This window comes from Pongo pygmaeus, chromosome X (genome assembly GCF_028885625.2).
Source record: "Pongo pygmaeus isolate AG05252 chromosome X, NHGRI_mPonPyg2-v2.0_pri, whole genome shotgun sequence".
Lineage (NCBI taxonomy): Eukaryota > Metazoa > Chordata > Mammalia > Primates > Hominidae > Pongo > Pongo pygmaeus.
In genome coordinates, this window is record NC_072396.2 from 51,706,779 (window position 1) to 51,850,957 (window position 144,179).

Consider the following 144,179-nt stretch of genomic DNA (forward strand, 5'->3'; position numbering starts at 1 on the left):
GAAACAAATGAAACTCCAGTAAACTACCAAAGAATCTGAAGTCTATAAATTGCCTAAAAAATAACTCAAAATAATCATCATAAACGATTGTGATTCATGACTTAAGCAGAATAAAAAACAAAAAAACATATGATCATCTAAATAGATGCAAAAAAGCATTTGATAAAATTCAACATCCTTCATTATATATAATACATCATGCCGTTCTCTTTTCCAATTTGAATACCTTTTATTTCTTTCTCTTGCCCGATTGTGCTGGCTAGGACTTCCAGTGCCATGTCGAATAGGAGAGGTGAAAGTAGGCATCCTTGGCTTGTTCCAGTACTTAGGAACTGCTTTGAACTTTCCCCTGTTTGGTGTGATGTTGGCTGTGGGTTTTCATAAATGGCTTTCATTATTTTGGAAGTATGTCCCTCCTCCGTCTAGTTTGTTGAGGCTGTACATCATTAGTTTCTTTCTATTACTAGATATTGGCAATGTTTTATTATAAATGCAGTTTGAGTTTTTTCATACACTTTGCTATGCTGTATAGTTTGCTATACTTGAGTTTTATCAAACACTTTGCTATGCTGTATGATTAAATTTATTGAGATAATCATATGATTTCCATGCTTTATTCTAATAATATAGTAGATTATACAAATTTATTTCTTAATAGAGCTATCTTGGTCTTGATATATTCTTTTGTGTATAGACTGCTGAATTAATTTACCAACGTTTTCTTGAGGATTTTGCATTTATTTTCATCAGTGTGACTGATTTCTTATTGCTCTTTATTTATGTGTCCATTGTCATATTTACTATCAAAATTATCATTATCACATGATATAAATTGGGAAATGTTCTTTCTTTCATATGTTCCTTCGGAGACTTTGTATAAAATTGAGATTATTTTCTTCTGTAATATTTGGTGAGCCTAGCGTATTTTATTATTGCTTTTACTGTTTGGGGGAAGTATTTTAAATTACCCACTCATTTATTTTAATGGCTATAGGTCTATTCACAATTTCTGTGTCTTCATAAATTTGTTGAGTTATATTTTTCTAATATTTGTTAATTCACTATATTAAAATGTTCAAATGTATTGTTATAAAATGTTATGTTTTCTCATAATCCTCATTTATCCCTATGATATATCACTCATACACAAAATGTGAATGAAATATAAATATGTGTGTAAAAATGAACACCTATAGATCATTACCAAGGTAAATAACTAGAACATTGTTGGCATTCTCAAAGTCCCCATGTGCCTCTTCCTGGCATCTTCCACCCTCACTCCTTGAGGTGACCACTACTCTTTTTTAGTAATTACTTCTTTGCTATGCTGTATAATTTTCCAACTACATATGCATCTCTGGAAAAACAGAGTTTCATTTTCCACATTTCTTAGATATATATGAAAGTTATCAGAAGGTATGCAAAATTCTGTGTCTAGCTTCACCTACTCATCATTATAGTTGTAAAAACCATTTTCATTATTGCTCCCTAGCATTCCATTATATTAATAGGCCAAAAATGCATCTATTTATCCCTCTGTTGGTGAACATTTAATATTCAAATTGGACAGTGAATTTCCCACGGTCTGCAATGCCGAATTATCATTAATGAAGTATTTCATATGCAAATGAGTCCGTGTCAGCACCATGCCAACTTCACACCTGGTTCTTTCTAAAATGAATCTTCTTTTTCATGAACATTTGAATATTATACAAATTTTAGAATCGGTTTACTAATTTCCACACACTAAAATACAGAGTTTTCTGGATTGCATTGAATACACAGATCAATTTTGGGAGACTATGCATTTCAAAACTATAGAATTTTCCATGCCATTTACATGGACTATCTCTCCATTTATTTGTTCTCTCTCACTAGAGCAAAATTCCATGGCAGCTGTGGTGGCCACCCTACGATGGCCTGCACTCTGGCAATCCTTCTGTATCAACAGGATCTGTGGACCTCCAAACACAATGTCCTGAATACCCAGCAATACAAAAAGGATCGGCATGAAGCTCACTCTGACAGGATGAGGGAACCACCCATGGGAGCCAGAAAAACCTAGGAACCTGATTGGTACTGGATCTAAAGTTATGCTTATCTCCCAGGAACTTGATCTGCATAGTCACTGAGGTCATCAGTCACGGGGTTTTGCCCCTCTATTTACCCACCTCATGCAGTTTTGCACTTTCTCCCTTGCTCCTTGCTGCTCATGGCCTTCCTTAGCTGCCTGTCACTTCTCACCCCTCCACCCACCACATATCCAGCAATAAATAGCTCCCTGTACTGGTATGCTGGACCACCAGGGGATACAAAAGATGTTGTTTCCCAGAATCCTAGAGAGTGGCAGTCACTGGGTGATCTTAGCGTTTATGGACTGGATGTTTTTGTTCCTCACAAACCCATATGTCGATACCTAGCCTCGTAGTGTGAGGATATTAGCAGGTGGGGCCTTTGAGAGCTAGTTAGGATTAGATAAGGTCATAATTGTGGAGCCCTCATGGATGGGATTCGTGTCTTTATGGGAGTCAAGACAGAGCTTGCTTCCTCTCTCTGCTCTCTGCCATGTGGAGGTACAAGGAGAAGTCAGCTGTCTGCAGCCCAGAAGAAGGCCCTCACTAGAATCTGGCCACACTGGTATCCTGATCTCAGACTTCCAGCTTCCAGAACTGTGAGAAATACATTTGTTGTTGATAAGCCACTCAGTCGATGGTGTTTTGTTATAGCAGCGCAAGCTGATAAAAACAAGGGTGTTCTAAGAAAGGGCGAGGTGTCCGGCCTTCCTCTGGTCCTTTCAGCCAGCAGACCTCCCACTCACCTTGCAGCAACCAGCAGGTACTGATGAGTCTGAGATGCCGTGAGTCTGCTCAAGTAACTTTTCTAGACACTCATTGCAGAGTCCTCAACTTCTCTCTCTGTGGTTTCTTGTTCACCTGATAGGGCCCACTAGATCCAAAATCCTGAATTTAATGAAATAGTTGCTAACAAAGTAACGTAAGTACAAAATTCTGTGAAGGTTGAAAGTAATTAGTTTTAAATGCCTCATTATTTTATTATTTCAAACACATGGACATTATACAAAAATTGAAAATACAGTTTAACACAAAACAATAAAAATCAAAGATTATGCATTATTTTAATTTAATGTTTGTTTTCTGTTCACTTTGTACAGTATGCATAGATTCTGTTTCTAGTCATAAAAACATTAAAAATGCTGAGTCTATTTGTGTTTTTGTTCATGTTGAGCACTGCAGTGGGTCTTTGCTTTTCTAGTTTTTGTAATCATGAATTCAAATTGCTGAAGTCATAGAGCCCACTGCTCCGGCATTAATTTGCTTTGTAGTTTTCTTGAGTTTTCCCAGGCTATGACATTTGGAACTTGACAAGTCAATGTGCCAGGCAACGAAGATGACTTATTTGATGAGACTGGTGTTCTTTTCCAAGTAGCTGATATTATGCTAGAGTCAGCTTCATTTAAAAAGCAGGTGCAACAGGAACCATCCCTTGAAAATGTAGATCCCATCCCAGTATTAGAGGCAGCAATCTCTATGATAAAGGGATAGGTGGAGCAGAAGATGAGGCCACAGGGAAGGGTCTCTAAGGGACCCTAAAAGCTGCCTCATGAATCCAGAGTCCATTCAAAGCTCTCCCTCCTATTTCTTGAAAAGATTGGCCACCAGGGTGTTGAGTTTAGAGAAATAGGTATGAGCCTCATAATCTCAACCCCCAGCCACTCCCAACAGATCTGACATTTACTGTCTGTGCTTGCCATGTGGGGATTGTGCTTGCCATGCCTGGCACCCTCTCCACTCACCAGGTGGTGAAGTGCAGCTGAGGCTTGGGGTGGGTCATATGTATAAGGGGTGGGGGCAGGTACATTCTGAATAAGGGAACTGTGAGACAACATGTCTCCTGTCAAGCACCTCGATAGACATTTACATAACCTAAGGACACGTGAAGATGTTTTCTTTTGGAAGTTTTACTGGTGATCCACATTTTTAAAAGGAATATAATTGTCATCAGAAAATACTGTTGACCTTTTGTTCTCCAACAATGACCAAACAACAAGACCAAAATTAAACAAACAAGCACCTTTCACTATTATTGCACTCAACAGCAACTTCTCAAACTAGGTCCTCTCAGCCAAAACTGTACACTTGAATCTTACTTGGAACAATAGCTGTATTTTTGAAAAGTTATATACATCACATTTTTTCTTTGGTTATGCATTCATTAAACAGATATGTATTTATCTCCTACTATGTACCAGGTCAAATTCTAAACAAATGTAATTGTGCTAAAATGTTCTATTAGAAAGAATTCTTGTTTTAGAAAACAAAGTGAATAAAGTCCCTTTTACATGTAATATTTTAGGATTCTAGTTAAAGTCACCCAAATGGATCCCTTTTATAAAATACAGCCCTTCAAATTTGCTTAGTTGAAAAATTTACATTTTATATATTTTGCTTAATTATGGGATACCTATATCACCTTCTTTTAATAAAATTATAATGTCTGTCTCGGTGTTTGTGTACAGTTAGAATAAAATCGTAAGAGGCAGACGGGACTTTAGAGGTCCTCTATGTGATCCCACCCAGTGAGTGATTCCTTCCTACAACTTCCCTGGGAACGGGCATTTAACTTCTGCTGGAACATCACTGGTGATGAGAAGCTCATTACCTCACAAAACATTTTGTTCTAGGATCATTCTCCTCCTTTAAAAAGGTCCTTGGTGAACTTCACCTACAATGAGGGTGAAATTACTAGTGTGCTGTCAGTCATCTGGGTTTATCTGGAAAAATAGTAAAAACAGTAGTAGCTCATATGGCCTGAGACAAACATGGCATAGGAGAGCTTCAAGAAAGGAAAGCGGGTATTGGGGAAGAAGACTCTGAAGGTCATAGGAAGATCTAGTCTGAGTCCATGGTGGAGCCTGCTAGAAACCACAGGAGGTTCTCTTGGTTTTAGAAATCCAGCTGGCAAGCAGGGAAGACTGTGTGACTGCAGCAGAATGAGAGAGGAAGCAGGAAGAGGCAGCTGAGGGCAGAGAGGGAGGCAGGGTCTGGATTTGGATTTTCTTCCCTAAGTTTGGAGGAAAACATTTGTGTATTTTTCAGCATTGTGTATTTGTGTGATGTTTTTTGGCTTTTTGCTTTTAAAATACCATGATTCTATTTGATCAAATCTCTCAGCATTCCCCCTGCCCTGTCACTTTATACCTCACTCCAGAAAACCTGGACTACTCATAGTCTCCTGAATGTACCAGGTGGAAGAGCCTATCATGGTTCCTTACACTTACCTGCCCATCCGCTTCCCTGTTCCTGTCATTCCTTCCTTCCCCTCCTTGTCTACCTGGGAAAAATCTCACTTTGCTGCCAAGTTGGGCTCTATAATCACCTGCTCTGGTAGACTTCCTTTACTCTCTCAAGCCAGTCTGGGTGCTTTGTATCTCCATTACCTCAGGTAGTTACAATTGGTGATTTATGTGAAGTCCTCGAGGGCCAGGGCAGTATTTGCTTCACCTCTGAGTCCCCAGCATCTAACACTGTGTCTGGATTAACTAATTAATCCATTTACAAATCGTCGAACTCTTCTAAAACAATGAAATAAAAATTTGGGAGCAGATGTATTCTAAAATATAACTAGCTCATGTTTGGTGATACCATATAGTACATTTTCATTTCTTTTCTGGGTATCTTTTGTGACTATTTTTTCCTGGTAAGATCGTATGAAAATAGCATAGCTCATATTAGCTGTTTCCTGAGTGCATTATAGAGTCTTTTCAGGATCTGTGATAGATGACCACTGACAACTTCTTTAAAAAGTTCCAGGTCAAAACCATCTATGCCATGCTGTAAGGAGTAGAATCTGGGGTCCTGGACAATTGTTTGCTCCAATAGCAATAGCTACAAAATGTAGGACTTACAAGAATAACTAAGGAAAGTTACCAGGGCAAGGAGCTGGAGGCCAATAGCAAAGTTTATCAATTCATCAGTCAATAGATATTTAGATTGTTTAGATTGTTTCCACATTTGGGCTATTATGAACAATGACTTTTTTATGGTGCCCAAGAATTTCAATTTGAGAAGCAGAAGATAAAGGTGGGGTATGTGGGAAAGGCCTGCACCGGTTAACTAGATCCTTTTCCAAAATCAATGTATCTATAGTAGGGAGTGTAAGCATTGAAAGACAAGCAATGTCATCATCAGTTGCTCCTAGAAGTATTCTAGTTCTCCAAGCTTGAACAGTGAAGAGAAGCCTCTGTTAGAGCAGCCTCTGGCACACAAATGCACCCAGCATGTCCCAGTCTCATAGAAGGCCCCCAACAGGTGTTAGATGGATGCAAAAGAACCTACAGAAACAGCCAAAGGCCGGAAGTTGTTTGTTGTTGTTGTTGTTGTTGTTTTTCGTCTCCAATGCAAATCCAGAAATCCATAGCACAAGCCATTCTCAAGCCAGGAGGAAACAACAAAGAGGAAGTTTTCACAACCCCCTTGCTTCACAGTTTCAAAATCAGGCTACATTTCAAGTAACTAGTGGTCTGAAGCCTAACTATATAAATTTAGGACTGCTCGAGGGGAAAGGATAACAGCAGCAGAGCCACTGATCACTGGATTGTTTCAATGAGCTCAGGCTCCTGCATGTCTCAGTTCTTCCCCAGCCACCATCATGTTGCTTCCCCAATACAGAGGAGAAACTCCCAAGAGAAAGGGTATTCCAGAGACCTCATCTGTGCCTTCCAGGATGTTTGAGGAAATATTCTCTGCTCAAAAGATATGTATGAAGCCTTATTTGAGACTTTTTCAGGAATCATCTTTGTGCCTGGGAGTCTCCAGCTGACTGCCAAGGAAATTTGCTATCAATTACACGTGTCTAAAGCCCAATGCTTTGTGGCCAGTGAGGCTATGTTCCCAGTCATGGTCTCTGCCATGTTTGACTGCCCTACCTTGAAGACCAAGCTCCTGGTGTCAGATAAGTGCTATGATGGGTGGTTGGATTTCAAGGAGCTGATTCAGTAAGTGGACACTGAAAATGAGAAACTTAAATCAAGAAAATGTCTGATTTTGGAAGATAGAATGTTGTATGAGAAGGTGGTGTGAGTGGTCGTAATGAAAAGCTTAATGGTAATTTCTAGTCCTGAAAAAAAAAAACAGAGTAACTCCCCAACACCCCCAACAGAAGAATCCCTGATCTGGCCTACAAGTTCTCAGTCTGAGTGAAAGTCTCATCTTCTGATTCATACTTGACCATTCATTCTGAGATGGTAAAAAAATAGGTGATAAAAATATAAACACATTACAAAACATAATAAAAAGCTTATATATATATAATTATATAATGGAATACCATTCAGTCATTAAAAGGAATGAAATTATGTCTTTTGCAGCAAGCTGGATGGAACTGGAGGCCATTATCTTAAGTGAAATAACAGAAATACAAAGTCAAATACTGCATGTTCTCACTTATAAGTGGGAGCTAAATAATGTGTACACACAGATATAGAGCGTAGAATAATAGACACTGGAGACTCGCAAAGATGGGAGGTTTTGAGAGGGTGAAGAATGATAAATTATTAATGGGTACAATGTACACTATTTTGGTGATGGTTACACTAAAAGCCCAGATTTCACCATTATGTAACAAAACTGCACTTGTATCCCTTAAATTTATACAAATAAAAAAAGCTCACTGGCACTGGGATATGAGAAAATACATATTAAAACAACAACATGATGCCATGTTTATCCTCAGGTTAGCCAAATACAGTAGTCTCCCCTCATCTGTGGTTTCGTTTTCTGTGGTTTCAGTTACCTGTGGTCAACCATGGTCCAAAATAGTTGAGTACAGTACAATAAGATATTTTGAGAAAGAGAGAGAGAGATCACATTCACACAATTTTTATTACAGTATATTGTAATTTTTCTATTTTATTAATTATTGTTTTTAATTTCTTACTGTGCCTAATTTATAAATAAAACTTTATCATAAGCATGCATGTTTAGGAAAAAAGATAGTGTATATAGGGTTCAGTACCATTTGTGGTTTCAGGCACTCACTGGGAGTCTTGGAACATATCCCCCAGGGATAAGGTGGGACTACTGTATTATGTTTGATAATTATAAATGCAGTCTTTAGAGAGTAATATTTTAGTGTCCAGAGATGTAAAAAAAAAAAAAAAAACGTGAACAAGACAGACAAAGCCTCTCTCCTCATGGATTTTATATTCTAGACAACAAAATGGACAACAAGAAAACACATAAATGATCAAGGTAATACAGTTTCCAAAAGAAACTCCCAACCAAAACAGGCAAATTAAATACAGTGATCTTATGTGGAGATGGGGGAATTATCTTAGATTTGGTGGCTTCTTAGGAGAGGATGAGCTGAGACTTGAATACTATAGAGCCAACCTTTTGAATATCTGTAGGAATAATATCAGAGAGAATACTAAGGTAAAGGACCTGAGGTGGGAAAGAGCTTGACTTGTTCGAGGAACAGAAAGAATACCAGGGTGCCTGAAGTGTTGTGAGTGGAAAAGAGAGTGGGAGGAGAGGAGGTTGAATAGCAAGGGAGAGAGAGATTACAGCGGGTCTTGTAGGTCATGTAGGAATTGTCTGTGGAATGTGGAGGAGAAGGACTTGATCTGAGTGACATTTTAAAAACTCCTTCAACTGCTGTCTGAACAATGAGAGACAAGACAGGTAGTAAAGGGACCTGGCAGAAGGCTAGTGCAGTTGTCCAAGTGAGAAGCCATGTTGGTATGGACTATGATGGTGGCAGTGGACACAGGACTGGGAATTTGCAAGGCGAATAAGGAACTCGCCTCAGGCACAAAATGTAAAGGGGCACTGAAACATCCAGTGATCAAGAGAAATAATACTTTAATTTTCAAATACATTTAAAAAATCAAATTATAAAATAATTTTCATAATTGAAGTTTAAAAATTTGTATATAATTTTACATATTTATTTTATATATTTATATCATCTGTTTATAATTTATAATTTCATAAATTTTATGTTTTTAATACAATAATTTTTTTAATTAATAAAATCATATTGGCAAACTTCCACTGACAGATCACCTGCTTCTATTTTTATAAATACAATTTTATCGGAACCAGAGACAACATTAGGGTGACCAAGTAAGGTGAGTCATGCAACTGTCTGGTTGGATTACAGGCTGTGTGAGAACTATACTTTGAAGCTGGCTTGGCTGAATCCCATTCCTAAATCGTATTGGGAATACTTGACCACTTTGGGAGCATTCATTGTCATGTACTTATTTTAAATTTTGTGGCTGGGCACGGTGGCTCACACCTGTAACCCCAGCACTTTGGGAGGTCGAGGCGGGCAGATCACTTGAGGTCAGGAGTTCAAGACTAGCCTGGCCAACATGGTGAAACCCCATCTCTACTAAAAATATAAAAATTAGCTGGGTGTGTTGGCAGGCACCTGTAGTCCCAGCTACTTGGGAGGTTGAGGCAGAAGAATCGCTTGAACTCGGGAGGCGGAGGTTGCAGTGAGCCGAGATCACACCATTGCACTCCAGCCTGGATGACAGAGCAAGACTCCATCACAAAAATAAATAAATTAATTAATTAAATTAAATTTGGATATTTTATTATTAATTTTTGACAGTAGTTTTGATTATTTTAAAAATATTTCACTAAAATATTATTTATCTTGACTACTGAATTTGCTGGTATCCCCTTAAATATCATGTCTGTCACAAATGTTTCACTTGCTCCACCTTAGTCCCAGCCCTGAGTACAGATAATGAAGAGAGACAGACTTGTGACACGTTGTAGGGGTAAAGTTGTCAGGGCTTGCCAATGGTTAGGATGTGGCATAGATAGCTAGGTAGATAAGTAGATATATAGGGAAAGACTGATAATAAGGATTACTACAGATTTTTGCCCTGAGCAATTGAGTAAATAGAGGGTATTTTACTGAGAAAAATAAGGCTGGAACATAAAGGCATCATATATTACTTATCCAACAGAAATTAATGCAAAAAAATTAAGGGAAAAAATGGCAGCTGCACCTCTAACAAATCATCCCCCAATATACCAAGATACTAGCTGTTATTTTAAAAAATCAAAGATTACCAAACCAGGAGCCTAGGCTCTAAGTCAGAGAACCTAAATTTAGAACTTTGCTGTTGCATCTTTTGCAATTTATAGAGTTGTACCTCCAAAGCAGACCTTCATGGGGACCAAAAGTCAACATCCAATGGCTATATTCTTCACCAATGGGACAATGGGTGTTTCCAAACTGGCCGAGTATTCCCAGTATGATTTGGGAATGGATTTCAGTCAGGCTTCCAGATATAGTCCTCACACATCCTGTTCAGGCTTGAAAGCTCTTCTCTGGGGTGGTAAAGGGAGAGTTTCATGAGACTAAAGCTAAAAAAAAGAGTTCATTACTCAAGATTGCAGAAAACATCAATATTGAGAGAAGGAACAGGGCTGAAAACAGGGTGGGAGGGTGTACACCAAAGGATCAAAAGTAGATTACTATAGATAAAAAATCTAAGAGTACATGGTAAAAAGAGGAAGAGCAGTGAATCCATGCAGTTGAGGAGGGATCCAAGATGATTACTCCAAAGATGCACCATTGGATGTTACTTGTTCTTCAGTGCTACCAGCACCGGGGTGAATAATTGTGTTGACCACTATATGTAGCGATAAACACAGAGATAGAGTCGCAATTTATGAGGGTTTGGGGTTCGAGAGTCAGATTCTAAGATGCGAATCACATGTCATCACACTATCCCTTAAAAAAATTATTTAAGTAGCTTACGAATACTTTTGGGCATGAGTCACTGGGCCAATGCTAATGCCTCTTTCTAGCATCAGTGAAATTGCCACAATTTTACTGGCAATATCCAGGCTTATTACTCAAAGCAACAATGATCAAAACAAGGCTTCTGGGGTTCAGAAGTAAATGCCTCTCTTGGCAAATTCAAGGGATGCTGAAACTGATTTCAATTTCTTTGGTTGAACACTCAATTAAGTAATTAATTGGGTTGCATTTGTTTTAGTTTGGTTTGTCTGTGGTTAAGTTTCCCAACCTTACATTCAATTCTGCCTAAGATAAATGGTTGTGTATTGTGACTCCACACTCAAGTTCTCTTAACAAACTCTACCCAAAGGTTCCTTAGGGGAAACAGGTGTATGTGATGTTCATACTCACCTCAAAGGCTTTGACTCTCATAAGCTATAATGGCCAGTGGATATCAGGTAGAGAATTAGAATAGGAGAAACTATTCTAACTCATTTATTAAAATGGTTTAGGAGATCATTCATTTATTCAATTCATTAATTAATAAAAGTGCTTACTAGAACACTTCAGAGACCCCTGAAAGCCATGAATCCTGGAAGGCAATATCATACCAATTAAGTGATACTCACAGAATTTAAGAAGACTCCGTTAGCCTCCTGGCCTCATAGCCTTTGTTTGTTTTCATTTGGGTGGTCCTTGCTTCTCTCCACAGATTAATGCTTGTTAATAGCAAGTATTATTGTTGTTGCTAGTACCAACATGAGAAAATCCAAATGGCTTTCCTATTCCTTTTTAGATGGTGGATGGACCTCCAGCCAACAAATATTTTGTGGTCTAAGTGATGCCTTTGATGGATCTTTATCTCTAAGTACTGCCTTGGGAGCTCAGCTCCAAAGAGTCTGTGTGTTTCTGTGTCACATGCCAATTTTCTGTCCTGAGACTGTTCTAAATGTAAGACCAGGTCCTTGTCGTGGGACATGCGGGGCAAAGGCCAGAAAGAGGCATTAGCAACGGCCCAGTGGCTCATGCCCCAAATGGGGCAAATCAAGAATTAAATTTGGAGTGTGATCTTGACTTAAAGATGCTCTCCCTACTTCTGAGAGCAATGCTCCCTCACTTCTCTAGGGCCTTTGGAATTAGGAGGACTTGGCTACTTCAGTTGTAGCACTCAAAAGGCAGCTTTTTTTTTTTTGAGACAGAGTCTTGCTCTGTCACCCAGGCTGGAGTGCAATGGCGTGATCTCGGCTCACTGCAACCTCCCGCTTCCCGGGTTCAAGCGATTCTCCTGCCTCAGCCTCCTGAGTAGCTGGGATTGCAGGTGCCTGCCACCATGCCCAGCTAGTTTTTGTATTTTTACTAGAGACAGAGTTTCACCATGTTGGCCAGGCTGGTCTCGAACTCCTGACCTCCAGTGATCCACCCACCTTGGCCTCCCAAAGTGCTAGGGTTACAGGTGAGCCACCGTGCCTGGCCTGAAAAGAAAACTTTTAAAGGACAATAATGACATTGAAGAAGACAATATTAATATCAGTTACTATTCATTGACTATTCACTGGTACTTCATATGTATTATTTCATTTCATCTCTCCAACAACCCTGTAAGGGAAAAACTGGGGAAACTGAGTCTCATAGAAGATAAGTACCTAGTCCAAGGAATCACAGAGGTGTAATTAGACATTAAGCAATCATGGTCTATTGGACTCCACAGCACAATCTCTAAACTGTTGTGCTAACCTCTTAAGTGCCTCCACAATCCACAATTTTACTGGCAATATCCAGGCTTATTATTCAAAGCAACAAAGATCAAAACAAGGCTTCTGGGATCCAGAAGTAAATGCCTCATTGTGTATCTATTCAGGTATCAGTGAATAACATGATAGCTGCTAGGTTCACACAGCTAAAGCTAAATTCTCTCCCAAGGTCTGGAGGGTGAGGAATCACTAAATCTCCAAGACAAATGGCATGCCCCAGCCGAGTCTCAAATTTAGTGGCCCTCTTCCCTGGACCTTCCCCACCACAGTCTCACTGTCTTTCCCACTTAACATATAGATTTGGTTTTTTCTTCCTTGGGGTCCCAGGCTCTGTCCAGGCCTTCCGTCACCACTCTATCTGCAAATCCACTGATGTACCAGGAACTGATTCAGCACAAGTGTTTCGCCAGGTAAGAGAGGATCTTTCAGGAGAGAGTCAATTTCCACTCATGGTATCATAAATAAGATTAGGAATCCTCAATCTGTTGAAGTAGATCCAATCCTATCTTTCATTAACACACCTATCTTGTTGCCATTTATGACAATAACTTCGTTAGAGTGTGGGATTTTTTTATTCTCTTGTGACTTTTCAAAGCCATAGCTTCTGGCTCCACAGGAGTCCAGAATATAGAACTAAATTATAATCATAAGGTCGAGTTTGTTTAATCAATTTGTAATTACACCTCCCTTTAAAAAGATAAACATTAAAGACAAATACATTATCTGTAAATAAGGTAAATATTAAAAACAAAGACCACCTTCCTTATTGGATATAAATCCTTTTAGGCCTTTTAAAAATAAATTTATATCTATATTTATCTACCTATCTTCACTGCAATATACTGAAATATTGGGATGGGATTATATAGATGGTATCATACTATGTATATCATAGTAAAACCTGCATTTTCACTCCACACTGTTCCTTAGAGCTCTATTTATGATAATATGTGTAATATATTTTAATCATTGCATAGTATTCCTTAGTATGAATGAATTATATGTTAATGAGCCCCAAGTACCTATCAAGGATACTTGAATCTTTTCCAAGCTGCTGAAATAAGAATCTTTGCACATATCCTAGAATTCTCTAGAGTACCCACTGAGAAGTGGAACTGCCAGTGTTTTGTGGAGTCTGGGTGATGCCCAGATTAATCATCACTAAAGATTAATGAGAAAGCACAGGTTCCAAAGCATTGTATCATGCCTTAGAGTTTGCTAAATAATTATTTAACTCTAAATTTTACTTTAGCTGTGTGAGCAAGGACATATACTCTATGAAGGGAGCATTTGTGGGAACAAAGAATAGCAACGTATTAAATTATGATGACATAAACAAATGCCTAGTTCATTGGCATTTTATGAAGCAATTAAAAATAATTCAGCTAAAATACAGTATATCTTTATTCATCAACATGCCATCCCATATAAAATGTTCAGATTCTTTCTTTCTTTTTTTTTTTTTTTTTTTTTTTGAGACAGGGACTTGCTCTGTTGCTTGGGCTGCTAAGGTGCTCGAGGGATCCTCCCATCTCAGCCTCCCAAGTAACTAGGACTACAGGCACATGCCACCACACCTGGATATTTTTTGTTTTCATTTTTTCTAGAGACCTGGTCTCACTATGTTGCCTGGTCTTGAACTCCTGGGCTCAAGCAAGTCTCCCACCTCTGCTTCCCAAAATGCTGGGATTACAGGAATGAACCACTGTGCCCAGACAGATTATTTCTTATACTCTTGATAGAAAAGGACTTAAAATTTTACAAGTAGTCAACTCTCACTTGTACCCTTAAATTAATAATAAAAAGGCAATGATAAAATGGTGCCTTTGGAATTAACTCAGAAACAGTTCTCCAATTCTGATCTTTCTTAGTCTCAAGACCTAACTCGGTGGGCAGGTCAGGTATTATCTAATACAGATGAGCTACCACATAACAATTAATTGACACTCTTGTGTTCAAAATACATAGTAATTCTATCTCTATCTGAGACCATGAAGAGGTTTGCTCTAATCATTTTCCCACACTGGAACCTTCTACCATCACCAAAATAAAATACACATAAAATGAATTGTGGGTTTATAAAAAGTGTTCGCTACTATTCTATCTATGTCTGGGGCCCTATAGAAACTTCTCATAATATCCAGAGACTTTCAGCCCAGTTTGTAAAATTGGTGGCTGTCTCTCCATCCCCAGACTTCAGAAAATTAGTTCCTTCTTTACCTTACCATTGCTGACACATTCCTCTTACACAGGTAAGGCTTTTGGGGTGATAATAGAACTCAGAAGGGTTTCTACAGAAGGCTGGCTTCCTACCATCAGTTAATAATTATTTACTTTTAGCATTAATACCTCTTGTCTAGAAGAGTAAATGAATCTTCATAGAGATTGATGTAACTGAGATGTCTGAATAGATTATCTAAAAGACTAGTAATAAGAACATAAACTATCACTTAATGAGTACCTCCTATATGTTTGGCAATATCTGTATCATTTTTGCAAGTTTCTTTCTCACAACACACCTATTATTGGTAGAAATGTTCACTAAGGCTAAGAACAACTTTTGATGCCTCTCCAGCTACAGATTCAAGAGTCTGAAGCTTTGTGTGGCTGTAGGAGGATCCATCAGCCCTGGGGTGATTGAGGACTGGAAACACATCACTAAATTGAACATCTATGAAGGCTATGGGAAGACAGCAACTGTAGGTTGTTGCTGATTCACCATTCAGCCAGAAACCAAACTTGTCCATTCACTGTGTAAGCACATTGTCAAAGCACTAGCACACACTAGAAATGCAGAACTGGATATGAAGCACGGGAAAAGGAATTGCTTTAATCTAAAGGGACCGCCCTTCCATTGCAAGACAAAGAATTACAAGTACAGATAACTTATAAACGTACAGATTTCACAGCAGGAAGTTGAGCTAGTTTCCACCTGACAATTCCTGTTTACTCTGTGAAGTATGAGGCAATGTCACCTGACGAGAATGTGAAAATGAGGTGATAGAATTCTGAGTGGAGGATGTTTAAAATGATCATTGCTGAATATGGAAGAAAGAGCAGATTGTGAAAATAAAGGAGAAATGGGTAATTATAAGATCACATTTGAGGTTGCTGAGCATTCATCTTCAACGTCACTAATCTATGTAGTTGTGTGATTTTTCTCCAATATCACTCTAAAATACAGATATAAGCATAGTGAAAGTGAACAGTTGGATTGAAGCAGGATTAAAGTTGTGCCAAGAAGATCCAATAAAAGGTCAGTGGGCAAGGGATCTAGTGATATTGGAAAGAAAATAGTTAAGATGAAAGACTAACAAACTAAGCTGATTGGGGAAGGAAGAGAATTCAAGAAAAGGCAGATAAGTTGTGTGAAGGCAAAGCACTGGGGATGTCAATGGAGCTGGAATGACTGAAGGTAGTTGTTTTAGGCTGCTGTAACAAAATATCATAGATTGGGTGGTTTAAACAACCAAAATTTATTTTACTCACAGTTGTAGATGCTGGATGTCCAAGATCAGAGTGCCAGCATGGTCAGGTTCTGGGGAGGGCCCTCTTCTGAGTTGCAGACTATCAACCTCTGGTGGTATTCTCACATGACAGAGAGAGAGACAGAGAGAGAGCGCAAAAAGTCTCTTTCTCTGTTTTGTTGCTGTTACTTTTTTTTTTCTTAAGAGTTAGGGTCTTGCTCTATTGCCTAAACTGGAGTGCAGTGATGCAGTCATAGCTCCCTACAGCCTCAAACTCCTGGGCTCAAGTGATTCTCCAACCTCAGCCTCCCAAGTAGCTGGGACTACAGGTACACACCACCACAATTGGCTAATTATTTATATTTTTTTAGTAGAGACAGGGTCTTACTATGTTGCCCAGGCTGGTCTCAAACTCCTGGCCTCAAGTGATCCTCCTGCCTCAGCCTCCCAGAGTATTTAGGACAGGCACGAGCCACCGTGCCCAGTGTCTCTGCTTATGAGGGCAGGAATCCCATCATGAGGGCATCACTCACATGACCTCATCTAAACCCAATTACCTCCCAAAAGCCCCATCTCAAAACACCATCACAGTGAGGAGAAGGGCTTTAGCACATGGATTTGGGAGAGATACAATTTAGTCCATAGCAGCAGTGGTCAAACAGTGAGATACATAGACTTAAGATTTCAGAGGTAGAACATTTGCAGGTGATGCCAACACAAGGGTATAGCCACAGGTGGATTAAGTGTCATGACACTCCCTAGAGATCAGGGTCAATAAATGAAGAGACGAGAGGGTAGGACTGGTCATTCATATAGATGTAGGAGGCACTCAGGATGATGGTGGGACGTGGAGTAAAGGAAAGATCATGAACCTCATGATGAAGGCTTTAATGGATAAGGAATGACTAGGAGATTGGTAAATTATAGCAACCAGGAGTAGTAGAGGGTGGTAAAGGTAAGTGGTGTGAGTCTTAGAAAGACACGGGCATTGTACATAGGGTCAGAAAAGTAATGATTAGGAGTAATCATCTCTTATGTTTTAAAGTATTAGACAAAACGTGAGTCTGGTGATATTTTGACTAGAAGTCGCATGACCTAGATTCTAACACAACTCTGCTACAGAACAACTGAAGGAGTCGTAAGAGGGCCCTCTGTCTTTCTCTGTGCCTGGTTTCTGATTCATTCATTCACTCACCCATTCCATGAACACTTATGGAAATCCCACACTCTCCTAAGCATGGGGACATCGTGATAAGCCAAGCCACAACAACCTTCATGGGGCTGTAGAGTAGCAGAGCAGATTTAATCAAAGAATTGTGTAGTAGAAGTATAGCCAATACCAGAAATAAGTGCTCTGAAGTGAAGGACCAGAACTCATTGAAGGTATATTACAAAGAATCTAACTTCTTTTACGGAATTAAGAAAATCTTCCCTAAGAAATTCCTGTTCTGAGAGCTGAAGGATAAATAAGGGTTCACCAGGTAGGGGAGGGGGCATCTTGGGTGGAAGGGATCAGGTTGCACTAGAGAAACCCTCTGAGGGTTCATGCATAGACTACAGAGGGTCAGGGGACTGGGATGCAGGAGTCACTGGAGAGGTGGGGACCATCCAGACCTTCCAAGGCCTTTAGAGCCAATACAGCTCATGGTCACCCAATGTTCATCCTGCCTTCTCTCTCATGATAAGACAATAAGCTGAATGTGCAATGAATCAGTCAAGGTAGAAAAGCTAAACAAGTTGCCAAGGTCACACAGCTACTTGCTTTAAAATGTTTTAAGTGAGATATGATTCATATATTATAAAATTCACCATTTTAAGTATATACCTGAGTGGCTTTTAGTATATTTATAAGGTTCCAAAACCATCAATAGAAGCCCTTGTTTTTAGGCCCTACTTACTTTGGCCTCTTTTAACCTCCAGAAGAGATCATTTACGTGTATATATATATAAAATTTTATATTTTAAATATATAATATATTGTTTAATATTTTATATCTATTAAGTATATTATATATTGTTTAATATTTTATATTTATTAAATATATATAATACATATAATATTTATGTGTTTAAATGTGGCAAAACATTCACACAATAAAGCGCATGACTTTTTTTTTTCTTCAACTTTTATTTTAATTTCAGAGGTACATGTGCAGGATGTGCAGGTTCGTTACATAGGTAAACTTGTGCCATGGTGATTTGCTGCACGGATCATCCCATCGCCTAGGTATTAAGCCTGGCATCCATTAGCTATTCTTCCTGATGCTCTCTCGCCTGCCACACCTTCCTCTGACAGCCTCGACTGTGTGTTGTTCCCTCCCATGTGTCCATGTGTTCTCGTCACTCAGCTCCCACTTATAACTGAGAATATGTGGTGTTTGGTTTTCTGTTCCTTCATTAGTTTGTTGAGGATAATGTCTTCCAACTCCATCCATGTCTCTGCAAAGGACATGATCTCATTCCTTGTAATGGCTACATGGTGTATATGTACCACATTTTCTTTATCCAGTCTGTCACTGATGGGTGCTTAGGTTGATTCCATGTCTTTGCTATTGTGACTAGTGCTGCAGTGAACATACACATGCATGTATCTTTATAACAGAATGATTTAAATTCCTTTGGGTATATACCCAGTAGCGAGATTGCTGGATCAAATGTTATTTCTGTCTCTAGGTCTTTGAGGAATTGTCACACTGTCTTCAACAATGGTTGAACTAACTTACACTCCCACCAACAGTGTAAAAGTGGACCTAAACTATACCCTACAATAAATGGACTTAACAGATATTTACAGAACATTCTACCCAACAGCTGCAGAATATACATTCTATTCATCAGAACATGGAACATTCTCCAAAATAGACTATATGATAGGCCACAAAACAAGTGTCAGTAAATTTAAGAAAATCGAAATTATATAAAATACTCTCTCAGACCACAGTGGAATAAAATTAGAAATCAACTATAAAAGGAACCCTCAAAACCACAGAAATACATGGAAATTAAATAACCTGCTCCTGAATGATCGTTGGGTCAACAATGAAATCAAGATGGAAATTAAAAAATTCTTTGAACGATAATAGTGATACAACCTATCTCCTCACCTGGGTCTTTGTTCCCTGCTCTCTCTTTCTCTGCTTCTCTCTGCTCCCTCCTTTTCCCCCCCTTTCTCTCTCTCTGTCCTTCCCCCTACCCCCTTTCTCTTCCCCACCCCCATTCTCTCTCTGCCTGTCCCTTTCTCTTACAAACCTCACCCCCCACACTCTGTGTTTCTCTCCAGCCCTGTTCAGAGGGAGCCTCTCACGACTGACCTCTGCACATCCCACAATTTGAAAATTATAGAAAGATGGTGGGGGGACACAAAACTTATTGAGAAATGTCTGCTCCCAGCTCAACTTTTGTCAGACTCACCTGCATTTGGTGCTACCAGGGGCAGCTGGTTCAGTGGGGATAGGGCTCTGACAAACCCTGAGCTTCTGCAGGGTCTCATCACTGGCTCCACAGCCACTGCTGGTCCCTCTTCTATTCCCTATTGAGATAAATCAGCCACCTCATGGGGATACATTCCTGTCTATCTTATCAGAAGGAACCCCTGTGACTGGCAGGCATCAGGTGCCTAATGACTATTTCTGAAATGAATGAGCACAATCTCCACTCATGGCTTGATACGGGATGTTTCCCCACCCCAGAAAGCCCTCTTGGGGCCCTCCCAGTCAACACTACCCAAAGGGCAACCCTGCTTCTGCAGCCATCATTGCAATATCTGCCTGGGTTTGAACAGTGTATGAGGAATCACACCTGGTACACCGGGGGGTCATCTGATCCTCCAGGAGACAGACACCCAAACAGATAGGACTGCAAACCTTTATTAGGGGAAACACTATGGAAGATTAGAGACAGATGAGGCAGCAGTGGGCAGGCAGCATAAAACATATTGGATACTTTTCCAAGTTATGTAGGAGCCACAGCATGGCTGTCACAGCTCAGGGGCCTCTTCAAATTTCAGCTTGTCCTTTAAAGCAAAAAAAAAAAAAAAAAAAAAAAAAAAAAAAATTATTTCCATGTGATCTTCTCTTTTCTTATATACACTTTGTCTTTTATAAAATATCTGTGCCCCTGATAAATACTTCTGTGTGTGGCTGCATCTGTGTCTATATGCCATGGAAAGCAATTATCTATGGGTCTCAGTTATAGGTCTTACAGTTTAACTGTGTACACATTCTTATAATTATCTTTTCTTTTATCCAGTAGAATCTGAATTTTAATCGTGGAGACAGGGACTTTGCCTTATCTTTTGAAACAGGGATTGGAAATCTCTGGGCCTGAGCTGTTACAGCCTATGGTTTATCTAATGAACTTCAATGAACAACTTTTGATGATCTTCTGAGTGGGAATATTTTCATTTAAACAGTGAGGGGGTGAGTGTCTAACATCTGTCAGCTACTTTGGAAGATGCTTTCTTTATGGGCTTGGTCTCTTCATCCTCACAATGACCTCATAAACCACATCATCCCCGGCTCATTTATAAGAAAGCTGAGGCTCTGAGCTCCACTGAAAGTTAGTATCTGGGCTCAGACAGCAGGGACAGAGGGAAGGGTGACAATTTTGCATGACAATGTTGGAGATGCAAAGCTGGGAGTCAGAGGTGAGAGGCAGAGGGTGCCAGGAATGAGCTGAGACCCAACCTGCCAGGGCAGCTCAGGATTGGCCTTCAGTTCCCCACCAGAGTCAGTCTCATTCTGAAGGCCAAGGCCGCAGCTCCACTGAACCACTGTTAGTCTCCTTGAGCCATAATAAACTCAGGCAGACAGGGTCCCCTTATAGAACCAAGTTAAATTTCCCAGACCTCTAGGCATTCGTTCACCCTGATCCAGAGCCTTCACACATCCAGGGAAAGAATCATCCTTCCCGCAGATAATGGACTAAAGGCTTTAGGGCAACAAGCAACTTCTGGGAAGGATAATTCTCTTGTCTACACTGTGCCATCTGAGCTCTCCCATAGTGGCTCTGTTGTGGCCATCACGCAGCCGCCACGCTCCTGCTCACCCTGCTTGCACCTGCCAGAAGTGGCCTCCCAGCTCCACCTAAGTGAGTTCAACAAACCCCTATGTGACATCTCCCCACTTTATCTCTCTTCCATGCCCTCCTCTTTATTCCCAGGAGAATCTGTCTTCCTCTTTTGCACTCTGGGGCCCTTCACTCGTGCTTCCATTATGGATGGTCACAAGATCCGTGCCCTTTTTTGTGTGTCTGTCTGCTGCAGGACATAGGAAGCGCTGCAAGTCAAGGGTGTGTCTCATCCCTCACAGAGCTGGCCACATGGTCAAGGTTCCATACATGCCTGCAAAATTGGTATTTATGGCTTCTATAAGCAATCTCTTTCCTCATCTACAAGAGATACCTGCTGCCTTGCTCGTGATGGGGAGATGATGCAACCCACTGTGTGCCCTCAGAAACTTGAGAAAAGTTACCACTTCACTGGGCGTGGTGGCTCACGCCTGTAATCCCAGCACTTTGGGAGGCTGAGGCTGGCGGATCATCTGAGGTCAGGAGTTCGAGACCAGCCAGACCAACATGGAGAAACCCCGTCTCTACTAAAAATACAAAAAAATTAGCCCAGCGTGGTGGCACATGCCTGTAATCCCAGGTACTTGGGAGGCTGAGGCAGGAGAATCTCTTGAACCTGGGAGGTGGAGGTTGTGGTGAGCCGAGATCGCGCCATTGCACTCCAGCCTGGGCAGCAAGAGTGAAACTCCGTCTCAAAAATAAATAAATAAATAAATAAAATAACCATGTCCCCAGCCAGTGTTACCCTTGTATTGCAAAGTCCTGCAGTACCATCTGTGACATTTCTTTCTATTCATTCAATAAGGAAAAAAAAAGATGAATCTGCTTTAAAAGTCAGTCCATACTGTTCAGATCAACATACCAAGTGGTGTGCATGGAGGCAGTGGTCGTGTTCCCAGAGGCCACCCAGGCAGAGGAGGTGTCTGGTAGCCCATGAATGGTCCTGAAGAGCCAGCCATGCAGTAGAGCAAGTAGGGCAATCCTGAAAAAGGGGTCTTCCTGAAGCCATATTGACCTGCAGAGCAGAAGGAAGAAAAGTTTCAAAATGCATTAATATGATGTACAAAAACACCAACACCAACCCCAATCCTATGCAGCAGGTGACAGTCCCTGGCACCTTTCTTTCCTCCAAGTTTCAAAATAGCAGTGTCAGTGCCAAAAAATCTCCCTTTTACTGAGTCCTGAGGACAGCTGGAGTGTGAAGGGAAGCCATGAGGATAACCTGCTGTCACCACATGCCACTGTGTCTGTCTGCAAATGCAGGCACTCTGGGTGCTGTTCCAGTGAAGACAGAGCCATTACACAGTAATAAAAAAGCATATTCCAGACACATGAGTGTCTAGCCCAGGTATACGCCCATCCCTCCCTCACCACCATCACTGAAGTTGGTTCCTTGCATATGATGAACAGAAAGAAAAGGAGGAATGAAAAGTCCATTATTCATACAAGAATCACAGCTACTCTTGGGAGAACTTTTTATAGGCCTTTTATGTCTTATCTCTGATTCTCAGAATGCTGCAAGGTCAGTGTGGCCACTATGCACTAAATCGAAGGAAAGAGGATCCCAGAGGAAGGAGAAAATTTATCCAGGGTCACACAGCTTGCAAGAGGCAGAGTGGAAGTTGATCCCATCTCTGCCTGCAAGACCCTCTGGTCCCCCTTTGCCTCCCTTCCTGACAAAGGGTCTTCTCTACTCTGGAAGTACAACCTGTGGGCACAAAAAGCTCTGGGGAGATATGAATTACTGATGTCCTGCAGGGGAACTGGGAAAGGGTTTTCTGATAGAACAATCTAATCTATAGAAGTTAGTTAGGCACAGCTATAATATTTATTTTAACTCACAGGTATTACCAAATTTTAAATGCACCATGACATAAAGAACAATTTTGTCCATGGAAAAATGAGATGGGAGTTCTAAATAACAGAATTAAAACAACTGTGACTTAATTTCAAGTGCAGAAATCCTGTCATGTGTGATCGGAGGACTCACCAGCTGTGAAAGCTACAGGGACCACATGAGAAACAGCTTAGCTGACCATAATTTAAGGCCTTTGTTGGGAATTGTCCTTGTAGGTAATTAGTGACTTTCACTCTTCACTATCTCACATCCAGTGTACATTTTCTATTACAAATATAAAACCTCTGACAACTAGAATGTTCGATCAAGGGCACCATTGGATGGGGAGGGGGCATTTTTGCATAGCAAAGTTGCCAGGAGAGATGGGACAGTGATGAATTATGGAATTTGCTTTGTCAAAGAGCATTCAGAGTTGCACAAAGCACATATTAATACTGGATGAATGAGTTTTCATATTTTTCACTTATGGGGGTTACAGCAGATATTCTAAAAGTTAGTCACCTACCCCATAATAATTAAATAACAGCAACAAAAAATCCCCACATATTTGGGGAGGGGACCCAGCAACATCTTGAGTAAAAAGGATCAGTCAGGGTCTACTGGGCCATGAGACCTATAGCAGTGGAGTTAAGTGGCATCTTCTCATGTTATTTCTGGAAATAGAACAGTTAAAGCTCTTCAGCCCTTGGCCCTTAAGCATTTATGGTCTCTGGAAGTGCCACCAAAGATGACCAGCTGGGAATGGAGAAGACTGAAGCCTCGTGGAGAATATTTTGCTTTTTAAAAAGTAAAGAGACAGAAAAGATACCACAGAACACACAAACCAGAGACAAGGCCAGGAGAGGGTGCTGTATGAAAAGACAAAAGTGTCCTGAAATAGGCACAGTGAAAATGACGACAGCATTTACCTTTATCTTCTCTGTGCTCTCAGTTGGGATGCAGCTGCTGTTCCTCATGGGAATTAAATAAGGGCCTGAATCTGCTAAGGGCCAAAGAAGGGATAGAGGCTTATTCTGGCTTGCATGTTATTTGCAGAATAAGAATCCCTCCATGTCCACCTCTGCCATGTCACTCTCTTTGCCACAGTCAGGTCCCTTACCAGAGTTACAGACTTTATTAACCAGATGCCACAGAGGACCCTGGAACTCTCTGGACCCTTGTCTTTGAGAAGGACACCACAGAGCCCTGGTCTTAACAAATCAACTAACTGCGAACAGGCAGGTCTCGAACTAGCTGGAAATCAACTCTAAATCAGAAGTTCCCAGTGCATATCAGAGGGAACTATTTATAAATTAAGCACAGACTAAAAATTAAAATAGGAGCATTCAAGGATAAAAAGAATATCAATAAACCCTGGACAGGAATAACACTGCTCCTTTTTTTCAAGCCATAGAGACATTCACAATTCTTTGGATTCATATTTAATCTAACTTCCATATCAGACCAGGTATAATAAATATTAATGAACAGAAATGACTTAAAGAGACTAATAGTAATGAGAAAAGGTAAGAGCTATGGGAATTAACTGTAAAGTTTTAGGGTTACACTTAAAATGTTAGAGGAGTAAAACTGCATAGAAATTTATTACTAATGGAATTGTATAGTTCACAATAAACAATTTAAACAAACAAAAATAATAAAGGAAGCTCCGAAAATAGTAAATAAATGCCTCTTTTCCTAAAACATATCTCATTGTACAATACTGATTCACGAAGACATAGCAATAAAATTTCCTCTCTCATTAGGACATACAGTTCCAATTCTAAAATGTTACTGGTGTTGCTTTTCTCAAATGAAAGAAAAATAAAGCCTTCACTCTGACGCAAGGTGGGAAGTGGAGCTGGCTCATTTCCCTTCTAGGCTCATCACCTGTGTTAAAAGTAACCAAAAGCTCAGGGTCGGGTGGTGTCCACAGTCAGTGGAGCGGACTGAGCTCCACCATTCATAGGGGACTGGACGAGAACCATTTGGCTGGGGCATTTGAGGAAAATTGTGTCCTGACACCCAGTGAGACAACTGTTCTCTTTAGTAAGTGCTTGAAACTCTTTCCAGGAAACATAACAATTACCCTCTACCCTGACCCCTCAACCTCAAAAGGAGAAGCAGAGCATGTGGATTGTACAGCAGAAGTTACATGGCTGCTTTCACAGTGAGCTCCTGCCTCTTTGGGGATGATTCTCTATGCCTGGTTGTCCACTAGCTGGCTCCTGACTAATGTGTCTCTCCAGCACTCTCTCTTTTTCAATCATTTCCTATCTTGGAGATAGAGAAAGAATGAACTTAAATAAGAATTAAAACACCAAGTTCTTTACTAGATACTCAAAGCTTTGTCTTAAAACAAAAACATCCTTAGAAATGTCCATCACAATTACCTACCTGTGCTGCTTGTAGGCAGCCTTCTTCTCTTGCATCTCCCTCTGCAAGGCTTAAACACAGAGCTGTGGGGGAGAAAAATACATCCACGTCCTGACCTGGCAGATTATGTCGAAAAGCAAGGAAAGAAAAAAAAAAAACTTACCCAGTTGTCGTGAGCCTTTCTTTCAGAAGTGGCGATCTGAAAAAGCCAACACATGAGAAACCATATGTTTAAGGAGTCTAAGGGCCATGAGATCATTTGCATCAGTGCTGAAGGATTCTGCAACTGCTGGGAAGAAGGCTCCTTACCTGGCATCTGTAGTAGTCTTCTACCCACTTCTGCTGCTCTTCTGTGTTTTCCATCATTTTCCTATGGTTTAGAATCACTTTTATCAGGTAAAGTGCCATTTTAAGTATGATTTTAAATAACCTGCCATGTTCCTGTTATCCTCACAACTGTACCCTTACACAATCTATCCATAGATAGAAAACGAATTCCACATGGTTATAAAAATACAGTACTACAAAAAACTGTTGCTATATTGATTCCTCATCTATTATTTAATGCCTGCTGGATTCTGAGTTGGCAATTTCCTTACCTACTCTCAGTATGTCCTTAATTTATCCTTCATTGAGCATCACTTATCATAAATCTCTATTCTCCTTGTACTAATATCCTTACCATATTTCACAGGGAAGAACAACTGGGCTTATAAACAGGCACAGTCCTTTTTAAGGATATGATTGATCCTACAACAATGCACTTTCCTAAGGATGATGACAATCATCCCTAGAAAAGTTTGTGTAAACTGAGTTTCAACACAGTCTGCCCAGCAGTGGAATCAGGAAACGTTTTGTTACTTCACAGTTTTTGGTCACTGGTAAATCTTTTTTTTTTTTTTTTTTTTTGAGATGGAGTCTTGCTCTGTTGCGTAGGCTAGAGTGCAGTGGTGCGATCTCGGCTCACTACAAGCTCTGCTTCCCGGGTTCATGCCATTCTCCTGCCTCAGCCTCCTGAGTAGCTGGGACCACAGGCGCCCGCCACCATGCCCGGCTAATTTTTTGTATTTTTAGTAGAGATGGGGTTTCACCATGTTAGCCAGGATGGTCTCGATCTCCTGACCTCATGATCCGCCCACCTCGGCCTCCCAAAGTGCTGGGAATACAGGCGTGAGCCACTGCGCCCAGCCAGTCATTGGTAAATCTTAAAGTACTTTGTTTTCTCTTGTGTGAATTTTCTCTCTCTCTAAATATGTCTTCTGACCATTTGTTTATGTTTCTGTGTTAATTGGGTATAAACATTGTACAAAGATTAAAAACAAAATACTCCAACAGAGGTTTCCCGAGAGGTTGGTACTGAGTCTCTGAAGTCACTTGTAGGTGTGTATTTCCTCAATTACTAATTTCAAGCTTCCCTCTGCCTCTGACAACTGCCTCTCCTTTGCTGCTCGCTCATGTTCTTTCATCTCAGCTTCCTGAGATGAGAAGGGAAAGAAATGTATGCACATGATCCAGTAGCCAGTGTGGGATTCTTTCTTCCCTTCCAGCATCTGAAGGCTGTGATTAAAAGGTCCTCTACCAACCTTCCCATATATATACCAACAGATCTTCATAATGAGAGGGAGAATGGAAGCCTCCCATTGAGGGACAAAAAAAAAAAAAAAAAAAAAAAAAAAAAAAAAATTCACACTCTGGCCTGCTGGCAAGTCCTCTGTAATTTCCAGCTCCTCTTCATAGCTCTATACTCCTACTCACTAGTAAGTAAATCAAGGACTATAAAAAGCTTCTATGAGATGCACTGTGTGCCCTTCTGTGGTCAGTCTTGTGCTTGACACAGTGAAAGCTCATTTTAGTTCAATGTGGAAAACCAGACCTGACCAACTCATCACAACTAAATCAATCAGTATGGAGCAGAGGATCATTCCTTGTCTGACTTTTCCCATGGGGAGACCTGATTCTGTCAGAGGCTGGTGCCAGAACCCAGACAATCAGCCTTAGAGAGATCCTTCCAGGACATGGTGTCATTAACCCTGTAGTTCACTACTGCACGTTTCCATGATTCAGGATTGGAACTCTTGTCATCAACTTCAAAGATTCTGGTTGACAGAAAAGGTAAATCTGAGTGCTGTGCACATCTACTGAATCAAAAATAATCTGAGTGGCTCCTTAGTCAGGGTGTTATGTCCTGGAAATAGGTGATAACTGCAAACCATCAACCCTGGTGTTGATCAAGTTTAACAAGGTTCCGTTAATCGATAGTTGAGGCAGAAAATGGCAATAGCCTAAAAAGATTTCACCTAAAGGACTATGAAAATAGATCTAAAGGTGACCCAGGTATTCAATGTAAAGACGCCAGTACCAGTTCCTCCTCTTCTACCTAATCAATTACAAAAAAGAATGCATGAAGGGAAAGGAAATATGCAGATTACAGACATCATGGCAGGAAGGACAAGCACAATTTTCTAAAGACTTAATTTGCCACAAATATTGCATAAAATATTTTAAAGGAAATTACAATTGTCTCCTTTGGTTGACACATGGTTCATACGACAGCATTTGTGTCAATGAACACATTGACATCTTACTCTTCCTCAGTAGTCATTCTTTGTCCATAGATTTTGTAAACACTGTCTACTTTCATCTTCATCTTTTTTATTTCAGCTTGCACTTCTGCTTCCACAGAACTTCGTGAAGCAAAGAGGCCTTTCAGGTCGTTTTTCATTCCTGGAAAGGATAAAACCATTTTCTTTGTGTGCATGCATATGTACCTGAGACCTTGGTTAGGGTGGGGAGAGGAGAAGGTGAGAAATCTGAAGGCAGGAAGTTGTTCTTCACCATCCTAGGGCAAACTCATTTCCATGCTATTGGGACTCCATCAAATAGGAAACCTTCCATCTTATGATTATTGGACCTCCAGGGTCTCAGCTGTAAATCTTTGAATCTGTCATTTACATTTTGTGACTTTAAAACAGATTTGAGAAAAGACATTTAGGAAATAATAATTGTACAACAACATGAATATACTTAACACAACTGAACTGTACATTAAAACATGCTTAAGATGGTAATTATTATGTTATGAGTATTTTACCACAGGTAAAAATGTTTAACAATTTGAAAAGCAAGTAATTATACTTAGCTCTCTGAGTTCTATAATTTGTAACATTTCACCACCTGCTCCTTCTTGATCTTCAGCGGAGTACCTCCCTTCTGTCCCTGCTCTACTTCAGATTCCACTTTCCCTTCCCTGACACCACCTTCATTAAGGCCAGTTTGAACCTAATGCAAAATATTCTGACTAACGACTTAATTTCCACAAACAAAGTATTCCATGTGGATATCATATGATTTTAATCTTCTAAGACATGAAATATTTGTTCTCCTCATAGCTAAGATGCAATGAAAGTCTTGTCGCAGATGTGGGACATTTACCTCTGAAATTCCTGAGGTATTCATTGAAATAACATCTTTCAAGTTCTTTGTAGAATTTTGTTTCCAACTTTTGCATATAGGATAGAAACAAAACATGTACCAGGATTTCAACAGATGCACCGAATGGTCTGCTAAAAAGATGAAACAGCAACCATGCCTATCCCACAGCTACTGCTATATTTCATGGGGAAGTAGCTGGCCCAGTATGAGGATAGGAGAAATGTTGAGCACATGTATAAATGAAGAGCAAAGAAACACCATGAGGCATGAACATTTTGTGGCACCCATGATATTCCTGCTTACAAGATAATGGGATAAGTGAGTAGATGACAAGGAGAAAGTAGAGACAATGCGAAATTGTTCAAGTCAAACAGCTCAACTGAACTTTTCTTCATGGAATATTTAAAAAGTGGTACGTAAAGAAAAACTTCCCCCAATTCACACTGAAATATTCTCTGTTCAGCACTAAGTGGGGTAGGGACTGTTCAATGTGCCTAGATATCTTCATCACTCATATAATTTCTGTTTTCTGTATATCTTGAAGGGCAGTGCCAAATAATGTGACAATTACCTATATTGTAAAAATAAAACACACTTCCTATTCCTTTTAATATAAAAAGTCATTGTGGTATTAGTACTTTTATTCCAGATCATTGTTCAGAAGAAGGTTCAGCCCCCAGACACCCACACTTTTACTGTGGTGGGCAGCAAGATAAAATGTAGAGCTCAATTCACCCAATGGACAAAAAGGCTCAAAAGCCAAATTGAATCATGGTACAATTTAGCAGTCAAATTCTTATCAAGTTCAGAATTTTGACATACTGATCCCTCTCAATTGCAACCGGGAACATGTAGTTTGAATGACATCATTCAAAATGTTATTATTTCCTTCAAAGTTTTTGACGTTATCCTTCAATAAAACATATGAAATCATTAACAAGTATTCATTACTCTTCTTTCTGTTTTTAGACCGTAATCCAGGCAAAAACAAGGGATTTTACCTTATACTTAAGCATTTCATCAGAGAGAATCTTGTGTTGCCTCTTAGTTTCTTGAAGATGTTTCTTTGATCCACTGATCTATATAAATATGTAATAAAAACCAGAATTTAAAAATATTATAGTGCTAGAAAAACCTATCTTGAAGTGTGTAACTCCTAACACAAATGAAAACAACAATACTTTACATATATGAAACTTACTTTGAATGTGGACAGTTTATAGACCATATGAACTAGGACACTAAGTGAAAGAGGAAGGACCAAAATAACAGAATTGTGGGAGGTGGGAGCTATTTAAAGTGAAACCATGAAAAATTAAAAAATTGAAAAGGCAATGATACTTTCTGTTCCCAAATGTATATTTCTTCTACAAGTTCTGACTTTTCCTTCTTGACATTAATCTTCTCAGAAACTGGTTGTAAATTAACTAAAAGGAGATAAAAACAATCTCTAAGATTAGGAAAACCTCATAAAATTGAATTACCCTAATGTATTAGCTGCAATCACACACTATCTGGTAATATGATCGTAAAATAACTTTTAGCTTTATTATTGCACTTGAAGATAGCAAGTTAGTTAATTGCTTTTTGAGTCTAAGAAAAGAAATATGAAAATAACAACCCTATTTCAATGAGAATCGTATTTGAAAATTTTCCAAATATTGGGAAATATTTAGTCTTTGCCTAATTGCTTTCCATCAATAGCCACTATTCTTCTTGGAAAATTCCATCAGTTCAAACAGTTTTACCATCATCAGAGATGAAACACAGTGAAAATCAAATATCCTATCTATAACTCTTCTGTCCTCTAATTATCAAGGCAAATAAATAGGTCCCTTCAAAAAAGCCCCTCATTTTGGCAGGCTTGATCCACTTCAAGTCACTCTTTGCAATTCCACAGAAGGAACACTCGAAGTATCAACTGATTGGCTACTCAAAAGCCTCCAGTGTTCTCCTGCTGCCCAGCAGGCTGTCCTTCTTGAGAACCAGTGCAGGGGCTTCTGTGACGTGGTGTATGAAATCCAACAAGCTTAGGTACAATCTCACGTTTACAACTTAGTCTCTCCAGGATCTGGATGACTCACAAGCCCTCTAAGAAAAGCCTTTCATGCCCAAGATGAGAATGTCACCACCCACCATAGACATGAACAGCATGCAGGAAGCTCCCATCCTATAGGTGGAACATAAAACACTTGGAACATAGCCTACAATTCCAGACCCCACTGCCAGGCATTTAATCCTCTCATCTGACCCCAAAGTGCAATCTTCTTTTCTATTTGCCCATTGTAAGAGCTTTGCTGCCCTGAGGTCCCTCTTCTCAATACTACCAACGTTGTAATCACTGTAACCAACCCTAGCCTCTGAGGGCCTACTATATGCCAGACAGCACAGCTCTCAACAGACAGCAACAGGTAATCTTCACAGTCTATGAAGAATGTGCAGAATTCATTCCCCACATTGTACATCAAATTCATTTCCACATATTCTACATTGGCATTAATGGCCCTCTTCACCTAACACTCAAAACACAGTTATAAACCTCTAATATGATACACATTTTGCTCAGCAATATCTGGATTGTTCTCTAGGCTCAGGTAGTGTCTTAATCATCTTTCCATTTCTCCAAGAGCCAGGTCACGCAAAAATATTCCTGCCACACTTCAAATTCATATCAGTACTTGCTTCCTAAATATTTCTGTGATAAGCTAAACTCATCCTATTCTCTCTACTCTTATGATCTCTTCCTCCTCCTACTCTCTTATCTCAATAAATGGTAACTCCATCTATGTTGTCATTTAGACTTTAACCCAGGAAGAGTAAAATTTTCAAGAAGTAAGAAGTCAACCAGATATAAGGACTCATTGTATTTACTCCCAGTTGAATTTGAGCCCACATGAAATACTAGTGTGAGAAAATATTGAAAAGAAATAGACACGGCCGGGTGCAGTGGCTCACACCTGTAATCCCAGCACTTTGGGAGGCCGAGGTGGGCGGATCACGAGGTCAGGAGATTGAGACCATCCTGGCTAACACGGTGAAACCCCATCTCTACTAAAAATACAAAAAAAAAAAATTAGCTGGGCATGGCGGCGGGTGCCTATAGTCCCAGCTACTTGGGAGGCTGAGGCAGAAGAATGGTGTGAACCCCGGGAGGCAGAGCTTGCAGTGAGCCAAGATCGTGCCACTGCACTCCAGCCTAGGCGACAGAGAGACTCCATCCAAAAAAAAAAAAAAAGAAAAGAAAAGAAATAGACACCTAAAAATCTTACCTTGATATACTGAAGGCCTTATCTGGAACAAGAAGAAAGAAAATCAAATTTTATATCAAATCATATTAAGAAATATTTATAGCTCTTGATGAAATAGCAAAACTTGTAATCCAATGAAATTATAATAATCATTTAGTTCAACATAATAACTTCATAGTGTTGACTCTCAGAAGACAATACTCCAGAATATGATGCTTTGGCATACTCACGGCTTCAAATTAGTGGAGATTGTAAGGACTCAGAAATAAGCCTCAGAACCCAAGGTCTCCTTCTGACCTTCTCCCACCCACTATATTGCTGATCCGTCCTGGGATCTCTAAGAGGGGCTTTTTCTGAAGTTTCTTTATCTAATTAATGGAAGTTCCTCCAGAAGAAATATAATTGTCTTAAAATTCCCTCCTAGGAATTTCATGAAGTAACCATGAAAGATTAATCACTGGAGAAGAGAAAAAATTAAGTCATTACCTTGCCTAGACATACTTCTCATTTATTCTTCAGAGAGCAGTTCCAAGAGATTACCTGGGACTTTATCTGCATCATAAGACAACCTTTGTTCAAAGTGCAGTTCTGCCCCTCACCTTCCTGCAACTTGTCACCACCTCCCTCACATCTCAGAGGAACTTTGTCCCAGGCCAATTGTTTGTTGCTTGGGCTGTTTCATATCCCCTAAAAATCATTTACCGCCCCTCTAAATTGCCTACGTCTCCATCTCCCTTCACTCCCCAGTGAAGAGAGTGCTGTTTAAGTTTTAACCTTCTGGCCCTTCTTGCAGTCTCACATTTTGGATGGCTCTCATGTTTATGCCTGTTAATAAGTTTGTATGGTTTTCTTATCCTCTTAAGCTGTGTATTGTCAGTTCATGCCTGCAGTGAACCTTTAGAGAGGAGAGCGGAAGCTTTCCTTCCACCCATACAATAGAAACATAAATCAGAAAGGTTTAGAAAGGATTTCCTATTTAAGTGGTGACACTTCATAATCTATTTCTGATAAAGAGCACAAAGGTAAAAAACTTATTTTTGACCAAAAGATCTGTTTGCATTCTCTTAAACAAACACCAATCTATTTAATTTTTAGAATGTAAATGGTTGTCATAATTATCATGCTAATAAATCATTTACCTGATTTTTGTGAAACTCAATATTCATAATGAAGTCCAAAACCATGAATTATTTTAAATAATTTCTTTTTATTTATGATTAAGAGTATATCTCTACAGTAAGTTCATATACTCACACCAAGGATAGTTCTCCAAAAGAAAACGGCAAATGTAGAAATTCTCAGGAAGGCAGCAATAATGATCGGTTTCCCAGCTTAGATCCAGCTGGGAACAAGCTACTTAAGCAAAAAACTCCATGGCCCAAACAGTTACACAATTTGCAGCCACCAAAGAAAAAGTGATTATACTCTCCTCAGTCAGTCGCTACGAGTAACATGTCTGCACAGCATATCAGAAGGATAGAAGAGAGCAAGAGCCCCCACACACAGTCTCACACATGCATCCTCTGCAGATGTTAAAAAATCTCCATGGATTAGATGCTCATATTAGTAAGAATTTGAGAAACAGCAGAAATGAAGGACCATGGCAAAAAAAGGAAGATTAAAACAAGCAAGGAGATTTCTTCCTTCTAACCTTCTATCAACTTAACACATAAAATTTAACATACTATCTTACTTTGCACAATGAAAATGAGAACATAATCCCCAATTTCACAATTATCAGTTATAAAGAACTAGACATTAAATATTTCTGAAAGTAGCTGAATAAAATGTCAACTATTAGGTCACATTTGCAAAGTAATCCACTAAAATTTAAAATATGTACACCCTTCATGCAGCAATTCCACTCCTAGGAATCTGTACCATAGAGATTAAAGTATAGGCCGGGTGCGGTGGCTCATGCCTGTAATCCCAGCACTTTGGGAGGCCGAGGCGGGTGGATCATGAGGTCAGGAGATCGAGACCATCCTGACTAACATGGTGAAACCCCGTCTCTATTAAAAATACAAAAAATTAGCCAGGCGTGGTGGCGGGCGCCTGCGGTCCCAGCTACTCGGGAGGCTGAGGCAGGAGAATGGCGTGAACCCGGGAGGCGGAGCTTGCAGTGAGCCAAGACCGCGCCACTGCACTCTAGCCTGGGCGACAGAGCGAGACTCTGTCTCAAAAAAAAAAAAAAAAAAAAAAAATGTATAGACATATAAGAACGTATGGACAAGGATGTCGGGTGAATAATTGTTCATGGTTGCCAAAATCTGAAACAAAGTGAATGCCCATTAACAGGGAATGGGCTTGGACTCATACCTATTCATTCATTCGCGTTAGAGCTATGTCTGATGGCTTGCAGGAGTTCACAAACTATCACCGAGTTAGAAAAGATACAGAAGTCCACATAATATGATCCTTTTACTAAAGCTTTTATATGTATATATGAGTACAGTAAAACATGAAAATGTTTGCACTAAGTCCATGGCTCTCAAACTTTAGCACACAGCTGAATCACTTGAAAGTTTTATTAAAACACAAGTTGCTGGGTCCCGCCCACAGATTGTCAGATTCAGTAGGTCCAGGGTGAGGTCTGAGAATTTGCGTCTCGTTTCCAGGGATGCTGATGCTGCTGAGAATCCCGGCAGGAGGTGACTTTAAGAGTTAGCTCAGAGTACAGAAAGGAAAAGTATAAAGTGGAGGTGAGGGGGAATGGGGTCCTGTCCGTTATAATAAAAACAGCACTTCCATATAATTGCTTTTAAAAAATGTTAGGCTTCCAAGGAATTCCAAAAAAGGCAGGCCCAAAATAAAAATAGTCGTGCAGAAAATTGACTACCTGGAACAATATGATATTTGAAATAATGAGAAGGCTCAATGAGAATTACAATATTTCAGTCACAAAGAATCATCCTTAGAAACCCTAAACCTCCCCTAAGAGGCAACCACATCCCCTCAGATATCACCAGGGTATTTCACTGCTTCAAGAAAGATTGGAAGTTATGAGTTTCGTGTTTCTTTCATGGCTGGTAGTTTTGTTAGGCATCATGAATGTGGGATGTCTTTGTAATTATTTATCTTTTCTTCAACATTACTTATTTTTAAATTGACATATAATATTGTATGTTACCATGTACCACGTGATGTTCTGAAATATACATATATGGTAAATTGTTTAAATCTAGCTAAAGCAAAGCATTACCTAACAACCTAATTATGTGTCTTGAAGTAGGATGCAGTTTCTAGCTCACTATGAGCCCTATCCTCTCCTGTGCCTGATGCTGTGCAAAAATCCCTCTGAATCACAGTTTTCTCTGGGATTAAGTGGATCTTTACCATTTAAAAATAATCATAAGTCAAAAAATACAATAAAGAGATAACTTCATTCAGAAATAAGTATCAAATTTTAGTGCTTAAAAATAACTAAGGTGGAGATCATAAAAATGGCACAAATAGTGTGGGATTTCTCTAAGATTCTTGGTGTTAATTCCATTAGAGTCTTATATGAATGAAAACAAAGATTTCCCCTGAGTAAGTTCAGACTGTTTCTGATAACTGTCCTACACAGATTCTTCAGAACTTAACTGTAAGTTCTTGAAAACTCAACATTTTAATTTTAAATGTTTCTTTCAAAATGGTGAATTAACTAGAGAGAGACATTCAACAGGTTGGACTCAACATATTCTGAGTCAGAAATGAAAAGGAATGAATTATTGATCCGTGAAACAACGTGAATAATTTCAGAAACACTGTGCTGAACAGAATAAGGCAGACACAAAAGAGTCATATGACATGCATGCATCTATATATATATATATATATATATATATATATATATGAAATTCCAGAATAGGTAAAATTAACCTATGGTGAGAAAGGAATTGACTGGGAAGAGAGAGAATTTACTTTCTAGAGTGACATAATATTGTAGATCTTGAAAGGGGTTTGGGTTATGATGGTATATGTACTTTTCAAAGTTAGTAAACTTACAATTAACATTTTTATGTTTTGGTCTGTGTAACTTTTATTAAAATAAAAATTTATAAGAAAATATTGAATTATAGTCAGCTAAACTATTCAGCAGGAAGTATATTGATGCTTGCAATTCAATTGACAATATATCTGAAATAATATGGACTGATGGATGGATAGAGGTATGGAAGGGTGGAAACAGACAACATAGATATATGTTAAATCATGTTTATTAAAATGTTAACAAGTCAATACAGTATATGTGAACATTTTCATAATAAAATGTTGGTGCTAATTGGCAAAATCACTTGTCTCATGTCTGTAATTTTTCTTTTAAACAAGAGTTCTAAAATAATTATTATTCATGTTCTATACGTTTGGACAATTTTAGACACAATGTCAATTGGAATTTTTCCCAATTCATCACGGAGCTGCAAAATGCAAGGATACACAGGGAGATCTTGCAGAGGTGCTACTTTCTGGGTTTATGTTTAGAAAGCAAAGACCAAATGGGAAAAACAAGCTTCATATCTCTTTCCAAGGTGGAGGATAAACACTCTGTTGTATATCCATACAAAGGAATTTTACTCATCAATGAAAAAAAAAACAAGCTATTGATATTTAAAACAATATGAATCAATGTTAAAATGATTCTTCTGGCTTGCAGAATCCAGAACAACACATACCTTGCATAATTCTATCACATGAAATACTATAAAATACAGATCAGTAGTTCGGAGGGAGGATGGTAGGATGGAGGGATAAAAAGGACAGATGATACATGCCAGTCAGAACAAATATTCTCATCTCTCTAAGGTGCTTTTAGCTTCTTTTCTCTTCTCTTCTCTTCTTTATCTCTCTCTCTCTCTGTCTCTCTCTCCCCCCACTCGGGGGGTGGGGGGCAGGGGTAATGGTGATGAGGTTTTATAATTTGAGTGTAAAACCTTTCAAAGTATATACCTGTCATTTCTTTATATTTGGCTAATCCTAAGGACTTTAAAGACTTTCTGCTTTGGGCAAATCAATGATCTAAACAAGACACATTTTACAAAACAAAGGACAATATAGTACTCATTCATATCCTGGTCATATTACCCCTAGTGACTTCTCCATTATAAACATTCCAGAAGGGTGCAGCCATTTATTTTCACATGATGGGCTTCTCGGGGCTCCCATCACAGTGATTGGACACAGACTCTCTAGGGACAGTTTCTAAGAGCAGAAGGAAGAGATGACTCAAAAGTTCCTAAAAAGACATCAAACCAGATGACAAAAAACTCAAATGGCATTTCACTTTTTAATTTTTTTTTTTTTTTTTTTTTAAGCAAGATCTTGCTCTGTTACCCAGGCTGAAGTGCAGTGGGGCGATCTCGGCTCACTGCAAACTCTGCTTCCGGGGCTCCAGTGATCCTCCCACCTCAACTTCCCGACTGGGACTACAGACGCGAGCCACCACGCCCAGCTAATATTTTGGTATGTTTTTGTAGAGAAGGGGTTTTGCTATGTTGCCCAGGCTGGTCTCCAACTCTTGGGTTGAAGTGATCCGCCCACCTCAGCCTCCCCAGTGCTGAGGTTACAGGCATGAGCCACTGTGCCTGGCCGACATTTCACTTTTAACAGACTAGCTTTCAGGGCTGTGTTTAATAGGAGTCTAATGCCTATGACTCCTTGTAAATAAGAGTTCTTTATGTTTCCAAAAACACATTTATTGATATACAATCACATACCATAAAATTCCCACCACAAAATTATACAAGTCAATGGTTTTAGTATGTTAATAAATCCTCCTTTTTTGATTCTATTAAGTTATTTTCAAGTTTCCATTCCGTCAACCTTTCCTGTGTTTGGATCAAGCTGACCTTGATGGCACAGGTGTGGGCAAAGCCCGGCCAGACATCTGCTCAGGACACCTGCCCTGAGGTCCTCTGTCTACAGAGAGGACTGAGTCCCATCAAAGACCCCATGAAACACTGTGATGGAAACCACAGCGTGACACAGCCAATGACAAGGAAGAAACCATGGCAGGTCTACTCACATGGGCAGATCAGTAGCTAGGACACCTAGTAGGAGGAGCCAAAAGAGCCGCCACAGCACCCCCATGTCCTGAACTTCTCAGCTTGCCCCGAGGCAGCCAGGAAGGAGGTGGGGGTGAGTTAGGGCCATGGGCAGGGAAGGGGATGGGGATGGGGAATGAATGGCAGTTGGGAAGGGAAGGAGAGGGAAAGGGAGAGGAGGGAAGGGGGCTGTTGGGCACCTGGGAGGAGGAGGAGGAGGAGGTAAAGGAGGAGAAGGGAGTCTGGGAAAGTATCAGGATCAAACCAAGTTATCAAGCATTGACAGGAGGCTCAGTCACAGGTCAGTGGATGAGTAGGTCAGCAAAGCAGCAGGATGCATGGGGTAGGTGAGTGGGATGCTAGGAGCAGTTGGAGGGACACCAGGGATCTGGTTTTCCCCAAACCTTCTCCTGTCTAGGCACTGCCTTAGCAACTGCCATGCTCTGTACTCGCTTTCCACCAATCCCTGGCACCCGCATCTGGTGCTTCACAGCAGTCACCCCATGTGAGGCCGCCATTCTTCCAACGCCCCCTCCCTGACCTGAGCCCCTCACGCACCATCCCAACCACAGGTCATCTGATTTCTGATCCTCCCCAATCCAGCTCCCTGTCCCTGCTTCTGGGCCTCTTTCCTTCCTGAGCTCCCAAGGTTCCCCATGGTCAGTCTTGGCTGCAAAACCTAAAAAACAAATGATGACAAGATGTAATACACAAGCAGAGTCAGAGGCTTCACACCCTTCTTTCCAATTCATATAATAAGCCACAAAACATTAGTTGGATGTAGAATATCCTAATAGCAAACCATCTCCATCATATCCGTATATCCATCCATCTATCATCTTTGTATCTTGGGAACAAATGCTGGAGATACATTAATTTTAAGCACACAGGGTACATTTACAAAAATTAACCCTACTTATTTTGTTCATAAAGCAAATCTCAATATATTTCAGAGGAATAAAATCACATAGCATGTTTCTGATCATGTGATTGTGTTAGAAGTCAATGATAAAAAGCTAACTAAAAATTCTTATATGCTTGGAAATTCAAAATGCCCTTATGAGTAAGATATAAATGTAAGAAAAAGTCCAAAATAAAATGAGACTGCATTAGTACTCAATTATATGATCATAATATAGCGACAAAATGTCTCCCTCTGGCCTGGGACTTCTATTTTGTGTCAAAAGATTGTGTGGTCTCAAATCATCCCTAACTTACCTAGACATTTTAACATCTGAAACGGGGTGACTATGTCATTTATCTCTGTCATCTTACTGCCTGTGAGCATGGACTTTAAATTTTGAACCCTAATGAGGGGAAAATCCCAAGTTAACTCTCATGATTGACCTCCCAGGGATCTCCAAGAAATCTGTGCATTTCAAGAGTCAAATTTCATCAGCTTCTCTCTTGCGGGATGTGGCGACAATATTCAGAGGGCCTGGCAGCACCAGGAGTTATGAGTAGGGAGTGACAAGCAGGTAAATAGGGCATGATGACCAGGACAGAAGCCCACTGGCAATCACCTTGCCTGGACCTGTCCTCAGCAGAACTTTCTAAAGGCCTTCTTCTGCCTGATTGTACAGAATGTTCCCAAACTCATTCAGGCCTCTGGTAGCTTAAAACCACTGTGTTAAATCCTATTACTATTCATTATTACAGAAAGTTATTGTAAACAGGAAACATCCTATCACTGCTACAGATGGAAACCCAATGCCTTTTGCCACAAATATAAAGCAGGGTCTATAGTTGGTAGGCCAGCTACAAGGGACTCAAGAGGGCATGAATCCTGTGTGGTCTTTAGGTGAACTTGACTGCTTTCAGGATCTTGGTCAGTAGGGCTGGTGCTGGGATTAGGGTCCACTTCAGGGCCCATACACTGAAAGTCTAGTTTGGTTACACACGGGGGTGGCTTCTTTCAGGTCCTTGGGAAGGCTCCCACTGAGTCACTGAGTGGGTCCCTGGGCAGGCAGTACTAGCCTCAGTCTGCAGATAAGAGAGGCTGGATCTGAGTCATAGAGCTGCTTCAGACTACTGCCTACATTGAAAATGGCCTTCCTTGGTTGTCTCTGTATTTTAAAAATCTACTAAATGTTATGTGATTATTGACCAGGAGACAATACCCAAGGAAATATTTGTAGAAGTCTCTTAGTAATTTACTGGCACCACCCTTCCATGGGAAAAACAATCCATGCAACACCCTTGCCCAGATGTCAGTTGTGTGAGTCTCTACAACAGAGCTTTTGCCTCCCATATGCCAGGTAATAGTTGGTTCTGATTGGCAGCATTTTTTCAGGAATGGATGCCAATGAAAGAGAGACAGGAAGGGAGCAGGCCAAGTGTCAAAGCCCTTCACAATGGGTAAGGCATCCATCTAGCCTCAAACAGGCTTCTGATGTTGCTGTCATTTTCCAAGTTGTCTACCGTGGATTTTTTTGTTAATAGTCATTTTGAAAACAAAATGTGAAAACTAGATGGATTCTGAATTTTGGCTAATAATTGTTCATATGAAACTAAAAATGAAATTTAATTATGTTAGACCAGTTTTTTCTTATCACTCTCCCCATTAGATAGTAGTACGCATTTCAAAAATCATTTTATGCACAATATAGTCAATGCAATTAGAGCTTCATTTCCTGAAGTAAACAGTGTTGCAATAACTTGTGTAGGTATTTATAGGTCCAAGTTATCATTGCTTTCCTTGACAAAGACATTACCTACTCTTTGCTGAATAGCATCATAAAGTGTATTTTATCAAACACTTTGCAATCTTGCCTCCTTTCTTATATTCATATATTATTTATCTTGAAATAATTTAAGACTCGCAGGAAATTGCAAAAATAATACAGAGAGTTCACCTGTACCCTTCACCCAGCTTCCTCAAAATATAACCATGGCACATAATCTTGGTGTGTTACAAAATCAGAAAATCCACAACAGCACCATACCATCAATTCACTTACAGATCTTATTCTGATTTCACATTCCTATATGTACTTTCTTATGGCATACATGTCTATGAGATGTTACCATGTATATATATTTGTGTAACCATCATCACAATCATGATAAAGAAGTGTTTCATTTCATCAACATCACAAAGATAGTTCCGGTTGCTCCTCTTTTATAGTCAAACTCTCCCTCCAACTCTAACCTTTGGAACCTAACAATATCTTTTTAATCAGTATGATTTTGTCACTTCATGAATAGTTACATAAATGGAATAACACAGTATGTGACCATTTGAGATGGACTTCTCTCGCTTAGCATAATGCTTTTCGAGATCGTTCTAAGTGTTGTGTGTATCAAATAGTTTACTATTACTGTTGAGTAGTATTCCATTGTATAGATGTACCAGTTTGCCTATCCAATAACCTTTTGAAAGGCATTTGGGCTATAATTTTTAAGTGTACCATTCTGTGGTATTAGTAATATTCACAATACTGTACAACCAGCACCACTATCTATTTTCAAAACTTTTCCATCACTCCAAGCAGAAACTCCATACCCATTTAATTAGTAACACCCCATTGCCTTCTCCCCCTAGTCTTTGGCAACCACAAATTTACTTTCTATCTCTATCAATTTGCCCATTCTAGAGATTTCATAGCAGTAGAATCATAAAATATTTGTCCTTTTGTGTCTGGCTTACTTCACTTGGCAAATTGTTTTTAAGCTTCATCATGCTGTAGCATGTATCAATCAGAAATGCATTCTTTCTATGGTTGAATTATATTCCATTGTATGTGTATACTACATTTTGTTTAACCATTCATTTGCTGATGAACATCGGTTTCTACATTTTGGCTTTTTTGAATAATGCTACAATGAACACTGGCATACAAGTATCTGTCATTGTTTACATTTTTTTTTTTTTTTGCTGATTACTTGGGAGTGAAATTGCTGGATCATAAAATAATTGTATGTTTACCTATTTGAGGAACCACCCACCTTTTTTTCCACAGCAGCTGCACCATTTTACACTCCCACCAGTAATGAATGAGCATCCCTATTTCTCCAAATCCTCACCAACACTGGTCATTTTCCTTTTTTTTAAAAAAATGGACATCCTAGAATGTGTAGAGATACACCATTATGCTTTCAACTTGCATTTCACTAATGATTAATGATACTAAGGTTTTATCATGTGCTTATGGGTCGTTTCTGTATCTTCCTTGAAAAATGTCTATGGAAATCCTATGTCATTTTTAAAATTTAGGTTGCTTGTTTGTTGTTGAGTTGCAGGAGTTCTTTACATCTTCTGGATAATAAATGCTTATAGGAATGTGTAATTTGCAAATACTTTCTCCCATTTTACAGATTTTCTTTTCACTTTGATAATGCCCTTTGATGCACAAAAGGTTTTAATTTTAATGAAATACAATATATCTATTTTTCTTTTGTTGCTCCTGCTTTTTTATACCATATTTGAGAATCCCTTACCAAATTCAAGGTCATGAATATTTACCCATATGTTTTCTTCTAAAATTTTTATAGTTTTAGCTCTTTTATGTAGGTTATTGGTCCCTTTCCCATTAACCTTTATATGTGGTGTGATGTAGGAGTCTAATTTCATTATTTTACATGCAACTATCCAGTTGTTCCAGTATCATTTGTTAAAGAGAATATTCTTTTTCGATTGAATGGACTTGACACCCTTCTCAAAAATCAGTTGTCCACAGATATGTGTGTTTATTTCTGGAATCTCAACTCTAGTCTATTGATTTATATGTCTATGCATATGCCAGTACCACACTATTTTGATTACTGTTGCTTTGTCACGAGTTTTGAAATCAGGGAATGCAAGTTCTCTAATTTTTTTTTCTTCTTGTTCAAGATTGTTTTGGGGACCAGGGGCCACTTACAATTCCATGGGAATTTTAGGATTAGCTTTTCCATTTCGGCAAAAATTCCTGTTGATATTTTGATAGCTATTACCTTTAATCTGTAGATTGCTTTGGTTATTATTGTCACCTGAACAATATTTAAGTCTTCCAAACCATGCACATGAGATATCTTTCCATTTATTTAGGTTTTCTTGTGTTACTTTCAACAATGTTTTGTTGTTTCCAGTGTACAAGTCTTTCACCTCCTTGATTAAATTTATTTGTAAATATTGCATTTTTTGGATGCTATTTTAAATGGAATTGGTTTACTAATTTCCTTTTCAGATTTTTATACTAGTGTACAGACATAAAACTAACTTTTTGTGTGTTTTTTTCTTGTACCCTGCAACTTTTCTGAATTTGTTTTACATTTTTTGTAGACTCTTCAGGAAAATCTCTATATAAGATCTTATCATCTGTGAATACACATAATTTTACTTCCTGTTGCAATTTGGATGACTTACTTTTATATCTTACCTGATTGATCTTCCTGGAACTTCCAGTACTATGTTGAATAGAAGTGGCAAAAGTGCGTATTCTTGTCTTGTTCCCAATCTTAAGGGGAAAGCAGTCAGTCTTTCACCCTTGAGTATGATCCTAGCTGTGAGTCTGTCATAAATGTCCTTTATACTATTGAGGAAGCTTCCTTTATTTCCTAGTTTGCTGTATGTTTTTATCATAAAAGCATGATAGATTTTTAATGCATTCTCTGAATCCATTGACATGACCATGTGGTTTTTCTTCTTCATTATATAAATGTTGTGCATTACATTGATTGATTTTTGTATATTGAAATGCCCTTGAATTTCTGGAACACATTCAGTTTAGCCATGGTATATACTCCCTTTAATATTCTGCTGGATTCAATTTGCTACTCATTTGTTGACTTTTTTTCACCCATATTATTAAGGGATATTGGTCTATAGTTTTCTTTTTTGAGATGTATCTGCTTTTGGTGTCAGGATAATTCAGGCTGGCCTCTAGAGTGAGTTAAGAAGTGTTCTGTCATCTTCTAATTATTGAAAGAGTTTTAAAAGGATTGGTTTTAATCCTGTTTTAAATATTTGGTAGAACTCATGAGTGAAGCTATCTTTGCCTGGACTTTTCCTTATTGGGAGGTTTTTAATTACTGATTCTATGTCTGTACTTGTTACAGGTCTTTTGAGATTTTCTAGTTCTCTGCGAGTCAGTTTAAGTAATCCATGTGCTTCTAGGCTCGCTTTCATTTCAGCTTATGGTTATTTGTGTGTTTTCTTTTTCTTAAGTTGTAAGTTGAGCTACAACTCTGTTGTTTTTTTAACTTTCTATTTCGTTTCTCTCCACTCTAATCTTTGTTATTTCCATCCTTCTACTAGCTTTAGATTTAGTTTTCTCTTCATTTTATAGTTTCTCAATGTATAAAGCTAGATTGTTCATTTGATATCTTTCTTTTATAATGTAGGCATTTACATTACATATCACATAAACTTCCCTCTCAGCATTGACTTCATTGCATCCTATACTATTTATCATGTTGTTTTTTCTCATTTTCATTTCTTCTTAAGTGTTTTCTAATATGCTTTGTGATTTCTTAATTCATTGTTTCAGAGTATGTTGTTTACTTTCCAAATATTTGTGATTTGTACAGCTTTCCTTCAGTTATTGATTTCTACCTTCACTCAATTGTGGTCAGAGAAGATATTGTGTATGAAATCAGTCTTTTTAAATTAATTGAGACCTACCATACACCCCATACGCCTATGCCATAGGTGTTGTGGCTTAACATATGTCCTATACTTGAGAATATTCCACATGTACTTGAGAATAATGTGCATTGTGCTGCAACCGGGTGGATTGTTTTGTATATATCTGTTATATGTAGTTGGTTTATGCTGTTATTCATGTTCCATTTCATAATTGAACATAAGGTTTGAACCCTTCAACTATGATTTTAGAACTGTCTATTTTTTCCTTTTAAGTTAGTCAATTTTTGCTTCATTCATCATGGGACTCTGTTGTTAAATGCACCTATGTTTATCACTGACATATTTCCCAGGTAAATTTACCCTTTGATCACTATGTAATGTCCTTCCCTGTCTCTTGTAACAATTTTTTACTCAGTTCCAAAATGCCTAATATTAGTATAGCTACCCCCAGCTCTCTTTACTGTTTGCATGAAATAACTTTTTGCTTCCTTTCACTTTCAACTTATTTGTGTTTTGGGATCTATAGTGAGTCTTCTGTTGGAAGCATATAGTTCATCATGGCTTTTAAAAATCCCTTATGGCAATCTTTGTCTTTTGGTTGGAGGGTTTAATCCATTTATACATTTTTTAGTATTTTTAATTTCAAAATAAAAATTGTATACATTCATGGGGTACAAAGTGACATTTCTATGCAGAAATATATTGTTGAATGATCAAGTCAGGCTAATTAAATATCCATAACTTCACATATTTATTATTTCTTTGTAATGAGAACATTAAAATCCAGTCCTTAAATAATTTTTAAGTATACAATACATTATTATTAACTACAGTTACCATTCAATGCAATAGATCACCAGAACTTAATCCTCATGTCTAACTGAAATTTTGCACCCTTTGACCAACATTTCCCCTTTCCCCATACAGCCACCCCAAGTCCACCATTCTTCTCTCCACTTCTACGAGTTTGACTTTTTAAGATTCCACATAAGTGAGATTATGTCATATTTTTCTTTTGTGCTTGGCTTATTTCACTTAACATACTGTCTTCTAGGTTCATCCATGTTGTCACAATGGAAAAAACTTCCTTCTTTTTTTATGGCTGAGTACTGTTTCATTTGAGATATATATATATAGTTAAAAATGTATTCACGTGTTGATAGGTGATGAACTTTTCTTTTCTCAGCTATTATGAGTAATAATGTGATGAATATGGCAATGTAGTCATGTCTTTGACATACTGACTTCATTTCTTTGGATATATATCCAGAAGGGGACTGCTGGATCATATGCTAATTGTATTTTTATTTTTGGGTGGATCCTCCATACTGTTTTCCAAAATGGCTATACTAATTCACATTCCCATCAACAGCATACAATTGTTCCCTTTTCTTCACATCTGCATCAGCACTTAACTTTCATCTTTTTGATAATAGGTATTCTAACACGTATGAGGTGACATCTCACTGCACTTTTGATCTGCATTTCTCTGATGATTAGTGATGTTGAGTATTATTTGATATATCTGTTGGCCATTTGTATGTCTTCTTTTGAGAAATGTCTACTCTGGTCCATTTCTTTGCCCATTTTTTTTCAATTCAGATATTTGTTTTCTTATTAATGAGTAGTTTGAGTTTCATATATATTTTTAATATAAGCTCCTTTTCTGATGTAGTAATCCATCTTGGCCAATGCCCTAACTTTTCAAACAAGCTCCCCCTGACTTTTCCTGTGAGGCATTAGGCAGTCTATTGTATGTCTCAATCATAGCATTTTGCCCAAGGAAGCTTCAGGTTTTGGTTATCCACACAATGTTTTTCAGCAATGACTGCTGCTTTCTCACACCTAATGTGAGTGGACTCCACATTAGGTGAAACAGAGATGACTGCCTGTGTCACTCCTTCAGTTCCCAGATGGTTAGGAAAGACACACGGAAAAATTTGTGAGTATGGTCTGTTCTGCTTCCTCCAGAGTCTAGAATCAGGGTTTCACACTAGGAACACAGGCTGCCATCTTTAAGATGGCTACAGTGCCATGGAGGGGGTGGGGCAATGTGAAGTAAAACACCACAAAGCTTTCCCACCATTTCATATTTGCTTTCTTTTTGATTCGCCACATTTTGTTTGTGTTGCTATAAAACTTCGACTGTTTGCCAGAGTTCTGACAACTTTGTTCTAACTTCTGCTTATTTCTTAGTGTTACTGTGAAGGAACAGCATCTGGAGCTGTCCTTCACCATTTTGTTGATGTTTTATCCTCAACAACTTGAGAAAATCTTCTCTAGAATTCCACCCTTCTATTTTTCACTCACTCTCTTGCTAATACACAAAACTTCCTTATTCCTCATGTCATACCCGCTTCCTTATTCCCCACTGTCATACCCACTCAGCAACACAGAACCTTAAATGAACCCAAACATCTACCTCTTTCTTACCTTCATTGGGACTTTCTCATTCACATGGATAAAAATCACACAGCCAGGCATACTGGTTCCATTCCACATTTGTGATCACCAACTGCAGGTGGATTTTCCACTATGCTGAACAATCATACAATATGGATCATACGTCAGCAAATCTTTTCAATGTATGCAAGAACTCTTCTGAGCCTGTTCCTTTCTCCTCAAACATTTGACCATGGGTTCCTGTTTGCCCCTTCACTCTTAAAATATTACTTCATTTCCTACCTCAAGGATCAATAAAAGCCATTCTATGGGAAATCTCTCAACATCTTCTTGGATGTAGGAATTCAATTTCACTCGAAACATCTCCTTATCACTCCCTCCTGCTGCATAGAATAGGTTTTCCCACTCTGACCAAAGCCCAGTCCCTACAACTCTGCAGCAGATCCCATTTTTCTCTACCTTATCAGGAAATGTCTTCTATCATTCATCTCTTTGCTCTCCTCTATTTTCTATTTCTCCTCTATGCTTGTTCACTCTAATTAGCACTTAAACAAACTCAGTCCTCTCTTGTCATTAAAATAAATGACAAAGATCAATAAGTGAGATCATGCCATTAAAGGAACATCAGGTGCAGGGGCCAAGTGGTAGGGCATTATTCTCGTATAATCACATCTTTCTCCTTCACTGTTTAAAAAATGTTGACTAGGTTTGTTTTGTGTACTTTAACAATATTTATAGATTCTCGGGCAAGATGGCTGAATAGGAACAGCTCCGGTCTGCAACTCCCAGCAAGACCAATGCGGAAGGCGGGTGATTTCTGCATTTCCAACTGAGGTACGTGGTTCATTTCATTTGGACTGGTTAGACAGTGGGTGCAGCCCACGGAGGGCAAGCAGAAGCAGGGTGGGGTGTCGCCTCACCCAGGAAGTGCAAGGGGTTGGGGAACTCCCTCTCCTAGCCAAGGGAAGCCCCGAGGGATCCTGCCGTGAAGGATGATGCTATCTGGCCTAGATACTACACTTTTCCCACAGTCTTCGCAACCCACAGACCAGGAGATTCCCTCAGGTGCTTACACCACAAGGGCCCTGGGTTTCAAGCACAAAACTGGACAGCTGTTTGAGCAGACACCAAGCTAGCTACGGGAGATTTTTTTCGTACCCCAGTGGCGCCTGGAATGCCAGTGAGACAGAACTGTTCACTCCCCTGGAAAGGGGGCTGAAGTCAGGGAGCCAAGTGGTTCTGCTCAGTGGATCCCACCCCCACAGAGCCCAGCAAACTAAGATCCGCTGGCTTGAAATTCTCGCTGCCAGCACAGCAGTCTGAAATCAACCTGGGATGCTCGAGCTTGGTGGGGGGAGGGGCATCTGCCATTACTGAGGCTTGTAGGCGGTTTTCCCCTCACAGTGTAAACAAAGCCACCGGGTGCTGGAGAGGATGTGGAGAAATAGGAACACTTTTACACTGTTGGTGGGACTGGAAACTAGTTCAACCATTGTGGAAGTCAGTGTGGCGATTCCTCAGGGATCTAGTACTAGAAATACCATTTGACCCAGCCATCCCATTACTGGGTATATACCCAAAGGACTATAAATTATGCTGCTATAAAGACACATGCACGCATATGTTTATTGCGGCACTATTCACAATAGCAAAGACTTGGAACCAACCCAAATGTCCAACAATGATAGACTGGATTAAGAAAATGTGGCACATATACACCATGGAATACTATGCAGCCATAAAAAATGATGAGTTCATGTCCTTTGTAGGGACATGGATGAAATTGGAAATCATCATTCTCAGTAAACTACCGCAAGGACAAAAAACCAAACACCGCATATTCTCACTCATAGATGGGAATTGAACAATGAGAACACATGGACACAGGAAGGGGAACATCACACTCTGGGGACTGTTGTGGGGTGGGGGGAGGGGGGAGGGGTAGCATTAGGAGATATACCTAATGCTAAATGGCGAGTTAATGGGTGCAGCACACCAGCATGGCACATGTATACATATGTAACTAACCTGCACATTGTGCACATGTACCCTAAATCTTAAAGTATAATAATAATAAAAAAAGAAAAAAAAAAAAAGGAAATGAAGCACCTCCAAAAAAAAAAAAAAAAAAAAAAACAAAGCCACTGGGAAGTTTGGAATGGATGGAGCCCACCACAGTGCCGCAAAGCCACAGTAGCTAGACTGCCTCTCTAGATTCCTCCTCTCTGGGCAGGGCATCTCTGAAAGAAAGGCAGCAGCCCCAGTCAGGGGCTTATAGATAAAACTTCCATCTCCCTGGGACAGAGCACCTGGGGGAAAGGGTGGCTGTGGGCGCAGTTTCAGCAGACTTAAACGTTCCTGCCTGCCAGCTCTGAAGAGAGCAGTGGATCTGCCAGCACAGTGCTCAAACTTTGCTAAGGAACAGACTGCCCCTCAAGTGGGTCCCTGACCGCCATGCCTCCTGACGGGGAGACACCTCCCAGCAGGGGGTGACAAACACCTCATACAGGAGAGCTCCGGCTGGCATCTGGTGGGTGCCCCTCTGGGATGAAGTTTCCAGAGGAAGGAGCAGGCAGAAATCTTTGCTGTTCTGCAGCCTCTGCTGGTGATATCCAGGCAAACAGAGTCTGGAATGGACACCCAGCAAACTCTAGCAGACCTGCAGACAAGGGGCCTGACTGTTAGAATGAAAACAGAAAGCAATAGCATCAACATGGAAAAAAAAGGACAACCATGCAAAAACTCCATCCGAAGGTCACCAATGGCAAAGACCAAAGGTAGATAAATTCATGAAGATAAGGAAAATCCAGCACAAAAAGGCTGAAAATGCCAAAAATCAAAATGCCTCTTTCCCTCCAAAGGATCACAACTCCTCACCAGCAAGAGAACAAAACTGGACGGAGAATGAGTTTGACGAATTGACAGAAGTAGGCTTCAGAAGGTGGATAATAACAAAGTCTTCCAAGCTAAAGAAGCATGTTCTAACCCAATGCAAGGAAGCTGAGAACCTTAATAAAAGGTTAGAGGAATTGCTAACTAGAATAACCAGTTTAGAGAAAAACATCAATGACCTGATGGAGCTGAAAAACACAGCACGAGAACTTTGTGAAGCATACACAAGTATCCATAGCCAAATCGATCAAGCGGAAGAAAGGATATCAGAGATTGAAGATCAACTTAATAAAATAAAGTATGAAGACAAGATTAGAGAAAAAAGAATGAAAAGGAACGAACAAAGCCTCCAAGAAATATGGGACTATGTGAAAAGACCAAACCTACATTTGATTGGTGTACCTGAAAGTGACGGGGAGAATGGAACCAAGTTGGAAAACACTCTTCAGGATATTATCCAGGAGAACTTCCTCAACCTAGCAAGATAGGCCAACATTCAAATTCAGAAAATACAGAGAACACCACAGAGATACTCCTCGAGAAGAACAACCCCACGACATATAATTGTCAGATTCACCAAAGTTGAAATGAAGGAAAAATTGTTAAGGGCAGCCAAAGAGAAAGGTCAGGTTACCCACAAAGGGAAGCCCATCAGACTAACGGTGGCTCTCTCTGCAGAAACCCTACAAGGCAGAAGAGAGTGGGGGCCAATATTCAACATTCTTAAAGAAAAGAATTTTCAACCCAAAATTTCATATCCAGCCAAACTAAGCTTCATAAGTGAAAGAGAAATAAAATCTTTTACAGACAGGCAAATGCTGAGGGATTTTGTCACCACCAGGCCTGCCTTACAAGAGCTCCTGAAGGAAGCACTAAATATGGAAAGGAAAAACCGGTACCATTCACTGCAAAAACAAACCAAAATGTAAAGACCATCAGCACTATGAAGAAACTACATTAACTAATAGGAAAAATAACCAGCTAGCATCATAATGACAGGATCAAATTCACACATAATAATATTAACCTTAAATGTAAACTGGCTTAATGCTCCAATTAAAAGGCACAGACTGGCAAATTGGAAAGAGTCAAGACCCATCAGTGTGCCATGTTCAGAAGACCCATCTCACGTGCAAAAACACACACAGGCTCAAAATAAAGGGATGGAGGAAGATTTACCAAGCAAATGGTAAAAAAAAAAAAAAAAAAAAAAAAGCAGTGGTTGCAATCCTAGTCTCTGATAAAACAGAGTTTAAACTAACAAAGATCAAAAAGTCAAAGAAGTGCATTACATAATGATAAAGGGATCAATGCAACAAGAAGAGCTAACTATCCTAAATATATGCGCACCTCATACAGGAGCACCCAGATTCATAAAGCAAGTTCTTAGAGACCTACAAAGAGACTTAGACTCCCACACAATAATAGTGGGAGACTTTAACATCCCACTGTGAATATTAGACAGATTAACGAGACAGAAAAGTAACAAGGATATTCAGGACCTGAACTCAGCTTCTTGATTTTTCCTTAATGTCATTACTTACCCAAAAGTCATTCAGGACCAGGTTATTTAATTTCCATGTAAATTTATGGTTTTAAGTGAACTCCTTAGTCTTGATGTCTAATTTGATTGCCTGTAGTCCAAGAGATTGTTTGTTACAATTTCAGTTGTTTTTAATATGCTGAGGAGTTTTTTCCTTCCGATTATGTGATTGATTTTAGAGTGCCATGTGGTGATAAGAAGAACATACTTTCTGTTGTTTCTGGTTGGAGAGTTTTGTAGATGTCTATTAGGTCCGTTTGATCTAGTGCTGAGTTCAGGTCCTAAATATCCTTGTTAATTTTCAGTCTTGATGATCTGTCTGATATCGTCAGTGGGGTGTTAAAGTCTCCTACTATTATTGTGTGGGAGTTTAAGTCTCTTTGAATATCTCTAAGAAAAGTGAATCTCCTCCTGTGTTGAGAGCATACATATTTAGTGTGATTAGGTCTCGTTGTGTTGAACCCTTTACCATTAGATAATGCCATACTTTGCCTTTTTTGATCGTTGGCTTAAAGTCTGTTTTGTCTGAAATTAGGATTGAAACCATTGTTGTTTTTTTCCTGTTTTCCATTTGCTTGATAGATTTTTCTCCATCCTTTTATTTTGAGCCTGTGTCATTGCATGTGAGATGGGTGTCTTGAAGACAGTATACCAATGTGTTCTTTATCCAGTTTGCCACTCTATGCCTTTTCATTGAGGCATTTAGCCCATTTACATTAAAGGTTAGTATTGATATGTGTGGATTTAATCCTGTCATCATGATGTTAGCTGGTTATTTTGCAGACTTCTTTATGTGGTTGCTTTATAGTGTCACTGGTCTGTGTACTTCAGTTTGTTTTTGTAGTGGCTGATAATGGTCTTTCCTTTCCATATTTAGTGCTTCCTTCAGGAGTTCTTGTAAGGCAGATCTGGTGGTAAGAAATTCCCTCAGCATTTTCTTGTCTGAATATGATCTTATTTCTCCTTCACGTATGAAGCTTAGTTAGGCTGTATATGAAATTCTGGGTTGGAATTTCTTTTCTTTAAGAATGTTGAATATACGTCCCAATCTCTTCTGGCTTGTAGGGTTTCTGCTGAGAGGCCCGCTGTTAGTCTGAGGTGCTTCCCTTTGTAGGTGACCTGTAGCTTTCTCTCTAGCTGCCTGTAACATTTTTACTTTCATCTGGACCTTGGAAAATCTGATGATTACGTGTCTTGGGGATGGTCTTCTTTTGAAGTATTTTATTGTGGTTCTCGGCATTTTCTGAATTTGAGTGATGGCCTCTCTAGCTATGTTGGGGAAATTCTCATGGATGATATCATGAAATATGTTTTCCAGGTTGGTTCCATTCTCCCCATCTTTTTCAGGGACACCAGTGAGTTGTACTTTGGTTCTCTTTACATAATTCCACATTTCTTGGATGTTTTGTTCATTGTTTCTATTCTTTTTTCTCTATTCTGTCTGACTGTCTTATTTCAGAAAGCCAGTCTTAAAGCTCTGAGACTTTTTCTTCTGCTTGGTCTATTGTGCTACTAATACTTGTGATTGCATTGTGAAATTCTTGTAGTGTATTTTTCAGCTCCATCAGGTCAGTTACATTCTTTTCTATACTGTTTATTTTGTCTGTCAGCTCCTGTATTGTTTTATCGTGATTTTTAGCTTCCCTGCATTGGGTTTCAAGGTACTCCTGTAGCTCAGTTATCTTCATACCAATTAATATTCTGCATTCTCTTTCTGCCATTTCAGCCAACTCACCCTGGTTTAGAACCCTTGCTGGAGAGGTGATGAGATCATTTGGAGGAAAAATGGCTTTTTGAGTTATCAGGTTCTTGCGCTGATTCTTTCTCATCTTTGAGGGCTTAATCCTTCAATCTTTCAGGTTGCTGACCTTTGGATGGGTGTTTTTTTTCTTTTATCCTATTTGATGACGTTGCGGGTTTGATTGTGACATAAGGTGGATTCAGCCAACTGGCTTTATTTCTGGAAGATTTTATGGGGCCAATGCTCAGCTCCCAACTTCTGGACTGTTGCCCTAACTCTGGGGGACTTGTATTGGGCCCTAACTTTCTTCTCTAGATCCTTGAGGTTAGGAATCCACTGTGCTGGGGAGGCTGAGGTGCTCCCAGGCTGCTGGTCACTCCACTCTGATGGGTGGTTTCAGCCAAAGCATTTCATAATGTGGTGAGAGCAGGATCTGTCCTCGTTTGCACATGCCAGTAGCAGTGGTAATGGCAGCTGAAGCAGAATGTTAGTGGGTGCCAGGGTGCCTGCCTCCCTGCGGCATTCACCACAGTGGTGGAGGCAATGCAGGTGTGTGGGGATGGGATCCCTTGCTGGCAGCCATGTACGCGGTCACGCTGGAGGTGGTGTTTTTTCCGGGATGGGGTGCTGGCAGGCACAGGTCTAGATGCCTTCTTTGTGCCCCACAAGCAGGAGTGCATACTAAGGGGTAGGATCTGCTCTACAATTTCTTTCATCAGTGTTTTGCAGTTTTCCTTGTAGAAATTTTTCACCCTTTTGGTTAAATGTATTCTTAGGTATTTTATTTTTTGTAGCTATTGCAAATGGGATTAGCTTATTGACTTGGTTTTCAGCTTGATTGTTATTGATGTATAGAAATGCTACTGATTTTGTATGTTGATTTTGTATCCTGAAGCTTGAACAAATTTATTTATCAAATCCAGGAGTTTTTTGGAGGAATCCTTAGGGTTTTCTGGTCAGAAGATCGTATGATCAGCAAACAGAAATATTTTGCAATTCTCTTTTCCAATTTGAATACTTTTTATTTCTTTCTCTTGCCTGATTGTGCTGGCTAGGACTTCCAGTGCCATGTTCAATAGGAGGGGTGAAAGTGGGAACTCTTTTATTGTTCCATTTCTTAGGCAGAATGCTTTCAACTTTTCCTTATTCAATGTGACAAGTTGAATTTGGCTGTGATTCAGGCTGGTCCTGGACTATTTTTTGCTTGGGAGATTCTTTATGACTGATCAATCTCACTGGATGTTATTCATTTTTTAAGGATTTCTACTTCTTCCTAGATCTATCTTGGGAGATTGCATGTTTCCAGGAATTTACCTATTTCCTGTGGGTTCTAGTTTTTAAGCATGCCGATGGCGCTTCATGATCTTTTGTATTTCTGCAATAGGAGTTGTTATGATTCATTTTACATTTCTGGTTGTGCTTATTTGAATCTTCTCTCTTCTATTCTTGGTTAGTCTATCAATCTTGTTTACCTTTACAAAGAAACAATTTTTCATTTTGTTGACCCTTGGTATTTTTTTTCATTCTCATTTTCATTTATATCTGCTCTGATCTTTCTTATTTATTTTCTTCTGCTAGCTATGGGTTTGGTTTTCTTGATAAGCATTGTTCTTGATAAGTGACATCAGATTGTTGAGTTGCAACTTTTTAATTTTTTTAGTGTAGGCATTCAACACTATAAACTTCCCTCTCAGTACTACTTTTGATTTATCACAAGAGGTATTCATATACTGTCTCTCTAATTTCATTCATTTCCAAAAAATTTCAAATGTTTGTCTTTATTTTGTCTATGACCCAAAGATCATTCAGGAGTTTGTTTAATTTTGATGTATTTTATAGTTTCAAGAGTTCATCATGGTATTGAGCGCTAGTTTTATTCCACTGTCATCCAAGAAGATATTTGATATGATTTTTAATTTTTTAAATTTATTGAAACTTGTTTTGTTATGTAACATATGGACTATATTGGCAAATGTTCCATGTACTGCTGAAAAGAACGTACGTTCTGTGGATATGGGTAGAGTGTTCTGTAAATGTCTATTAGGTCCATTTGGTCTAAAGTCCCATATAAGTCCAGTGTTTCTTGATTTTCTGTTTCAATGATCTGTCTGCTGTCAGTAGGGTATTGAAGTACCCCCAATTATTGTATTGCTGTCTATCTCTTTTTGTAGGTCAGGAGCATTTGTTTTATGAATCTGAGTGCTCCAATGTTGAGTACATATATATTTAGGACTGTTACATCTTCTTCTTGAATTGATTGCTTTACCATTACATAATGAACTTTATTTCCTAAAGTCTGTCGATCTCTAGGCTGCAAGGTAGCCAAGATCCATGAACAACGCCTGCCCCACAGCTCTCCACTAAAATGGTTGTGGTGAAGAACTTACTCCATCAAACCAAAACACACATCCCAACAGCTCTCCTGCTCTCCCGCTCTCCCCTGCAGGAATGCTGCCACTCCGTGTAAGGCATGGAGGGCACCTTTCATGCAACACAGTGCCCACACTGCCAGTGGGGACACATTTGCCCCTAGCAGCCCCAGAAAGGCTGTCAGCATTCTTGGGCCAGTTTCCCATGGAAGCAGCCATGGTTGTCTCAGTGGGGGGTAGGGGAGGAGAAGTGTCCCTCTCCATGCCTTGGCTTGAGCACTGAGGCCACTTGGCCACTGGGATGGAACTATATTACTGCCTTGCAGAGTGGAGAACAGCCCTTGGATCTCTGCTGGAAATGGTGCCATCACTCAGAGCTCACAAGCAGGGAGCTCCTGGGCACTATAAAGTGCATGATCTGGTTTCCTTTGTCCTAGGAAGAGTTTCCTCACTGTGCTGCTGCATTCTCCCTTCCCTTAGGACAAACAGTCCCCTAGGGCTAGACTACTGAAAATCCTGCATGTATCCACCCTGTGCAACTGCTGCAATCCAAATGAGCACTGAGGAATGTCTGAGAGGGTTCCTGTAATGTGGACACAAAAGGGCTGAGGTTCCCTGGGCAGGAAACACTCCCCCGAGGACTGTGCCTGAAGTATAGCACCTGTAGTCACAGCTCGGGTCCTGGGGAGGGCAAGTGACCAGGAACAAGTTAGCATTTTGATATAATGCCCTCAAGAAGTCCGCAAATTATCACCCATGCCAGTGTTTGGATCTCTGTGAGCAGAGGAGCTCTCTGACAGTGTGGATGTTTAAGCCCAGTCTTACTGTCTATTTCTTGAAAGATCCAACCAGTACAAGGACCGGATTGGAAAATACGTGCAAAGATAGGATCTGGAACTGGTTCATCTACTTCTCTGCAGGCAAAGAGAATGGCATCTTGAATCTTGGGTGGGGCACATAACATAAGATGGTGTGGATCAAAGCACAATTGGTTCTAAAGATTTCAACAGTGATGACTCAGGCACACATTCCTGTTGAGGGGAATACTGTGGTAGGTACAATGATGCTGATATCTGGAATAAATATGCCTACCAAGATGGTGGAATTGGCTGATAATTGCTCTGTTGTATTGATGCTTGCATAAGAAAAATGAAAGACTGAGAGTCAGTAACCGTCAGTTAACAGTAAATGTGAGAACCAGAGAGCCTCACTGTAGGATATAAAGAGGTCTTTATCACCTGTACTGGAAGAGAAGACACTGTTAATAGGCAGTCTGAAGATGTAATTTTGAGATTATAGAACTCCAGAAATGTTCGAATGCTAATCCAAGGCAGATTTGGGATCCTGAAAACTGTGAAGAGGTCATTTAGATGGACACCCTGGAGGTTGTTGGCTCTGTAAATGCCCTGGACCCTCTGAGCATGCAGAAGTGGCTCATCCTTTCCTAGTAAGGACTAGAAATTCCACTTTGTGGAATATGCTATAGAATTTTCAACCCCACAGGGCAGCAGGTGACCACTCATGAGCTTCTCTTACCTCTTCTCCTGAATGCCAGGATGAAAAATAATGTGAATGGGGACATTCTGGGCCTAATAAGGAAAGAGACTATAGACCTTACAAATTACAAGGATTAGCTGACATGTACTGGCAGAAAGCAGACAAGTGCCCCTGGAAGTGTGTTTGGAGAGGGATTGATTAAGCAAATTAGAATATAAGGCTGAATATGCAAGAATTCTTTGACTTGGGTGTGCCTCCTCAGGGTACAGGATTAAACACTCCAATAAGAACCACAGAGAATGATGAAAATCCACAGATGGATGGTTCTAGGAAGCCTGGAAAAATGTCCAAATCTCAGTGAAATATAAATGCCCAAGTTTCCATGGAAAGAAGATATAAGAAAGAATAAAGAAGCTGAAGGGAGTGAGAATGCTGGAATGGATAGATTACTTAAAGCTAGAAGACACATGAGAGAATTTTGTTTCTTTGGGGTGCCCAGAGGACACCCAATTCTCCAAAGCCATCAGGAATGCACTAATGGGAGGAGTATTTAAATCACTAGGAAGTTTGGGGGCAGCTCTTTCCTGTAGGCCAGGGATGATGGTAGGAGAAATGGTCACATATCGGTAAGCACAGCTCATTATTAATGGTGTTGTTGGATACCTGGAGTAACAGAGCTATGTAGTGGTACTTTGCTACTAGAGGCCCAGAGACCACAATTACTATAATGATGAACAAAGTCAGAAGGGAAGTCAGTAGGGCTCCATTGCTCCATCTGCAGGGACTTGTAGAGATGGTTAATAGATAATCGTATTCCTAGGAGCAAAATAAACAGGTATCCAACAAGGGTGATGTTTAGCATGCATAACAGAAAAAAAGCAAAAATGGAAAAGCAGAGCGCTGAGTACAGTCATTCTAAGCAACAGTCATGATTCCTTGCTCAGTTGCCAGTTCTGAGCCAACTTTCAGATCTGAAACCCACTGACTGATGAGGTGATTAGCTTTGTATTACAGAAGGAAGGGCCCTGCAAACCATGGCAAGTATATGCTATAATTATTCTTCTATTCCTTCTACAAGGGATCTATGGCCATATAGGCCTTTGGGGTGGAATGACCAAATATTTTAAGGAATTTTATACACAGGATCAAAATTGACACTGATACCCAAAGACCCAAAATGTGAATATAACCTACTTCTTAAAGTAGGAGTTCATGGGACATAGGGAGTAAATGGAATCCTGCCTAAAGTCCAGCTAAAAATATATCCTGTGTGAATCCAGATTTACCCAATATTCATTTCCTGACCGTCCCTGAGTTCATAACTTGAATCCAAATAATTGGCACCTGGAATCAACCCCACAGTGGGTTCGTGATTTGTGGAATAACAGCTGTCATAATGCAGAAGGTTAAATGGAAACCTCTGAAACAACCCCAACCCCTGATGATGCCCAAGATAGTAAATCAAAATAAATTACGATGTCCTGCAGTGGAGACTAATGACGGAGATACTGCTGCCATTAAAGGCTTAAAATATGCATGGTGGTGATATGGTTTGGCTCTATGTGCCCACCGAAATATCATGTCAAATTTTAATTCCCAGTGTTGTAGGAGGAACTGGTGGGAGGTGATTGAATCATGGGGGTCAAGTTCCCCCTTGATGTTCTCATGATAGAGTTCTCATGAGATCTGGTTGTTGGAAAGTGTGTAGCACTTCCCTCTTCGTGCTCTCTTCTTCCTGCTCCAGCCATGTAGGACGTGCTTCCTTCCTCTTCACCTTCACCATAATTGTAAGTTCTTTGAGACCTCCCTAGCCATGCTTCCTGTACATCCTGCAGAACTGTGAATCAATTAAACTCCTTTTCATCATAAATTACCCAGTCTTAGGTAGTTCTTTATAGCAGTGCAAGAATGGACTGATACAAAACATTTTTAATTAACTCATGGTTCCATAGGCTGTACAGGAAACTTGGCTGGAGAGGCCTCAGGAAACTTACAATCATGGCCAAAGGTTAACAGGAAGGAGGCATGTCCTACATGGCAGGAGCAGGAGGAAGAGAGAGCTACGGGGGAAGCGCTACACACTTTCAAACAACCAGATCTCATGAGAACTCTATCACAAGAACAGCAAGGGGGAAGTCTGCCCCATGATTCAATCACCTCCCATCAGGCCCTTCCTCCAACACTGGGAATTACAATTAGACACGAGATTTGGGTGGTGACACAGAGCCAAACCATATCAGGTGGTCCTCTTTATCGTGTCCCCATTTAATTTTCCAGTCTGCACCCTGTATAAAGTGGGTGGGTCCTAGGGAATGCTATAGACAACAACAGACTGACCCAAGTGATAGCTCTGGTTACAGCTGCTGTGCCAATCATGGTGTAATTACTGAGGTACATGGCATGGTACATGGTGTAAAGTCCCAGGTATATGGCATGCAGCCACTGATTTGGCAAATATATTCTTCTCCATTTCGTTGAACAAAGAATACCAAAGCTAGTTCACATTCACACTAGATGGAAAACAATATTCTGCTATAGTTTTACAGCCTGGCAATGTTATTCTCCAGCCATCTATGCTAATATACTCTGGGAATATCTGAAATACTTGGCAAGCCCACAGAACATCACAACAATATGCTACGTTAACATCATCATGCTGATTCAACAAGATGAGCAAGACTTGACTGTTGGATGCCTTGGTAAAACACATGTGATCCAGAGAATGGGAGGTAAATCATGTAAAGATTCCAAGACCAACCACTTCAGTAAAGTTTGTAATGGGTCCAGTGGTCAGGGGCCATATTAGTCAAAGTTTTACCAAGAGACAGGATGCATAGGATGCAAGTATATAAATATATAAGGAAATTTATTAGGACGGTTATCTCATGTTATTATGGAGGCTGAGAAGTCCATAGACAGGCCACCTGCAGGCTGGAGACCCTGAAATGGATAATATGCCTCATTCCAGATGCCAAGGTCTCAGAACCAGGGAAACCGATGATGTAATTCTTAGTCTCAGCCCGAGACCAAAGGTCTGAGAACCTGGGGGTCCATGGGTGTCAATCCTAGTGTTTAAAGGCCCCAGAACCTGGAGTTGTCCAAGGACAGGAGAGGAAGAATGTATCCCAGTTCCAGCAGATAGAATCACACATTTGTCTTTTCTCTGTTTTTGTTCTCTGGGCCCCAGCAGATTGGATGGTGCCTGCTCACATTGAGGGCAGATCTCTGCATAGTCCACTCAGACACAAATGCTAATCTTCTCTGGAAATGCCCTCTCAGACACACCCCAAAATAATCCTTCATGAAGTTTCTAAGTATTTCTTAATCCAGTCAAATTGACACCTAAAATTAACAATCACTGGGGCATGTCAGGATGTCACTTCCAAAGTATGAGAAAAATTGTTATGTCTTGGTTCCCCCACCACCAAAGGAGGAAGCACAGCAACTTGTAGGCCACAGGAGGTTCTGAAGGCAACATATTGGACAACTAGAAATATACCAGCCCTCACATCTACAGACGAGGAATAATCCCTAGTTTTGGTAGAACCTGGAGTAGGAAAAAGTACTGTAGCAGGTCCACACAATGGTGCAATTAGCCCTGCCTCTTCAGCCATAAGCGCCAATATAACAAAGAGTTTGTAGTTGTCAGTGGTGTGAAAATTGGCAGTATAATGCTTATGGCAAGCTCTAATGTAAGCCCCTGGGGTTCTGGGGTAGGGCCATGCCATCCACAGCAGAGAGTTCAGCAGATAGTTACTTACCCTTTAATAAACAGCTCTTGATATGTTTCTGGACCCAGATAGAGACAGAACATATACAAGATACCAAGTGACCATGCATTTGCATTATGAGCTGAGGTTTCTCAGATAAACAAAATCATAAAGTTAGATGAGTCAGGCAGCAGTTCATCAGAAGTTGGAAACTGAATATCAAGGATAGAGCCCAAGCAGAGATATATGCCATGAGTAAGTTACATAGCCAGTAGCCCAGACCTCTGTGACACCCACCAAAGTTGCATAATTTCCACTGTTTCCGTTGACACCTATAGCTGTGTGGAGAAACCTGAATGATCAGCTCAAAATGGATAGAAAATGCCAAGCTTGGTTTACAGATGTCCTAACCCAACATACAGGTGGTTACCAGAAATGGAAATTGGCTCCATTAGAGTCACATTCAGGAGTGGCCAAAAAAGGGAAAATCTTACCAATGTGCAGAGATTTGAGTAACGCATTTGGCCAGCCACCCAATGTAGAAGGAGAAATAACCTGAAGTAAAAATCTATACAGATTTCTGGGGAGTGGCCAATATCTTAGCTGTCTAGTTTGGGGTCTAGAAAGAAAATGATTGGAAAATCAGAGACAAGGAGGTCTGAGGTAGAGGCATGTGGTTAGACATGTTGGAATGGACACAAAGTGTGATGATTTTTGTAATACACATTAACATTCATCACAAAGTCTATGCCATGGAAGAGGAACTGAAAAGCAAGTAAATAAAACCATTCAGGGGAGGAGCCAAGATGGCCGAATAGGAACAGCTCCGGTCAACAGCTCCCAGCGCGAGCGACGCAGAAGACGGGTGATTTCTGCATTTCCATCTGAGGTACCATGTTCATCTCACTAGGGAGTGCCAGACAGTGGGCGGAGGTCAGTGGGTGAGCGCACCGTGCGCCAGCCGAAGCAGGGGCGAGGCATTGCCTCACTCGGGAAGCGCAAGGGGTCAGGGAGTTCCCCTTCCGGGGTGACTGACGGCACCTGGAAAATCGGGCCACTCTCACCCAAATACTGTGCTTTTCCGACGGGCTTAGGAAACGGTGCCCCAGGAGAGTATAGCCCGCACCTGGCTCAGAGGGTCCTACGCCCACGCAGTCTCGCTGATTGCTAGCACAGCAGTCTGAGATCAAACAGCAAGTCAGCAGCGAGGCTGGGGGAGGGGCGCCCGCCATTGCCCAGGCTCGCTTAGGTAAACAAAGCAGCCTGGAAGCTTGAACTGGGTGGAGCCCACCACAGCTCAAGGAGGCCTGCCTGCCTCTGTAGGCTCCACCTCTGGGGGCAGGGCACAGACAAACAAAAAGACAGCAGTAACCTCTGCAGACTTAAATGTCCCTGTCTGACAGCTGTGAGGAGAGCAGTGGTTCTCCCAGCACGGAGCTGGAGATCTGAGAACGGGCTGACTGCCTCCTCAAGTGGGTCCCTGACCCCTGACCCCCGAGCAGCCTAACTGGGAGGCACCCCCCAGCAGGGGCAGACTGACACCTCACACGGCCGGCCAGGTACTCCAACAGACCTGCAGCTGAGGGTTCTGTCTGTTAGAAGGAAAACTAACAGAAAGGACATCCACACCAAAAACCCATCTGTACATCACCATCAGCAAAGACCAAAAGTAGATAAAACCACAAAGATGGGGAAAAAACAGAGCAGAAAAACTGGAAACTCTAAAAACCAGAGTACCTCTCCTCCTCCAAAGGAACGCAGTTCCTCACCAGCAACGGAACAAAGCTGGACGGAGAATGACTTTGACGAGCTGAGAGAAGAAGGCTTCAGACGATCAAATTACTCTGAGCTACGGGAGGATATTCAAACCAAAGGCAAAGAAGTTGAAAACTTTGAAAAAAATTTAGAAGAATGTATAACTAGAATAACCAATACAGAGAAGTGCTTAAAGGAGCTGATGGAGCTGAAAACCAAGGCTCGAGAACTACGTGAAGAATGCAGAAGCCTCAGGAGCCGATGCGATCAAATGGAAGAAAGGGTATCAGCCCTGGAAGATGAAATGAATGAAATGAAGCGAGAAGGGAAGTTTAGAGAAAAAAGAATAAAAAGAAACGAGCAAAGCCTTCAAGAAATGTGGGACTATGTGAAAAGACCAAATCTATGTCTGATTGGTGTACCTGAAAGTGATGGGGAGAATGGAAACAAGTTGGAAAACACTCTGCAGGATATTATCCAGGAGAACTTCCCCAATCTAGCAAGGCAGGCCAACATTCAGATTCAGGAAATACAGAGAACGCCACAAAGATACTCCTCGAGAAGAGCAACTCCAAGACACACAATTGTCAGATTCACCAAAGTTGAAATGAAGGAAAAAATGTTAAGGGCAGCCAGAGAGAAAGGTCGGGTTACCATCAAAGGGAAGCCCATCAGACTAACAGCGGATCTCTCGGCAGAAACCCTACAAGCCAGAAGAGAGTGGGGGCCAATATTCAACATTCTTAAAGAAAAGAATTTTCAAACCAGAATTTCATATCCTGCCAAACTAAGCTTCGTAAGTGAAGGAGAAATAAAATACTTTACAGACAAGCAAATGCTGAGAGATTTTGTCACCACCAGGCCTGCCCTAAAAGAGCTCCTGAAGGAAGCGCTAAACATGGAAAGGCACAACCGGTACCAGCCACTGCAAAATCATACCGAAATGTAAAGACCATCGAGACTAGGAAGAGACTGCATCAACTAACGAGAAAAATATCCAGCTAACATCATAATGACAGGATCAAATTCACACATAACAATATTAACGTTAAATGTAAATGGACTAAATGCTCCAATTAAAAGACACAGACTGGCAAATTGGATAAAGACTCAAGACCCATCAGTGTGCTGTATTCAGGAAACCCATCTCACGTGCAGAGACACACATAGGCTCAAAATAAAAGGATGGAGGAAGATCTACCAAGCAAATGGAAAACAAAAAAAGGCAGGGGTTGCAATCTTAGTCTCTGATAAAACACACTTTAAACCAACAAAGATCAAAAGAGACAAAGAAGGCCATTACATAATGGTAAAGGGATTAATTCAACAAGAAGAGCTAACTATCCTAAATATATATGCACCCAATACAGGAGCACCCAGATTCATAAAGCAAGTCCTGAGTGACCTACAAAGAGACTTAGACTCCCACACATTAATAATGGGAGACTTTAACACCCCACTGTCAACATTAGACAGATCAACGAGACAGAAAGTCAACAAGGATACCCAGGAATTGAACTCAGCTCTGCACCAAGCGGACCTAATAGACATCTACAGAACTCTCCACCCCAAATCAACAGAATATACCTTTTTTTCAGCACCACACCACACCTATTCCAAAATTGACCATATACTTGGAAGTAAAGCTCTCCTCAATAAATGTAAAAGAACAGAAATTGTAACAAACTGTCTCTCAGATCACAGTGCAATCAAGCTAGAACTCAGGATTAAGAATCTCACTCAAAACCGCTCAACTACATGGAAACTGAACAACCTGCTCCTGAATGACTACTGGGTACATAACGAAATGAAGGCAGAAATAAAGATGTTCTTTGAAACCAACAAGAACCAAGACACAACATACCAGAATCTCTGGGATGCATTCAAAGCAGTGTGTAGAGGGAAATTTATAGCACTAAATGCCCACAAGAGAAAGCAGGAAAGATCCAAAATTGACACCCTAACATCACAATTAAAAGAACTAGAAAAGCAAGAGCAAACACATTCGAAAGCTAGCAGAAGGCAAGAAATAACTAAAATCAGAGCAGAACTGAAGGAAATAGAGACACAAAAAATCCTTCAAAAAATAAATGAATCCAGGAGCTGGTTTTTTGAAAGGATCAACAAAATTGATAGACCGCTAGCAAGATTAATAAAGAAAAAAAGAGAGAAGAATCAAATAGATGCAACAAAAAATGATAAAGGGGATATCACCACCGATCCCACAGAAATACAAACTACCATCAGAGAATATTACAAACGCCTCTATGCAAATAAACTAGAAAATCTAGAAGAAATGGATAAATTCCTCAACACATACACCCTCCCAAGACTAAACCAGGAAGAAGTTGAATCTCTGAATAGACCAATAACAGGAGCTGAAATTGTGGCAATAATCAATAGCTTACCAATCAAAAAAAGTCCAGGACCAGATGGGTTCACAGCCGAATTCTACCAGAGGTACAAGGAGGAGCTGGTACCATTCCTTCTGAAACTATTCCAATCAATAGAAAAAGAGGGAATCCTCCCTAACTCATTTTATGAGGCCAGCATCATCCTGATACCAAAGCCTGGCAGAGACACAACAAAAAAAGAGAATTTTAGACCAATATCCTTGATAAACATTGATGCAAAAATCCTCAATAAAATACTGGCAAACAGAATCCAGCAGCACATCAAAAAGCTTATCCACCATGATCAAGTGGGCTTCATCCCTGGGATGCAAGGCTGGTTCAATATACGCAAATCAATAAATGTAATCCAGCATATAAACAGAACCAAAGACAAAAACCACATGATTATCTCAATAGATGCAGAAAAGGCCTTTGACAAAATTCAACAATGCTTCATGCTAAAAACTCTCAATAAATTAGGAATTGATGGGACGTATCTGAAAATAATAAGAGCTATTTATGACAAACCCACAGCCAATATCATACTGAATGGGCAAAAACTGGAAGCATTCCCTTTGAAAACTGGCACAAGACAGGGATGCCCTCTCTCACCACTTCTATTCAACATAGTGTTGGAAGATCTGGCCAGGGCAATTAGGCAGGAGAAGGAAATCAAGGGTATTCAATTAGGAAAAGAGGAAGTCAAATTGTCCCTGTTTGCAGATGACATGATTGTATATCTAGAAAACCCCATTGTCTCAGCCCAAAATCTCCTTAAGCTGATAAGCAACTTCAGCAAAGTCTCAGGATACAAAATCAATGCGCAAAAATCACAAGCATTCTTATACATCAATAACAGACAAACAGAGAGCCAAATCATGAGTGAACTCCCATTCACAATTGCTTCAAAGAGAATAAAATACCTAGGAATCCAACTTACAAGGGATGTGAAAGACCTCTTCAAGGAGAACTACAAACCACTGCTCAAGGAAATAAAAGAGGATACAAACAAATGGAAGAACATTCCATGCTCATGGGTAGGAAGAATCAATATCATGAAAATGGCCATCCTTCCCAAGGTAATTTACAGATTCAATGCCATCCCCATCAAGCTACCAATGACTTTCTTCACAGAATTGGAAAAAACTACTTTAAAGTTCATATGGAACCAAAAAAGAGCCCGCATCACCAAGTCAATCCTAAGCCAAAAGAACAAAGCTGGAGGCATCACACTACCTGACTTCAAACTATACTACAAGGCTACAGTAACCAAAACAGCATGGTACTGGTACCAAAACAGAGATATAGATCAATGGAACAGAACAGAGCCATCAGAAATAATGCCACATATCTACAAGTATCTGATCTTTGACAAACCTGACAAAAAGAAGAAATGGGGAAAGGATTCCCTATTTAATAAATGGTGCTGGGAAAACTGGCTAGCCATATGTAGAAAGCTGAAACTGGATCTCTTCCTTACACCTTATACAAAAATCAATTCAAGATGGATTAAAGACTTAAATGTTAGACCTAAAACCATAAAAACTCTAGAAGAAAACCTAGGCATTACCATTCAGGACATAGGCATGGGCAAGCACTTCATGTCTAAAACACCAAAAGCAATGGCAACAAAAGCCAAAATTGACAAATGGGATCTAATTAAACTAAAGAGCTTCTGCACAGCAAAAGAAACTACCATCAGAGTGAACAGGCAACCTACAAAATGGGAGAAAATTTTTGCAACCTACTCATCTGACAAAGGGCTAATATCCAGAATCTACAATGAACTCCAACAAATTTACAAGAAAAAAACAAACAACCCCATCAAAAAGTGGGCGAAGGACATGAACAGACACTTCTCAAAAGAAGACATTTATGCAGCCAAAAAACACATGAAAAAATGCTCACCATCACTGGCCATCAGACAAATGCAAATCAAAACCACAATGAGATACCATCTCACACCAGTTAGAATGGCAATCATTAAAAAGTCAGGAAACAACAGGTGCTGGAGAGGATGTGGAGAAATAGGAACACTTTTACACTGTTGGTGGGACTGTAAACTAGTTCAACCCTTGTGGAAGTCAGTGTGGCGATTCCTCAGGGATCTAGAACTAGAAATTCCATTCAACCCAGCCATCCCATTACTGGGTATATACCCAAAGGACTATAAATCATGCTGCTATAAAGACACATGCACACGTATGTTTATTGCGGCATTATTCACAATAGCAAAGACTTGGAACCAACCCAAATGTCCAACAATGATAGACTGGATTAAGAAAATGTGGCACATATACACCATGGAATACTATGCAGCCATAAAAAATGATGAGTTCATGTCCTTTGTAGGGACATGGATGAAATTGGAAATCATCATTCTCAGTAAACTATCGCAAGAACAAAAAACGAAACACCGCATATTCTCACTCATAGGTGGGAATTGAACAATGAGAACACATGGACACAGGAAGGGGAACATCACACTTCGGGGACTGTTGTGGGGTGGGGGCAGGGGGGAGGGATAGCATTGGGAGATATACCTAATGCTAGATGACGAGTTGGTGGGTGCAGCGCACCAGCATGGCACATGTATACATATGTAACTTACCTGCACATTGCGCACATGTACCATAAAACCTAAAGTATAATAATAATAATAATAAAAGAAAAAAAAAATAAAGAAAAAATAAATAAATAAAAAATAAAAAAATAAAACCATTCAACCAGTTGACATTAGTCAGCTCATGTTGTAGGCCACTGCAAAACTAGCAATGGGCACATGAATGAAGTGGCCATACTGGCAGAGATGGAGGCTTCACAAGGATCCAGTGGTATGGACTTCCATTTACCGAGGCCAATCTATTGTCTACTGCCTCTGGGTGTTCAACTTGTAAGCAACTGGAACCAACTCTGAGTATCCAATATTACACTATTCCTTGTCATGGCCAGTCCAGTTTATCTTCACAGGGATCAGTCCCTATCCCAGGTATGGATTTCCTTCCTTGCCTACAGCACTTCACTCAGCAGAACTACTTGGGAACTTATGGAATACCTGAATACATGAGCATGGGATTTCTCATGGCATAGCACCTGATTAAGGGGCCCATTATATGGAAAATAGGTACAGAAGTGACCATGGGATTCACTGGACATATCACATGTTACAAAATCCAGAGACAGACATTCTCAGAGAATACTAGAATAATCTCAATGCACAACTGAAGCACAACTCAGAGGAAACACTCTGGGAAAATGGGTTGCCATCTTTCAGGAACCAGTGTATTTATTAAATCAGAAAACTTATAAGGCAACTTTTCCTCAGTGAGGAGGACACACGGGTCCAGGAACCTAGTGGTAGAGGCAAGAGTGGTCCCACTTACCATCACTCCTGATCACCCATTATGGATTTTGTACTCACAGCTCTGTTCTGCACTGTTGAAGGTCTTGGCTCCAAAGAGACTTTCTGGTTTCACTTTTCTTGGGGGAACTCAGAAAATGCCCCCATTGAACTACAAGTTATAATTCCCCTACACCTTCTGTTGTCATTTTGGACTGGTACTCAGGAGCTAGCAGGTGCGCAGAGGAGTCACCATACTGGCAGGGTAATGGCTCCTGATCAGGAGGAGGGGATAAGGTTACCACAACACAATGAGGGCAGGGAGAAATATGTGTGAAGCCTGAGTGATTCACTTTGGTGCCTCCTAACACTTTCTTCCCATTGTAACTGTGAATGAACATGTACAATCATCCTGAACTGAGAAGCATATAATTATCAAGGGTTCACCTTCCTCAGGAATAAAAATTTTGATCATACCACCAGGTAAGCCAGCAAGGTCTTTCAAAATGATAGCTGTTGATGCAGGGAATTTAAATGAATAGTGAAGGAGGAAGAGGATGAATACGTTATGGCCCTGAGATCTACTGCAGTAACATCTCTTCTGATTTTCCCCTCAGGAAGAAAGGCCCACAGAAACAACTATGGAGCTGTTCCCCAAATCTCAGTAAAGAAGTTGATCTGTGTTGTATAAGTAGTGGACAGTGGTGCCCAGGAGTATGTGTGTCACAGAACTCCTACAGGGAGCATAAATGACCTTTAATCCTATCTTGGCATCCACTTCTCAGAATGCACAGACCAACACAATATATCATTGAACAATTTGCTTTGTTTCACTGAACAATGTGTCTTGGAGAATAATTTAAGACAATTTGTAGAGATATCACATTCTTTAAACAACCACATATTATTCTTCAATGGATAGACACCTAGAACATTTTGAAATGTCCACTTTTTACAAACAAGGCTGCAGTGAATATTCTTATACATGCCTCTTTGTGCATGTTTCATTGAGATATAATGCACATATTTGTGGGACACCTGTGACAATTTGATACATGCAATGTGTAATAATCATATCAGGGTAAGTGAAATATCAATCACCTCAAACATTTATCATTTCTTTCTGTTAGGAACATTCTAAATCTTCTCGTCTAGTGATTTTGAAATACACAGTACATTATTGCTAACTATAGTCACCCTACTGGGCTATTAAACACTAGAAATTATTCTTTTTTTGTAGCTGTATTTTTGTGCCCAAACACAACCTGTCTTCATCCCTTTTTCCCCTACCCTTCCAAACCTCTGGTAGTCATCATTCTACTTTCTGCCTTCATGAGATCAATTTTTAGCTCCCACATTTGAGTGAGAACACATGATATTTGTGTTTCTGTGCATGGCTTATTTCACTTAACATACTCTCTGACTTCCAGGCTCATCCATGTTGCCACAAATGACAGGATTTCATTTGTTATATGGCTGAATATTATTCCATTGTGTCCATATGCTACATTTCCTTTACCCATTCATCCACTGATGGGCACTTAGGTTGATTGCCTATCTTGACTATTGTGAACAGTGATGCAATAAACATAGAAGTGTAGCTATCTCTTTAACATAAAAATTTCCTTGTGGACATATTCCCAGAAGTGGGATTGCTTGATCATGTGCTCTTTTTATTTTGTTGAGGAACCTCCATATTGTTTTCCATAAAGGCTGAACGAATTTACACACCTACCAACAGTGTATGAAAATTCCCTTTCCTCCACATCCTCAACAACATTTGTTATTTTTATCTCTTTGTTAACAGTCATTTTAACTGGGTTGAGATGATATTTCATTGTGGGTTTGATGTGTATTTCCCTGATAATTAGTAATGTGGAGCATTTTTAAATGTACCTCATGGCCATTTCTCTTTTTTTTTTTTTGAGAAATATCTATTAACATCATTTCCCTCTTTTAAAATCAGATTATTCAACCTTTTACTGTTGAGTTATTTGAGTGCCTCATATATTGTTACTAATCCCTGTTGGATGGCCTGTTTGTGAATATTTTCTTCCATTCTTTAGATTTTTTCCTCACTCCATTGTTTGTTTCCTTTGCCATGCAGAAGCTTTTAGCTTGATATAATCCCATGTGTCTATTTCTGCTTTGGTTGCCTGTCCTTTCATGGTCTTATGAAAAAAAAATTTTGCCCAGGCCAGTGTCCTGAAGCATTTCCTCAATGATTTCTTCTAGTAGTTAGTCTCAGGTCTTAGATGTAATCCTTTCATCCATATTGATTTGATTTGTGAATATGGTGAGAGACAGAAGTCTAGTTTCATTATTCTGCATACGGATGTCCAGTTTTTCCAGTAGCCCTTATTGAAGAGACTGTCCTTTCCTCAATGTCTGTTGGCACCTTTGTCAAAAATAAGTTGGCTGCAAATGTGTGGATTCATTTCTGGGTTCTCTATAATGTTCCATTGGTCTATGTTTCTGTTTTTATGCCAGGACCATGCTGTTTAGTTACCATAGTTTTGTGGCAGGTAGTGTGATGCCTCCAGTTTTCTTTTTTTGCTGAGAATTGTTTTTGCTACTTGCGGTCTTTCGTGGTTCCATCCTCATTTTAGGACTGGTTTTTTTCTACTTCTGTGAAGAATGTCATTTGTATTTTCATAAGGATTGCATTGAATATCCATATTGCTTGGGTTGTATGTCCAAAGTTTAACAATACTCTCTTCCAGTTCATGAACATGGGATATCTTTCTATTTTTTGTGTCCTCTTCAATTTATTTCATCAGTGTTTTGTAGTTTTCATTGTAGAGCTCTTTCCTCTCTTTGGTTAAAGTTATTCCTATGTATTGTTTTGTTGCTATTATAAATGGGTATGCTTTCTTGACTTCTTTTTCAGATAGTATGTTGTTGATATATTAGAATGCTATTGGTTTTTTAATTTTGATTTTGTATCCTGCAACTTTACTGCATTTATCAGTCCATCAGTTTTTTGGTTAGGTGTTTAGTCTTTTCTAAATACATTATGTTATGCGAAAACAAGGACAATTTGACTTCTTCCTTTTCAATGTAGATTCCCTTTATTTCTTTCTCTGGCCTAATTGTTCTTGAAAGGCAGGACTTCCAGCAGTATGTTGAATAAAAGTGGTGAATGTGGATATCTTTGTCTCATCCCAGATCTTAGAGGAATGGCTTTCAGTTTTTCCCCATTCAGTTTGATGTTAGCTGTGGGTTTGTTACATATGGTCTTCATTGTTTTGGGGTATGTTCCTTCTACACCCAGTTTGTTGAGAGGTTTTACCATGAAGGACTGTTGAATTTCATTGAACACTTTTTTTTAGCATCAATCAAAATGATCATATGGTTTTTGTCTTTCATTCTGTTGTGATGATATATCAGTAAATGTTAACCGATAACATTTACTGATTTGTGTATGTTGAACCATCTTTGTGTTGCTGGGCTATACCCCACTGTATCATGATGAAATCATATTTTTAATACATTGTTCAATTCAGTTTGCTAGTACTTTGTTGAGGATTTTTGTATCTACATTTATCAGAGATATTGGCACATAGTATTGTTTTTCTATTCTGTCTTCTTCTGGTTTTGTTTTCAGGGGAATATTGGCCTTGTACAATGAATTTAGTAGTATTTGATTCTCCTTGATTTTTTGGAATAGATTGTGGAGGATTGTTATTAGTTCTTTCTTAAATGTCTGGTAGAATTCAAAAGTGAAGCCATCAGGTCATGGGCTTTTCTTTGATGGGAGATGTTTTATTACAGCTTCTGTATCATTACTTGTTATTAGTCTATTCAGATTTTCAATTTCCTCCTGGTTCAATCTTGGGATTGAATTGTTTTGTTTGTTTCTAGGAATTTATCCATTTTTTCTAGGTTTTCCAAATTGTTGGCATATGGTTGTTCATCATACTCTCAAATGACTTTTGAATTTCCGTGGCATCAGCAGTAACGTCTCCTTTTCATCGCTGATTTTATTTGGGTAATCTCTGTTTTTTTTCTTAGTCTGTCTGGCTAAAGGTTTCTCAGTTTTGCTTGTCTTTTCAAAAAAAAACCAACTGTTTGTTTCATTGATCTTTTGTATCATATTTTTGGTGTCATATTTTCTTTGGCTCTGATCTTCATTATTTTTCTACTAATTTGTGGTTTGGCTTTGTTGTTCTTTTTTCTTTCTTCCTTTCTGTCTTCAAAAGGGGAGAAATCATTTTCTCTGGTAGTATGTTTTAATTTTTTGCTTTCTATTTTTTGTGTATCTGTTGTGGGATTTTAATTTGTGGTTACCATGAGATTTGCAAATAACATCTTATAATCCATTATTTTAAACTGATGACTAATTCTCTCTGATTACAAAAAAGAACAAAACAGATAAAAGTAAAAAACTCTACACTGTAACTCCATCTCCCAGGCCCACCTTTTGACTGTTTGTTGTCTCTATTTATATTTATTTATACTACCTATCTCTTAAAAAGTTGACATGGTAATTATTTTTGCTAAGTTTGCCTTTTAATCTTTCTACTCAAAATATAAGTAGTATATACATTGCAATTACAGTGTTAGATTTTTCTGTATTTGTCTGTGTACTTACTATTAGCAGCATGTTTTATACCTTCAGATGATTTCTTGTTCATTAATGTCCTTTTCTTGCAGACTTAAGAACTCTCTTCAGCATTTCTTGTAGCACAGGCCTGGTGATGACACAATCTCTCAGCTTTTGTTTGTCTGAAAAAGTCATTTCTCTTTCATATTTGAAGGATTTTTTTTGCTGGATATAATATCCTAGGGTGAAAGGTTTTTTTCTTCAGCACTTTGAATATGTCATCCTGCTGTCACCCAGCCTGTAATGTTTTAGCTCAGAATTCTGCTGCCAGACATATTGGAGCTCCTTTATAGGTTATTTGTTTCTTTTCTCTTACTGCTTTTAGGATCTTTATCTTTGACTTTTGAGAGTTTGATTATTAAATACCTTGAGCTAGTCTTATTTTGGTTGGATCTGCTTGGTATGCTATGATTTTATCATACCTGGATATTTATATCTTGCTCTAGGTTTGAAAAGTTCTCTGTTACTATTTCTTTGAGTAAACTTTTTACCCTAATTTTCCTCTTTATCTCCTCTTTAATGCCAATGACTCTTAGATTGGCTATTTTGTGACTATTCTAGATCTTGTAGACATGCTTTATTATTTTGTATATTTTCTTCCTCCGAGTGTGTTTTTCATATAACCTCTTTTCTCATTCACTCTTTCCTTTGCTTGATCAATTCTGTTGTTGAGAGATTCTAACGCATATTTCAGTTTGTCAGTTGAATTTTTCAGCTCTGTTATTTCTGCTTGATTGTCTTAATTACTTCAATCTCTTTGTTAATTTTCTTTGACAGAATTCTGAAATCATTCCCTGTGTGGTCTTTACATTTTATTGAACTTTCTGAAGACAGCTATTTCAAATTCTCTGCTTGAATGTTCACATATCTCCATCACTCTGGGATGGATCACCAAAGGCGTATTTAATTAGTCTGGTGAGGTCATGTTTTCCTGGATGTTCTTGATGCTTTTGGACATTTGTTGATGTCTGGGCATTATATAGTTAGGTATTCATTCCAATCTCAGCAGTCTGGGCTTATTTGTACCCATTTTTCTTGAGAAGGCATTCCAGGTATTCAAAGAGAATTGAATGTAGTAATCTAAGCCTGTAGTCATTGCAGTCATATTACCACTAGGGGGCTCCCCAAGCCCGGTAACCCTGTGACTCTTGCAGAATCCTAGCAGCACCCTCTTGGTGGGCCTGGGTAAGATCAGGGAGAATTCCCTGGGCTATCAAACAAAATCTCTCCCTCTCTTCCCTCTCTTTCTCTCATCAGGAGTCTCTCTCCATGCTGGGCTCCCTGGAGTAGGGGGAAGAGTGATGAAAGCACTCCTGTGGCCACCGCTGCTGGCACTGCACTGAGTCACACCTGAAGCCAGTAAAGTGCTGGGTCTCACTCAAGGCCCATGGCAACTACTACCTGGCTACCACTGATGTTTATTCAAGTCCCAAGGGCTCTTTAGTCAGCAGTTTGTGAATCCTACCAGGACTGGGTCTGTCCCAACAGGGCATCAGATTCCCTTCCGGTCCAGAGTAAGTCTAGAAATGCTATTAATATATGATCTATGGCCTGGAATCAGGGGCTTCAGAAATCTTTTAAATTTCTTCAGGAATATTGCAGTGGCTGAACTGGCATTGGACTTGCAAGACAACGTCCTCAGGACTCTTCCCTCTGCTTTCCCAAACCAGAAGGAAACTCTTCTCAAGCTGCACTGCCTGGAGTTTGGGGAGGGCAGACAGGTACTCCCATGGCCACCAGAACTGGCGTCTCACTGGGTGATGCGCAACCCAAGTCCACTGCCTCTGAGCCTAGTGCAGCAACAGGGCTTGCCCAAGGACTGCATCCTTGTGGCCTGACTGCCTCTCCAATTTATTCTGAGACCCAGGCTGCTTTAGTCAGCTAGTGGTGGAGCCAGCCAGAATTTGAGTTCCTTCCACTGGAGTTAAGAATTAGCCTCTGGCTGTGGCTGTTCCAATTGCTTTTTCTGTGGGCACCAGCAGAATTCTGCCGTGTTGTGTTCCACTGTGACGGAGCAGAACTGAATTCCAAAGCAAAGTTCCACAATCACTTCACTCTTTTTCTTCCAAGTATAGATTATCTCTCTGCACGATGCTGCAAGGGCTTGGAGGATGGGTGGTGTATCCAATGCAAAACTATGTTTCCTACCTTCTTAAAACCACATTCCTTGATACTAGATTGGTGCAAAAGTAATTGCGGTTTTGACCATTAAAAGCAATGGCGAAAACCATGATAACTTTTGCACCAACCAATATTATGTTAAACCAGGTGCTGTCATCACTAATCTGATTTTTTTTGGTTCTTATGATGGTGTTTTGCATGAACAGTCATGTAATTGGTGTTCCTGTGGCAGGGGACAATCACTATAGGGTTCTATTTGGCCATCTTACTCTCGTCCTTCTCTCTTTCTTTCTTAGTCTAGCTAGAGGTTTGTCAATTTTGTTTATCTTTTCAAAAGACTAGCTTTTCGTTTTATTGATCTTCTGGGGGTATTTTTAGTCTAAATTTTATTTATGTTTTGCTCTGATCTTTGTTATTCTTTTCTGTCTAGTAATTTGGAGTTTGGTTGGTTCTTGCTTTCCTAGTTCTTTGAAGTCTATCATTCATTTGTTAATTTGAAGTCTTTCTACTTTTTTGATGTAAGCATTTATTGCTATAAACTTTCCTATTAGTGTTGCTTCTGATGCTTACCATAGCTTTTGATATATTATGTTTCCAATTTTGTTTCAAGAAATTTTTTAAATTTTCTTTTAATTTCTTCTTGACCTTTTGTTTGTTCCAGAGCATGTAATTTAATTTCCATGTATTTGTACATTTTTCAAATTCCTCCTGTTTTTGATTTCCATTTTTGTAGTGTTTTGGTCAGAAAAGGTGCTTGATAGGATTTTAATGTTATTGCACTTATTGAAACTTGTTTTTTTGACTATAATACAGTCTTTGAGAATGTTTCATGTGCTGCTGAGAAGAATGTGAATTCTGTAACAGTTGGATGAAATGTTCTGTAAAAGACAGTTAGACACATTTGGCCTAGAGTGCAGTTTAACTCTGATGTTTCCTTGTCAATTTTCTATCTGGATGATCTGTCCAACACTGAAAGTCAGGTGTTGAAGTCCCCAACTACTATTGGATTTCAATCTCTCTCTTCCTTTACATCTATTAATATTTACTTTATATATTTGAGTGCTCTGGCATTGAATGCATATATAATTGTTACATCTTGCTGAACTGACCACCTCATCCTTATATAACAAACTTCTTTGTCACTTTTTACTGTTTTTTACTTAATGTGTATTTTATCTGAGAGCAGCATAGTTACTACTGCTCTTTTTGGGTTTCTATTTTAATGTAATATCTTTTTTTCTGTCTCTACACTTCCAGTCTATGTATGTCTTTATAGGTGAAGTAACATTAAGCATATAATTAGGTGCTGGTTTTTATCTATTCAGTCACTCTATGTCTTTTAATTGGAGAATTCAGTCCATTTACATTCAATGTAATTATTGATAAGTAAGGACCTCCTACTGCCATTTTATTACTTGTTTTCTGTTTTGTTTTGTTTTGTTTTTTAACTCCTCTCATCCTTTCTTCTTTTTTAATGTCTTCCTTTATGGTTAGGTGTTTTTCACTGGTGGCATGTTTTAATTCCTTTCTTTTCATTTTAAGTGTATCTATTATAGAATTTCTGCTTGTGGTTACCATGAGGCTTACAAAAAAAACTCTATAACAAGCTATTTCGAACTGATGATAACTTTTATCATAAGGAAAAGAAGCAAACAAAGCAACAACTAAACAATTTTACACTTTAACTCCATCCACCCACAATTACGCTGTTGCCTAAATTATCATCTTTTTATATCATATACTTCTTAATATAGTAGTTAACATCAGTTTTGATAAATTTGAGTTTTTAGTCTTTACACTAAAAGTAAGAGCCATTTACATATCACAATTACAGCATTAGAGTATTCTGAATTTGCCTGTGTACTTACTTTTATCATTGAGTTTTATAGTTTCAGATGATTTTTTCTTGCACATTAGCATCTTTTTCTGGCTAATTGAAAACTCCCTCTAGTATTTCTTGTAACACAGGTCTGGTGGTGATGAATTCCCTCAATTCTTGTTTTTCCTGAACAGTCTTTATCTTTCCTTCATGTTCGAAGGATAGCTTTTCTGGGCACAATATTTTTTTTTTTCCCTTTGGTACGTGGAATATGTCATCCCTCTCTCTCTTGGCCTAAAGGGTTTCTGATGAGAAGTCCATTGTCAGAGAAATCAGAGCTCCTTCATAAGTTATTTGCTTCTTTTGCTGCTTTTAGGATCCTCTCTTTGTCCTTGACCTTTGAGATTTTTCTTATCATATGCCTTGGTATAGGCTTCCTTTGGTTGAATCTGTTTGGTGATACTTGACCTTCCTTTACCTGGATATTTATGTTTCTCTATGTTTGAAAAGTTTTCTATTATTGTCTTTGAATAAACTTTCTACCCCTTGTTCTTTCTCAACTCCCCCTTAAAGGCCTATGACTCAGATTTTCTTTTTTGAGGCTATTCTGAACTCATATGCATTCTTCACTTTTGACATTTTTTTCTTTCCTATAAATGTGTATTTTCCACATATCCTGTTTTAATGCTCACTAATTTGCTCTTCAGCTTGATTACTTCTGCTGTTGAGACCCTCCATGTGTTTTTCATTTTGGCTATTGTATTTCTGTTCCAGAATTTGGGTCTTTTAATTATTTAAATATCTTTGTTAAAATTCTCTGATAGATTCATTTATTGCTTTTCTGTGCTTTGAGTTCACTGAGTTTCCCCAAAACTGCTACATTGAATTCATGATCTGAGAGCTCACACAGCATTATCTCATTAGGGTCATTAGCTGGCTCCTGGTCTTAACCATTTGAGGAGGTCATGGTTCCCTGTTTGCTCATGTTTCTGATGGACGTATGCCTATGTCTTTGCATTGAAAGAATAGTTGTTTATTCCCATCTTCACTGTCTGGCTTGGTTTGCTTTTGTAGGGTATGTCTGTCTAGAGGTTTTGTGTCAATTGACTATTGAGTTCCCTTAGCTTGAGATTGCTGCCTCCTTTTTGGCACTAGATGTCTCCCTAAGCCTGGGGTTGCTAAGGCTGTTGGAAAATTTGGAGCACTGCCTGTCCTGGACAGGACTTCACGAAGAACATACCCTGGCTTTGTGAGAAGGCTGGCTACAAGTCTGTGGCCCAGAGGATCTCTGTAGAGTGCCACCTACTGTGTGGTGCTGCTAAACAGCCTCTCTGATTTGATATCTCTTTTGGCTGCGATAAAGAAGAGGCACTAAGTTTCATGTGCAGGGTGGTGCTAGCCACATCTTCATCCTTTCTCTAGCTATCCTCAGGAGTTTTCACCCTACAGGCACTTGTGATTCTTCTCATGGGGTGAGGCAGGAATGGTTTTCTTGTGAAGGAACCCAAGTTTGTGGGCAAGCTGACTATCCACCTCAATGTCATTTTTCCAGTGTAGAAACCATGAGTTCTATAGATTTTTTTGCACAGTGCTTCGGGGAGGACTATTGCAGTTACAGAGCTCCATTTTTTTTAACCTTCTGCTCATGATTTTTCACTTCTCTTGGGCCCAGGAATCATCATAACCTTGATTTTGAGTTTTAAGATATTACTGGTGTTAGTCTTGCACATTTACTTATAATTACAATTAATGTTTTTGCACATACTCTGTGCTTATCTCTAGACATTTTACTATTGCTTTCATTGAATTCACGAGTTTGCATAAAATCCTTACGTATTCCATATGTTTATCTTTGCCTCTTTTCTACATTTCAAATATTTTCTTCCAATTTTTCTCATTATCTTTACTTGTAAGACATTTAAAATCTTATGCTGTCAAATTTATCAATCTTTTTTATAATTACTTTTATCTTCAAGAAATCCTTCTCTACCTTTAGGTAATAAAATTAGTGTCGTATTTATTTTCTAAAATGTTTATAGCTTTGATTTCTTATTTGGGTATTTATCTATCTTTTTTTTTGTAAGTGAATGCTCTCAGAAATAACAGTTACAGCCTCCTCCATAACTCTTTCCCCAAGTAGATAACCTGTTTTCCCAACACCATTTAAAAAAAAATATTTCACCTTTTCCCCACTGGCTTACAATGGCTTGTTTCTTGAATACAAATTCCCATATTTGATGTGTCTGCTTCCAGAGTCTCTCTTCATTTCCATTCATCCAGTCATGAATTAGTATACCATTATCATTCTTTTTAAAAATTCACTAGATACGTTGTTGTCAAACTACCCACATTGTTTAACATTTCTTCAAATTACCAAGTCGTCTTGTCTATATTTTATGACAGATAAATTTTTAAATCATCTTGTTAGGTTTCTTTTAAAAATCTATTTTCTTAAACTGTTGGGATATTATTTGGGATGGCCTTGAATTTACAGATTCATTTGAAATACCCATCTATCACATCAATGAACATGGTGTATCTCTCACTTAATGTACCTCTTTTTTTTGTTTTTTTTGTTTTTTTTTGTTTTTTTTTTTGTTTTTTTTGAGACAGAGTCTTGGTCTGTCGCCCAGGCTGGAGTGCAGTGACATGATCTCGGCTCACTGCAACCTCTGCCTCCCAGGTCCAAGCGATTCTCCTGCATCAGCCTCCTGAGTAGTAGTTGGGATTATAGGCGTGCACCACCAAAACCATCTAATTTTTGTATTTTTAGTAGAGACAGGGTTTTGCCATGTTGGCCAGGCTGGTCTTGAACTCCTGGCCTCAAGAGATCCACTCACCTCGGCCTCCCAAAGTGCTGGGATTACAGATGTGAGCCACCACGCCCAGCCCGTACCTTTTCTTTATAGCCTTCAGTGATGTTTTATGGTTTTTCCTGTAGTTCTTGCATGTATATGCCCATATGAAGATAATTTATGGATTTGGGACTATTGGCAGTATATGGGACAACACTTGATATTTGTGGAATGATACAGACTTTTCTGTATCATTCCACAGAATTGTTCAATTAGTTAAACATAACTTATTAGTTCTGAAATTTTAATGGTTGATTCTTTCAGATTACTTAAATAGGAAAAAAAATCCAAACTTTTATTTCTAGTCTCATTAACTGACAAGATCTTTGTTGTACTAGTGAATGTTAGTGGCAACTGAAGTTATAATGGTTTCAAAATTTAAGTATAGTGATTCCTATAGCTTTTTGATACATATAGTATTTATATAGTTAAGAGCACTCCTATTTTAGTTGTTTACCAGTTATAAAGGTTCAATGTGTCAATACTTGCTGCACAACTAGTAAGGATGTTATGTCTGCTATTTGTATTTTCTCACCTCCTGTTGGGTATATCTCAGTTGATGTGGACACCTGGAGATCTGCAACGTCATGGCAGCTGCACTGTTGGAGAGGGTTAAAGAGTGTAAAAACTGCCTTAGGTCTAGAAATTGTACAAGAATTTGTGCTTTTTTTATTTGAGCAACCTCCCTCAGACCCCCTGGTCATTTATACTTAATTTTTTTTTTTTTTTTTCTGGTACAAGCAAAGTAGTATCCTTATCATCTGTCTCTCTACTTTTGCATAGGGGCACCATGTTTTATTAATCATCTCCATGACTCTCAACACCTCCAACCTCCTTGGCTGCCTTTGTTAACTTGCGTATCATTATGACAACGTGAACCCTTGGCTTCTGGTGGTTAAGAGCTGCCACGTCACTATTGTTTCAGAGTCTTATATTCCCAAATCCTGCAACAAGCCAAGATCTTCAGCAGCATCTCCTATACTCAGTTCCTACATATAGTACAAAAGAGGAGAGTCACTGTTGAACTTCTTAGAGATTCTAGTATCTCCTTTAGCAGTGCATTCATTATGGCTTCAGTAAATGGTGTGTCCTCTGGTCTTTTGCATGGAATGTACTCATCTGGAGGGGCTTCTGTTCATACATAGTTTATCAACTGCAGCATGTACATATCCCTGACTCCTTTAATCCCTTCCAGCACAATATACCACAACAATTCTTGCATTTCAATCTCACTTAGCATGGGCTATTACATTTTCAATGCTCCTATGAGCCATCTTGCACTGGTCTCCCTCCTGCTTACTATGCTGTAATCACACTTGGAAGCATTGCTATTTGTTTTGACTCCAATAGTCCCAGCTCCTTCCTCACTCAAAGCCTTCCAAAGAGTTATTCTCTCAGTCTGAGTTATTCTCTCACCTCCCAACTTCTCCCACTGTTCCTTGCCTGGCTAATTCATGTTCACCCTTCCAATTTCAACTTAATCACCACTGACTCAAACAAGCTCCCCCCACCGCAGTCCCCCATCTGATATCCCCTACAGTAGGTCAAGACCTTGTGATATTCTCCCATAGCTTTCTGTACTTTCATTGTGTATGTGAATCTCAATTTTACTTACTGAGACTAACTTAATGCCTGTTTTGCCAGCTAAACTGAAAGCTCCATGAGGGTAGAGATCCTGTCTACTTGTTTACTTCCGTATCTTCAAGCTTTCTCTTCCTAAAATATATTTTCCTGCATTCTTGACTAAAAGTCTCTGTAGTTTTTTTAGACTTCTAATCCTGGTTCTTACGCTCATGTGATTCGCTCTGGGCTTTCTTCCATTCTGTGCTACAGTTGCCTAAAGAAAACAGTAATTATTATTAACAACACAATAAAAATTATCACCAACAGTGATGTAACATCCAAACTAAAAATTCCATTCCCTCCACAGAAAAATGACCAACAAGATAGTTGCAAAACTCCCAATGGTCCAATGTCACCTTGCTCTGACTCTATTCCAATGAATACTCAATCAAATCTTCTGTATGTCAGCCTCTTTTCCAATTTAAGCAAAAACAGGAAACACCAGAAATTACCCAGAGCCATTCTGTTAATATTCCTCAAAAAGTACTGTTGCAACTTACATGCACATAACCAAATGGAGAAAACATCATTTGCCCAACTGCCTAATTTTACATTCTGTGATGCCCATACCCACAAAGTTGATGAAATTTTACTATGATAATAATATCAAACAACAAAAATAACACATTAACAAGAGCAAGTAAGTAAATCTCTTACAAGGGAATAAATCTTGTTAGAATTATTTCCATACAATACTATATTTTCACCATTTTTTCTTATTTAAACTTTCCATTGGTTTTAAACATGTTAACTCCAAAATACAAACACTCAGTTGTTCTGTAAAAAGTCACACCTAATTGCAGTTTCATTCTCACTTAAATTGAGCAGCTTCCTTACTGTGGCATTTGGGTAGCTCTGCCCAGCTGCTTAGTTTTTCTCTCTCCTGGAGGAGCCTCTCTTGGAAACTGAGACATTCCCAGGAGAAATGAGATCCCAGGTGCTTGTAAATACCAGGAGATAAGGTACCTCTGCTGGTCTGCAGCCATCCTGAATCCAGCACTGTTCCATCTTCCACCCTCCCACTCTTTCACCTAAGATGGCACAATTAGTGGTGAGTGATGAATCATTCCAACTCTCATGCTGAAATGTTACAGGGGTCAGGAGAACTTTTGCTGTTTGTGGGTAATAATAGAAAGGATTACTTAATAAAGCATGGAACCTAAAACAGTATGTCAAGTTCCATCATATGTCAATTATCTCGCAAACAGAAAGTGGTCATTTCTGCAAAATACACACTCAGAAACACACTTAAAATAATATGTCCAACATTTAGCCACTTACCTCTATCTTAATGAAGACCCAGTTTCTAAGAGCATTTTGTATTAAAACAGTCGTGATGTTTCTTTATCATGCCAACAGACATACGACAATCGTGAAAAACCATGGACGCACTTCTGTGGTTTTGAATTATTTAAAGTCCCATGAAGGAGCAGTCAAAGAAATGGATGACGAAGCCGTATTTCACAGCAATTTATCACTATATATTCACACTCAAATATTCATCTCTCCCCAGTACGGACACAGCTACACATTTAAAATCTCTTGTAATTTACTCAATGGGGGCTCACCCTTCCAGTCAACACTATATTTTTGTTTTTGTTTTTCTTTGCCTAAGAAAAAGCCAACCTTTGCTGAGCTTCCAGGTTAACAGGTAAAAATCACAAGGCACATTCTATGATACATTATAGTCATCTGCTGTGGTCCTGCTTCCCACATCAGCCAGAGACGCTCTGGAGTAAAGAGACCATGATTATACCCTCTTGTATCCTCAGCACCTAGGACAGGTTCTGGACTAATGTACCTATTTCCTCTGCCTGTCTTTAAGGCAAGGGTTCCTCAAGCGTGGTTCCCTGGCCAGTAGCACTGGCATTCTGATGAACGTTCAAGTGTGAAAACCAGCACTTTCAGGAATAGACACCAATCCCAAGACAATGAAAAATACATATAATAAAGACTCTGATTTACCTACATGTTAGTGATATTGCTGTAGCTTGTGCATTGCATGAATATTCTGTATCAATTAAGGTAAGCGTAATCATAAGGGGCTACCAAATACTCTGAACAAATGGAGCATATACTATACTCATGGATTGCAAGTGTCATTATTGCTAAAATACAAATTATCCTGATATTACTCTACAATTGTAACATAATCTCATCCAAAACTGACACATTTTTGTGGAATTTGACAACAACTTCTAAAAGTGATAAAGAAATTCAAAGCATAAAGTGTAGGCAAAGCAATATTTAAGAAGATGAACAAAGCTAGAGAACACACACTACCAGATATCATAAACTTTCCAGGAATATCATGATTGAGAGTGCATGGTATTGGTATAAAGAGGCACACAACCTCATTAATCCCCAGGGCAATAGAAATTGAAGTAGCCACTGACACCACCAGGATGCTGGCACATAACACATGTTGGAGAGAATGGGAGGCAACCTGAAGAATCATACATTGCTGGTGGGAGGGAAAGTTTATAAAAGTACTTATGAAAACTGTTGTGCAGGATCTACTAAAACTGAGCATATATGTGAACTGTGACTGAGCTTTTCCAGTCTAGAAGGAGGAGATGGGGTAGTGGAGAAGAGTCTGTCTGATTCCAGCCCAGAATAACAAATTGTACAGTAGAAGACGGGGATTTCAAATTGTCCCAGTGAGAGAGGATTACGCTCAAACACTTAAAACACATCCTTGCCATCCAGGTTTTTGGAAGGATCAGTACACAATGTCACAGGGAGAAACTGCTATGAAAGGCTGTAGTCTGACAACCAGCTCAAGAAGGGAAAAACCCTTGCCAAGAGAAAGGGCCTCATGGGGTTGTACATAAAAACTGCCGTTATCCTCTTTCATGGATCACCTAAAAAGCAGCCACTTGGCCCAACACAGACCACCCTTCAGTCCATCACAGCATTAGAAAGCCCCTCCTAGAACAAAGTCCTCACCTCAGTCGCTCACGTGTCCCAGCCCTCGCTGCCCAGAAACACGTGCTCACTCCTCTGAGTGCCGACTCAGAGTCAAGTGGAAGATATCACACAAAATCTTCTCCATGAAATACCACTCCAACCTCAGCATCCTGGAGACGTGGAAATCACTGGCTTAGTTCTCATCATAGACTCCAGAGACTCCAGATGAGGTGATTTAGAGTGCAGGGGGCTTGTGGATGCTCCTGAGCACAGGGGGCTTGTGGATGCTCCTGAGCACCGAGCCTGTCCTTTGCATGACACCACAGCCTGTATATCCTCATTTATGAGAATTGCAGAAAACAGATGGCCTGCCTAGTCCTGTCTCATGCACAGGTTTCTTTCTTGTTGCTGCCACCTTGTGAACTACTTCACCTGTTACTCTCCACTGGCCCTTATCCAGCCAAGATGGAAAGAAGTGTTGTGCATGTGTTTCAGCTGCTTAGGAAGGGGCCTGAGTTGTCTTTGTACCTGAGGTCCTTGCACAGTGCCTGGCACACAGCATAAGTGATTGGGGAGTAACTGGAGGATGTAGCATGCACCCATCATCTACAGGGTCATCACAGTGGGAATAGAGAGAGTGCTGTGAACAGCAGTTATGCATCGTTATTCTCTGGCCATTTAAGCAGGAACACTAATTGCTTCCACTTCAGCTTGCATGCTGAATGATAACTGAGCTGTTTAACTTTAGAGGGTCCTATCACCAGGCTTCATGCTGATTAGTGAAAAAAACTGCTAAGATCCCTCTGCCCTTTCTCCCTCTGGGTTCAATCCAAAGTATACAATATTAAAAACAACTTGAGATTGTACATGATATCAGGGAGGCAAAAACATGAAAGTAAGAGGCATCAAGCCCCCTACTCATGTGGATAGCCTGACTGATAAAGGAATAAAATCCACCTACCAGGAAGATCCTAACCTGAGAATGGTTTTGAAGCTAGGAAAGCGTATGTATTGAGACAGAGAACCCCTTGTGTTGTAAGATGCTGAGAAGCTTCCAGGTAAGGGCAGTAACAAAGATCCCTTTCCTAGAGGACAGTCTGGAGCTGGGCCAGGAAGGAGGGCAGAGACATGGCTTTGGGAAGAGTGGAAAGCCAGGGCCTGTGAACAATCCCAAGCAGAATGGAGAAATGCAGGTAATGGCAGGGGGTCCGCAACCTGCCTATTGAGAGCAGGAGAGATGAGTGGACTAGTGCAGAGTGTGTACCTGTGTGTACATAGGAAGCAACGGTTAAGGATAGATAAGTTGCAAAACAAGAAAAATGATTGTGAGATATAATTGGGTTTTGGGGGTAAGGTACAAGTTGTTGACAGTGCTTGAAAGCCAAGCACAAAACTGCAGTCTGTGCAGACAGATGCCTGTGTAGAAACACGATGGGGAGGCCTGCATCTGAGGAAGGCTCTCCTGACAGAGGGCTTTGCAAGGAGTTTATAAGGAAGCCCCAGGATTGTGGGGGTGAGTGTCCAAGCTCACTATGCTGAGAAGGAAGAAGAGGTGCTGAGTGGGCCAGAGCCCAGGCTCACAACCCCCTGCTCAATTACACCTCCTCTGCCATCCTAGTCTTCATGGACTGGGGATTATGCAGAGCAAAATGATTGCTACCCTTTCTAAAAGAAATTATTCAGGTGGATAAAAGAATTATGCCAATAAAATATCTGGAAAGAACAGCGTACTAGTTTTATGTAAGAGTACTGGACTCAAAGGACCATGGACCAAGTTCACCCATGGGCTGTCTCGTGCAGATGGCGTGAGAGCATTTAAGGTACTTAAAGAGTGATGGCAGAAAGCAGTGGAGTAGTTTAGGGAATGGAAGTGGGTACTCTCAGCCTTGGGCAAAAGGGGCCAGGTGGGGGTCCAGGAAGGGGGACTTGTCTTCAGACAACCAATGATAGAGCAGACATAATAGGATATGTAGGACATGAAACTTCAGTGTGTATGGTGGGGATAAGGTTGAGGGAAAACAGGGGATAACAAGTGCTGTTTGGGTACAGATAGGGGGCAGCACGGGGACACTGGGTGGCCCACAGCTATAGAAGGGTGAATATTAAAAGAGTAGAAGTATGACTCTCTAATCAGCTTTCTGATTTGGTATTTGGGCAATCTTACTACCTTAACTGTAGCAATTTGAATACTAATGTGGGCAGAGCATTAGACAATAAGTTGTCTCTGAGCATATCAGGGTGGCCAAGTTCTGGGGCTATGATGGTCTTGTGTCAATTCCAGGGTTCATATTGAAGATGGAGAATCCAGTGGCATTCTGAATTTAACATTAAATTCTGACATCATGAAATAGACAGTAAACACGTAAAAACACTAATCATTAATCATTAGTGATATGGAAAGACATTATCATCAATTCATCATAAGAAAAGATACTAATCATTGATTCATTAATCATTATGGAACTGTGAAATAAAACCACAATGTGAAACCGTTACACAAACACCAGAATGGCTAAAATGACATCAAAGAGAAACACCTTGCATTGTAGAAAATGTAGAGCAGCCAGGACTTTCTCACAAAGCTAGTCAAAGTAGAAGTTTGTACAACCGCGTGAGAAAACCTTTCCCCTGTAGCTATTAAAAGCTGAGCAAGTGCATATCCTATGACTCAGTAGTTCAACTCCTAGGTATATACCCAACAGCAATGAGGGTGTATGTTCAGGAAAGGACATGTAAAGGGGTATTCATAGCAGCATTATTCATAATGGTCATAAACTGGCAATAACCCAATTGTCCAACAATAGTGGAGTGGATAAATAAAACACCTCACAGTGACACTGAACAACATATGCTGCTCTCCTTGTCAAACAAGTTGCCTAAGACTTTTCTATGTTTTGTCAACTTTCCACGATTAAATTGGTATTGCTTTAAAACAATGCTGAAAGAAAAACTAAAGTAAAAAAGCCATATAAACCCCATATTTATCATTTCTACTGAAACGAAGTGTCTGTGGCTCCAGGCAAGGCTGTTTGAACATCTGATCTTTCCAAGCCACACTGTTCAGTCAATCCGATTGTCTTATGTCAAAGCACCCGACCTTCAGAGCTCCCCTCACAGGGTTCAGGTAATCCCCTTGTGCCTCTTCCATCTTCCACAGATGTTTCAAGTTCGTTCACTAGACAAGATGTGGGCTAGAAGTCTCTAATTAGACATTCCTCTTTCTGAACACATCTTCCTCTCCCACCAGCCTGCCTAGAGAACTGCTCTTACAACCTCACCTGTTCTTCATCCACACAGGAACTTCCATCTGTCCTGTTGTCCTTCACATGAGCGAATGGCTCAAGCAGGTTGGGCCCTGGGTGTTCAGAATGACTTGCTGTAAGGATTCTGGTAGTCTGAGATTGCCTTGAGGTTAACCTTGGGCTGCCTGGGGCACTCCTGTGTTCTCTGTTCCTCCCACTAGGTCAGGCTTACAGCTGACCTCTGAGACGTTAATCCCTCACAACACACACACTGCTTAATGCTATTCACTGTCTGTGATGTCTTGGGCCATCTGTGGAAGTGAGGAAGCTCTGTCCTTCTGAGGGAGTGGTAGGAGAGCTACCTCAGCATCCCTGATTGGGTTCAGGAGACTAGCTGATCCTGAGCTTGTAAAAGTGCCAGGTGATACCAATATGACAGGAGTGCAGTCCTCACGGCACTTGCTGACTTTATCCCTCCTGCTCATCCCTTCTCTACCCTTCTGCCCATATCCCACTGCCCAAGTTGTTTTGCAAATCCTGCTTTTGGGAGTGGGCAATGTGTGGCATGGGTCAAGACCCACTCTATGAGGACTATGAACTGAGAGAAGGCAGAAACAAACTTTCCTTGCTGATGTCAGCTGTTCTCTGAAAATGGATGAAGGGTGTGAATATGAACAAATTCCAGGGAGGAGAGAGTGAGGACAACTGTCCCCTGAAAGGTTGTTATCCTCCAGTATTTGGAAATCTTCCTTTACCTGGGAACTGAACAGGGCTTTTTTTTTGGAGCGGGGGGGGGAGACAGGGTCTCTCTCTGTCCCTCCACCTGGAATGCAGTGGCGTGATCATGGCTCACTGCAGCCTCAACCTCCCAGGCTCAAAGTAATCCTCCCACCTCTCAGCCTCCCGAGTACCTGGGACTACAGGTGTGCAGCACCACGCCTGGCTAATTTTTGTACTTTTTGCAGAGAAGAGGTTTTGCTATGTCTCCCAGGCTATGAACAGGGCTTAGAGTGTGACATCAGAGGTGGAGATATACACTGGAAGTCCCTTGCCCTGAAACATGGAAAACACGCAAACCAGGAGTCATACCATAACCTGAATTGCTCCTTGCACTGAAGGCAGTCCTCCATTCTTTGCCCCACATCCCCAACATGACCATTACTTTTGCACAGCATATCAAGTGGCTGTTGAACTGGTTTTATTCCTTCCAGTTGCCTGCAGCAGTTTCTAAAATTGCTTTCATTTTCAGAGAAATACAAATACAACTATCTTTTGACCCAACAGTTCCATTACTGAGGATATACCCAAAAGAAAATGAATCATTCTACCAAAAAACAAAAAAAACAAAAAAGCACACATGCACCCGTATGTTCATTGCAGTGCTATTCACAACAGCAAAGACATGAAATCAACCTAAATGCCCACCAATTGTGGACTGGATTAAGCAAATATGCTACATATACACCATGGAATAAGACACAGCCATAAAAAAGAATGAGATCGTGTCCTTTGCAGGAACATGGATGCAGCTGGAGGCCATTCCCCTGAACAAACCAGTGCAGGAACAGGAAACCAATTATCACATGTTTTCACTTACAAGTGGGAGCTTAACACTGGGTGCACATGAACATTAATGGAAACAGTAGACACTGGGGACTATAAGAATGGGGAGGGTGGGAGAGGGGCAAGGGTGAAAAAACTACCCATTGGGAACTATCTACCTGGGTGACAAGTTCAATCATATCCAAAACCTTAGCAGCACACAATATAGCTGTGTAACAAATCTCCATGAGTACCCCCGAATATAAAATAAAAGTTGAAAGAAAAACAACAAAAAATGCTTTTGTTGCTAAATGTGTTCACCCTGCCTCAACATTTCATTTCATTTTGCTCTGATTTTCATATAACTCTCTTTCTTCACTCTTTTTTTTTTTTTTTTTTTTTTGAGACTCGCTCAGGCTGGAGTGCAGTGGCACAATCTCGGCTCACTGCAACCTCCGCCTCCTGGCTTCACGCCATTCTTCTGCCTCAGCCTCCCAAGTAGCTGGGACTACAGGCATCTGCCACCATGCCTGGCTAAGTTTTTGCATTTTTAGTAGAGACGGGGTTTCACCATGTTAGCCAGGATGGTCTCGATCTCCTGACCTCGTGATCCACCCACCTTGGCCTCCCAAAGTGCTGGGATTACAGGCATGAGCCACCGTGCCCAGCCCTCTTTCTTCACCTTTCTTAAGTGGTTTATCGCTGACAGACTCTACAAAATTGTTCTTCACCGCAGAATTCTGACATCTATAAATGTTTGAGTGAAGTACTCAAGAAGCTGTTAGGCTGGGTTAACACATTTCCATAGGTACGGCCAGTAAGGAGGCCTTGAGTCCAAATGGATTTGGACACTTTATTATGCATTACATGGCAGGCCACATGAGCTTCATGTTTACATCAGTTACTGTGGTTCCCCAAGTCCTACCTGGTGATCTGTGTCACTGCTGAGGAATTCTGAGCTTAGGAATTTCCCAGTCTTATAAGGGCATGGCTAACATACCTGATCTAATGTTGCCATGGAAGAAGCCATTATCATTATTATTCTGGTTAGAAAACAACTCTGCCCTCTGACCGAGAGAGAGACATTAGCTATATGTCCTTGCATTGTCTCTGGGTTGGGCAGGAGACTCAAGCATTATTACACTGGAATGTAAGCAAATATGCTTCCTGACTTGGAACAGCTTTGCAAATATCCTCAAACAGAGCTGTAAATGTCATTTGTTGAGAAGATATGCAGAAACACCAGGCCCATGCCTTTGGGTGGAGAAGGGAATGCCACTTGGATCAATGAAAAAAAGGTCATTTTGAAAATTCAACATTCAATCTTAATGAGATTTCTCATCAGGCAAGCAACCTAGATGCCTGGTATCACCACTTCAGTCAAGACTTTACTGCAGATTCTATCAAATTATCTAAGAAAAAAACAAAAAGAATAGATATGAATAATGAATAGAAGAGCAAAATTTTATCACCATTTTCAGAAAATTTCATCATCCACCAAGAGAAGTAAAATGTAGGAGAATCAATGGAAAAATATCAAAAGTAAAATAGAAGAGTTTATTGAGTGGGAATTACATCAAATAAATATACAAAAGTTTACAGTTTTCTACATGCAGCCTATCACAAATTAGAATACAGTAAAAAAAGAGTGCATTCTAAACAGTAATTATAAATAATAATATATCTAGAAATAAACTTAGGAAAAATGGTTCCATTGTTAAACAAAAGAAAATGAAAAACTTTAATGAAGGCCATGAAAATTCTGAACACATGAATATGTCATATTCTAATAAAACCTGCATGAGATATGAGAAAATGTTTAGGATTATAATTGAACTTAAAGGTGACCTGGATAAATACACAGCTATGTAACAGCTGTAAAACTAAGACCGGACTGAAGAAAAGCAGATAATGAACAGGGAATTGGTTTAAGTGATAGCAAAGCTAATGCAACAGTTAAGCAGTATGGTTCTGGATTAGGAACTGATAAATTGATTAATGGAAAAGGATAGCAGGTCCAGAAATCAATCTCTGTATACATGAAAATGTCACACACACACACACACACATGCTATAGGGGAAGGGAAAGGAAAAGAGACAGAACAAGTCTGACTGCATTCTGGAGAAGCAGCAGAACTCATTCCTGCAGAAAACTTTCTTACCTAGAACAAATGAGGCTCTATAGAGCTCCGTCACCACCAGCCCTGTTGTCAGTCCTGGAAGATCCCAGGAAGGGGAGGCCAACTGACTCTGGCAGTGCATCCTCACTCCTCCTCAGGAGACTGGGAGGTAAGGGTGTTGGTTTTAGGAGCAGAAGCCTCAGATCAGCAATGGATCCCAGGCCCTGATTGCAGCCAAGGGGTTGACCCTGGCATGAGGACCCATGTTGCACTAAAGCCAGATAGAGTGGGCCCTGGAGTCTGGCTGGCCCCTGCTGTCATCCCCTGGAGACCCCAGGCAGGATGAGATTCCTCAACTTCCCCATCAGTGGTCTTCTGGAGGTGAGATCCATGGTCTGAGGGGTCAGGCCTCAGATTAGCAGAAAAGAAAAAGTCTATTCCATTCCAGGAGTCACGGTGAGGACCCCGAGTGAGTATTCAGGGGATCAGTCACTCTGGAGCAGAGAGGATGCCAGAGTCCCGCCCCTGCTGTCGGCTCTGGAAGGCCCAGGCAGGGCTAACAGGATGAAATGTTTCCTTGCTTCCCTGCAGGTGTCTCAGGATGGTGAGGCCTTGGGTAAGTGGTGGTGGAGGACTCAGTTCAGCAGGCAGAAGCGAGGCCACCCATTCCCTGCCAGGTATCAAGGCACAGACCCTGGAGGAAGATGAAAGGCACAACCCACCCCAGAACAGAGGGGGGTCCCACAAAATCTGACTTCTGTGGTCAGCCATGCAAGGCCCCCAGTAGGGCTATCTCACTGAGGCCTCCACTGGCTTTCTCCTAAAGAGGCTCTCTGTGTGGCTCAGACTGGATCTAAGGGGTTGGCCTCAAGTGAGCAGAAAGAGGAGACCCAGGTCCTGCTAGGAATCTAGCTGAGGAGTCTGAGGGAGGATGGAGGAGACCAAGCAAACCAGAAGGTGCAAAGACCCTCACCTGTGCTATCTGCTCTCAGAGGCCCAGGGTAGAGGTTACTGGAAGACAGGCATGATCACTGCCTCCTCTGTGTTTTCTCTGAGGTGGGGCCTGACAGCAAAGGCATCAGGTCAACAGAGGAAGGAATCTCAGATCCTACCAGGAGTCACGGTGGAGACCTGCAAAGTTCAGCAGCCCCCAAGACCACCCTAACATCTGACACCAACTGCAAATTCGGGTGTCCCCAAGCCCCACCTCAGGTTTGATAATGTGCTAGAAGGACTCACAGAACTCACTGAAAGCTGGCATACTCATGGTTATGGATTATTACAGTGAAAGGATACAGATTAAAATCAGCCAGGAGAAGAGGCACACAGGGCAGAGCCCAGGGAGTTCCAGGCACGGAGCTTCCAGCGTTCCTCTCTGCGTTGAGTCCCAGACAGCACTAACTTCTAGGTATGACAGTACACATGGAGTACTGCTAACTCCAGAAGCTCACCTGAGCCTTTATGCCCATTGTTTTTACTGAGACTGAGTCAGGTCGACGTGGTTCACCACCCACATGACTAACTTCGAGCATTAGCACCTCTGGAGGCCAAGCGAATACCATGTAACCCAAGGCTGCCATCATAAGTCATTTTCAGCACAGCCTATCCAGTACGGCCCAAGGTTTCCAGATAAACATGGACACGATGATCAGGCAAGACATCCCAAGGGCTTAGAGACTGCCTCCCAGGAGCCACAGCCAGACCTCTCTCTGGGCAAGGATTTTTCTCTAGGCATTTCCTTGGACAATGTAATCTTTTACCACAAGGTACAATAGAAGAACTAAGGGGGCCTCCCATGCCTGACCAAAGGGTTCTCTGCACAACTCCAGCCCTGCCCTCAGTCTCAGAGGCCCTGGGCAGGGCTGTTTAGCTGAGAACCCTGTCACTTCTTCTTCTAGACTCTCATAGAGTTGAGGGCTTGATTTGAAGGGATTGATCCTAGGTCAGCAGATTGGATGGAGCTAAGGCCCTCCCTTAAGTTGAGGTAAGAACCCTTATTGAGAATTGAGGAGACCACCACCTCAGATTAGAAGAGAACCAGCACAGTCTGGCCCCTGCTGTTCACTCTGGGAGTCCCCCACCCTCACTCTCTTCTCAGAGATAATAGGAAGTGAGAGCCTTAGTCTGAGGGGACAGTCCTCAGGTTGGCAGATGGCAGGGAGTACAGGCCCTGCCTGGAGTCAAAGTGAAGACCCTGAGCGAGAATGGAGGGGACCACTCACCCCATCACATGGTGGACCCCACAGAGTCCCATCCCTGCTGTAATCCCTGAGCCTCAGCAGCTCCTGGGAATGGCTTCATTGAGCCTGAGGCATCCCTCCACCTCCTTCTTGGGGTCTCTGGTCTCAGGGTATAGGCCAACAATGTATGCAGGGCATTTCTCACTGTGAGCACTTTCAGCGCCCAGGAATAGAGCTCAGGTGTTTCATGGATCCTGCCAAGTACAGTCTCAGTGTCCAGGAGCATGAGGGATTTAGGTAGCCACGACTCATGAGACTGAGGTGCACCCCGGAAGGATAAATCCACCCCAGTCCTCCTGGATATTCCCACCCCTCCACAGGAAGTAGGGAGAGATGGTTTTAAATTCTCTCCTAATTCTACTGCTGGTATTTGGGAGTTTGTGGTTGAAGGATAAACTTGAGCTTTCTCTGTTGAGGGTGGAGAGTGTGGGGGTTTGACGGGGACAGCCTCAGATTGAGCAAGACAGGCCCTTCCAACTGCCAAGGTGATGACCCCTGAATACAGGCTGAATGTGCCACCATCTGATGCTCCTCTCTCAAGGCTGGGAAGCCCAGAGAATGACTGCTTGCTACTGAGGAGCTAGTTCACTCTATCCTCTAGGGTCTCAGGGAATAGATTGAACAGAAGGACCAAAGCATGGGTCAGTATTCTAAAGCACAAATGGCAGAGATAGCCTTCCTTCAATCCATGGGATAGATTGCTTGCTGAGGCCCCTCACGTGTCCCTCACTCCATCCTCTTCCTTCCTCCCTGCTCCTCCTCTGGGGCCCCATGTCCTGCCCTCCTGCCCACATTCTTATCAAGGCCCCTGAGCAGAGTCAAGCTTGGGCTCAGAAGAGTTGAAGCAGAGCCCACAAGAAACACTGCCAGGCCGGAGGTGAGAACCAGGCTCTTGAGGCTGAGGAGGAGGCCTTCTCCCCACTCTCCTGTTATCAGATCACAGGCTGCTAAGGGGAAACCTGCTGGTGGGACACTCAATGCTCCTCCATGTCCTTGGAATCCCCGTTTCACCTCCACTGCCGCCTTACCTCCCTCAGGGAACAGCTCAGGTGAGGGAGCAAGCAGCCACGAGGAAAAGCAAGGGCCCCACCCCTTTCTGAGTTCAGGCCCAGGGACCTCTTGAGCAGTAATGTGGCTGAGTTGGAGGTGTTCCTGCTGCTCGAGAACCAGAAGAAGAAGCCCACACAAAAGGCAGAAATGCTGAAGCATATTATCCAGCAGCAAATGGATCACTTCCCTCAGGTCCTCAGCAAAGCCTCTGAGAGCATAGAGTACTCTTTGGCCTTGAGTCGAATGAGGCGAACACAGATGCCAGGAAGCAATGTGACATCCTCATCAACAAAGTGGAACTTTCCTCTGCTGAGGGACAGAGTGAGTAAAGACTGGGGCTTTCTCCAAGCTGTTATTCTAGACCTAGTTTCCAAGGAGGGCAACTTTGCTCCTGAAGAGGACATCTGGAATATGCTGAGAGAGTTGAAGATGCTGAGGGGAAGCACATCATTTTTGAAAGGCCCAGAAAGCTTTACGTTGAAGATGTTTTGCAGCAACAATATCTGAATTTGAGGGCAGATGCCCAACAGGGATCCTATATGCTACAAATTCCTGTGGGGCCCTCATGACCACACTGAACCCAAAACCGTGTACATTTTGGGGTTTGCGGACAAAATTATTCACGTTGACTTCTGGTCCTACAGTTCAGTGTGCAAAGAGGTCCTGAGAGAAAATCAGAACAAAGTCCAAGCCAGGATTTCAGGGAATAGGGGTACTAATGCCATGGAGTGTGCAGGGGTCAGGGCCATTGCCAGTGGTACAACTGGTGCCAGTGCTATGGCCAGCAGGAAATATAAGTCAGGCTGAGGCAGGTAATTCACTCTGTGTTTAAAGTAGGCACTCAAATATGCTGTAGTGAGGAGTAGTGAATTGCTGCATGTGTGAGGGGAACACAAATGGTGTTCCATCGCTGTTCTCTATGGACTGAATTGTGTCCCCGCAGCATTTATATGTTGAAGCCCTAACCCCCAATGTGACTTGGAGGTAGAGCCCAGAAGAAGGTAATTAAGGTTAAATGAGGTTGTAAGGGTGGAGCCTTAATTCAATAGGATTATTGCCCTTCTAAAAGGGTAGTAAAGTGTCCGGCTGACAAGAGGCCGAGTGGCAATGCCTTCTGGAGTGGGGATCATGTATTCTAGAGGAAAGAGTTTTAGGGACCCTGAATAGGGTTGGGCAAGGAAGGTCTACAGATATCTAAATATAGGAATACATGGAATTCCTTTCACGTGACATAAAATGTCTGCTATACATAGGATTCTACACTTCTATCATTAACAGAATTTTGAGGTATGCAAAAGGACTGGGTATATTAGATTTAAATAAGCAAAGCAAAGGTATGTGTCCTGCTTTCATAAGCTCATAACAACTCTGAAAACTTCTAAAGCAATGAGTGTAATGAGCACTATGTGGGGAGTGTAAGCTTTCATCTGGATATAGGCCTGGTCTGGAGTCTCAGGGGAAGCAGTTTCCTGCAGCCGTGAGCTTCTTCTCATCCTGGTGCTGGGGCTCCAGCCATCTTGCATTTGGTATCAGGTATTGGGGCTGAATTCCAGACGTCTGCAGGTACATTTTGTAGGTGGGATATGTGGATCCAGCAGTCAATGACCTGTAACTTAGCAACACATAGTTGAGTCAGGAGTACCAGGAACGGACCTTTGCTGCGGGGCTTGAGGAAGTTTTTTAGCTGGCGTCTTTTCTAGTAAATGAAGTCTCCTAGCTAGAGGTCATGATATCAGAGTTCATCTTTTGATGTACGACCACAGAAGGATTCCACAACCAGTTTATGGTGAGTTGTTAGAGCCTGAATGAGTCCTTGGCAGTAGGTCAGGAGGTCTCCTTGTAACTGAGTAGGGTAAAACATTCCCTCAGTTAAATGCATGGGATGGCCTGTGACAATCTCAAAATGGGAGAGGTGGTGTTTTCCAGAGGGGGTAGACAGCAGGATCAATAGAGCTAGAGGGAGAGCCCTAGGCCACGGCAGATTAAGAGTGTTTGTAATCTCAGGCAATGGGCTATTATTCCATTGATTCATTCTACAAGCCCAGAAGACTGTGGGCGGTAGGTGGATGGAAGTGTTACAGAATAGGCCAGACATCACAAACTCATTCTAATGCTTGGCTAGTAAACTATGTTCCTCAATCACTGTGGAGTTCAGTAGGAACTTCCCAAGTGGGGATAATTCTTTCAAAAAGAATTTTGGCTAATATGGCCATGATTTGTTTGTAAGCAAAGGCCTCTACCCAATGGGAATACATATCTATCATCTCAAATACATACTTGCACCCAAGTGAGGAGAGGTACTTGGATAAAATCAAGTTACCAGCTTGCAAAAGGGCCATTTGGCAAGGGGAATTCTTTGGGGGCAGCCTTTGAGGGCTTCCCAGCATTATACAAAGAACAGATTTTGCAACATTTATAGATTTGAGAAGCAACCACTGGGAGAAGACCCCAATTGCACTGTTTTCCCCACTGGATTATTTTGTAAAGGCTCCAATGGGTGAGGTTATGTTTAAAGGTATGAGTGGCCCTTTGTAAATTTTCTGGAAGGACAGGATGAATGTTAAGCCTCTTCCATAACTGAGATTATGATTTGTAGGTATAACCCTGTTTCGCCCATTTTTCCTTTTTTTTTTTTTTTTTTGCCATCTGCAGACATCTTTTGAGACCTTGAGAGTCTGGAGAAAAGTTTTTTGGAAGGTACAATGGGTAAGGGTAGGGTTTGAATGGAAACAGGGAAGACAGGAGAAGTGGTACCGTTTAGGGCTGCAGTCTTGGCTGTAACATCAACTAAGTGGTTGCCTCTACTATCTTTGGTATTCTCAGAGGAGCGAGCTTGGATTTCAATAAACAGGGCTCTAAGAGCCGGAATGGTATGGAGAAGTGTCAAAACATGATCCTTATTTTTGATAGGCTATCTGGAAGAGGTCATAAATTCTCTCTCTTTCCAGAGCATATCTGCTGTCTGTGTAAATGTCTGCAGTTTTATCTCTGGCTAACAAGCACATGTTATTCTGCCTGTTGGGTGGACCAGGTATTAGTCACAGGCCCCCATTTTCTGGTTTCTGTCAAGGAAACAACTGCATATCCAGCCTGTCAAGAGCCAATGGGGCCTCTGCAAAATCAGTGTATCAGACAAAGTCAGGATTGAGTAAAGGGGTTTCCTTTAAATCTATATGAGAGAAATAAGGGTATCTTTAAGGGCTTCTGTGAAGGTAAAAGAGTGGCACAGTTAAGCAGGTTGCTGTGGATGATAGGTTGGGGCAGGAACAGAAACTTACATCTAGGAGGTCAATCAACTGGCAGGAGTTGGGTGTGGTAAGAGGTGAAGAGGGCTTTGACTGAGTGAGGAATGTAAACAGAGAAGAGATCCTATCAGGCCCCCATGGGCCTGAGTTACAAATCCCAGAGTGCTACCTTCTCATTCATGAATGAGAAAGGAAACAGAAAGGTCATAATTAGGGTGTCCCAACATGAGAGACAAGGACAGCTGATGCTTGATATTCTTAAAGGCTTTTTGGCCATCAGTAGTAAAAGTGAGGGAGTCTGAGAAGAAGCCTCAGGCAGAGTATATCAAGGTTGTGTCATCAAAGAGAAATTAGGGATCCAAGCTCTATGGCAGACCACAAGTCCCCAGAAACCCCTAAGTTATCTTTTAGTATAGGGCAAGGGAAAAGAAAATATGCCTTGAAAGCAGGTGAAGTTAGTGTTTACTCTTGATGCCCAAGGAGCTTGATGGAGTCCCAGAAAAAATATAATTTGTCTTAGAGCCTTCTGTGCCTTAAGGGCTAGCTGGTGAAGTAAGAGGCGAGTGTCAGTGTGGCAAGCCTTTTGAGAGAGGGAGCATAAAAGCAAGTCATCAATGTATTGTAATGGAGTCAAATTATCTGGGAAGGTTATTTCTTTTAGGTCAGCCTGCAGAATCTGGGAAAGGTGGGAAGGGCTTTTGGTGTATCCTTGGGAAAGCACCATCCATGTAAATTGTTAGCCTTTCCAAGCAAAGACAAAAAGAAACTGACTTTTGGGGCCGACGGGGACTGAAGAAGGTGCTGCAGAGATCATTAGTGGAGAAACAGTGAGTGTCAGGAAGAATCGTGGGTAAGAGTGGTTGTGGATTAAGCACAACAGGGTATCAGGGACAGACAATGTTGTGGATAGCTCTAAGATCCTGGATGCATCTCCATTCGTTCACATTAGGCTTACAGACTGGCAGAACAGATGTGTTACAAGGAGTGGTGTAGAGGACTATAAGTCCGTGGAAAATGAAACTGCTGACTATAGATTCTATGTCAGCCTGAGTTTCAGAATTGAGAGGACATTGTTTTAAATTTGGAAGAGGACTGTTAGTGTCTATCTGTATAGAAATAAGTGATGCTCAATGGAACAGGCCAACAACTGTATCCACTTTCACCTAAAGGGTTTCAGGCAGTTGTTTTAGAACTGGGTGTTCAGTGACAACTGCATAGCTAGAACCTAGCAGGGAGAAGATATGAGTGACACTGGAGGCTGAAACCTTGGCTGGGGAGACTTCTAAGATGATATCTCCCTTCTGGGTGAAAGAAATGTGGGCTTGGTATCTTTGAGAACGTCTCTCACTATCAGGTGGATTGGGGCAGAGAGGACAACAGCAAACTGTGTTGGCCGGCAAGGGGCCCTAATTGATAAGAAACTGACTCAGACTTAAAGACGGTCATAGTTTGGTTAGTGACCCTCACTATTTCAATTGTTTGATTACTCTAAAGAGGGGGGTCTGAAAAGGAGTTGAGGGTAAGCACCAAGAGCAGAGCTCCAGTGTTGACTAGAGCTTGGATCAATTTGCTGTTGATTTTAAGACCAACTTCTCCTACTTAGTTAGGAAAGGAAAAAATCCCCCTAATTTCCCCCAGAGAGTCCTCAGTTTTACCCAACAAAAACTTCTTACAAGTTCTTGTGAGTAGGAGGGGTTCCTTGCCTTACTTGGGTATTTCTGAAGCCATTGTTTGTATTTTTCCCAATCTCATTTTATATAGTCAGGACCCTTACAGGAAAAGCAAATCATGCCCTTTAAAGTAGACAAGGCTACTGCTTTCTGTCTATTTTGTGGGACTTGCTGATGTGAGGCTTTGAGTTGTTGAATATGTAAGGCCACAAGTTTAGTAGTCTTTTCCTCATTCTGCTTTAGCCTCTTTTTCTTTTTGCGTGGTTTTTAAGAGGCATTCAGCCAGGGAAGCTATTTCCTGGAGTCTCTTAGAAGCTTAGTAGGGATTATATTGTTTAGCTAAAGCACTAGGGGCTTCAGTGAGACCTGAAAGGAAAAGTGAATTTAAAAAATTTACTGTATCATCAGTTAGATCTTTGACACCAGAGTTTTGTTGGCAAGTTTTAAAAAATCAGTCATAATAGTCACAAACAGGTTTTCTTTCTGAACGCATCACAGAATAGCCTTCTAGTTACTTTTTTTCTGGAAGGAGCATTGGAATGGATTTAATTAATTTAGCAGGAATTTTTCCCACTGTCTTGAAGGCCCTTTCACCAGTAAGATGAAAATCTTCTTGGGGCCTATCTCAGTTACATAATCCAATCTTCAGACCCACTTCACTCGCTGCCTGGACTGAGAGACAAATGTCTCTTTTTATTCAGATCCAGTTTTCTTTTTCTGAAACTGTTCTTCAGATCATCCCTTCATTTCACAACCTTGGCAGATCTAAAGAGCAGAGGTGACTCCAAGCTGGGCCTTCCCACTGTCTTCTCCTGAGCAGATGCAGCCCCATCATTCACCACAGGAACACCCCGGGCTGATACTGTGCTCTCCTCAGTGTAGTCCACCAGGAACAGCACAGACCCATCCACCCACCTCTGGTGATTTCAACCTGATAGTGGTTAAATACTCCTTTACAAACACAAATTCTGTCATGTCACTCTTCTGACTTAACTTTGCCAATGGTTTCCCACTGGCCTTAGAACAAGGACCACAGTGCTGACCATAGCCCCCTGACACTGAGTGTTCCTGCTGGCTGCCCTCTCCCTTCCGGTCCACCCCAGTTGCCTGCCATCTAGTCTGCTCTCTTGGGGACACAGCAGACTCTAGGGTATCTGGGGGATTGCATACACATTCTCTCAACCCATTCACCCAAAGCCCACTCTTACCACATTTTCTAAGACTTTGTGCAGCTAAATCCTTAAAGGATCATGAAATTTCATATTATGAAAATTTCATAATGTCATTATTCAAAAGACAAAAAAAAGTTACTTGGCAAATCATCTGTGAGAATAACCCTTAATTTATAAAGCAAGAAAATAGTAGCTGAATACCGAGTCCATATTTGGGATAATTAGTAGAGAAATTCTGAGTGAAAGCCAAATTGAAAGAAAGTTGATCGTTAAAATTTCATAAGAATTGAATGGAGAGTATATTACCTTGTTGTATTCTTACCCGTGTGTGTGTGTGTGTGTGTGTGTGTGTGTATGTTTATGTGTATATATATATATAGACCCGTTGCAAGATATTTTAGATTTAGACACTGATGTGTACATGATCAGTCAATACAGTTAACTGATAAAATGTCACAGTCCACATCCTGACAATCTATATAAATATTTAAAACAACTTTGTTTATACAATTAACAATTAGTACAGGAAACAGATAATTGTTCAGATGACTTATTAATATTTATGGATATTGAAATGCAGTAAAAAGGTGTGATTATTATATCAAAGCTTTGTTATAGGACTTAGGGCAAGTACACATCCAACACTAAAATTGCAACGCATCTCAATGAACCAAATGGCTGCCTGTGTCGCCCCCTGATGGATGGCAAATTCTTGGCCCCATGAACCTTCACTGAAAAACATTAGTTCAGCAGGAAAGTTCCCATATTTCAGAATATCATAAGGAAGGAAAAAAATTTTGCCCCAAAATATATTTCTTTTTTTTTTTTTTTTTTTTTTTGAGACAGAGTCTTGCTCTGTCACCCAGGCTGAAGTGCAGTGGCGCGATCTCAGCTCACTGCAACCTCCTCCTCCCAGGTTCAAGCAATTATCCTGCCTCAGCCTCCTGAGTAGCTGGGACTACAGGCACGTGCCACCATACTTGGCTAATTTTTTGCATTTTTAGTAGAGATGGGGTTTCACTGTGTTAGCCAGGATGGTCTCGATCTCCTGACCTCATGATTCACCTGCCTCGGCCTCCCAAAGTGCTGAGATTACAGGTGTGAGCCACCGCGCCCAGCCCCCAAAATATATTTCTTTGATATAATTGGAGATTATATAAAGACAGCCAGCAAGAAGAAGTAGCCCTGCAAAGCTGTCTTTTGTGGGGGAAACTTGCATGTGTAGAAAATTTGCATGAACTCAGCCAAGCCTTCCCTTGTCTGGACCTAGGAGAGAGGAACTAAGATTCTGATGCCTTAATGATTGGAAAGCAACATTTACCATCTATTTACTCTGAGGGCTGCTACCTACCTGTGAGAGTTCTTCTACATAACAAGACCACCCTTGCTAGCCAGCCTCCTCTTCTCTCCCTCCCATAACCTGTCTTGCCACTATAACCTGTTTTACCACTATCACCTGCTTGTGGCCATTCCCTAAGCCAACGTTTTTGCTGTAACCTCAGGATGGTATATAAGCTTCCTCAGGTCATTGGGTGGTTGGGTCATCATGCTGTGATGTTCCCTGTGTACACATCAGTAAAGTTTCTATGCCGTTGCTGCAATTAATCTGTCATTTGTGAGTTGATTTTTTAGCGAACCTTCCGAGGGCAGAGGGGACACTTTCCCTTGGTTCCTACAGTTTGACGCTGTGAGCAGGCTCTGCTCTCCTGACCCACAGCCAAGTGAATCCAGGTCCTGATGAGCCATCAAAAGGGTAAGGATTTCTTACCAGTCAGGCTCCAGGCCTCTGTCTTTCTGTGGAATCTGGTCAAGTGGATGGTAAATATTGTTATTTGTTTCTTTTTCTTCTCCAAAGTCTTGATTAATGGGAGGAAAGGATTTGTTTAACTCGTCTTGTTCTAGTGACTCTGGTGTACTTTTTGGTACTTTGTGGTTTGAATATTAATAGTGTTTGGTCCCTTTTCTACCAGAAATAGTCTTTTCCTTTGTCTTTGTCTTTGTCTTTGGGTGTCCTTCTGTCATGAAGAGGGGTATCATTTTAGGTTCTCTCTCATCTTGTTTGATGTCCTTGAAAGCTTGACTTGTGACCAAGTGGAAGGACTCTCTTGGTCTGTGCCATCCAGGCAGCATAATTTTCGAGTCCCATTGGGTGGCTAGTCTCAAAAAGGCTGCAAAACCAAGACATTTTGTTTCGAATATGTCAAGCTCTCAGCTCTCAGGAGAGTTTGTCTTAAAAAGTTCCATTCCTAAGACTTGGAACCAACCCAAATGTCCAACAATAATAGACTGGATTAAGAAAAATGTGGCACATATACACCATGGAATACTATGCAGCCATAAAAAATGATGTCCCTTTGTAGGGACATGGATGAAATTGGAAATCATCATTCTCAGTAAACTATCACAAGGACAAAAAACCAAACACCACATGTTCTCACTCATAGGTGCGAATTGAACAATGAGAACACATGGACACAGGAAGGGGAACATCACACTCTGGGGACTGTTGTGGGGTGGGGGGAGGGGGGAGGGATAGCATTAGGAGATATACCTGATGCTAAATGACGAGTTAATGGGTGCAGCACACCAGCATGGCACATGTATACATATGTAACTAACCTGCACATTGTGCACATGTACCCTAAAACTTAAAGTATAATAATAATAAAATAAAATAAATAAAAAAATAAAAATAGTTAAAAAAAAAAAGTTCCATTCCTACACTTTTGTCATCCTAACCCTTGTTGCCTAGTTAGTGCTGGGAAAGCCCAATCCCAGGCAGGCCTATGCAGTGTCACAGATTAAAAGGTCTGTGAGTGGCACCCTCTCCCACAAATTTTGGGTTGCCAAAGGCAAACACCACCCTTGACAATCTGTGGTAACAAGAGTCCTCTGCTATCTCCTTGATCTCTTTGGCTATTAAGTACATACATGTGTACATGTGAACATTATATGTTGTCTACATATATGTATATGGTCATACATATATTTGCATATTATCTACACGTGGTACCACATTAACTTGAATGGGTACTCATACAATTAAACCTATTCCAGGGAGAATTTTTTGGGGAGGGTGTCTTTGGGTTTGCTTCTCTCCAGGGAACATCTTTTTTAAAACCTGGAATATTGCATGCTGGGCTTTCCATGAAGAAGCTATTGGATTGAGTCACTATTGGAATGAGTACAGCACTGGAAATTCAATGGCCAGAAGGTGAATCTTTTAAATTAGATTCCTGAAATATTTTTTTGATGCAGCAATCCCATTACTGGGTATATACCCAAAGGATTATAAATCATTCTACCTTAAAGACCCATGCACATGTATGTTTATTGCAACACTATTTACAATAGCAAAGGCTTGGAACCAACCCAAATGCCCATCAATGATAGACTGGATAAAGAAAATGTGGCACATATACACCATGGAATACTATGCAGCCATAAAAAAGGATGAGTTCATGTCCTTTGCAGGGACATGGATGAAGCTGGAAACCATCATTTTCAGCAAACTAACACAGAAACAGAAAACCAAACACTGCATATTCTCCCTCATAAGTGGGAGTTGAACAATAAGAACACATGGACACAGGGAGGGGAACATCACAAAACAGGGCCAGTCAGGGGGTGGGGGGCAAGGGGAGGGATAGCATTAGGAGAAATGCCTATGAAGATGACGGTTTGATAGGTTCAGCAAACCACCATGGCACATGTATACCTATGTAACGAACCTGCACGTTCTGCACACGTATCCTAGAACTTAAAGTATAATAAAATAAATAAATAAATAAAAAGACTTTTGAGATTTCTCATTCTTAACAGTTGATGGGAAGATAAAATTCAAAGAAAGACATGCAATAGTGTCATGGCCAGCCCTAGAAATTATCTTGACACAATTAAGAGCAAAAATCTAACCTAAACAAATTTAAAATCTTTGTGAGCTCAAACTGCCTGCTTTGGATTCCCTGCAGGATTAATAATGAACGCTGCTCAACCTTGTTGCACAGTAGTTCCAATTCCACACTTTCACAGCCTTCGCTTGGGTTTGATTTCTGCTCCGGAAACCAGTCCCTATTCATTTTATATTTGTGTGATTTTTAATTTTGCGGGTACCCACTTACATGTTTGGAGATGCCTTGTGAATCCTTGGTTAAGTCACAGCTTTGGTTAAGGCTTATTGCTTTCACTTGGGAAGGTATCTCTAGAAAAAAAAAAAACAGAAATGTCAGCTGTTTATCCCAGCTAAAATCTTTTAACAAGAGATTTAAAAAGTTTTTTTAAGAGCTCTATAGTCAAAAGCTGACATAATTCAAACCGATATTTACGTTATGTATGTATACATATATATATATATTGTTTAAGGCTTCTATTCTCTCTGTAAAACCTTCTCGGTCAACTGAATTCCTGTCTTTTTAAACCTCTGCTAACCATATTTGCTCCCTCTGTCTACTTCTCCATTTATTCTGTGTGTCCCTCCTTCCCCTTGCAACTTTCAATGCCACAGGAGGGGACCTAAAAACAATTCTAACTGCCTGGGATCCTTTAAGTAAAACAGAAAAGGCAACACGAGTTTCTCTTTTGGGGAGGAAACTTTGATTTTCCTCATGGAACCCCAAGAGTTGTAAGTGGACAGATTCAAGTCTGAGGCTCTACTACTCTCTTTTGCACTAAACTCCTTGATCTCTTTGGCTATTAGGTACATACACGTGTACATGTGAATGTTATATGTTGTGTCTACATATATGTATATGGTCATATGTATATTTACATATTATTTACACGTGGTACCACATTAACTTGAATGAGTACTCATAAATTAAATAAATAAGACCAAATATTTTTTCAAGTTTATGTGACTTGAATAAATATTTTGGTAAATAAAACTATATTGTTATTGTTGGTTTAATAAAAATAACTGTCTTCTGAGCTAACAACAAAATATACATGTACTTAATGGTAAGGTTCTTGCTTTTATAATACTTGCCTAATGTATAGTAATATAAAAAACAGTTAATAAAAAATTTAACTTGTGATGATGACTAGGTTTTTCTAATGTCTCCTAAAATTGCCTAAACATAATTGTTAAAATTAAATGAATAAAATAGATGTAAATGAGATAAAAGTTTATAAATGAACTTTCCACAAGAATGTTTTATGATATGTTTACTTAGGTTTCTCAATGCTTTTTGGTAATCACACACTTAGAGTTTTCCTAAACTAAATTAAATGGTGGGTTAGGGTTCAGATGCCATGGAGACTGTGGAACAAACTGTCTCACCTTCATCAGAGACTAGTCCAGCAAGAAAGTTCTCATAGTTCATAATATCATATTGAAGGAAACAAAAATGTTTTACCACAAACATTGGCCAGATCTAGGCAAGATTAACTGAGAGTCTGACTCTTCCCTTCACCCCTGATTAACTGAGAGTCTGACTCTTCCCTTCACCCCTGCAATATCAGGCCAGATATTTTCTTTTCTCATCCGAGAAAACCTCCAAAGTAGCATTGTTAAAATGGCTGTTCCTGAGGTAGGAGTGGAACTACAGAAAACAGGAATATCGGCACAACATGAAACTTTGTGAATATCATAAAAAATAAAATATGGAACACTTGGTAAATAAAACTTTATGTATTAAATATGCTAATTAATATCCAAACATATGTAAATGTTAATTGAAATGCTGACCATACATTGGAACTTGAAATCAAGAGGGCCTAATAATATACTATGAAAATGATGAGAACTGATATGGTTTAGCTATTTGTCCCCTCCAAATCTCATGTTGAAACGTGATCCCCAATGTTGGAGGTGGCCCCTGGCAGGAGGGTTTGGGTCATGGGGGAGGATCCCTCCTGAATGGCTTGGTGCCCTCTGCATGGTAATGAGTTCACGAGAGATCTAGTTGTTAAAAAGAGTCTGAGATCTTCCCCAACTCTCTTGCTGTCTTTCTCCTCATGTGACACGCTGGCTCCCCTTGCCTTCCACAATGAGTAAAAGCTTCCGTAGGCCTCACCAGACAGAGATGCTGGCGCTATGCTTTTTGTGTAATCTGCAAAACCATGAGCTAAAAGAGCCTTTTTCCTTGATAAATTACCCAGTCCCAGGTATTCTTTTACAGCAACACAAAATGGACAAACACAAAACTCAGCAATATTTTAGTTTGGAACCCAGCTAACTCCTGCAGTCACCCTATGATTCTGGGTCACAGACTTGGGTCATGGTCTCTCTTAGCATTACATTCTTTGTCTTTAACACCAGCATAGGAGAAAACTTTCCCAGGTTGTCCAGGATTCAGTGAGATGAATTATGCAAACCTGTCAGTTATATGGGCATACACTCCAAAGAACTAAAAGCAGGGATGGGTATATATGGGTATAGACTCAAAAGAACTAAAAGCACCCATATGCACAGCAGCAGTATTCACAATAGCCAAAAATTGGAGGCAACACGAGTGTCCACCAATGGATAAGTAGATAAACAAAATGTGGTATATAATATTATTCTGCCTTAAAAACAAAAGGAATTCTGATACATACTGCAACATGGATGAAACATGAGTCATTATGCAAAGAGAAATAACCTAGGCACAGAAGGATGAATGCTGTACTCTTCCACTTATCTGAGCTACCTAGAGTAATCAATTCACTGGGACATCAAGTAGAGAGGTAGTTTCCAGGGACTGGAGGAGAGAGGAATAGGAAGTAGTGTTTAGTGAATACAGAGTTTCTGTTGGTGATGATGAAAAAAGTTCTGGAGACGGATGGTGGTGATGGTTACACAACCACTGTAAATGTGGTTAATGCCATAGAACTGTATAATTAAGATGGTTTAAATGGTAAATGTTAAGTGTATTCAATCAGAAAGAACACAGGAATGAAGTACTGATGTATGTCATAACATGGATGAACCTTGAAAACATCTTAAGTGAAAGAAACAAGACACAAAAGGCACATACTGCATGACCCCATTTATATGGAATGTCCAGAAGGGCAAATCGATAGAGTTCAGGAAGTAGATTAATAGCTTCCAGGGACTGAAGGAGGGGGAAATGGGAAGGGACATCCTAATGGGTACTGAGTTCCCTTTGGAGGTGATAAAAAAGCTCTGGAACTAGATAGGTGGCTGTACAACACTGTCAAGGTGTTAAATTTCACCAAATTGTATACTTAAAAAGAGAAGCCATCATTCTCAGCAAACTAACACAGGAACAGAAAATCAAACAGTGTATGTTTTCACTCATAAGTGGGAGCTGAACAATGAGAACACATGGACACAGGGAGGGAAACAACACACACCGGAGCCTGCCAGGGGTGGGGGGCAAGGGGAGGGAGAGCATTAGGACAAATATCTAATGTATGTGGGGCTTAAAACCTAGATGATGGGTTGATAGGTGCAGCAAACCACCATGGCACATGTACACCTATGTAACAAACCTGCACGTTCTGCACATATATCCCAGAACTTAAAGTAGAAAAAAAAATGGTTAAAGTGGTAAAATTCATATCAAGTGAATTTACCTCCAAAATACTCATCTGTTATATTTATTTCACTGTGCATAGGATTTGTCCCTCAAAGGACATGGTGCCAAGTTGTAGCCTTCCTGAGCCCTGGCTACCACACTAACACTTGGGGCCCAAGCCCAAGGTCATGAGAGATGGCTTTCATAGCTGGACAACAAAGCACAAAACAGTACCTTGAGACTGACTTTTTGGCTGACAGGCAGGCATTCCTACCCCCTCTCCTCTGTCACCTGCCCTGACAGTTGTGTACACACTCCCAGGACCTATTTCCCCATCTGCAAGAGAAAATGATTCCCAAGGCCCTTCTGGTATAAACCCACCAGTGAGATCTCCTGGGGACACCTGCTCCTCGAGTATTCCCACAGGGCTTTTCTCTCTCCTACTCTGCTCCCCTCCACCTACACCCCAGTGCTGCACAGCCCCCGAGTCCTTGGCATTCAGTCAGGCAGAAGGCAACAGGCTCATGCCAGAAATGGCCAGTCAAGGCTGGTCACTGCTGGTCATGGCCAGGTCAGACGAGTCAAGCCTGGTCAAAGATGGTCAAAACCAGACAAGAGTGATCAAAGCCGGGCACAGACACTCAAAGCCAGTCAAATCTGGTCAATTCCAGTCACAGCCAGTGAAAGCTGGTCATGGCTAGTCAAGACCAGTTAATTGAAGTCATGGCTGGGATAATCAGTCCCAGACAGTCAAGACCGGTCTAGACTGGTCAGAATCTGCCATGCCCTGTCACAACCTGTGAAAGCCAGTCAAGACCAGTTGATATCAGTCAAGGCTGGTCACAGGCCACACTGGGAATCAGTGTCAGGGTCAGAATCTGGTTTAGGGTTTAGCGTTAGGGTTAGGGTTTAGGGTTAGGTTTAGTGTAGGGTTTGTTATGGGGTTGTATTTAGAGTTAGGGTTGTGGTTACAGTCAGGATTAAGGCTAGAGCTAGGGCTGATTACATGGTAATCAGCAAAAATAATCACCAATAAATAGTTGGTTTCCAGAAAACTAAAATAGCAAAGTATAAAGATGATTATATCCTGGCTTTTGCCTTCTCTTTCAGTCTGGTTTTCTACAAAATTGAGTGATATACACATGGATTTCCTTAACTTTGCAAGGATGTAGAGAGAATAAATGTCTGATAGATGACATAATGCCAACTTCATCATTTATTCATCAGACATTGATTGAATACCTGCTCTGTGTGAATTGATGTGCTAAGTGTTGGAGTTTGTGCATTTTCCCCCTTATACTACACACACTCAACACAGGAAGGTTCTGGCCACCAAATGAGGGGATTTTTCACACATTAACAAATTTTCCTATTATCTGCAGACACCGGCTGGATGTCCTACAATTCAGTTCAATTCTATCACTAACTGGAGTTAGCATAGATACTGCACTTTAAGGGTGCAGTCCCACAAGACTGCCTCCCACCCCAGATGCCAATCTTAAGCTATCTAAGAGGGAAGGCAGCATACGTCAATGTTTTGTTCTGTGCACTTATCAGAAAGATCAAAGACTTTAAGACTTTCACTATTTCTTCTACTGCTATCTTCTAAGAACTTCAGAGGAACCAGGAGTATGGGAGGAACATGAAAGTGGACAAGGAGTGTGACCACTGAAGCACAGCACCACAGGGAGGGGTTTAGGCCTCCAGACAACTGCGGGCAGGCCTGGATAATATCCAGCCTCCAGCAAGAAGCTTGTGGAGCAGAGTGTTCCCTGACTCCTCCAAGGAAAGGGAGACTCCCTTTTGCGGTCGGCTAAGTAACTGGTGCCTTCCCAGACACTGGCATTACCGCTTGACCAAGGAGCCCTCAAGCAGCCCTTATGCGGCCATGACAGAGGGCTCACCTCTTGCCTTCTTGGTCACTTCTCACAATGTCCCATCAGCACCTGACCCTATACCCACCAGTTACTCCTTGATTATATTAGTAATACAACAAAGAGTAATATTAAAAGCTAATGATTAATAATGTCTATACTAATGATTGATAATGTCCATGGTCATCTCTATATCTAATTTGTATTATAACTATTCTTATTCTAACTATTTTCTTTATTATACTGAAATAGTTTGTGCCTTCAGTCTCTTGCCTCGGCACCTGGGTAATCCTTCACCCACATGAATTCACATAGAAGTCTTCTTCAAAATCCCTGGCTTCTTTTCCCCAGAGGATCTGGGAATGATGAGAAATGAGTAGAACCAGCCAAGCAGGTGAAAGGCATCTTCATTGTGAAATATGACACTGAAGGTGAGTGGGAAGGTCAGTGGAATAACACATATGACACTGAAGCTCTGGGTGGAAAGCATGAGGTTGCAATTGAGTGTGTGTTTCCTGGAGCCACAGTCCCTTAGTTTCTGCACTGTCCAGCTATTAAAACACTGTGTGTGTTCCTTCTCTGCTCCTAAGTTGACCCCACTGTCATAGCAGTCTTTTTCTTAAATCGATTTACACTCATTGTGGCGTTGTCAAGACAACTATTCAGACGCAAGCAGAGCTCTATTGCATAAAGGATGCAGATTCATCTGGAAAATTAGATTCATGTCTCTTTCCACCCCCACATCCACACTCCCCACTCATTTCTGTATTAAACCATTCCAGTCAGAGCAGCCCACTATGTAAATTCATCCTGCATTCTAATCAGCACTGCCCAAAAAGCTAAGTGGAAGGAAAAAGTACAGCCCTAGGGCACAGGATCACAGAGTAACAGGGACAAGTATGTTCTTATGCTCATCCACCCACAACCTCTACACCTCCAGATCACCCAGGCCACATCTACCGCATCTCAAGCAAGTACATGTCCTTCTGTAAAGAAATAATAAAATATGTGGAGCCAAAAGAATCATTTAAGTATTCACTTCCAATATTTAAAAGGGAAGCTGGAGCTGCCCCAGTCTCAAAATTTGAAGGATTCCAGAGGGCCATATCCCAAAGCTGAGGGTGAGCTGCGCCCTAGAGAAATGCAGTAGTCAGGGTTCTCCAGAGGGACAAAGACAGGACCAATAAGATATATATGTATATATGTAGCAGGGAGTTTATTAGGGAGAATGGGCTCACATGATTACAGAGATGAAGTCCCAATCTGGGGAATAGGAAAAGCCGACAGCATAGCTCAGTCCAAGCCCAAACACTTCAAATCCAGGGAAGCTAATACTGGAGTCCCCAGTCCGAGGCTAAAGGCTTGAGATCTCCCAGGAGGCTGCTAGTGCAAGTCCCAGAGTCCAAAGGCCATGGATCCTGGAGATGGCTGTCCATGGAAAGGAGGAGAAAATGGTATCACATTCCCAAATGTGGGAGAGAGAGAGATTGAGAGATAGGAAGTCCCCTTCTTCTGCTTGATTTGTTCTAACTGTACCAGCAGCTGATTGGATAATAACCACCCACATTAAGGGGGCTCTTCCTGTTCCAGTCCACTGATTCACATCAATCGCCTCTGGCTACACCCTCACAGGCACACCCAGAGACAATGCATCACCAGGCATGGAGGCATCCCTCAACCCAGTCAAGATGACACTAATATTAACCATTTCAGGAACCTTGGGTGTGCTCCCATCTTAGCAAGAAGGAGAGGTGGGTTGGCAGTGAGGCTGAGGCTTGGGGTAATACTCTCACCTCATGAAAGTGGCGAAACATGACAATAATCTCTAGAACAGCAGTCGTTCAAGACACACAAGGATGGTAGATGGGAAAAGGCTCATTCAACAAAACTCTCTGAAACAGTAAATTTTCCATGGAGCCCACCACACCAGCCGAGAACCGAGTGATTAGGTGAGATTGCTTTATCCTACAAACAAGAGAACACAGACTCCTCCCACTGATCCTTCTTTGGGAGTGTCTGGGCAATCAGGTTTACTACATGGGAAGCAGCAGCGACATCACCAGGTCATGTAGGTCATGCTTCCAGGAAGACGTGATGAGCTAGTAGTTCCAGAAAGGAATCCCGGGCAATCACCAATTGAGCTTCTTGCCGTGCAGGCTGCAATGTAATGAGCAGTCCAGGCTTTTCTATAAGGTGCGTTTGCCACCCTTAGTCTGCATAAGGGACCTTGATCAAAAGGTGATGCATTGCTGGCATGTACCATGTCTGTGTTCATTTCTATGACTTTATTCCCATCTTTCTAGCTCTAGTTTTTCCTTTTGCTGGTCCTCCCAGCCTTATCTGGAAGTTTCAGGCTCAACACCATGTTTTAATTTGCTGAGTGGTACAGGGACAACAACAAAAGCCCAAACTGAAGAGAGGATATTGAAAATTCTTCCAATTCATTTTGTTGTGCTAAAGCCTACATTGTTTTTCAAACATTTCGCAGGCTCTCTCATGATTTGTAGAAGAAAACATACAAGAAACAAGCATATGGATATCAGGAGATTTTTATCATGAAATATAAAGGAGTGTATTACACACATATATGTTAATATATATACACAAGGGTGTGTGTGTCAAGAAATAGAACATTACAGCCTCCCAGGTGCTTCCTGAGGTCTCTTCACACTGGCTGCTCCTTCTAAGTCTGTCTTCATTTTTATTTTAAACATATTATTAAATATGTATCAGTAACATAACATATAAATTATATGCACACTTAAAACAGTAACTATGGGGCACACATCAGTACCTAAAGAACAGAATACTTCCTGTAATTTACAAACTGCTAGTATGTCCCTTCCTGAACACATCCCATTCAATCAAATCTAAATGTACCCCTTTCCTGACTTTTGTAAAACTCTCTACTTTGCTTTCATTGATACTTTCTACAATCTTCATTTGCACCCCTAAACACTATCATTTTGCCTATTATTAAACTTTTTAACATGCAATTATACTGTTTACTTCTTTCGATTTGCAACTTTTGCTCACTCTAATGAGGGTCATTTATCTTGATGCTAGTAGCCATAATTTCTTTACTTTATTGCTGCATATATTTCATTCTATGAACATTCCAAAATATCTTAATTAGTTCTAACAATAAGGAATATTTCTATTGTTTCTAGCTTCAGAGTATTTTGAAGTGATGCTATGAACATAGCAAAAAATCTTCATATTAAAGGATCTCCATAGATATTTGAGACTTTAATTCTCAATGTGTCTGATGTTTTAAATGACACTTAGCTTTACAACTTTTTAGATTTTCTTATACTTGTATAACCGAAAGTAAGAGAGTTTTAACATTTTGACAAAAATATTTAAAGATCAAAGAACAAGCATAACTTTCCCTATGGTTATTGAGATCACATAGTATGGTTTCAATTTGCATGGTCATTTCATGGTCCTCCAGTAGGTGCGAAGCGAGGACTGCCTGTACTAGTAAAACTCCTCCTACCTTTTTCTTAATCTTTGGAATTCTTGACCTGCACATCACTGTATCATAGTTAGAATCACCTTGTCAAATGCCACACAAAAACGACTGCTTGGGATTTTGTTTGTGGTCACATCAAATCTTTAAAATGATTCAGAGAGAACTGACACTATTACAACCTTAAGTTTCACAGTCAGTGAACACAGTACATCTATTAATTGAAGTTATCATTTATTACTATCTGTATTAGTTTGCAACCCAATGTCATGTGCATATTTCTAGGTATTTGTTACAGCAGCACCCCACTTCTCAGTACCAGAATCCATTCATTTGCTATGGCTGCCGTAACAAAGTACCACAGTTGGTTGGCTTAAACAACACAAATATATTGTCTCACAGTTGTAGAGGCTAGAAGTCCAAAATCAAGGTGCCAGCAGACTTGGTTCCTTCTAAGGGCTATGAGGGAAGGATCTGTCTGAGACCTCTCTCTTTGGCTTGTAGTTGGCTATTTTCTTCGCATGTCTCTTCATGGGGCCTTTCCTCTATGTGTGTCTGTCTCTGTGACCAAATTTCACCTTTTAATGAGGACACTGGTCGTACTGGAGTAGGATCCATCTTAATGACCTCATCTTGCTAATTATACCTTCAATGACTCCATCTCCAAATAAGGCCACATTCTGAGGTACTAGGTGTTACAACTTCAACATACGAATTCAAACTATAACAGGAGTATCTTTTAAAAAAAGTTACAGGTTTTTTTCCATGTAGGTCTTTACTGTGTAAGATTTATTCTGTGTACTTTCATCCGTTATCGATGTATTGCCTCTCTGCTTAGACTGAATCCTTCCATATATGCTGTTTGATAAACAACATAATTCCATTAAGCATTTCTCCTTTCAAGTGAGCATGATGAAAGTGAGCTTTTACAGTAGAGGACGGTGGAGGAACACTGAAGGGGAAAGAGGCATTCCTTCCATTTCCAGCAGAGGCAGGGTGAGTGAGTGGTATGGGCAAGGCGATCAGTTGGAGCTATGCCACAGCCACTGGCCCAGAACTCAAGGTCCCTCTGTGACCATGCAGCCTCCATCTGGCAATGATCTGTCCACAGTCGTCTTAATACAGAAACCAGGGCCCCGGAGGCTTCCTACCCACAGGAGCAACAGCGCAATTCCTCTCAACACTCCCACACTCCAAGGCCTCTCACCTGGGCCTGTGCACGTGAAGGCCTCTCTCCTGGCCCAGAGCTCTGATTCCCTGTGCAAGCCCTAGCACACGGCCCCCTTGTGGCCTGAAGGGTCCACACTGAGCTGCAAGCCCTCTGAAAACCTTCCACACATCTCGTGTGCAGTACAGGGCACCTGCTGCCTGGAGGGGTCCCACCCTATCTACCCACCCACATACACCCAAGCCACCCAGTTGCTGATCATCACCTCCCTGCCTGCACTCTGGAAGGCTGCCTTCTGCTTGTCCAGGGACTGTAAACCAGCACCAGCCTGGCTAACCAGACAACTTCTCTACCAAACCAGTGGACTGAACTACAACTTATGCCATGAGAGATCCTTCCAACTGTTTCCTTCCTTGCGTACTTTCCCCTAGCCCTATGGTGTCATATCAAGGTTCCATAAATCTCAGAGTTGATCATAGTTGAATAATTATTTGTATTAAACTTATCCTGTTTAACCTGCTATGTAGTTTCTATCTTTTGATTAGACCCATGCTGATTTCTGATGACATTATTATTAGTACATTTTAATTTACTCATTCTCTCTCTTTTGCCTGTATATTGGTTTGTAAATCTTATATGTGTGTATTGATGTATGTATATGTATATACATATATCATCTAGTAGTGATACTTTTGTCTAACAATTTATGTATAAGTTATTTTGGGTTTTCTAGTCCATAATCAAATCACCTATCAATAATGACAGATTTGCTTCTTCTTTGTAATTCTCACACTTTTATTATTCTTGCCTTACTGAGTAAATTAAGATCTCCAATAGAATCAAGGGAAACTATTTCTCAATCTCAAAAAAGAAAGCTTTCAATATTTCAAAATTTAGTGGACATTTATTAAAGTTATTAAAGATGTCCTTCAGTTAAGAAACTTTCTCTTCATAGATATCTGAAAAGTTTTATTATGAATGCAGCTTGAGTTTATTGGACACTTTTTTACTACATGTACTGAAATAATGATATGATTTCCATGCTTTGGATTAATATGGTGGAGGACACTAATTTATTTATTTTTTTCTGTTTTTTTTTATTATACTTTAAGTTTTAGGGTACATGTGCACAATGTGCAGGTTAGTTACATATGTATACATGTGCCATGCTGGTGTGCTGCACCCATTAACTCATCATTTAGCATTAGGTATATCTCCTAATGCTATCCCTCCCCCCCTCCCCTCACCCCACAACAGTCCCCAGAGTGTGATGTTTCCCTTCCTGTGTCCATGTGTTCTCATTGTTCAATTCCCATCTATGAGTGAGAACATGCAGTGTTTGATTTTTTGTCCTTGCGATAGTTTACTGAGAATGATGATTTCCAATTTCATCCATGTCCCTACAAAGGACATGAACTCATCATTAATTTATTTCTTAATGATAGACCGTCTTGGTCTTGATATGTTATTTTGTTCATACATTGTTGAATTTAGTTTGCTAATATTTTCTTGAGGATTTTCCATCTATTTCCATGAGTGTGATTGATCTCTTATTGTCATTTATTTTTGTGCCCATCATCATATTCACTTTCAAAATTTTACTACATGATATAAATTGGAAAATGTTCTTTTTTCTCATATATTCCTTAGAAGACTTTGTATAAGATTGGGATCATTTTGTTATTTAATGTTTGATGAGCCTAGAGGATTTCATTTTTGGTTTTAATTCTTTGGGGAAAGTTTTTTAAATGACCCATTTGTTTCTTTTAATAACTATAGGTCTATTCTTGATTTTCATATTGTCTTGAGCCAAGTTTGTTATATTTTTCAAGCATTTGTTAATTCATTTAAACTTTCAAAAATATTACCACAACGTATCACATATTTTCTCATCATCTTTATTACTGAGACACATTATGCATATGCAAAATGTGAATAATATATAAATATGCATATAAAATATGCATATACAGTCCTATATTTCAAACAGTGTATGCTTTCTCTTTCAAATTTAGGTCCATGCAGAAGGAGTGTTTTTATGATGGGAGGGAGAGGTCCAGTTTTTCTAAGAATAATTATGAAAAAGACAATTTCCCATGGTCTGCAGTGCTACAATGATCATTAACCAAGTGTTTCACATACAAATGAGTCTGACTTCACACCTTGTCCTTTCTCAAATGAGGCTTCATTTGCTTGGACATTAAATTTTATGTAAATTTTAGAAGTGGTTTATCAATTTCCACACACCAAGAATACAGAATTTGTTGTGGGATTGTTTTTACTAAAAAAATTTCAGAATAGGCATCCTTAAAATATAGAACATTTTAGCCTATTAACTTGAACTATCTCTTCACTTATTTGTCCCATTTTTACTCTCCATAACATTCTATTGTTTTCTAGTGAAAGATGATTTTATTTTTATTAGTTATGCAAATGTTTTATTATTTTAAGTGGCAGAAGAAGGGTCTGAGGTCCAGAACCTGGTGGACAGTGGGGTGAGTGGAGGTGGGATAGCTGTGTGAGGGAGAGATTACTGGATAAGAAAATACTGGATCTGAGAATGGAAAGATAAAACCTGTGCAGATGGAGTGATGTCACACAGATGGCAGAATAGGTAGTCACCCCTTTGTATCCTCTCACAACACAAATTCTGCACCCATCCATGGACAAAAGACTCTTTGTGGGAACCTTGGGATTCAGGTAGAAGGTGTAACTCCTCAGTGGTGTCCAAGACCTAAGAAGGTCATTTGGCAAGTGCAGACCTGCACCCAGGTGGAAGATCCCCATGACTGTGATCCCAACTTCAGACCCCAAAACAATCTTGTTTCCCAAAGAGCTTGGTTACAGCCCCATGTGGCCTTGAGCCTGGTACCAAAACCATCCAACAAGGGGTCCAGGAGAAATCATGCATACTAGGTGCCCTGGCAGACAAACCCATCTTCCCCAAACACTGGTCTCAACAGTGGACCTGAAAGTTATCCTGTAGCTTAATTCTAGTCCTCCTCAGATGTGGTTCCAGCTTGGTATGCTATAACAAGGATCCAGAGGGACACTTTCCCATCAGTGCCACCAGTTTGGGCTTGCCAGCCTCTGTCCCACAGCAGATTCTGAAGGGGTCCTGTGGGGCTCCAGCCCCTCTATGCCACAGCCTCGGAGTTATCCTGCTCATGCTGAAAACTGCTGGGAGACCAGCCCATTTGTGCCACTATGAAAAGCTTGCAAGCCTTCACCCCACAGCAAAGCCTGAAAACCCTGAATCTCAGCTATAGCTCCTTTCAGCTGTGGTTTGTGAACAATCCTAGCTAAAGAGGGATCTGCTGGGAGTCTCATCCACTAGTGCCACTGTGTCAGGCTTGCCAATATTGGTCCCATGGAAGATTCTGAAGTAGCCCTGAAGCTTCTTTCCAGCCCCTCCCAGCTGTAGTTCAGAAACAGTTCTGTCCAGCTATGGTACCCCCAGGAGACATACCTGTCTGATTCTCTGTGGCAGGATTGCCAACTTCTGTCTCACAGCAGATCCTCAAATTACCCTGGATCTCAGTCCCAGCATTTCTCATCTCTGGACTAAGAGCAGTTCTGCCCACCCGGGGACCCGAGGGGAGGCTTCTCCAACAGTGCCTCTGTAGGCAGATGGTCTGACCTTTGTCCCATTTTGTGGATCTTAAAATGGCCCAATAAATTGGATCCAGCCTTTCTCATCTGTAGCTTGAGAGCAAGCTTGCTTACCCAGGATATCACCAGGACACACACCTATCCATGTCCCTGAAGACAGGCCTATAGATCTCAGTTTTGGCTGTGGATCCTGATCCAATCTGGGTCTCAGTTTCAGCCCATCTTAGCCACAGATTGGGGCAGTATGGTTAGTCCAGGGACCCATTCAGTGATCCAACAGAAACCTCTCAGAGACCTGGAGAAAGCCACACCAGTCAGCACATTTGGAAATAGGCCCAATATTTGCCAACCCTGAAGCCAACATTTATCCCAGCACCAGCTCCATAGATCAAAGTCTTAGACACAGTTCAGTCCACTCAGGGGCCAGACAAAACCTACACCTACTACAGCCCCTGGTAAGAGACCTACCAACTGTGGTGTTTACTGTGAACACAGCATTAGCCATGGACTTGGATTCTACCCCACTCAATGCAATCCTGGAGGCTATCCCATCAGCCCAGAGATGTAACAGAAGATTTTACCTTGTCAAAACCAGTTTGTAAAGACCGAAGGAGGGGTTTGGGCCTTCAAATGTGCAGATACTAACACAAGGCTATATGGTAACAAAGAATAAGGCAAACTTGACACCACCAAAGGAAACTTATGAAGTTCCAATAATCAACCCCAAATTAATAAATATATGCAAATTATCTGAAAAAGAATTCAAAATAATTATCCTAAAGAATCTCAATGAGATGTGTGAAAACCCAGATAGACAACTAAATGGAATCAGGAAAACAATTCATCAACAAAATGAGAAGTGTCATAAAGAAATAAAAAGCCATAAAAAGAATAAAACAGAAATCCTGGAGGTGAAGCATACAATGACAGGACTGAAAAGATGCAATAGTTTCAGCAGCAGACTCAATCATGCAGAAGAAAGAACTAGTGAACTTGAAGATACCTATCAATAATTACTTTAAATGTAAGTGGATTAAATTATCCAATGAAAAGACAAAGAGTAGCTGAATAATTTTTTTAAAAAAACAAGATGCTGCCTACAAGAGACTCACTTTAGCCTTGAGAATACACATAGACTGAAAGTGAAGGAATGAAAAAAGATATTTCAGGCAAATTTTAAGCAAAAGAGAGCAGGAGTGGTTATGTGTTTATATCATACAAAATAGGCTTTAAGTTGTCATTCACCATTATTAAGTGGGACTTACATCTGTGATGCAAGGATGGTTCAACATATGCAAATCAATAATTGTGATACGCCATATTAACAAGATAAAGGAAAAAATCTATATAATCATCTCAATAGATGCAGATAAAGCATTTGAACAAGATTCAACATCCTTTCATGATAAATACTCTCAAGAAATTATGCATAGAAGGAATGTACCTTCACACAATAAAGGTCATATATATAAAAAGCCCACTGCTAATGTCATATTTAATGGTGAAAAGTTGAAAGTTTTCCCTGTAAGACCAGAAAGAGGACAAAAGTGCCCACGCTCACCATTTCTACTTAACATAGTACTGGCAGTTCTAGCCAGAACAATTAAGAAAAAGAAATAAAAGGCATCCAAATAAGAAAGGAAGAAGTGAAACTGTCTCCATTTGCTGATGACATAATCTTATGCAGAGAAAACTTTAAAGGCTCCACCAAAAAACTGTTAGAAGTGATCAGGAATTCAGTAAAACTGCAAGATACAAAATCAACAGACAAACTCAGTAGTATTTCTTTACACTAACAATTAACTATAGGAAAAAACTAAGAAGTCAATCTCATTCACAATAGACTCAAAAAGTAAAAAATAAAGTAGTTAGGAGTAAATTTAACCAGGAAAGTTAAAGATTTCTGTACTGAAAACTATAAAACAATTACTAGTAAGAAAACATTGAAGAAAAGCTGCACAACATTGGTCTTGGAAAGATTTATTAGATATGACTCCAAAAGCACAAGCAACAAAACCAAAAATAAACAAATGGGATGGCATCAATAAAAAGCTTCTGCACAGCAAAGAAAACAATTAATAGAGTAAAAAGACAACCCATGAGTTGGGAGAAAATATTTGCAAACCATACATCTAATAAAGGGCTAATACATACAACAGGTAAGAATCTCATACAAATCAATAGCATGAAAAGAACAAACCCAATTAAAAAAGGGAAAAAGACCATTTCTCAAAAAAGACATATAAATGGTCAAAACTATGTTGAAAAAATGCTCAACATCACTAATCATCAGAGAAATGCAAATCAAAACCACAATGAGATATCACCTCAGCCCAGTTAGAATGGCTATTTTTAAAATGGCCATTTTAAAAAAGACAAAAAAAATGGTGAAGATGCAGAGAAAAGGGAACTCTTACACATTGTTGGTAGAAATGTAAATTTGTACAGCCATTATGAAAAACAGTATGGCGGTTCCTCAAAAAATTAAAAGTAGAACTACCATGTGATCCATCAATCTGATTTCTGGGTATATATCCAAAGGAAATGAAATTAGCATGTCAAAGAGATATATGCACTCCCATGTTCATTGCAGGATTATTCACAATAGATAATATATGGAAGCAATCTAGGTGTCCGTTATTGAATGAATAAAGAAAACATGGGATATATATATATATACACACACAAACACAGTGGAATACTACTCAGCCATAAAACAGAATGAAATCCTGTCATTTGTGGCAAATGGGTCAATCTAGAGGACAACATGAATGGAATTGTAGAACATTATTCTAAGTAAAATAAGCCAGGCACAGAAAAACAAACACCACATAATGTCACTCATCTGTGGAATCTAAACAAGTCGATTTTATAGGAGTAGAGAATAAAATGTGGTTAAAAAGGCTAGGGGAGAGGGTGGAGAGGGAAACGGGAGTTGTTGATCAAAGGGTACAAAATTTCAGTTAGAAAGGAGGAATAAGCTCTGGTAATCTAGCACAGAATGGTGACTATAATAAATAATAATGCATTGCATATTATAAAATTGCTAAAAGATCATATTTTAAATGTTTTTACCACAAAAATAATATGTGAGGTGATGGGTTTGTTAATTAGCTTGATTCAATTATTCAACAATGTAAACATATATCAAAACACCAAATTGTACCCCACAAATACATAATACATACTGTTACTACTTGTTTATTAAAAAAGTTTTTAAAACCTGCAAAGATGCTTCCAATAGAGAAAAAAGCACAGGTGAAGACGTGGAGGTCTATGAAAGAGGAGTAGGGGAGCCGCATTGTGGCATGCAGCTGCTCTTCAATGTGTAGATTTTAAAGGAGAATGTGTGGATTTTGAGGTTCTAATTCTGGATCCTCATATTCTCCATCTGGGATTTCATATTTCATACCAAGTAACTAAAAATTATTAAAAATTTGACAACCTGTGTCATCTTGAACATGGTGAGCAATGAGAATACTTTCAGTTGGAGGTAATGCACAATAGAACAGGCACATTGGAGATTAGGCAGTATTGAGTGGAGCAAAACATGCAAATTAAATAAAATGTTCAAATATTCATTGATGTTGGGATGCTACTTCTGTATACTGCCCTTTTTAATGCTCCCTAGACCCTCATTCTTTTTCCTCATAACTGACTTTGAAACAAACTGCCTACAAACACATTGTTTCATGGTCTGTTTTTAGTGGTAACATAGGCTAAGACAAGCTAAAAATCTCATCAGTAGAAATACAGATAAAAATTATTCTATGGATATTTTTAAATGAAAACTTATTCAGCGATTAAACAGAATTGAGCATATTTGCAAGTATCTTCATAGTTAAATCTCAAAACTATGATGTTAATTGAAAGAATATTTTTGAATGACAGTCTATTGTTTCAGGGAAAATGGGAAGGGAAGAGAAAGTTCAGAAATCACCCTACAGCTGACAAGGTTTTATTAATATGAGAGGGCTAGATGGATATATTACTAAGAGAAAGGAAAACATGTGCAGAATTGTGTGTAAGTATGTTATCATCTCTGTCTAATAAAAGCAGAAAAATGGAGAATTTGTGTTTGCAAATCCTTGCAAATGCTGGTAATTTCAAGAGAAGGATGTGTAAAAATGGATGAGCCATAGATGCCTACAAGAAGGAATAAGTATTTCTGGGGGACAAGATAGTAAAAGAAGTCTTGTATTCACTCACTATTCTTTTTACATTTTGATTTTTTGCCATGTGCATGTTGCAAACATTTAAAGTGAATAATATTTCAAAAATAACATTTATACTTTGCTCCTAATATTATAACTTTTCTCTCCCTCTTCTTATCTGCTCCATTCTTCTGTAGGTATATATGTAGACAGATATTTGGGAAATAAAAATGGAAATTACATGGTGTTCTTACTGGTTACTTCCAGGTGGGAGGGGGCTTTGGAATAATTGCTGCATTCCTTCATTTTTTTTTTTTTTTTTTTTTTTTTTTTACTTTCTATACTGCTGGAATTTTGCGTAATGAATATCTCAAATTTGCAAAACACCAAACAATATAATCTGTAAGTGAAATAATTCCGAGGATTCTTGGATCACCACCATTATTCGTACCCCTGTGGAATAGGCCCAGATCTTTATGGACTCAAAATACACTTTAATAATAAAATCCTTTAGCATATAAAAAATTTAAAAAATATTTGTTAAAATGCAAAATACACACACAACAATACAACACACATAACACTTTTGGATAAATATTTAAATATTTCCTCTTGAGGTAAGGAACAACACAAGGATTCTGTCATTGTTCATATTTAGCATTGTATTGGAGATCTAAGGAAAATAAATAATACATTAAAAATAAATACAAAGGGAAAGTGTTGAAAGGACAAAATTAACATCAGTATTTGCAAATGATACGATTGTATACATAAAAAATAGAAAAGAATCTGCAAATTGTTAGATTTTTTTCAGCTGTATTGAGGTATAATTGACAAAATTATATATATTTAAGGTATGTAATGTGGTGATTTGATATATGTATATATTGTGAAATGATTATCACAATTCTGTTAGTCTGTTTTGTGTTGCTCTAAAGGAATACCTGAGACTGGGTAATTTATAAAGAAAAATGGTTTATTTGGGCTGATGGTTCTGCAGGCTGTACAGGAAGCATGGTGGCAGTATCTGCTGCTTGTGAGGACCTTAGGAAGCTTCCAATCATACTAGAAAATGAAGGAGTAGGCATGGCCCAGGGTGAGAGTAGGAGTAGGGGCTGGGGGAGGCGCCACATTCTTTTTTTTATTTTTTTATTTTTTTTAAATTGTAATCCATTTATACAGATTTATTATACATTTCAGAAATACTATCAGAAAATAGAAATGGGAGGAGGAGCCAAGATGGCCAAATAGGAACAGCTCTGGTCTACAGCTCCCAGTGTGAGTGACGCAGAAGACGGCTGCATTTCCATCTGAGGTACCGTGTTCATCTCACTAGGGAGTGCCAGACAGTGGGCGCAGGTCAGTGGGTGAGCGCACCGTGCGCCAGCCGAAGCATGGGCGAGGCATTGCCTCACTCGGGAAGCGCAAGGGGTCAGGGAGTTCCCTTTCCAGGGGTGACAGACGGCACCTGAAAAATCGGGCCACTCCCACCTGAATACTGTGCTTTTCCGACGGGCTTAGGAAACGGTGCACCAGGAGATTACAGCCCGCACCTGGCTCAGAGGGTCCTACGCCCACGGAGTCTCGTAGATTGCTAGCACAGCACTCTGAGATCAAACAGCAAGTCGGCAGCGAGGCATCAACTAACGAGCATCAACTAACGGGCAAAATAACCAGCTAACATCATAATGACAGGATCAAATTCACACATAACAATATTAACTTTAAATGTAAATGGACTAAATGCTCCAATTAAAAGACACAGACTGGCAAATTGGATAAAGACTCAAGACCCATCAGTGTGCTGTATTCAGGAAACCCATCTCATGTGCAGAGACACACATAGGCTCAAAATAAAAGGATGGAGGAAGATCTACCAAGCAAATGGAAAACAAAAAAAGGTAGCGGTTGCAATCCTAGTCTCTGATAAAACACACTTTAAACCAACAAAGATCAAAAGAGACAAAGAAGGCCATTACATAATGGTAAAGGGATTAATTCAACAAGAAGAGCTAACTATCCTAAATATATATGCACCCAATACAGGAGCACCCAGATTCATAAAGCAAGTCCTGAGTGACCTACAAAGAGACTTAGACTCCCATACATTAATAATGGGAGACTTTAACACCCCACTGTCAACATTAGACAGATCAACAAGACAGAAAGTCAACAAGGATACCCAGGAATTGAACTCAGCTCTGCACCAAGCCGACCTAATAGACATCTACAGAACTCTCCACCCCAAATCAACAGAATATACATTTTTTTCAGCACCACACCACACCTACTCCAAAATTGACCACATACTTGGAAGTAAAGCTCTCCTCAGTAAATGTAAAAGAACAGAAATTATAACAAACTATCTCTCAGATCACAGTGCAATCAAGCTAGAACTCAGGATTAAGAATCTCACTCAAAACGGCTCAACTACATGGAAACTGAACAACCTGCTGCTGAATGACCACTGGGTACATAACGAAATGAAGGCAGAAATAAAGATGTTCTTTGAAACCAACGAGAACAAAGACACAACATACCAGAATCTCTGGGATGCATTCAAAGCAGTGTGTAGAGGGAAATTTATAGCACTAAATGCCGATAAGAGAAAGCAGGAAAGATCCAAAATTGACACCCTAACATCACAATTAAAAGAACTAGAAAAGCAAGAGCAAACACATTCAAAAGCTAGCAGAAGGCAAGAAATAACTAAAATCAGAGCAGAACTGAAGGAAATAGAGACACAAAAAACCCTTCAAAAAATTAATGAATCCAGGAGCTGGTTTTTTGAAAGGATCAACAAAATTGATAGACCGCCAGCAAGATTAATAAAGAAAAAAAGAGAGAAGAATCAAATAGATGCAATAAAAAATGATAAAGGGGATATCACCACCAATCCCACAGAAATACAAACTACCATCAGAGAATACTACAAATACCTCTATGCAAATAAACTAGAAAATCTAGAAGAAATGGATAAATTCCTCAACACATACACCCTCTCAAGACTAAACCAGGAAGAAGTTGAATCTCTGAATAGACCAATAACAGGATCTGAAATTGTGGCAATAATCAATAGCTTACCAACCAAAAAAAGTCCAGGACCAGATGGGTTCGCAGCCGAATTCTACCAGAGGTACAAGGAGGAACTGGTACCATTCCTTCTGAAACTATTCCAATCAATAGAAAAAGAGGGAACCCTCCCTAACTCATTTTATGAGGCCAGCATCATCCTGATACCAAAGCCGGGCAGAGACACAACCAAAAAAGAGAATTTTAGACCAATATCCTTGATGAACATTGATGCAAAAATCCTCAATAAAATACTGGCAAACAGAATCCAGCAGCACATCAAAAAGCTTATCCACCATGATCAAGTGGGCTTCATCCCTGGGATGCAAGGCTGGTTCAATATACGCAAATCAATAAATGTAATCCAGCATATAAACAGAACCAAAGACAAAAACCACATGATTATCTCAATAGATGCAGAAAAGGCCTTTGACAAAATTCAACAATCCTTCATGCTAAAAACTCTCAATAAATTAGGTATTGATGGGACGTATCTCAAAATAATAAGAGCTATCTATGACAAACCCACAGCCAATATCATACTGAATGGGCAAAAACTGGAAGCATTCCTTTTGAAAACTGGCACAAGACAGGGATGCCCTCTCTCACCACTCCTATTCCACATAGTGTTGGAAGTTCTGGCCAGGGCAATTAGGCAGGAGAAGGAAATAAAGGGTATTCAATTAGGAAAAGAGGAAGTCAAATTGTCCCTGTTTGCAGATGACATGATTGTATATCTAGAAAACCCCATTGTCTCAGCCCAAAATCTCCTTCAGCTGATAAGCAACTTCAGCAAAGTCTCAGGATACAAAATCAATGTGCAAAAATCACAAGCATTCTTATACACCAATAACAGACAAACAGAGAGCCAAATCATGAGTGAACTCCCATTCACAATTGCTTCAAAGAGAATAAAATACCTAGGAATCCAACTTACAAGGGATGTGAAGGACCTCTTCAAGGAGAACTACAAACCACTGCTCAAGGAAATAAAAGAGAATACAAACAAATGGAAGAACATTCCATGCTCATGGGTAGGAAGAATCAATATCGTGAAAATGGCCATACTGCCCAAGGTAATTTACAGATTCAATGCCATCCCCATCAAGCTACCAATGACTTTCTTCACAGAATTGGAAAAAACTACTTTAAAGTTCATATGGAAACAAAAAAGAGCCCGCATCGCCAAGTCAATCCTAAGCCAAAAGAACAAAGCTGGAGGCATCACCTTACCTGACTTCAAACTATACTACAAAGCTACAGTAACCAAAACAGCATGGTACTGGTACCAAAACAGAGATATAGATCAATGGAACAGAACAGAGCCCTCAGAAATAATGCCACATATCTACAACTATCTGATCTTTGACAAACCTGAGAAAAACAAGAAATGGGGAAAGGATTCCCTATTTAATAAATGGTGCTGGGAAAACTGGCTAGCCATATGTAGAAAGCTGAAACTGGATCCCTTTCTTACACCTTATACAAAAATCAATTCAAGATGGATTAAAGACCTAAACGTTAGACCTAAAACCATAAAAACCCTAGAAGAAAACCTAGGCATTACCATTCAGGACATAGGCATGGGCAAGGACTTCATGTCTAAAACACCAAAAGCAATGGCAACAAAAGCCAAAATTGACAAATGGGATCTAATTAAACTCAAGAGCTTCTGCACAGCAAAAGAAGCTACCATCAGAGTGAACAGGCAACCTACAAAATGGGAGAAAATTTTCGCAACCTACTCATCTGACAAAGGGCTAATATGCAGAATCTACAATGAACTCCAACAAATTTACAAGAAAAAAACAAACAACCCCATCAAAAAGTGGGCCAAGAATATGGACAGACACTTCTCAAAAGAAGACATTTATGCAGCCAAAAAACACATGAAACAATGCTCATCATCACTGGCCATCAGACAAACGCAAATCAAAACCACAATGAGATACCATCTCACACCAGTTAGAATGGCAATCATTAAAAAGTCAGGAAACAGTTAAGCTCTACTGCCTGGCAAATACAAGCTTATTACATTAAAAAAATACTGAACCTGATTTTATTTTGCATTTGAAATTTACAGAATACAAGGTCTTTTTGTATCATAGGCTCATCATTGTAAACATCAGTTATCACTGTGTAAATGAACACTGGAAGTGCTATTAAAATATATTTTAAGTTAATAAAAAAAAAGTCAGGAAACAGGTGCTGGAGAGGATGTGGAGGAAGAGGAACACTTTTACACTGTTGGTGGGACTGGAAACTAGTTCAACCATTGTGGAAGTCAGTGTGGCGATTCCTCAGGGATCTAGAACTAGAAATACCATTTGACCCAGCCATCCCATTACTGGGTATATACCCAGAGGATTATAAATCATGCTGCTATAAAGACACACGCACACGTATGTTTATTGCGGCACTATTCACAATAGCAAAGACTTGGAACCAACTCAAATGTCCAACAACGATAGACTGGATTAAGAAAATGTGGCACATATACACCATGGAATACTATGCAGCCATAAAAAATGATGAGTTCATGTCCTTTGTAGGGACATGGATGAAGCTGGAAACCATCATTCTCAGCAAACTATTGGAAGGACAAAAAGCAAACACTGCATGTTCTCACTCATAGGTGGGAACTGAACAATGAGAACACATGGACACAGGAAGGGGAACATCACAATCCATGGCCTGTTGTGGGGTGGGGGGAGTGGGGAGGGATAGCATTAGGAGACATACTTAATGCTAAATGACGAGTTAATGGGTACAGCACACCAACATGGCACATGTATACATATGTAACAAACCTGCACGTTGTGCACATGTACCCTAACACTTAAAGTATAATAATAATAAAATTAAAAAGCAAAAGAATTCCTTTGAAACCCCAGGAGAAGTAATATTAGAAAACGAGAGTAGTATTAGAAAAAGAAAGATTATTAGCCCTTTCCTTACATATCAGTGTATAGTTTCACTTGTTACAGCAAGTATGTTTTACTTCTAATTCAAAGGTCATCAAATAAGATAAAATGTTCTGCTGGCACTTTGCAAAAAAAAGGTATCCTGATGGTCAAAGTCATATGAAAAGATGCTCAGCTCTATGAGACAGGAGGAAAATGCAAATTATAACCACAATGTGATATCACTGTACGTGCCAAAATAACTAAAATAAAAAAGAGAAAAAAGCCAGGCATGGTGGCTCATGCCTGTAATCCCAGCACTTTGGGAGGCCGAGGCAGGTGGATCACCAGGTCAGGAGATCGAGACCATCCTGCCTAACATGGTGCAAAAATACAAAAAATTAGCTGGATGTAGTGGCACATGCCTGTAGTACCAAATACTCGGGAGGCTGAGGCAGGAGAATCACTTGAACCCAGGAGGTGGAGGTTGTAGTGAGCTGAGATCACACTGCACTCCCGTCTGGGCAACAGAGGAAGACTCCATCTCAACAACAAAAAAAAAAAAAAAAAAAAAAAAAGAGAGAGAGAGAAATGATAACAATTTTGGTGACAACAAATGGAAACTACTGGATATGAAATAAGTGGTATTCTTATAGGCTACTTGTGGGAGTATAAATTGATATAACCACTTTAGAAAACTATTTGGCAGTATCTATTAAAGCAGACATATGCATACACCAATACTCAGCAATTCTACTCCTAGAAATGTACCTAACAAATATGTACACATATGAATGTTCAATAAATGTGTTTAAGAATAAAAAAAAACTAAATAAGCATTTTAAGGCCTCAGTACTTTTTATAAATGGAAAGTAGAATTTTCCTTATATTTCCATGCTTTAAAATTTTTTTTTCTCCAAGTTATTGGTAGAGAGTTTCCCTACTTAAAAATATCCCATCCTAGAAGCAAATCATAAGGTCTGTATCCCACAGGCAGAACCCTGGCTTACAGAAATAGCTGGGTGCTTGACAACCAGAGGTCATTGGAGGAGTTGGCAGCAGGGTGCAGGAATAGTTGGGATAATTTTCCTCAAGTTTGTGTTTCCCGGCTTTGTGCCGATGATCATGGAGTCAGAGAGGCAGCATGAGAAATGCTTCTCAGTTCAAGTAACTGAAACTAGGAAACCTGTGAGAAAACTGAGAGAAGACTGGAGCAAAAGTCCTCTAAAGGGCAGTGTGCTTTCCTTCACTGGAGGGCTTGCAAACTGCCATTTGACATCCAGGTGGCAGCATTTTTTTTCCTTTTGTCTAATGAAGCCAATCCCGTAGTCGCAGATTGGTCATGTTTTCCCCAGGACCCACTAGGGGATTTTAATAGGGTGGGGCTACAGAAAGATCTCCATTGGTTTCTAACAACACCCACAGAAAATTTCAGAAACCCTCTCTTGGTTCACAAGGCCCTGTAGGATCTCCTTTCACTCTACCTTACATATTGCTACTCTCCTCTAGCTCACTGTATATCCTCCTTGTTCCCTGAAACATGTACTTCCCACATCCCTAGCTCAGGGGTGTTTGCGTTAGCTGTTCCCTCTGCCTGGAAAGGTCCCAACACCCTCCCTCCTTGAAAGCCATAGAGTTTGCTCATCTCCCTTATTTGTGGCCTAGGAAGCTCTTTCTGTACTTAAAGAAACACCTTCCACTTCTGTCTCCCTATGCCTTGTGTTGTTTTATTTATGTTTTTACCACATAGTTACCACCTCCCAACATGATGTGAAATATTGCAATCTGTTTCTCTGTTTACTGTTTTTATTCCGTCACCCATAACAGAAGCCCACAAGGGTTCTGGACATGTTTTGTGACACAGCAAACACTCAATAATGCATGTTGAATGAAAGCAGGATAGACCCCGTGCCAGCACTCACTCCATCTCCACCTGCTTTAGAGATCTGGCTCAATCTCTCTTTTCCTTACAGCAGAAAATCTGGATATGAAGATTGAGGATCTGCTTAACTGAGTTATAGTAACAGGTTTTTTCAATGTGAGCTTAGGGACTAAGCTGGCTGGCTTAGCTCAGAGAGAAAGGCCTGGGCTTTGATGACTTTGCATCTTCATCTGTGGAATCTGGAGGTGCCTGTTACATTTTGAGAGGGAGTGGAGAGTTGAGTGCTTTGCTAACTCAATAGCTGTCTTTCCCTTCTCTGGCCCAGCGAAACAAAAAGCCAGTGAAGAGGTGAGAGAGACTTGTGCCCTCTGGGAGTCCAAACAGAAGGAAGTAGATTCATGTAAGTGATGCAAGAAGAACATAGTGAAGTCCCATTATATATCTGAACCCTAAATCCCCCTGCCCTCCCTAAGCTCTGGATTCCAGATAATTAGATTTTTCAATATGGCCCCCAAAGCCCACTTGGGTACCCTGCCATATATTTAACTTCAACTTCTACCTCTCACCCTCCTCCCACTTTGATGACAACAAAACACTGACAGAGCACACTCCCACCTCAAGGGCTTTTAAAAAAACTTTTATTTTAGGTTCGGTGTTACACGTGCAAGTTTATTACATAGGTAAACTCATGTCAAAGGGGTTGGTTATACGAATTATTTCATCAACCAGGTACTAAGCTCAGAACCGAATAGTTATCTTTTCTGCTCCTCCCTCCTCCCACCCTCCACTCTCAAGTAGACTCTAGTGTCTGTTGTTCCCTTCTTTGTGTTCATGAGTTCTCATCACTTAGCTCACACTTATAAGTGAGAACGTGTGTATTTGGTTGTCTGTTCCTGTGTTAGTTTGCTAAAAATAATGGCCTCCAGCTCCATTCATGTTTCTGCAAAAGACATGATCTTGTTATTTTCTATGGCTGCATAGTATTCCATAGTGTATATGTAACACATTTTCTTTATCGTATCTGTCATTGATGGGCATTTAGGCTGATTCCACATCTTTGCTATTGTGAATAATGCTGCAATGAACATACACCATGTCTTTATGGTAGAATGATATATATTCCTCTGGGTATATACAATGAGAACACATGGACACAGGGAGGGGAACATTACACATCCAGGCCTGTTTGGGGTGGGGGGCTAGGGGAGAGATAACATTAGGAGAAATACCTAATGTAGGCGACGGGTTGATGGGTGCAGCAAACCACCAAGGCACGTGTATACCTATGTAGCAAAACTGCACGTTCTGCACATGTAACCCAGAACTTAAAGTATAATAATAAAAAAAGTTAAGTTCTCTGTCATAGACAGACAAATCTTGCTGAAACGTAAATTAAGTCACATCTCTTTTACAGTAAAAACCTCTCCCTACCTCCCACCTTACTAATAGTAAACACAGATGTCCTGTCAGTGAGCTGCAACCAGGATGTTTATCTAGCCCCTCTCCATTTATTTCCTTTTTTACCACTTTTCTTGGCTGAGAACACCCAGTCATGCTGCTAGCTTCCTCAATATTACCAGATATTTGCTAGACACATTTCAAAGCCTTTGAATTTGCCATTAACTGAAACACTTCACTGACTGATAGACACAATTTTCATAAATAATGACATAGTTACTTGTTTGGTAATGAACTTAGTATCTCCCCTCACCAGTCTGTTGATTCCCTAATGGAAAATAACACTCCCCAGGATTTTTTTTCGATTGAGTTTTTTTTTCTTTTTTTTTTTATTATTATTATTATACTTTAACTTTTAGGGTACATGTGCATAATGTGCAGGTTAGTTACATATGTATACATGTGCCATGCTGGTGTGCTGCACCCATTAACTCGTCATTTAGCATTAGGTATATCTCCTAATGCTATCCCTCCCCACTCCCCCCACCCCACAACAGTCCCCAGAGTGTGATGTTCCCCTTCCTGTGTCCATGTGTTCTCATTATTCAATTCTCATCTATGAGTGAGAACATGCGGTGTTTGGTTTTTTGTCCTTGCGAGAGTTTACTGAGAATGATGATTTCCAATTTCATCCATGTCCCTAACAAAGGACATGAACTCATCATTTTTTATGGCTGCATAGTATTCCATGGTGTGTATGTGCCACATTTTCTTAATCCAGTCTATCATTGTTGGACATTTGGGTTCATTCCAAGTCTTGCTAATGTGAATAGTGCCGCAATAAACATACGTGTGCATGTGTCTTTATAGCAGCATGATATAGTCCTTTGGGTATATACCCAGAAATGGGATGGCTGGGTCAAATGGTATTTCTAGTTCTAGATCCCTGAGGAATGGCCACACTGACGTCCACAATGGTTGAACTAGTTTCCAGTCCCACCAACAGTGTAAAAGTGTTCCTATTTCTCCACATCCTCTCCAGCGCCTGTTGTTTCCTGACTTTTTAATGATTGCCATTCTAACTGGTGTGAGATGGTATCTCATTGTGGTTTTGATTTGCATTTGTCTGATGGCCAGTGATGATGAGCATTTTTTCATGTGTCTTTTGGCTGCATAAATGTCTTCTTTTGAGAAGTGTCTGTTCATATCCTTTGCCCACTTTTTGATGTGGTTGTTTGTTTTTTTCTTGTAAATTTGTTGGAGTTCATTGTAGATTCTGGATATTAGCCCTTTGTCAGATGAGTAGGTTGCAAAAATTTTCTCCCATTTTGTAGGTTGCCTGTTCACTCTGATGGTAGTTTCTTTTGCTGTGCAGAAGCTCTTGAGTTTAATTAGATCCCATTTGTCAATTTTGGCTTTTGTTGCCATTGCTTTTGGTGTTTTAGACATGAAGTCCTTGCCCATGCCTATGTCCTGAATGGTAATGCCTAGGTTTTCTTCTAGGGTTTTTATGGTTTTAGGTCTAACGTTTGAGTCTTTAATCCATCTTGAATTGATTTTTGTATAAGGTGTACGGAAGGGATCCAGTTTCAGCTTTCTACATATGGCTGGCCAGTTTTCCCAGCACCATTTATTAAATAGGGAATCCTTTCCCCATTGCTTGTTTTTCTCGGGTTTGTCAAAGATCAGATAGTTGTAGATATGCGGCGTTATTTCTGAGGGCTCTGTTCTGTTCCATTGGTCTATATCTCTGTTTTGGTACAAGTATCATGCTGTTTTGGTTACTGTAGCCTTGTAGTATAGTTTGAAGTCAGGTAGCGTGATGCCTCCATCTTTGTTCTTTTAGCTTAGGATTGACTTGGCGATGCGGGCTCTTTTTTGGTTCCATATGAACTTTAAAGTAGTTTTTTCCAATTCTGTGAAGAAAGTCATCGGTAGCTTGATGGGGATGGCATTGAATCTATATTACCTTGGGCAGTGTGGCCATTTTCACGATATTGATTCTTCCTACCCGTGAGCATGGAATGTTCTTCCATTTGTTTGTATCCTCTTTTATTTCATTGAGCAGTGGTTTGTAGTTCTCCTTGAAGAGGTCCTTCATGCCTCTTGTAAGTTGGATTCCTAAGTATTTTATTCTCTTTGAAGCAATTGTGAATGGGAGTTCACTCATGATTTGGCTCTCTGTTTGTCTGTTATTGGTGTATAAGAATGCTTGTGATTTTTGCACATTGATTTTGTATCCTGAGACTTTGCTGAAGTTGCTTATCAGCTGAAGGAGATTTTGGGCTGAGACAATGGGGTTTTCTAGATACACAATCATGTCATCTGCAAACAGGGACAATTTGACTTCCTCTTTTCCTAATTGAATACCCTTGATTTCCTTCTCCTGCCTAATTGCCCTGGCCAGAACTTCCAACACTATGTGGAATAGGAGTGGTGAGAGAGGGCATCCCTGTCTTGTGCCAGTTTTCAAAAGGAATGCTTCCAGTTTTTGCCCATTCAGTATGATATTGGCTGTGGGTTTGTCATAGATAGCTCTTATTATTTTGAGATACGTCCCATCAATACCTAATTTATTGAGAGTTTTTAGCATGAAGGGTTGTTGAATTTTGTCAAAGGCCTTTTCTGCATCTATTGAGATAATCATGTGGTTTTCGTCTTTGGTTCTGTTTATATGCTGGATTACATTTATTGATTTGCATATATTGAACCAGCCTTGCATCCCAGGGATGAAGCCCACTTGATCATGGTGGATAAGCTTTTTGATGTGCTGCTGGATTCTGTTTGCCAGTATTTTATTGAGGATTTTTGCATCAATGTTCATCAAGGATATTGGTCTAAAATTCTCTTTTTTGGTTGTGTCTCTGCCCGGCTTTGGTATCAGGATGATGCTGGCCTCATAAAATGAGTTAGGGAGGATTCCTTCTTTTTCTATTGATTGGAATAGTTTCAGAAGGAATGGTACCAGTTCCTCCTTGTATCTCTGGTAGAATTCGGCTGTGAACCCATCTGGTCCTGGACTCTTTTTGGTTGGTAAGCTATTGATTATTGCCACAATTTCAGATCCTGTTATTGGTCTATTCAGAGATTCAACTTCTTCCTGGTTTAGTCTTGGGATAGTGTATGTTTCGAGGAATTTATCCATTTCTTCTAGATTTTCTAGTTTATTTGCATAGAGGTGTTTGTAGTATTCTCTGATGGTAGTTTGTATTTCTGTGGGATCGGTGGTGATATCCCCTTTACCATTTTTTATTGTGTCTATTTGATTCTTCTCTCTTTTTTTCTTTATTAGTCTTGCTGGTGGTCTATCAATTTTGTTGATCCTTTCAAAAAACCAGCTCCTGGATTCATTAATTTTTTGAAGGGTTTTTTGTGTCTCTATTTCCTTCAGTTCTGCTCTGATTTTAGTTATTTCTTGCCTTCTGCTAGCTTTTGAATGTGTTTGCTCTTGCTTTTCTAGTTCTTTTAATTGTGATGTTAGGGTGTCAATTTTGGATCTTTCCTGATTTCTCTTGTGGGCATTTAGTGCTATAAATTTCCCTCTACACACTGCTTTGAATGCGTCCCAGAGATTCTGGTATGTTGTGTCTTTGTTCTCGTTGGTTTCAAAGAACATCTTTATTTCTGCCTTCATTTTGTTATGTACCCAGTAGTCATTCAGGAGCAGGTTGTTCAGTTTCCATGTAGTTGAGTGGTTTTGAGGGAGTTTCTTAATCCTGAGTTCTAGTTTGATTGCACTGTGGTCTGAGAGACAGTTTATTGTTATAATTTCTGTTCTTTTACATTTGCTGAGGAGAGCTTTACTTCCAACTATGTGGTCAATTTTGGAATACGTGTGGTGTGGTGCTGAAAAAATGTATATTCTGTTGATTTGGGGTGGAGAGTTCTGTAGATGTCTATTAGGTCTGCTTGGTGCAGAGTGGAGTTCAATTCCTGGGTATCCTTGTTAACTTTCTGTCTCATTGATCTGTCTAATGTTGACAGTGGGGTGTTAAAGTCTCCCATTATTATTGTGTGGGAGTCTAAGTCTCTTTGTAGGTCACTCAGGACTTGCTTTATGAATCTGGGTGCTCCTGTATTGGGTGCATATATATTTAGGATAGTTAGCTCTTCTTGTTGAATTGATCCCTTTACCATTATGTAATGGCCTTCTTTGTCTCTTTTGATCTTTGTTGGTTTAAAGTCTGTTTTATCAGAGACTAGGATTGCAACCCCTGCCGTTTTTTGTTTTCCATTTGCTAGGTAGATCTTCCTCCATCCTTTTATTTTGAGCCTATGTGTGTCTCTGCACGTGAGATGGGTTTCCTGAATACAGCACACTGATGGGTCTTGAGTCTTTATCCAATTTGCCATTCTGTGTCTTTTAACTGGAGCATTTAGTCCATTTACATTTAAAGTTAATATTGTTATGTGTGAATTTGATCCTGTCATTATGATGTTAGCTGGTTATTTTACTCGTTAGTTAATGCAGTTTCTTCCTAGTCTCAATGGCCTTTACATTTTGGCATGATTTTGCAGTGGCTGGTACCAGTTGTGCCTTTCCATGTTTAGTGCTTCCTTCAGGGGCTCTTTTAGGGCAGGCCTGGTGGTGACAAAATCTCTCAGCATTTGCTTGTCTGTAAAGGATTTTATTTCTCCTTCACTTATGAAGCTTAGTTTGGCTGGATATGAAATTCTGGGTTGAAAATTCTTTTCTTTAAGAATGTTGAATATTGGCCCCCACTCTCTTCTGGCTTGTAGGGTTTCTGCCGAGAGATCCGCTGTTAGTCTGATGGGCTTCCGTTTGTGGGTAGCCTGACATTTCTCTCTGGCTGCCCTTAACATTTTTTCCTTCATTTCCGCTTTGGTGAATCTGAGAATTATGTGTCTTGGAGTTGCTCTTCTCGAGGAGTATCTTTGTGGCATTCTCTGTATTTCCTGAATCTGAATGTGGGCCTGCCTTGCTAGATTGGGGAAATTCTCCTGGATAATATCCTGCAGAGTGTTTTCCAACTTGGTTCCATTCTCCCCGTCACTTTCAGGTATACCCATCAGACATAGATTTGGTCTTTTCACATAGTCTCATATTTCTTGGAGGCTTTGTTCATTTCTTTTTATTCTTTTTTCTCTAAACTTCCCTTCTCGCTTCATTTCATTCATTTCATCTTCCATCACTGATACCCTTTCTTCCAGTTGATCACATTGGCTCCTGAGGCTTCTGCATTCTTCATGTAGTTCTCGAGCCTTGGCTTTCAGCTCCATCAGCTCCTTTAAGCACTTCTCTGTATTGGTTATTCTAGTTATACATTTGTCTGAATTTTTTTCAAAGTTTTCAACTTCTTTGCCTTTGGTTTGAATTTCCTCCTGTAGCTTGGAGTAGTTTGATCGTCTGAAGCCTTCTTCTCTCAACTCGTGAAAGTCATTCTCCGTCCAGCTTTGTTCTGTTGCTGGTGAGGAACTGCGTTCCTTTGGAGGAGGAGAGACGCTCTGCTTTTTAGTATTTCCAGTTTTTCTGCTCTGTTTCTTCCCCATCTTTGTGGTTTTATCTACTTTTGGTCTTTGATGATGGTGATGTACAGATGGGTTTTTGGTGTGGATGTCCTTTCTGTTTGTTATTTTTCATTCTAACAGACAGGACCCTCAGCTGCAGGTCTGTTGGAGTTTGCTAGAGGTCCACTCCAGACCCTGTTTGCCTGGGTATCAGCAGCGGTGTCTGCAGAACCGCGGATTTTCGGGATCCGCGAATGCTGCTGTCTGATCGTTCTTCTGGAAGTTTTGTCTCAGAGGAGTACCCGGCCGTGTGAGGTGTCAGTCTGCCCCTACTGGGGGGTGCCTCCCAGTTAGGCTGCTCGGGGGTCAGGGGTCAGGGACCCACTTGAGAAGGCAGTCTGCCCGTTCTCAGATCTCCAGCTGCTTGCTGGGAGAACCACTGCTCTCCTCAAAGCTGTCAGACAGGGACATTTAAGTCTACAGAGGTTACTGCTGTCTTTTTGTTTGTCTGTGCCCTGCCCCCAGAGGTGGAGCCTACAGAGGCAGGCAGGCCTCCTTGAGCTGTGGTGGGCTCCACCCAGTTCGAGCTTCCTGGCTGCTTTGTGTACCTAAGCGAGCCTGGGCAATGGCGGGCGCCCCTCCCCCAGCCTCGCTGCCACCTTGCTGTTTGATCTCAGACTGCTGTGCTAGCAATCAGCGAGACTCCATGGGCGTAGGACCCTCCGAGCCAGGTGCAGGATATAATCTCCTGGTGCGCCGCTTCCTAAGCCCGTCGGAAAAGCGCAGTATTTGGGTGGGAGTGGCCCGATTTTCCAGGTGCCGTCTATCACCCCTTTCCTTGACCAGGAAAGGGAACTCCCTGACCCCTTGTGCTTCCCAAGTGAGGCGAGGGCCCTGCTTCGGCTGGCGCATGGTGCACTGCATCCACTGTCCTTCACCCACTGTCTGGCACTCCCTAGTGAGATGAACCTGGTACCTCAGATGGAAATGCAGAAATCACCCATCTTCTGCATCGCTCACGCTGGGAGCTGTAGACTGGAGCTGTTCCTATTCGGCCATCTTGCGAAACTTCCCATTTCCGATTGAGTTTTTAACCAACCCAAGCCCAAAGTCTGACATGTAGTATAGGAATTGAATAAGTGTTTATGGAATAAATGAACTGAATCAATTTCTAGCAAAATGAACAATTATTATTTTTTAATCCCTGCTCTCTGAGAAAAATAGCAAGACAAAACCAGGGTAAGAAACAGAGAAAAGACATAGGGATTCAGCCAGGCCAAAACCAGGTAGGAACTTAAGAGTAGCAGTATTTAGTTCAATTAACTATCACTTTATCCATTCAACCCTCCAGTCATCCTAGCAGCCATATGTTGACCCAGTATTCCATCCCTTCTTCTCTCTGTCTATCCAATCCCTCCACTCTTCCATTCCTCCACTCTTTGCAACTAACCATTCATCCATACAACTATCTACCCACTTATCCATTCATCCAACCAACAATTAACCCAACCATCTATCCATTCATTCATCCATGCATTCATTTCATCATCCATCCTTTGTCTACCCACTATCAATATAGTCATCTATACAACTCTTTTTTTTTCTTTTTTTATTATTATTATTATTATTATTATTATACTTTAGGTTTTATGGTACATGTGCCCAATGTGCAGGTAAGTTACATATGTATACATGTGCCATGCTGGTGCGCTGCACCCACCAACTCGTCATCTAGCATTAGGTATATCTCCCAATGCTATCCCTCCCCCCTCCCCCCAACCCACAACAGTCCCCGAAGTGTGATGTTCCCCTTCCTGTGTCCATGTGTTCTCATTGTTCAATTCCCACCTATGAGTGAGAATATGCGGTGTTTGGTTTTTTGTTCTTGTGATAGTTTACTGAGAATGATGATTTCCAATTTCATCCATGTCCCTACAAAGGACATGAACTCATCATTTTTTATGGCTGCATAGTATTCCATGGTGTATATGTGCCACATTTTCTTAATCCAGTCTATCATTGTTGGACATTTGGGTTGGTTCCAAGTCTTTGCTATTGTGAATAATGCCGCAATAAACATACGTGTGCATGTGTCTTTATAGCAGCATGATTTATAGTCCTTTGGGTATATACCCAGTAATGGGATGGCTGGGTCGAATGGTATTTCTAGTTCTAGATCCCTGAGGAATCGCCACACTGACTTCCACAAGGGTTGAACTAGTTTACAGTCCCACCAACAGTGTAAAAGTGTTCCTATTTCTCCACATCCTCTCCAGCACCTGTTGTTTCCTGACTTTTTAATGATTGCCATTCTAACTGGTGTGAGATGATATCTCATTGTGGTTTTGATTTGCATTTCTCTGATGGCCAGTGATGGTGAGCATTTTTTCATGTGTTTTTTGGCTGCATAAATGTCTTCTTTTGAGAAGTGTCTGTTCATGTCCTTCGCCCACTTTTTGATGGGGTTGTTTGTTTTTTTCTTGTAAATTTGTTGGAGTTCATTGTAGATTCTGGATATTAGCCCTTTGTCAGATGAGTAGGTTGCGAAAATTTTCTCCCATTTTGTAGGTTGCCTGTTCACTCTGATGGTAATTTCCTTTGCTGTGCAGAAGCTCTTGAGTTTAATTAGATCCCATTTGTCAATTTTGGCTTTTGTTGCCATTGCTTTTGGTGTGAAAGACCTCTTCAAGGAGAACTACAAACCACTGCTCAAGGAAATAAAAGAGGATACAAACAAATGGAAGAACATTCCATGCTCATGGGTAGGAAGAATCAATATCATGAAAATGGCCATCCTTCCCAAGGTAATTTACAGATTCAATGCCATCCCCATCAAGCTACCAATGACTTTCTTCACAGAATTGGAAAAAACTACTTTAAAGTTCATATGGAACCAAAAAAGAGCCTGCATCGCCAAGTCAATCCTAAGCCAAAAGAACAAAGCTGGAGGCATCACGCTACCTGACTTCAAACTATACTACAAGGCTACAGTAACCAAAACAGCATGGTACTGGTACCAAAACAGAGATATAGATCAATGGAACAGAACAGAGCCGTCAGAAATAATGCCACATATCTACAACCATCTGATCTTTGACAAACCTGAGAAAAACAAGAAATGGGGAAAGGATTCCCTATTTAATAAATGGTGCTGGGAAAACTGGCTAGCCATATGTAGAAAGCTGAAACTGGATCCCTTCCTTACACCTTATACAAAAGTCAATTCAAGATGGATTAAAGACTTAAATGTTAGACCTAAAACCATAAAAACCCTAGAAGAAAACCTAGGCAATACCATTCAGGACATAGGCATGGGCAAGGACTTCATGTCTATACAACTCTTTATCTGTCCATTTATCCATCCAAAAATTCATGCCATCATCCATCCATAAATGTATGGATTTATTTATTCATCCATACATCCTTTGGCTCATTCATTTCTTCATCTATCCAACTGTATGACCACTCATCCATTCATTCAAGCATGTGTTTATCATCTCTCCATGTAGTCATCCAGCCATTTACTCATCCAACTATACATCCATAAATACATCTAACATCCCTTCACCATTGACGAGAGGAAAGAAAAATCATCCAAAGGTAGAGACAAAAAACATGAGCACCCTAGACTTTTCTTAGAAGACCACCTTTGTTGTATATTTGTATGTATGTGTTGTGTTGTGTGTAAAATAAATAATCACAGAACAAATTGCTCATTTCTGATAGACACTTAAAGAGTTCCTCTTTTTTGTCAGTTTGTGGAAGACAGAAACAGCAGCAGGTACAGACAGACTGCTCTGGCACCTGCGGATTGTGTTCAGTTCCTACAGATATGTGGCAATTATGCCAGGCCCCTTGCTATGTGCCAAGGCCAACAGGATGAATAGATGCAGGTTTGTCTTAATAGGGGCCCAATCTGTGTGATACGAACTCTGGAAGTTGGAAATGGAGACAAAGAACCACAACCCCAATTATTCCTGTGAGCTCTCACAGGGCCTCCTTGGTTCCTCTCCCCATAGAGACACAGAGGATCTTTCTGATGCAATGCAAGGGATAGGAAAGTGAGGTCAGAGGTAAGAGGCCCCCACCCTGCCTTGCTTACTTCCAAAGAGAAGCTGATGATAAACCGACAGGTAAAGTAGGAGGACTTGCGGAGTCAAATGAGCCAGCTGTTCTATGGAAACACCCACTCTGCATTCAGCGAAGAGCTCTTCTTCCACAGCACAATGAAGGGAAGCTGAAGGGAGGAGTTGAGGGATGGAATGATGACTCCAAAATCCTTGTGGCTGGCCCTCCAGAAAGTGGTTTGAGGAGGAGAACAGAAAGGTGAAGGACGTCCTGGAGGCAGCTTCCAAGCAACACCAGCAACTGCAGCATAAGCAGCAGAGGTGGGCAGGAGCCACCCCCATAAGAGGCTGCCTATGGGGGAAACAGAGAACAGTTGAACCCAGCTCTCACCTGGGAAAGCAGTCCCTGGAATCCTCAGACATACAAATTCCTTTCTTCTCTTTATTCCCCTCTACATGAAATCCTTCCTCTGCTCTTATTCCTCTTCCATCACCTGCTCTTTCTGCTCCTTCTCCTCTGCCTCCCAATGTTCTCCTTCTCCACCTCTAATCCTTCCCCATGCTCGTTTCTCCCTTCTCTTTTTCTTTTCTCCCTACGCTGTCCTTCAACTCTTCCCTTCCCTTTACCTTTCTTTCCCTTCCTCCTATTCTTTTCCTTCCCTCCTCTTTCTTCCCTCCTTTCCTCCTTCTCCTCTCTTCCTTTTCTTCTCATCCCCTTCTTCTCTCTTCTCTCTCCCTTTTTTCCATCTCTTCTTTATCTAACCCTTCATCTCCCCACTCCTTCTCCTCAATCTTACTTTACATCCAGAATTATGGCAGAGATAAAGAAGCTGGACGTTGAGTTCCTTTCAGAAACTTTTAACATCTTAGAAGAAGGGTCCAGAAATGAAAAAATAGGGAGGATGAGGAAAGAAGAGGGAGGAAGATACAGGAAAATGGAGAGAGGAGGGGTTTTTAACCCTAAATGGAGGGATTCCTGTGAAGGAGGAGGCAAACAAGCATGGGGCTGCTATACAGGAGCAGAGGAGCCCATGAAAACCTTTCCAAACATTTTGTCTAGAAGGGACATTTCCTACAGGGGACATACACAGCCAGTGCACAGGCAATGATGTGGAGCCACTGAGGCAGTGAAATTGCAGTGAGGTACTGGCTGACGGGTGTGTGTGTTAGAGCAGTGGTCACCGACCTTTCTGGCACCAGGAACCAGTGAAAGTGTTCTACCTCAGATCATTAGGCATTAGTTAGATTCTCATAAGGAGCATGCAACTTAGATCCCTCGCATGCACAGTTCACAATAGGGTTCACACTCCTTTGAGAATCTACTGCCACCACTGATCTGACAGGAGACGAAGCTCAGGTGGTAATGCTGGCTCACCCACTGCTCACCTCCTGCTGTGCAGCCCCATTTCTGACAGGCCACTGACTGGTACTGGTCTGTGGTCCGGGCACTGGGGACCCCTGTGTTAGAGTTTAAGGAGACCCACACACCCTAGAACCCAAGGTCCCTGTTCCACAACCCTCTCACCTCTAGGTAGAACACCTTCCACAGACCATCCAGGAGTCCCCTTCAGGACCCTAGGAGACCAACTTAGAACACACCTCAGGAAGGGCCACACACCTTCCTGGGAAGAAAGGAAAATAGCTTTATTTAAATGTAGTCAGCAAATGCATCCCAGAGAAAGTTAATGAACTCTAAGCTAAGATTTAATGTACACTTAAGATTTTTTTCATGCTAATGAAGATTCATGAGTGAATAATCTTTTACTTGCATGTTTGTACACATGTCCATTTATGTCCTCTGGAATAGATTGTTGAAGGGACATGATTGATTTGCTGGTCCTGCATATTTAATCTTTGATACAACTTGATTTTCATGAAGATTGAATCACTCCACAGTACTACCAGCAGTTTATGAGAGTAACCTTTTCAACACATCTACACTAGTTAAACATTTTTGCATAGGTGCCACCATCAGCTTTTTTCTACAGGTGAATAAAGGCTCCCAGAGGTTTAGCAACAATCACCAGACTACTCAGCTGGTTAATGGCAGAGCCATACTTTTTACCACAGAAATGTTTGTCCCCAGAGCCAGTGACCTTAATTGAAATTCTGAGTATTATCATTCCTTACTACCCTGAATACCTGGATCTACTCTTTATTTAAATACTTCATCTCTTTTTCCATGATCTACCAACTAGGTTTGGGATTAACAGAGCAAAAACAAAACAAAACTAAAAGGTTACATAGTTTTTAGCCTCTGTGCAAGAGTTTTTCTGTACTGATGGTAATTTTTCCCTTGTTAAAATGACAAAAACAAGAAAACCAAGCCATCTTCCTGATCAATGAGATGGGGTGTCCTTTTTATACTTTGGCTTGATGAATTAGGTTTTATAGAAGTGGTTCTGCTGCTGTTTTTCCTCTGATGTGGAAAAGTTCCTCAGGGTCCTTCTGTCTAGTCTGGACTTCTTGTCCTGCTGCCACATCACTCAATCTTTGCCACTGAACCCTCCACTGTCCCTCATGATATTCCTCCTCAGGGAACTTTGGTTCTAGGGTGGTGACTGCCTCAGCCATTAGCACTCAGACCTCAGTGGAGGGAATCCTGCTGTCTTACCTCTACCTCTTTACTCCAGGCATGGACTTGGGGCTTTCCCTGATTTCCCATTGCACAGTGTATTAGTCCACTTTGAACACTTCTGATAAAGATATACCCAAGACTGGGTAATTTCTAAAGAAGAAGAGGTTTAATGGACTCACAGTTCCACATGGCTGGGGAGGCCTCACAACCATGACAGAAGGCGAAAGGCATGTCTTACATGGTGGCAGGCAAAACAGAAAATGAGAGCCAAGTCAAAAGGGAAACCCCTTATAAAACCATCAGATCTTGTGAGACTTACTCACTGCCATGAGAACAGTATAGGGGAAACTGCCCCCATAATTCAATTATCTCCCACCAGGTCCCTCCCACAACATGTGGGAATTATGAGAGCTACAATTCAAGATGTGATTTGGGTGGAGACACAGCCAAACCATATCACACAGCAAAAACCAAGCTGTAATATTTACTGAGATTTTATTGAAACTTCTTAAACTGCGGGAGAGAAGTGTAACACAAACACTAGGACTTACAACCATGCATAGACTTCAGATGCATTCTGAAATCCCTTACTATGCTAATTTCCTGCCTGGCTCCTGGCCTGCCTCCAAATGGCCAGCAGCAGTTTACCACC

The 144,179-nt window shown here is 40.4% G+C and overlaps 2 long non-coding RNA genes and 1 pseudogene across 2 annotated transcripts; 1 reads left to right on the top strand and 2 right to left on the bottom strand.

Moving 5' to 3' along the window:
• Window positions 1–6,776: 6,776 nt before the first annotated feature.
• Window positions 6,777–15,253, top strand: LOC129024077 (acyl-coenzyme A synthetase ACSM6, mitochondrial-like; annotated as a pseudogene).
• A 4,639-nt stretch (window positions 15,254–19,892) lies between these two features.
• Window positions 19,893–25,656, bottom strand: LOC129024862 (uncharacterized). The gene is made up of 6 exons (XR_008497130.1): window positions 25,596–25,656; window positions 25,450–25,485; window positions 25,308–25,369; window positions 23,840–23,913; window positions 21,936–22,088; window positions 19,893–20,018 (listed from the first exon to the last, which is right to left on the bottom strand). It is a non-coding gene; the product is annotated as an uncharacterized LOC129024862 (long non-coding RNA).
• Window positions 25,657–27,950: 2,294 nt separating this feature from the next.
• On the bottom strand, window positions 27,951–104,613 carry LOC129024863 (uncharacterized). The gene is made up of 4 exons (XR_008497131.2): window positions 104,540–104,613; window positions 31,988–32,009; window positions 29,720–29,797; window positions 27,951–28,010 (listed from the first exon to the last, which is right to left on the bottom strand). It is a non-coding gene; the product is annotated as an uncharacterized LOC129024863 (long non-coding RNA).
• Between the last annotated feature and the right edge of the window lie 39,566 nt (window positions 104,614–144,179).